This window comes from Mustela putorius, unplaced genomic scaffold (genome assembly GCF_011764305.1).
Source record: "Mustela putorius furo isolate JIRA1106 unplaced genomic scaffold, ASM1176430v1.1 tig00003845_pilon_pilon_pilon, whole genome shotgun sequence".
Taxonomy (NCBI): Eukaryota; Metazoa; Chordata; class Mammalia; order Carnivora; family Mustelidae; genus Mustela; species Mustela putorius.
This window is the reverse complement of record NW_025421998.1, coordinates 72,086,528-72,230,706: the sequence shown is the minus strand read 5'-3', so window position 1 is coordinate 72,230,706 and position 144,179 is coordinate 72,086,528. Positions and strand designations below refer to the sequence as shown.

Genomic DNA, 144,179 nt, shown 5'->3' with positions numbered 1-144,179 from the left:
AAAGTATAAGCTCTAGCTATCTCTTGATGACTTTTGAATCCCAATTGTTGGTTGGCTGTATTGTTAATTTCTTCCCTGGGGTGATTTTTCAAGTCTCCATGTTTTAGGAAGTCTTACCTGGCCACTACATAGGACAGTTTGGGATAGAGGTGGAATGACAGCAGAATAACCACTTACTAGACTAATGCCATTCTCTAAACAAGAGTAGGGAACCTGAACTCAGGTTGTAACAGTGGTGATGCAATGGTGGGAATAGAAAATATATGTGAGACATTGTGGGAAATAGCTCTACAAGATTTGGCAAATGACTGAATGTGAATGCTACGGGTGGGCCGGGGGGAGAGGTGTCACTTCAGAGACTCTTCACAATTGTGCCTAGCCTGATTCCAGAAGTAATTTGTTACCCACATGTGGTAAATTAATACTTTGAGTGACAGTGTACCAATTTGCAAATTACTTCTTTCAGGGCATTAATGACTGAAGAGCATAATCACCATGGCATTATTTTTATTAGCATTAGCATTAATAAATATTTCATGAGCAACCAAAAATTACAGTGCCTATACTTTGAAGAATAGGTATTCCTCCAAAATATGAAATACAAACCTCAGACTATCACCAGTGCCAAAAATTCTGTAAATATTTATAAATAACAATTCATTTGAGTAGAAGATTAATTGAGATGAGTTGCAATTATGCTTAATGTTAAGTAGTTTTGTTTATGTCATTATAAATTGGAGAGCTTGAGGAATTGAGCAGCATGAATTCCAGTAACAATTTAACTGCAACATTGGAAGAGTTTTATAAACTCTCTACATCTCAGTTGCCTTATCTGGAAACTGAAGGAAATAATTTTTTATTCACCTGACAGCAACAGTCTGAACCATACTTTTTTCTCCCTTACTGTAGGTCTTCAAGTTTAATTAAAAAATGAAAGAAAAAAAAAAAAAAAGAAAGCTCTGGGAGTAAATAGAGTATGGAAAAAACCCTGGATAAGGAATCTAATGTTTCATGATCCAGTCTCTCTATTCCGAATGGTGCAAGAATTAGACAAATAATCTCTTCTTTTGAGCTCTAATGTTCAAAATTCAGTATCATGGAGTATGCTATTTTCAGGAGGATGAGTATAGCAAGATAATGAGGGAAAGCTAGCATACAGAATTTCTAGAAAGACGAGGAAGCACAGTGGTCTGGATCTAAGGAGAAAAGAAGAGTCCTAGAATTGTCCTTGAGGCTTTCTTTGTCCAACAAGTCTATGAAAGTGCTAGAGGCAGAAGATGGCAACTATAATGTTTTAAATTTTTTTTTTCTGATAGAAGTGATTTTGTTGGCATTTTCAAATTTAGGGAGACAAGTTTTTTTTGTTTTTTTTTTTTTTTTTTTTAATGGGAAAATTGAAGAGAATTTGCAAGAGAAGTCTTCTGCTTTGTATAAATGCCAGAGATGCAATCAAGAAGGCACTTGATTTTGTGGCCTTTTTGCAGATTCCTTTTCACCATGCTTGTGTAGGCAGGTAAGTAACATAAATTAATGAGTTAGTATGATTGAGTTGATAAAGTGCAGCAATAAAGACTGCCAGGTACAGGAATAATTCAGTCTTTTATTTTAAGCCACTCGAAAGCTGTAACACCAGAGGGAAATAGTCACACCGTCAGCAAGCCCATAGAAAATGCTTTCACACCATTGGGGAAAGGCTCTGCCAAATTTCTCAAGAAATTATGAAGTGAACTAGACAAAATAAGCCAAGCCATCAAACATCAACAAGACAGGTGCGAGTGGCTGGTAAGCACCATTTCCCTGACACATGTCATTGAGACAAGCAGGCCAGAAGATTATATAAAATGCAAATACACAATGATAATATCTAGCATCGAGACCACTGCATCAATCAGATGACTTTGGGGGGGTGGTGGAAACCAGTTAAAAATAGAATTCTTAAGAATGTGGTACCAAGATCTGATAAAAATGACAAAGTTACTTAACAGGAAATATAGAGAGTACTGAAGTTCATCAGTTTGGAGGAAAGAAATAGTTCAAATATTTATTGAAGACCTATGTACCCGACTTTGAGCTCAGTGCTTCAGATGCCTTGGTGGAGCTTGCACTCTGGAGAAAGAAAAACAGATAATAACCATAGCAAAGTAGATAGCATGTGAGAGGGAGATATGCACTGGATTAAAAGAAGAAATAGCATAACTGACTGAAGTTTGGGGTTTACTCAAGGATGATAGAGACAGAAGAGTCCCGGTAGGATTCATTAAAATGTAAGCAAAGACTTGAAAACTCTCTGAGAGCATAGGCCCTGGGGAGAGATGTGTTTCTTCCTCTAGGCATAAGGAAGAGATAGAGCCAAAGTCCTGAGAGGTGAGCATGCACGGTATGTTAAGAGACAGCAAGGAGTCCAGTTAGTGTGGCTTACAAGGCAAAAATGAGTAGGGGAGCTGTAAGTAGCCAGAGGAGGTCAGAAAGCAAGTAAGGGGAGCGGACCATGCCATCAGGTTGGACCTAGAGGCCATCTTGGGAAGAATGTTAATTTTATGCAGGTTTTAGATAGAGGGGTAACATTATTGGCACAGATGAGGTAGAACTTCTGTGTTGAGACTAGACTGGGCGTGGGGCAAGGGGACCTACTAGGAGGCTACGGCAATATAGAAAAAAGAACAGCATAACCCTCATGAAATGTGCCCCTACTTGATAACCCAGAAAGGGAACGAGTTTTGTGGTATATTATCATTATCTGCTGCTCCCCCAACTTGACTCACGGCCAAGTGCACATAAAACAGGGTAGGTTTCAGAAGGCAGGAAGTCAATTGCTCAAACCTGGAGATTTGGTTCCTTTTCTCTTTAAATACCTTCTTCAGAGAGTTCCTCCATTTTATTTATATTTTTAATTTTTTTCAGTTCAGGTACTTACTTTCTCTTCTGAAATTAAAATCATATTATTGGTTCCTTCCTCTTGCCTGGGTCTTAATTCTTTGCCCCTAAATAACTGCTAGTTGACACTTGGTCATGTGTCTATTTCCCCAAATCAGTGTTTCTAAAACTTCATTTGTCACCACCTGTTTAATTTCCTTAATCATGAATCTAGGAGTCGGTCAGTCATTCTGGGTTAAAACCAGTCTTTCTGGGATGCCTGGGTGGCTCAGTTGGTTAAGCAGCTGCCTTCGGCTCAGGTCATGATCCCAGGGTCCTGGGATGGAGTCCCACTTTGGGCTCATTGCTCAGCAGGGAGCCTGCTTCTCCCTCTGCCTCTGCCTGCCTCTCTGTCTGCCTGTGCTTGCTCACTCTCTCTCCCTCTGCTCTGACAAATAAATAAAAATCTTTATTAAAAAAAAACAGTCTTTCTGATTCATAGGTCCTCCTCTCATATGTAGGCAATATCTGAAAGGCATTAATGAGTCTTTCAAAATATCTCTTGTATAAATCGTTGCTTTTTCTCCTCTACATCTCCTAAGACAAAGTATATCTCATCCTTGTATTACTGTAAGTTTCCCAAAAGTTCCCTCCTAGATCCTAAGACTCTCATAAACACAATTTTCATTGACCTGAAGAACCCTTCAGAGGTCTACAGTGTATAATCTAGCATCTAAAGAAGGATCATCACATGTATAGATATTTTAGGAGAAACAAAAGAAAAAGTTTTCACTATAATAATTAATAACATGGTATATCAAAAAATGTAATGATTCAAAAGATAAACCAGGAAAAGTAAGCTTTTAGAAATGAAACTCTGTGTTACCATAATCCAATGAGAAAAGTTGTTTTCAGTGCTAATGTTGGTTGTCGATAGGGTATTGTTGGGGGGATAAATGGATACAGTGTTTTTCTAAAGCAATCTGACGATACTTAATGAGAGGTTTTCAAAACCATTGGCCATGTAATCAAAATTGTATTCCTTTTCTTAAGGATGGAGAATTTCAGGAAAAAGATATTTATAAATACATTTTCAAAGAATTAGTTACAAAACCAAAGTTTTTCATATCCATCCTGTCTTCTCTAACTTTACTATTCCTGTTTTCAAAGGTCTTTGTCAGCACTCCAGACATGTTCTTCTCACTGGACTATAGCATTCCCTTCTAATAGATCCTCCATGCTCACCCCTAGAATAAGCTTTCTGAAACATTGTTCTCAGTGATACTATCTGCAATGATGGAAAGTTCTGTGTCTGGATGGTCTAGAATAGTAGCAGCTTAGATGCATATGACTATCGGGCAGGTAATGTGGGGCGAGTGCAACTGAATTTTTAAATTATATTTCATTTTGATTAAGTTAAATTCAAGCAGCTGAATGTGGCTGGTGGCTACAGTATTGGACATTACAGTTCTAAAATATATGGACCTTTTGATGGTTCTTCAATGCCAAAAAGTCCTCAAATTTTAACATGTTTGAATAGTCATGGCCCTCTGAATAGCTTGTTAGGAAAGTTGATGCCCAGGTTTTATTTTGTTTTGTTTATAGAAGAAAAGAGCCAATGGTCTACTGGACTGTAGTCCTTTTTTCCCCAGAGACTGAAGGTGAGGGGCAAGATGGGCTGGTCATTTTCCTTTAGAGATAGACAGAACCAGCAGAGGACAGTAACAGGCTTCACTTAGGTCAGACAAGTGGCTGATACAGGGCCAACCCAACTTCTATCACCCCCGAATTCAAAGGTTTATTCACCTTCTATTTTAAACAAAGGGTTTTAAGTACTTTCCTTCTAAGTTTCAAGATTTTAAAATTCAGTTCTAGGAATGATGTCCTTTCCCCACCACAAATTTCAAGGGCAGATGTCAATGTGGCATAGTAAAAGCACGTTATCCATCTATTGCGTTAGAAAAATTTGCTTAAGCCACATGGACGGGACTCATCTCTGTCAGTGGGTCCTGTGAATCTGAATTCTCAATCTCTGGTGATGCTAAGGGAATTCTGGACAAAAATTTAAAGCATGAAAGTACAAATTTCTTTCCATATTGTAGAAAAAATGTTCATGATCAGGTCCTTTCAACTCTCCAGTTTTGTCTTATGTATTACCCCATGTTTCCCCACCATTCTATACCCATTTTGCCAAGCCATGTGGGTTTCTTGATATATACTGAGTTTCTAATTCATGGGAGAATTTATGTGCTACGTAGCTATCACACATTTTTCATTTAATTTTTTACACCATTTCATGAGGTAGACGTATCATCCCCATTTCACAGATGAAGAAATTAAAGCTTATCTTAAGTAATTTACCCATTACTGTATCACCAATATTTAGTATGATAGCAGGAACTATATGCCAGAGCAATGGGTGAGATATGCATAACCAGCATGGATAGATCCCAAAAACTTGATCTAAAAAGAGAGAAAAATAATCCAATGTGCAATATCATTTACTAAAATTAAAAACTGTATGCAAAAAACTTGACACATTTAACAGAATATATGCACACACATCACATATATATGTGTGTGTGTATATATATATATATATATATATATATATGCATATATTAAGATGAATGAGGGGGGCAGATGGGACTGGGGGACATGGATGAAAGACAATGAATGAGTGGATAGATGGATAAATGAAAGAATGAATGAATGAAACTAAAGAAGGGTCTTGTTTGAGCCAATTATAATATGCCAGCAGGACCTAGAGATACAGAGGGAGAGACAGGGACAGAATAAAGCAGTGTGTTATATCAAAAGATTTCTTTTATACAGGGAGTTCTAGCATTGGAATATGTTAATAAGAGCAGTTGTGAATTGCCCTCTGAAGTTTTAAAAACAAATCTATCACACTGTGTGCATTAGTGAATGAAAAAAAATGTTGATATTTTAGCAACATACACGTTATTATATGTAAAGGCATGGATGTTTCACTACAGAGCTGGGAGAGCAGTTAATGTCATTTTAAGGTTTGTTTACTGTTTATTTTCCAGGTATCTTAATTCTCTACTTCATGGTTATTTTTATACATTGTTTCTCTTAGGATAAAAATTTCTCAGAGTTGTTAGCTACTTAATTTGCCTGGCATATTTCTTCATGTATTATATTTAGCAGAATTATATTGATATCTATATCTGTCTCCTACTATGTGCCAGTATCTACGCTAAGTTCTTTAGTGAATATAAAATACTTGTGATTATGAAATATGAAGTAGATAGCCTCCCAAAGCTTGAGTAGTATTTTTTTTCTTACCATCACAGCTTATCATGTTTAGTATTAGATTTAGTCCTAATGTCTAGAACAATCAAATTTATGCTAGCACATGCAGATTGTTTTAATTATATAACCCCAGCCAATCATTCCAGGAAATAATATCAAAGAAAGATTAAACTGCAACCCTGAATAGCAGAATGTGATATTAGAAAGATCTTATGTGCAAGAAGTTTGATCCATATTAAATTATTCTTCAATATGTTTGTCAACATTTTGCTCCCCTTTGTGTTCATCTGTGTATGTATTTCTCACCAAAATGACTGGCATAAGGAAAATATTTAAAAAGTGACATGTAGTCCAAAAAAACCCCCACATTCTTTCTCTTTGTTGTTGTTGACTGACTAAATCTGGTTCTAATACTGAATGGAATTTCCAAACATGACCCCAGGGCAAGAGAGAAAGCAAAAGTCAACATATTTCCCAAGGTATTAAACCTATCAGAAGGAAGTTCTAGTGTTTCCTTAAATACACACAATGCAAAATGAATCAAGATATGATGTCATGCTTTATTGAAGTATTTATTTTCATTACAATTCACACAGTTCTTCAAGGTCAGAATGACAGTGGTCCTACAAGAAAATATGGGATTTGTGTTGCATAAATCATTCTCTACTGTTTAGAAAACAAGCCATGAATTGCTCTAGGACCTAGATGATATCAAAATTCAAAGATAAGGGACAGTATGTCTTTTTTAAAGGCTTCATTGGAAAAAAAAAGTTTAACTTTTGTGGTTATGCTGGAAAAAAAAATGCAAAGACCAGTACAGCCTATCCTTTTTTCTTTTAGAAGTTGTCGAGGTCTTTTTTTTCAGCAGTGTGATTCCCTGACATCCCCCGACTCTGCCATTCTACTCAATTTCCTCTCACATCTTCTGTACAGCCCCCTCCCACATACACAGGACAGAAGTGGGACAAGTGGAGAAGAAAATGATGAGAGTAATGCCGAGGGAAGACAGCAGTGTGTTTAACATCACAAGATCAGAGGGAGCCCAGAAGCAGAACCTAGAAAAATCCTTTCACAGCATGCAATATAGAACAAAAATCCCCAGAAAACTCAAATACTACTATTATCATGTTTCAAAACAAGAAAGCTAAGAAAGGTGACAAAAGGACCCAAGAAAGGCTAGCACATACTTTTAGCCACCTGTGTGTCAGGTGGGAAGTTTTCATCAGAACGCTTTAATTCTTGCCTTTGATGTATGAGCCCAATCAAGACAATAATGTGTCCTTGAACCAAAATGAATCCCCTATGATAGGCTATATCACTCTGAGTGATAAACAAAGCTTTTAAAGACATAAACTAGCTCGGTAGGTGGCCTTCACTCACTCCAAGAAAGCTTTTGATTAAAATAAAAATGTATGGAGGAGCAAAGTTGAATGAAGGCATACGGAAAGTTTTATTCCATTTGGAAGAAATAAACATGAAAATGAGGCCTCTTCAGTAACTCTACAAGGATAGACAAATGGATGAAACCTGACCACCGTCAGATAAAAGGAGAAAGAACAACTTTGCCTCTATGGCCTCAAGATTTTTACTTTGAGGAGAATAACCATACAGTGTTGAACTACTACCTACGTGATTCTTTTCCACAGTGTTGCCTCACTAGCTCCACCACAAAATATGAACATCTGCTCAATGGGCTTAGCTAAGAAAGCTGAAGAGCAACCTACAGGAAGCTTGGGACTTCTGACCTACTGGTGAGCCATTTGGCGGCAGCCTTCACAGATGAAGAGATGATTCCTGTGCAAAGGGTGAAAGAAACCAAAAAGTAAGATTGAAATGGATGAACAATGGGAAATAAAAGCGAGAGATTGAAGTGAGATTTTTTAAGCATTGAGAGAAGTTCTAATGGAAAGGAATTTCTCTTGGTTTACATCTAGAGAGCTACAATAAAAATGGAATCTCTGCTGCCCAGTAAGAATGGAAATATGGAAGGACTAGTTAGTGGGGAAGGTCAGAAAAAAAGCCATTATAGGAAATTTAATCACCTGACAGCATTCTGTTGGCTATTGAGTGTGACCTAAAACTTGCTAGAGACAGCTCTCACAAGGTAATTCTGTGGACATAATCACTAGAAGTACAAATACCTTTCAGGCTTTGGAGCCGGTGGGGAAAATGGAGAATTGAGGGTACTGTGAGTAAACTCACCCTTGAATTTCTCAGAATGTCATAGTACTTGGACATGTCAGTGAACATTGCCAATTCATTTACTAACTCTATGAAAGCACAATTTTTAGAAGACCTACACACCACTGGGGGAAGAGAGAGGGTAAACTTGGGTGAGTTTGGTTGGATTCAGTTAGCTGCTGTTTTTGTAGGAGAAATAGAAGAAATGAAAACTGTACACAAAACAACATTTCTAAAGCTACTGCACAAAGTTCTGGCAGATTTGATGGTTTGAGAGCAAGGATGTTATAATCAGACTTCATTGCAGAAAAGACATAAAATAGGATATTTTACTTTTTCCATTTTTAACTTTTCAAATTTAAATTATTAAGAATTATGGAAATATTGTAATGCTGACATGTCAATAAGAAGTTAAATTTAAAAATGAGTTCAAAATGTTCTTTGTTAATCATCTTGTAGTGAAATAAAACTGAATATAATGAAAACACAGTGAACTAAACTTAATTTATTCTACAATTCAAAGTTTTGGGCCAGTCCTTCAAATCATGGGCAGATAGTAAAAATTCATGAGTTGTCTTCATAATAAGGGACTGGTGAGATAAGAAAACTTTAAATCAATATTTATTACCCAAACATGTTTAAGGTAATATCTTTCCAATTTCTTTTATCAAATCTATTTTTTTTTCAAATTAGAACTGCTAATAATCAAAGACATTTATAAATTCACCTACAACTAGAATTCTGTTCTTGACAGTTCTATATTTAATTGTTGAAAAAGTGCTCTGATCTTGAAGGAAGTATTGAAATATCTATAATTATTAATGCCCATAAAGAAACCATATACTAATACATTTAAGCAATCATAACTTTTATTCAAATAATTTTAAAGATTCAGGATGAATGATTTTTGGTTTTGCATAATACAGAATTTCAGTGTAAGTGCATCATTGGTTTTAAAATATCTGGTCTTTAAACATTGTTAGGCTTTTTTTTCCCCCCCGGCATAAAAAGTAGAGATTTTAGAAATTCAGATCAGTAAAGAAAAGTTATTAAAAGTATTCTAATCTCACTAATTAGGGACAACCACTCACTGTTAAGTATTAGTATGTTTTCTGGAGGGAGTGATGAGAGAAGGGAGTGGCAGAATATTATCATATTGAGGATTGGCTTAAAAAAAAAAGCAATATATTCTTGAATTAAAGTTAGTGATACTTGGCTGGTAAATATTTGTTGTAACAATTTGCCCAATTAGCCATTTGCCTAATATGTTTTTGTATTTCTGAATAGTAGTTATTTAATTTTTTGCAAATTCACATTAGTTGCTCTTCCTCTCAATGATTTCTTCCTTTGCTTTTAAACTGAAAGTCATTAAAGATTTGTAGAAAAGATATGACCTGAACTGAACTTTTTTTTTTTTTTTTTTTTTTGAGAAACTGTTCTCAAATGTTTACTTTCAGGATCCTTTTACTCTTTTAAAAGCTAGTGATAATTCCAAAAATTTTTTATTTGTACTGGTTATGTCAATAGTTTCTATATTAGCAATGAAAACCACGACATTAAAAAAATCTTTATATTCATTCAAAAATAACATTAATAAACTCTTCATATATTAACACAAGAAGCATATTTTTGTGAAAAATAACAATATTTTCCAGGAAAAAATAATTAGGAAAAATTTTTCATTAGTTTACATTTTTGCTAATCTCCTCCATGTCTGGCATAATAGAAGAGAGCCAGAGTCTAATGTTAACTTTTGTATTCAGTTTGTTGCAATGTGGTGTTTGGGTGAATTATAGGAAGAAATTTCAGGCTAGAGATCTGTTGATGAAAAAAGAGTATTATAATAACCTTTTCAAATAATGATATTCTTTTTGATCACACCTCAGTAAACTTTTAGTATTGTTGCATTAACATTCAGTGGCCTACCTAACACTTTGCATGGCTTTTATTGTTTGTTTCTTTTTTACCCATATATGATATTTTAACAATATTCCTTGGTCTTTGGAAAACTTGGTTCTTTGACTTATACAGATCTTTCAAATGTTGACATTTTCCTTCTAAAATATTTTAAAAATCACATTGTTTAGTATCTTGGATGATTTAATAATAAAAAAAGGTTTTGAGTGTTGAGTACAAGTTTTCAAAAACTCTAATTTTCACCTGAAGGCTTAAATGTTGTTGGCAATAAATGCTGGCAGCAGTGTTCCTTGAAGTGAGAGATCTACTTGTCCTTTTTTAAGATAATGCTTGCCAGGTACCCAAGTCTGAATAACCAGACTGTCTATTAGTAATCCCTTCATGTAGGAAAAAAAAAGGTGTACTAGGAAGTGAAGTGGCTTGTTCAGTTTACGACACAATCAGGCACGTTTTTCCTCGAGACTATTACTGCTGCTTACAGAAGTGTTTATCCAATTTTGTTAGTTGATTTTGAAAGCCTTGTGCCTAAGAGTTGAGATTCAGTATTAATAATTATTGCTACTTCATGAAAGATAGTCTTGAGAAAAAATGGCACCTTCTTTTAATTTACATGGGGGTTCATTCCAGAAATGCCCTGTGAGCAACATCACGCGCTCTCCTTGTTTACAGCGTCAGCCTCCCAGCTGCCTCCTTGTATCTACTCAATTCCCAAAATAGTAATCAAATGACCCTTTTAAAACATTAAATCATTCTTCCAAAGCAGAGGTTATGAAGGAAAAAAAGAGTAACTTTAAGTGGGGAAATGTGATGAATACTACCATAACCAACTGATGAATGTTAATATCCTGAGATATTAGGATATTAGGATATCCATGTGGATATCCTAAGAACTGATACGACATGACTGGATGGGCTCTTCACCTCTATGGTGTTCTTGTTAAGACCCCCAAACTTCAGTCCAATCGTGAGTTCAATATCTGACAAACCCAGAGTGGGAGACATTGTGCAGGATATCTTGGCCACTACTCCTCAACACTGTCAAGGTCATGAGAGATAAGGGAAGACCAAGAGACCATCATAGACTAGAGGAGATTGTGAAGCCATGACAACCTAAAGTAACTCAAAGCACGGACTGGCTCATGGAACAGATAAAGGACATTGATGGAGAAACTGATGAAATCCCTATAAGTCTTGAATGAGCTTAACAGTAACGCACCAATGTTGGTTATTTACTTTTGAAAAAGATGTCATGTAAGGTGTTACCAATGGGGGAAACTGAGTGACACACATATGGGAATTCTTACTGCTGCCTCTGCAAGTTCTCAGTAAATCTGAAACTATCCCCCCCACCAAAAAAAAAAAAAAAAAGATGAAAAACTTGAGGCAGATAATTTTACTATTTTGCTCAAAATTCTCCATTTGCTACTCATCTCATTCAAAGTTAAAGCTTAAGTGTGTAACAATCCCTATATAATCTGGCCACCCATGAACTTTCTAATATCTTTCCCTAAGTAATCTTTCTGCACCTCACTTTGCTTCAGTCATGCAGGGCTGTGTGCTGTTTCTCTAACACATTAAGCATTCATCTGCCCCAGGGCCTTTGCACTTGCTTCTTCCTCTGCCAGATAGCAGCATGATTTATTCACAGAATTGCTTCAGATCTCTGAACAAATTTAACCCTTTTAAAGAGGTTTTCTTTGACTGTTTTATATAAAATAATCTGTCTACTCTGGCACTCCTTATTTCATTTACTCTGCTTTATTTTTCTCTATCTGATGTAACATCATCAGCTGATATGTTTACTTGTACTTTTTTTTTTTTAATTTTGTCCCCCAGGAATGCAATTTTTTTGAAAGTAGGGACTTCGTTTTGTTCATTGCTATCCTTTAGCATTTAGAACAGAACCCAGTATATGGTCAGCTCTCAATAAATACTTTTTGAGTAATAATTCAACAATAAAATATTCTTGGGTCTAATTCAAAACAAGTAATGTAAGTGATAACTATTTGTTTTGTTATAAAGCTGCCAACCATTATTTCTTGGGAAAACAATAACTTATTCTGACACTATGCCTTTGATTAATTTTGTGTGTTAAAATCTTTTGATGATATTAACTAGCAGTTTTTTAAAATGTCTTTTCTTAACAAAATAAAATAGTCAAAAATCTTAGATTCAACAAAACTGTTTCTGTAAATTTTACTGTTCAAAGAAATCCCAAACCTTGGTTTTAAACTTCTATATACTACAAGGTTCTAGAGAGATTCAGAAAAAAAATATGCTAGATATCAGTATGGAAGTACATTTCAAAAGACATAGTCATTCATGTAACTATTACTGATGTGAAATAGCTACACAAGTTCTCTATCTTTTAATTCTGGTAGTTCTTTCTAGAATCAGGTGGGAGAAAACTTTTCAATAAATTTTCTCAAAGGTCATTACATGTATCTGTAGAACAAAAACTAAAAACAAAAAAACAGGCTAGGATTGGATTCTAATTCTTTTTCTGAGAAAGTCTTAAAGGATGCATTTTTTCAGTATTTATCTAATTTTTCCCCATATGAATATATAGGTCTGCTGTTTTTAAGTGTATATATATATATATATATATATATATTCCATATTTTGATTCACATTGGCACTAGGTAAGTGACAATATAACTAAAAAGTACACAAGATTAGAGAAAAAGTCCTTCAGGGCCTGATTGCATTGTCCTTCACTAATTGTGCTTAACAATTTATTCAAAGTTTGAAACCTTTTTTTAAAATAAAATGGGTTTTACGCCGTTGATAAATAACAATAGAAAATTAAAGGCTGTGTTACTGTATTTTGAGTTACTGTATTTCTTAAAAGACAAATTATTTTCTTTAGGCATTTTTCAGACTTCTGAATGATGCAAAGTTTTTCCTGGATTCTAGGTTTATTCAAATGTTATTTTTGTTACTGTTTATATTTGGGATCTATGGATGGTTCCAATTGAGCTGAAGAAAAAGATCGTAGTTCAATGTTTAACGTTTATAGAACTGATACACTTCAAAAACTAAGCGTACTGGTTCCCCATGCCTCCTGCCTCCATGGTCCCACCTCCTAAAGAGTTGGGTCTAGATTCTGGGTAACTGTGACTTGGTAGACCTGAGAGTAGCAGTTTTTACACATGGTAAGTAAATATGACTTATAAGGTCATCAATTTATTGGAACATGGAAGAAAGTTCTGAGGTTGGAAGCTATATCAATAACTTGCTCTCCTAATAGAAGAGCTCCATTGATTTAAACTCAGCTAAAACTAATTGTAAACATTACATACCGATTTACAAACTTGTGAAAGACTTAAAACATACTCATTTCCATAATTCTGTATAAATCAGCTTTTTTCTTTTAAACTACAAGTTTGTATCTTTTGACCACCTTCACCTGTCTTGCCTACCCCCCCAGTCCCTTCTATGGGCCACCACCGGTCTATTCTCTGTTATCTGTAAGTTTTGCTTTTGGGGGTGGGGGTTGAGATTTGGTGTTTTCTAATTCCACCTACAATTGAGATCATATGGTATTTGTCTTTCTCTCTCTGGCTTGTTTCACCCACAAAACATAAGGACCTCAAGGTCCATCTGTGTTGTTAAAATGGTAGAATTTCCTTTTTTTTTGTTTTATGGTTAATTAATACTCCTGTGTGTGTGTGTCCCACATTTTCTTTATCTGTTCTCCTATCAATAAACACTTAGGTTGTTTCCATGTCTTGGCTATTGTAAATAATGCTGCCATGAACATGGAGGCGTAGATATCTTTTTGAGTCAGTGTTTTCATTTCTTTTGGATAAATACTCAGAAGTGGAATTGCATTCCACCAACAGCACACAGGGGCTCCCTTTTCTCCACATTCTTGCCAACACTTGTTATTTTTTGTCTTTTTCATACTAGCCATTATGACTGGTGTGCGGTGATATCTCATTTGTGGTTTTAACTTGCATTCTCTGATGAATAGTGACATTGAGCATCTTTTTGGGGACCTGTTGGCCATCTGTAGGTCTTCTTTAGAAAAATGTCTATTCAGATTCTCTGCCCATTCTTTAATCAGATTTTTTTTTTTTTTTTTTTTTTTTTTTGCTATTTGAGTTGTATGAATCAGTTTATGTGATAATTTATGTTCAGTCAAGGTGGCATTGGCATTGTAAGTTCATCCTTTGAAGTCCTCCTTGGCTTGAAAGGCAAGGAGGCATAACTTGTTAGAGAATGTCCCATAATTTCTAGAACTCTTGAAGGTATAAAATGTAGATGTTTCATAACTTCAGTGTTCCTGACTTCTCAGGGAACCCTGTGAAAGCTTATTTGGAGACTCCGTGTATTATTCTGGGCTGGGGATAGCATGTCTAATGTGGGCGGAGGGACCTGGAAAGCTGTGTGGAAACTCCAGGCCTATTTCATCTGTGCTTGTTGATTGAAGGTAGCCTTTTTTTTTTTTTAAAGAATTTTATTTATTTATTTGACAGACAGAGATCACAAGTAGGCAGAGAGGTAAGCAGAGAGAGAGGAAGGGAAGCAGGCTCCCTGCTGAGCAGAGACCCTGATGTGGGGCTCGATCCCAGGACCCTGAGATCATGACCTGAGCCAAAGGCAAAGGCTTTAACCCACTGAGCCACCCAGGTGCCCCAATTGAGGGTAGCCTTAAAATTATTTGTGAAGGTCACTCCTGGGTGGAATCCCTGATGGGGAGGAGGAGGAGTCTGTTCTGGCCACATGCTGCTTCACTCAGCGCACTTCTCTCCTGACCTTCTCTACCCAGCCGTTGTATTGCGATTGTTGTTGACAATCATCAAAAACTCAATGAACTCTTTTCCACCTTCTTGTCTGTATTTGCCTAATGAAAACTATTGTTTGCCTCTTTTTTGGAATTTTTTTTTCCCTTGGGTTCTGTTATACAGCTTCTTTCTCACATTTTCCCACTTTTCCAATGACTCCTCATTAAGTGAGCATTTACTTAATTCTAGGTGCTGCACACTTCCTGTTTCATCCTCATAATACTCCTGTGATCTAGGTGCTACCATTTCTATCTGTTTTACAGAGGAGCATCATGAGGCTCAAAGGATGCAATAATCTCAAATTCAAATAGAGCCAAGATCAAACTCAAGTTCTTCTGATTCTGAAGCTTGGGCACTAACACTTCTCCCATCTTCTACTCTCTGACTCTGAAATGTTTTTCTGAAGTTTCTTTTCTTGAGCTTCCGTTCTTGCTCCAAATTGGCATCTCTTAAACTTTTCTGGATCAAAAACCACTTTGAGAATGTGATGAAAGCTCTGGACTTACTTCTCAGGAAAATATGTATAGAAATAAATATCAACATATTTTATGCCCGTTGTGGGTTTGCTCTATAATCGGACCATGGCAAGAGATGCCAGTCTCCGTGTTTATTCAGGAGAACCCATCAGGCTGAGTAGCTTCAGCTAGCACCTCTCTGTGGTTATCTTTCCTACAAACTCATCTGGTACCCTGACTCACGTCCTCAAAGTGTCACCTTTGTTGTCTCATGTGAATTGGACAGGTAATTCCTTGTGGACTTCTGCCTATTTCATGCTGACCAAATTTGGCCCGAGGGGACCCCTGACTAGCTTTGTGCACCAGGGTTTCTAGTTCAGACCTTGTAGGAGCTAGACTAGCCAGAACCAGTACAGTTTGGAGGGTTGGGTGTTCACACTGCCAGGAGCAGTGTAGGTCAATGGAATAGGAGTTTATAGCTTAATGCCTCTTGTCCTTTAGATATACATTTCTGGAAAACATTCCATGTCCATCTCAGCATTGGCAGAATTGAGCCTCTGTGCCCATAGTGATAGCCTCAGTAATACCTTTAAATGGGCTTTTCTTCTTCACTTGCTTCCCTGTCCCTGATCCCTTGGATCACCTCCCAGAAAAACTGTATAGAAGTTCTTGCCTCAGACTTGGCTTTCAGGGCAACCCTATCCAAACTGAAATAACTCTCAAATTTACTTTTCTAGTCCTGACCTCCTCTTGGCATTCCCCTCCTATGTGTCAAGCTGCCTGGTACTTGAACTTCTGTGTGAATGGGGCCCTCATGCTTAGCACATTCCATTCATCAGAGGTTTCTTACAGTGGCTAGTGACATTCCGTAAGACAGTTCTTCAAGATAAAAACTCCAGTGTCATCCTTGACTCTTTCTTCTTCCTCATTCTCCTATCCTATTACAGATTATGTCCGAGGGGTTGGACCGTTAGCACATCTCCTGAAGGTCTCAGCCCCCATACTTTAACCCCACAGCCGTAGACCTGGTAGCCTAGGGAGGGACAATCATGGGTATCTCCACCAGAACAGCTTTGGAGCTGGTTTCACTTTCCCCTTCCTGTCTCCTTTCCAGTGTCTTCCATTCTCTTTGTCCAAATGACCTCTCTCATACACAAATCTGAAATGATCTTCTTGCTTTAAGTTACAGCACATGGAATAAAATTTAAATTACGTGGCCTGGCATAAAAACTCCTCTTGACCACAGCTATTTTCGGTCTCATCTGATGCCCTGTCTCTCCTGTTGAAGTTATTGTGTAGCCACGTTGAACGGGCTCGGGTGTTGGGACACTCAAGGCTCTTCACAGTGTCAGCGATCTGTGGTGCTGCTCCTTCTGCTTGACTGCCCCTCCCCCGCTCTTTGTCAGCCCGAGAAACTTGAAATCACCTTTCAAGAACTGGCTTAAAATAATACCTCAACAGAATTCTTATTTTTTTTCTTTATTTTTAAAAAAAATTTTTTTTATAAACATATATTTTTATTACCTCAACAGAATTCTTATTCCTGCCAAGCCTCAGTCTTTGCAGTTCCATACCCAGTTCACATTTCTCGGTGTCCTGACCATGCATTTTTACAATATGTACCCATCTTTATTTCCCTCAGTCTGCCCTGTGCTCCAGAAATGTGGGAGCCGACTCTGATTTATCTTGTCTTCCCAGTGCCCAGAAAGAGTGGCCACTTAGGTGCACCAAACTTAACTGAATAGTACCGAGAACATCAAGAGAGAATTAGACATTGAGGAGAAGCACAAGGAAGGGGTGCCTGGGTGGCTCAGTCATTAAATGTCTGCCTTTGGCTCAGATCATGATCCCAGGGTCCTGGGATCAATGCCCACATCAGGCTCCTTGCTAAGTGGGGAGCCTGCTTCTCTCTCTCCCACTCTCCCTGCTCGTGTTTGCTCGCTCTCTGTCAAATAAATAAATAAAATTTAAAAAACTAAAAAAAAAAAAAAAAAAAAGCACAGGGAAGAGAGGATGATGGACTTAGGAAAGGATGTCTATCCACAGGCACTTGGGGAGAAGGTGGTGAAGAGTGATGAATGAAAACAGAGCTGGAATGTAAAGGGAAGATCAGCGTTGTGAGAAGAAAAAGGTGTGCAGATAGAGTGCAGGGAGAGGAGAACTGCCAGTGACAGAGACAGACGCTCAGGCTCTGGGATGTTACTGTGGTTTACAAAAAATCCCATAGGTTATTAGTGCTCAGTTTCCTAAGTACTGTTATTCATACCAACTGCTCTACTCTCTGGATTAATTTAATATTGCAAATTATGCTTTAAGTTATTGTGTACATAAAGGCACCATAATGTACAAAGTAATGTGAAGCGATTTATTTATTTTTATTTATTTTTTAAAGATTTTATTTATTTATTTGACAGACAGAGATCACAAATAGGCAGAGAGGCAGGCAGAGAGAGAGAGGAGGAAGCAGGCTCCCCACGGAGCAGAGAGCCCAACGTGGGGCTCTATCCCAGAATCCCGGGATCATGACCCGAGCTGAAGGCAGAGGCTTTAACCCACTGAGCCACCCAGGCGCCCATGTGAAGCGATTTAAATTTAAATTTCTATTTTGAAGATATTTTGCAAATTGAAATTTGCCTTTTGAGAATCTTGAGGTCCTAGGCCTCTATCTCAGAAAGACTGTGGGGCATTGTTTTCTGAGTATTTGCTATTTTCCCCGATCTCAAAGCCAGAAAGGGAGCCCCAGAAGCAGTGGTATCTGCCTGCCAAAAAGTTGGAAACTCTCAAAAATTTTAAAAAAAAAAAAAACTGGACATGCTTCATCATCTAAATAACTTCAGAGGAAATAGATTTGATTTATAGTGTTAATTTCCCTTGCTAAACTATGGCAGACAAGTAGAAAAGATGAGAAGACTTTTTTTGATTTTAATATAGAAGATACACTGGAGAGATACCAGACCTATTATGCTGTCTGAAGTTTCTGAATTCCTACGAAAAAGGATTTCCCATAGTTCCAATAAAAGCAATTTCCCCCTATGAGTGCAGTGTTCTTTTTCACTGTCCTGTAGACATAGAGATATAATATTCTGTTGTGCCACAATCTGGTAGTCTTATGAATCCTCTTCTTTTTTTTTTTTTTTCCATACTTTGCCAATAGTCTCGTCATGTTTTCTTCATAGAGTATAATTGCATGTATTTGTTCTCTATCATGTCTTCTGTTTATCTGGGTTGTTTTGCCAGGGATTTCTCCTCTTAGACATTTCTTTTCTTTTTTTTCTTTTAAAGATTTTATTTATTTATCTGGCAGATAGGCATCACAAGTAGGCAGAGAAGCAGGCAGAGAGAGAGGGGGAAGCAGGCTCCCCACTGAGCAGAGAGCCCAGTGCGGGACTCCATCTGAGGACCCTGAGATCATGACCTGAGCTGAAGGCAGAGGCTTCACTGAGCCACCCAGGTGCCCCGCCTCTTAGACATTTCTCCTCTCTTTTCATGTCTGTATTATTGTCAGATTTTACTAGAGAAGTATCGGTAAATATTCTTCAAGTCAGTTGTTCTGGACATTCTTTCAGGATCTATAAGTCGTACATCAAACAAGGATACACAGACACACAACATACACACTAGAAATTCATTCTTTTCAGGGATCTTTTTAACTTAGATCTTATTTTTTTAATACGTGGCTTACCTGAATGTGATAGAAATTTGTATTTCTAGAGGAACTGAAAGCAATCAGAAGATAGAAAAGGAAAAGTGGAAAAATGATCTAAACACACTTTCTGGACTAAGTAAATAGTATTGATACATTGCAACTATAAGCCTAGGGATTATATGATTTTTATTCTCTCTTGATGAAGTTCGATATAAGTTATTTCTCTGTGAGGCTATATGTGTCTGTCTGTGTGTGTGTCTGTGTTTCTGTGTTTTGTGTGTATACACATGCATGTGTATGTGTGCACACACACACCCACACATACCCACACACAAACCAGTTTCTTCCATTAGCTGGTAAGAGCTCCTAGACCATAAACTATCGCTGCAAATTGATTCTACATTCCCTCAAATATGACTTCTCATAAGCCAAGTCCTTTAAAAATACAACATTTCATATATTTCTCAGACTACATGTCAAATCAGTATCATGCAAACATAATACTTTAACTACTTTCTTAGAGCATGGTGTTGAGAGGAAAAAATTTAATATATCTGTACTACATCTACATTAATGCAGTGGTGCAATATTGAAACTGCTTTTATCTGCCACATTTCTCAAATGAAAGCGGCAGCTAAATTTTATGGTAGTTCCACTGTGAACCTTGCACACAATCTTGCCTATGTGGATCCGGCCCTTTGGTGTTATTAAGGCCGTAGTCTTTATTCTGGATCTTAGACTTTAAAAGTTGCTACGGACATAAGCTGCCCATCATGTGGTCATGTCTACACCGTAAAATCTTTCCAGGGTGCGCAGCAAATTCTTGGTAGAATTCATAAGCCTTTCAAGAAATCAGAGTAAAATTCTGCCTGGTATTTGCGAAGCAGGCAGCAGTGGAAACTGTGGTCTACCTTGGCTCCCAAAGATACTGGACGTGAACTGAACGATAGTTCTTGAACGGTTCTGGAATAACCCACCACTGGTTGGCATCCCCTGTTATCTGCCTGTTTGTACTTCACACACAAGGAAAGCACAGATTCCACCATTTAAATGTATGATGGCTAGTAGTAAGCATTTTGAGGCAAAAATGGTTTCTATTAGAGTTCAGTTCAATCTTGTGGAGTTTACCAGAGAAGAGGCCGCAGATAAACAACTTCCCGTATGAGTATGTTTAAATGGCTTAGAAAGGAATTATGTTTTAAATATCCTCATACTTCTTAATAAATGGAGCGTGCTGGAATCCTTGCTGTGATGCAGATAAACTCCTTGTATCACTCACAGTCAACAGTACCTTTTCTTGAGCTGTTCCAACGAAGGGAGTGACGTTCACTCTTGGCAAATCCCCTACGGAGTAACTGAGCTCACAGGGGCCTCGCCACAGTACCAGTAATGACAGGATTCTGAGAGGATGTGAAACCCTATCTCAATAATTTTTTTTCTGTTTTTCAACATACATTCAAAGCAATACTTTGGCATTGTAATGCGATTCTTGACAGGGCTAAGGTAAATTCATCATGCTAAACTGAAATGTTTCTGGCAGATGTCTACTCTGTAACAATCAAATTGTGTGTACTGTGATATATGACAACCACAGTGCTACTTCTGGTTGTAAAACTTACAAGTGGAGTATTTTATTCATGCAAACTTGGAATGTAATTATGCAATGTATTATCCCACGGTGTTTTTTCATTCAAAAAAACTTTTGAAGACAATCTGCCAACTTCCAAATAATGGGGATATTTTAGTGCCTGTAGAAAGAATGGAACTTTCTCATCACAAAGATGTGCGGCATTTTGATGCTTTGATGGGATGTAAAATCATATACTTGTTGAAATTTAAGAAAGCATACAAGCAAAGTGTTTACTCTTCTTAAATATTAACTTTGTTCCCCATGGAAATAGTCGGTTGTTCAAGGCAGATGCTCTTCTTTAAAGAAGAAAGGATTGCCATGCCAATGTTATATATCAAAATAGTTTAAAAATACATGTTTGGGGATAGCCGCTACTTAATTATATGTATCACACATCCCCTGCTGTATCATGTATCATATTTTAAGTCAAAGAACCTAAAGTTTTGTTTAAAGGAAAATGTAATCCAAATGAATGGCAGCTCTGACTTTGATGATGCATGGAAATCCTAGCACCTGACTCCTCTTTTTTTTGACACGATCTCTGAAAACAACCCCCCACCCCAGGAACTGGAATAGACAAGATTTTAAGAATCTGGCAAATCTAAGTTTTTATATTATGGTTTGGATTCCCATTGCCTTGTCCTTCACACTTTCAACAATTAACAAATATTCTGATGAATGGATAAAAGCCCTTGGTTCGTTTTTTAGGATATAGTTGCTGGATACAAATCACCGTAGCGTCTGGGCAACTTCACTGTCCTTCCCTTAAAGTATCAGCTTGAACCCGAGTGGCTTCCTTTTGCCCTGGTGGCTCCCTCCTCCCTGATTATTATTAGTAAGCACCTATATTTTAAAGAGACTCTTAAAATTTAATTAGTATTTTCAATGTGAATTTAAATATTTACATTTTGATGTAATTACTTTTTAAGAAAACAGTCTAATTCTATGATCCTTTTTCTATTTTTTGTGGGTTTTTTTGTGAAGCAAAAAATAGTTAAAGGAGGTTTGGGGGTATTTTTGGGGTTTTGTCCTTTTTTTTTTTTTTTTTTTTTTAAGAGGGAAACATAAAAGTGATGCACAGAACTTAAGACAAATTAGCCAACCTCTGGGGGCCAGTAAACACCCTCCCAGACTAACACAAAACTTGGAAGCTGCCCAATTGAACATTTGAATCAGGTTGTGCCAAAAGACAAAGGCCAGCAAGAATATAACTTTGGAAGATTTACTCGCTAATTTTAGAGCTGCTGGAGGCCCACCAAAGAGATTTGGGTCATGCATTACCTAAGACTTATGATGGGAAGCAGACTTACTCATTAGGGCAATTAAAGAATGACTCATTTAACTAACCATTAGTAAGCAGTAACTGGGTAGTGATCAGTTTAGCTAAAAATGATCAAACTGTTGTGTGTATAGTCAAGTGGAAATTGTCCTCTCTTTCAGTGGTTATGCTTATAATCATCATCCACTGTGTTGTGGAAATACACGTGTGATTCTGCTCATTGTTATTCATGCTACACACACACACACACACACACACACACACATGTTATTTATTCATTCATGTATTAATTTAACAAGTATATGAATGAACACCTCTTACCTGCCGGGAACACTGGAGATCTTTGTCCGTGTCTCCTTACTCCTGTTTTCCTCGTACTTCTTCCCTGCACCTAACCCCGCCGGCTACATGCGTTAACATCCATATGGTATTTTTCTCACTGGTTTACCGCCAGAACACCAGGTATGCTACCATTCCTACCATGTAAACCCTAAATGGATTTCTAATATGGGTGACACTGTTGATAAGCACTTTCAGACCCATTATCTCACTGACTGAAAACATGACATTTGTGACCTTAAACATTAATGGACTTGAAAACTTCTGTGAACTTGACTTTTGTACAACATTCATGCAGTTGGTTTTGTATGCAAGCACTGGGCACATGTAACATGTCTATTCTCCAAGGATAATCTTTCAGTTCTCTTCCAGAAATGTCCCTCCTCAGTCCCTCCTCTATCCCCATCTGTTCCTACAGCTAGTGCCTTAGTTCAGGCTCTCACCATCTTTTGTGTAAGTGAATACAGTCTTTTAACTGTCTACCTAAATTCATCTTCAGTCCCCTCTCATCTGTCACTCACTGCCGCCCCAATAAAATTATATTAAAATACAAATTTGATCCTGTTTCTTGGATTACAATCCTCAGAAAGCTTCATGTTGCCTACAGGTTTGCGTTCAGAAACCTTCACCAAAGCCTTTATGGTGCTACCTGTTGGGCTCAGTTGTTGTTCTTGGCTCACCTGTACTCTGTCCTTTTAATATTATCGCAACTTGAGAATGAACAGATAACTGTTTACTCTTTCTCCAATCCTGGTTTCAATAATCCCTCCTTTGGGAAACCTTCCTGGCTCTTCCAGAGACCCTTAGTCACTCCTACTCTCTACTCCTGAAGCAATTTTACCTGTCTCTTAACTCTTGAATTCTATCAATTTAATGTGCGTTCTCTAGGAACTCATTAATAGACACCTTGCTGTCCCTACTCACAGTCCTGGGTCTGGCACACACAGGTGACCAGTAAATGCTCCTTGACTAATTGGGTAAATATCTGAAGTACCAATTAAAATGTTGCCATTTACCAATCTAGTGTTGAACTAGACAACTAAGGCTGATGTTGGACCTACTTTAACTTAGAAGTTAAAGTATCCAACTCTGAAGGCATACAGATTGCAAATTAAGTTGTTTTATTATCTTTGTTGACATTCTTATGGCGTCTCTAAGACCTTTCTGGAGGGACTGATTTCCAGGCTAAGATTTCTATTGCGGGTCTGCTTACATTGATAATGATGTTGAGTCATTCCAGGATGTATGGAACAAAGTTAAACCTCATCATCTGTTGGGATCCTAGAGCTCTAAAAACTCTATCGTAGATTTTGGATCACTCACGGTAATGATTCCCTCTTTCTTTCCCTGTTCCCCTGCCAGCTTGTTATAGTATCGGATGTTAGCATGAAGGTGTGTAATCATCAAACCTGAAATTGCTAAGTTAATTTGTGGAGTGTCTAGTGTGGTTCTTGTGATACTAGATTTGACTGTCAATGCTAAAGAGACAAACATCTAAGAAACCATCAGAGTTTACATTATTTTGATAAATCTGAGAAATACATGATAACAAGATTGGATTCAGACAACATGTGCATTTGCACACACACAGTCTTGCTACTTCATTAGAGGACTGGTAGAAAACAGATGGCTCACTCAAAGGCCTTAATTAAAGAGCACTTAATAAAAGGGACTGTTCACAGAGGAAGAATCAGTTGTAAGGTAACTAACAGAGGAATCTGAAGTGACAGAAACTAGCCACAGTGGGAGACGTTACTTCCCCATGCCTGAAGGGGCAGAATCAGGAAGAAGGATGACTACATAGCAGCACTTTATGTCTGGGAATGGAGTTGTAAAGGTCATTACCTGGAATACCTTGACCTCTCTCTCCTCCCACCTTCTGATTGCCCATCAGTGCTTGCCATCCACCAAAGCCAACTAGAAACCAGAAAGCAAGGGAGCCTGGCACAAAGGCAGAGACAGAGAACAGACCTACAGAGAATGGAGATGGAGAATGACCAGCAAACAGTTCATGAAGAACATCTAACTCCTGATTCCTTATCCATCAAGGAAAAAAAAAAAAATTAATGAGTAGGCACAAGGTAGCAGAATACTGTGGATTGACAGACTTTGGGTCAATGCATGTAATGCGAGTTAAGTAGTACAGTGGCTGTGATTTTCAGTCTCTGGGAGAACCCACGCTAGGACACCACGCCAGGTGACAAAGATGGGAGACAGGAGTAAGGCTGGTGAGACTTCAGATCCCCATATCCTCAAGCCAGCTTCAAGCAGAGCAGTTGTGATTGAGTCTATTATATTAAATTACATGTAAAATTTCTTAAGCAAAATACTGTTGTAATAGCAAGATCTGGGAGATCAGGTTTCCCGGGTCTAACGGAACTACTTTAGAAAATGAGCTTAAGCAATCCGTTGTTTTATCTGCAAAATGGAAGGAAAAAATGCATATCCTACATGAATCACAGGGTTGCAAAGATCAAATGGGAAAGTAGAAATGGCTTCCTTGTGAAAAGCTAAACAAGCGCTACAAATGTCAGGCCCTACCACTTTTGGATAGTATCTTACAAAGCTGGACCCCGCGTATATGCTTGCAATCATCACATCCGCGCTCTTGACTATCTTGCCTCTACACATGGAGCACTTCACTCGACTCCAACTTAAACAGCACATACAAAGAAAAGATAAGCAGTAAGAAAATCCAAATGTGTTGGCAATATCACTGCATGTTAACAAGAAAGAACCAGGTTCACATTGAACTCCGTTTTCGTGGTGCATAACTCTCCTATCCATAGGTCCTATTAACTTCAAAGGGAGCTCCGTGCATGTAAATGATTATATTTATTGGATGCGCCAACTCCTTCTTATCCTCTGGGCACAATTAGAAATATCATAGAAAAATGAATGTTAGAGACTTGGATCCATATTTGATATTCTATGGGAAATTTCTCATAGTTACAGATGTTAAAAATCCTGCCCAATGGTCCAGTTATGAATGTGTACTATTTCTGCTTCTATCATCTTTGGAATTATTTTTACTCTCGTTTTAGAATATTTTTTTACATTAAAGGAAAAAATGTTCTCTTTAGGTCCAGATCAGCCCGTGATAAAATCTTGGCTTATACAACTTGGTACAGTGATAAAAATTTGGACTGCATGGCCCTGCTCTTTCGGGAACCATTAGTGCTTCCCAGAGAGTCTATCATTAATACTTAACAACAGTCCTCTTCCTACTTCAAGTTCACTCTGGGAACTGTTGGTTGGGTCAGTGTCTGGGAACTAAATTCCTGGATGCCTAGTTTAATATTAGATCCCCTAAACTATGCTGTAATTTCAGGATTTGTTGTAAATTCAGGCCATTATTAATATCCTTAGTAGGTAGCTGTAAACTCAGATTTTCTCCAGTTGAAATTGCCACAGTCAATTAGAACAGATGGTCTAGGTGTATGAAGAGCTGCACTTTTCACACCTACTTGCTATTTGTTCTTTAAATTCAGAACAAATGAAGGTGCACCTGGCTGGCTCAGTTGGTGGAGTGTGCAACCACTGACCTCTGGGTTGTGAGTTTGAGCCTCATGTTAGGTGTAGAGATTACTTACAAATAAAAATCTTAGATAAAAATAAGTAAATTCTGGGGTGCCGGGGTGGCCTCCGCCTTTGGCTTAGGTCATGATCCCGGGGTCCTGGGATCGAGCCCCGTATCAGGCTCTCTGCTCAAGCAGGGAGCCTGCTTCCTCCTCTCTCTCTGCCTGCCTCTCTGTCTACTTGTGATTTCTGTCTGTCAAATAAATAAATAAAATCTGAAAAAAAAAAAAAAAAGTAAATTCAGTCGTCTAATGGTTCTTGGTGGAGGTGTGTCTGGAACTCATTCTGAGAATGACTTCTGTCCTCGCCCAGATTCTTTAGTGAACGTGAGAGCCTTGGAAGTGGTACAGATATGACTCCTTGGCCATATAGATTATTATACATTCTGTACTGTACAACAGTATGTGTGTTAGACAGCCAAGAGGGCAGGTTAAGTCTTTACCTGTACAGTTCTTTAAAGTGACAAAGGAGGGACAAAAGTGGAAGAATCCCCTCAAATCAAATATTGAGAACGCTGATGAAAGAGAAGATGTGTTCTATGAAAAGATGAAAACCTTTACTGGAAATGTACCCGCATGAAGGGTGGGGTGACAGATACAGAGACTTATATGATATTGTGAGAAGCAATCTGATTTATGAGAAGAGTCATTCTAAGTAGTTTTACGGACAAATAAGACCATATCCACAAAGTAATTTGGATCCACTGTGAATTATTCGTAAGAAGTAAGCAAGCAAAGGGAGTCTAATTTTAGTAAATATTGATAGAGCAAAACAATCCAAAGTATATATAACAATCATATTTCTAGTGAAAATGTGTGTAAGTGGGTTTATTTTGAAAGGAAAAGTCCTACTCCCAGTGTCATAACCAATTAAATTCTCCAGGTAATGACCCCATTTGCATAGTGAGCGGAACCCACAAGTGGGAATTTTAATGGGCACACCACCTGAGTACAGTAATTGAGAGTGACACAACTTGAACTAGTTTTGTGCTTACCCCACTGAAAATTCTACTCATATTATTTTTAATGTCAAGCTACAAGTCAAATTTCAAGATGATGGATTTGTTCTTTTTTAAGCACCGAGTTTGAGTAAAAGAAATGCTTTAATTCTGTTATGCATTGCATATCTTTGCTTTAACTAATCTGTAGTTCTGATTCTCACCATTGCTTCATTTTCTTCAGTGATTGGAATTTAATTTTATTCATTAATTTGTGAATAATTAGATAAAAAAAATAATGTCCTCAGCAGCCAAATTGCTTTTGGATTGCTATTTAATGTACTTTTACCAGGATATGTATTCTCGTTAAACCGGGATAATAGTTTACTAAAATGTAATTGTGTAAATATGCCCAATTATTCTTTCTGATGATCTAAGAAAATCTAATAGAATATGCATTCGTGAGTATTTCCCTCCGCCTCTGCCTCAACACCAAGAAAACGCCCCTCCTGCAGAGCTGATCACAGATGCCTTGTCATCTGAAGGTGTTACTTCTAAAAGATACTCTCCTTATCTCTCAGGCACTATTCATGTCCTTGAAAGAACTGAGCATTCTGATGGAGGGATCATATGACGTCCACATCAAATTATATAATAAAGGTGATCTCCAGACTCTAAGAGTCAGACACACATGACGAACTGCGCTTTCTAGGTTTTGAGATGACATTTTAAAACTTCTTTTGTTTCACTCTAAGATTGCTTGAGATCCTAACTATTTGTAGGTGTTTGACACCACTCGGCCACATCTGTAATTGGCATTGCATCCAGCAGACAGGCTCTGTACATCTTTACACTGCAACCTACCAAGTTAAGAAATGTATTGGTTCAATATAAAACAGCAGGCTGTTTTTAGACATAGTTACTAGTGCACAAGCTTTAATATGGCTTGGCTTCATCCTATAATGAGATCTTTTGGTTCCCTGCTCAACAGGCTTTTATTCCTTTGCAAAAGGCTATGAACTATGTCAAGTGGATCAGCTGCTTTTGTACACCCTCTTTCTTGGCTTTGGAACGTAATTCTTTTGCTTCTACCCCTTTATGCATCAGACAGAACTTAAGAACCTTTTCAGTTTTTCAAGCTAAACTTAGAATTTGTTTGAATTTGCTTTTTACTATTTTCCTAATAATTATATTCTCAACCGAACCTCACACAAAGACCTGCCTGGAAGCGAGCACTTAATTGCAAAGCTACACTTTGTCTTTAACACACGTTATCTATACCCCATGTCGGTAACGTGTCAAAGGATGGTTATGTACCCGTGATTTCTTCCCGGTCCCCTCGCAACTGAAAGCAGCACTCCGTTTCAGCAAGCGCCCAGGTGAGGGCCCGAGGGCATCAATAACAGACACACAGTGGAACCCGAACTAGTGGCCCGAGTTCAGTAGGAAGGCAGGAAACCACTCCCGTTGACATTTGGCAGCTTGGGAGTATCGGGGTAGCCCCCGTGGCCGTTGTCCCACCATTGTCCCCCCTTTGATGAAGAAGAGGCTGCTGCAGGTTTCTGCTTGCCTCGAGATCCTGCTTCCTACCTAGGTGAGGCGCGGCTGTGCTCATAATCCTTTTCATTACTCACTCTGTCACTGCCTAGTGACACCATTAAAATGTGAATATTTACATGATGTTTTGATTTGCAGCCCTTTCCCGGTTGAGGAAGCAATCATTGTTGGGCATTTTGAGAGGCAAAAATTTGTGCTGGGTTCAGTCACTACTGATCATTTTTGCCAAAACCACCCTCCACTGGAGGGCTGCGTCCTTGGAGTGTTTTCCGCGCTCTACACCCACTTCTGCAAATCTCTAATACGAAATAAGCAAGTAAATACAGGCCGTTTTCTCATGAGAGGTGGCAAACTCCTTGCTTGGGTTGAAACTACGTGAGGGTCCTGACTCCTGACTGAGGTACCCTGAGAAAACAGACACTGGAAATTTACTAGTGACAGGGGGGCATGGAGAAGGGTTAAAGAGACTCCTTTGTTTAAAAAAAAAAAAAAGCTTGATCCAAAAGTGTAAACAGTAAGTGTGTAGTAAGCCCTATCAATATGTTAACCAGTCTTTAAAACAAAAATGGTAAGCTTTAGGGGTGCCTGGGTCGCTCAGTTGGTTAAGTGTCTGTCTTTGGCTCAGGTCATGATCAGGGTCCTGGGATCAAGTGCCCCATTGCATCAGGCTCCCTGCTCAGTGGGGAGCCTCCTTCTCCCTCTCCCTTTGCCCCTGCCCCTGCTGGTGTGCGTGCTACTCTCTGTCACATAAATAAATAAAATCTTTTAAAAAAATGGTATGCTTTACTATGTTAGTGTGAAAGGAAAAGAAAAATGGATAGTGTATTATTTGATGAAATTTTATCTTGCCTGTCAGATTAGATGTAATAAACCTACGGGCTTACAAATCACAAGTAATTGGAAAGGGCATAAAGGTCTTGAATAATTTGAAAAATAACCTCATTAATAAATAAACTTATTCATTAGGTGGTTGGGTAAATCGAAGCATTTAATCCAGAATTCCAGAAGGCAAGCCACAGACTCAGGATTCCAGTCTTATTTATGGTAGGCAGTGACTTTGACATTTATAACATTAGAATCTAGGGCACTGATAGAGGTTGTATGGATAAAGAATGAAAAGTTATTACATAAGGTTGCCTTGGTTACTCCTTGAACTGTTCAGAGAAACCCTACTTTAGGTTAGGAAAAAGGATACAGTTTATAGACTATAAGAATGCAAAAATCCGATTCTATTCCTAAGTAAAAAGCCTTCTAGCTCAAGTGCTGGGGGGGTGGTTAAATAGTAACTATAAAATGCTACCTCCTACTTAAAAATCGCACTACTAAATACCCTAGATGAAAATACTGATGATTTAACTTTTGGATGAAATTAATTAACTCTAATACCTGATTTCATAGGTTTTTTTTGTGTTTAATCTCACTATACATATTAAAATGAACTTTGTTTTCATTTACTTCTTTTGGAATTATCTCCCAACTTCTAAAAACCGTTTATTTAAGACCATGTTTTAAAATCATATGTTAACTATGATCTGCAGTATAAACGGATCTGAATCTTTCATAGTTTATTTAGGAGCATGAGTCATGTAATTTACATAAGGAAATTAGGAAATCTTCAGAAAGGGAAGTAACAAGATAAAAGCCTCAAGTTTTAAATGACAGTCAAATTCATTCAAATATCAATGTATCAATTAGGTAGAAAATATGCTAAAGCACAAGAGATAACTTTTTTTTTTATTTCAAAATAATGTATTCAGGATAATACAGGTCCAGTTTAAAAATATTAAAGGTTTAGTTTCCACATTTAAAAAGAGACCAAATCTGTAACTGTAAACTCTAGCACTTAGTCATGACGGCCATATATTCAACAAAACATTTTACATACAGAAATTCTAACATATACTGAAACTATTTTCACATTTTCCTACTTTGGTTTTTTATTTTTCCTCATTTTTTAAAACCATACAAATACTTTATGGAATGACTAGAGTAGACAATAGAGGAAAAGTACTGTGAATATAAATATGAAAAAAAATTCTGCTATCAATTAATGTTCTCTGTTACGGAGAAACATTCCTTCAAAAGTGCTAATATTTTCCTTGCAAATAGTGGCAGAATATATTTAAATATTAGATAAACCACTTGGTTGAAAAATCTTGCAAGATAAAAAGTGACACATCTTAACAATTCCAGGTCATTAAAAGGCTAATTTATATGTCAATACACAGATGATATTCCTCTATCCTAATAGATACGCATAACTGAGTATACGTAAATATTCAGATTCTGGCTACTATGAAATAGTACAAAGATGTTCTTATATTTACTGTAACAAAAACTCTTTAGACAACAGAAAGATAGCGGTTTTCTATAATTCTATTTAAACCTGACAACTTAAAGGGTATGTGTGTGTATACACACACATAGCAGTGAAAAGGGGATTCAGAAGTTTGATTTTTTTTTTTTTTTTTTTTTTTTTTTTTTTTTTGCTTTAAGTCCTTTAAGTAATGATAGAAGTAGAAGCTAGGTTTTTGTCTCAAAGGAAAAACCAGAGGTGACATTCCTGCGCTTTAGGTTTAAAACCTTTCTTAAAAGGCTAGCCTTGCTATGTACTTGTTTTCACTATCAAGTTGAATTTCAGCTGGAAGAATTAAAAAAGAACTATTAATCCAAAACTTAGTATCCTTCCAGAATTTCTACAAGGAATTACATTAAATCAAACCAAACTACAGTTCTGGGAAGATCAGACTTAGTAGGAGAGCACACAGTATGGAAATTTACCCCCACCTTCATCTGGGCTACACAAAGTGTGTCTTACAAACTATATACTTCAGTCAATTATGAGACTATTTCTTTACACTGCCGCATCTTGATAACCTGCAGTGTTGGTTTCGTTTGACACAAAATTGCAGTACTAAATAAAATTTGGTCACAGTAGCAGATGTCCAGTTTCCCACTGTATTGGAAGGAAGGGTTTACATTTAAGGTGAGCCCTGTTTATAAACATTGTGTACAAAGCAAAACAACCTCCCCCTCCTGCAAAAGACTGAAAGCTCTCAAACCCTCCTCACAAAACAAAAACAAAAACAAAAACAAAAACAAAAACAAAAACAAACCCAAACAACCACTTTTGATCAAAATCAAAATCAGAATACTGAGATTTTAATATTTTTTAAAAATCACCTAATTTAAATGCATTTTGTCAAAAAGTATTCCACATTCTTAATAAAATAGAGCTATTTTAATAAAGCATTATATTCTTATCAAAACTTTATCATAACATTTAAATGATGTGTAAAAAATTGCATACTTTTCATTAATTTAAATTTTATAGGCTTTAATAAAAAGCTGTATTCCTGCAACTAAAGAAAATACATACTTAAGGCATTTTTCTTTTAACGGCTTAAGGGCACACACAGTTCAGGCTCCCCACCTAAAACTTGGTCTTCCTATATCTGATTCATCCAAGCCATGGATGGATCACTCATCCTAAAAGTCCTCCTCAAATGCCCCCTTGTCCTTGAAGCTGTGTGCCTATGCCGGTAGACAAGAGCTAGTCTCTTCTATGTACTCCTAGAGCCTTTTTAGCCTCTCTCTCGCATCATCCGCACTTCAGTATGCCTTAAGGACTGGTGTGTACTTGACAGGTGTCTTTCCTCTACTAAACTGTATAGTGCTCTGGCTGGGAGTTGAGTGGCATCCGTCTTTGCATCTGAGAGGCCGTTACACACAGCCAGGGCTTAGTGTCTGACGAACGAGGGGAGAAAGTGAGAACCCAGCACAGAGCTGAACACTGGGTGCCCAAATATGGTGTGGGTTTTTCTCCCAAAGTTCACTTTAAAAGAAGGAATGCTTACTTGGAACCATGAACAGATAAACATCAAAAATATAAACTGTCTGGTTTAAATACAGAGAAATAATACACTTGGAGCAAGAAGATCTTAAGAATGGTTAAAAGCAACAGAAACATGCATAAAAAGGAGACATTTAGCTTTTTTTTTTTGGTCAAAATGTCCCTCAGTCATTGTAACTTATTTAGTTTAGAAGTAGTTAAAATTTCACATATTAAAACATGTAGATTCGGTTAGAGAGAAAAGGCTTTCAGAGATTACTTAAAATAATGAGTTAACAGTGCAAATACTGGGTTGCTTCATGAGACTCTCACCATGTGATTTTCTGCCCCCTTCAAAGAAAAATTGTAAAACCTCCAGTTTTAACACAAACAGAAGATAAATACCTATGAAGGAAAACAAATGCCACAGCATTCCATACAGATTTCCAAGCAGTCCGATGATTCACAACAGGCATCCATGATGCCACAGTCCATGTCACAAGGGCAGTTACAGTCGTCCCCCATCTCGTCTCCACAGCAACAGCAGCAGGCTTCGGAGGTGCAGATGCCACAGGAAGCCTGGCCCAGGACAATATTGCAGAGGGTGAGGAATTCACAGAACAAGCAGGCCAGGATACAGTGGACACAGCAATCTTCATTTTCAGTTGGGAAGAGACCATGTAGTGAGGGGGGGGAAAAATGAACACAAATAGAGAAATCATCAATGGACTGAATGATAAGAATTGATCAAAATAATCCAAAACCCCATGACATGCAGTCTCAGAAGCCTTCCCGTGGGCTGGAAGCTCACAAAGAAGCTTAAATTTTAGAAGAGCCGTCTTTAGAAGTCGATATTGCATTCAGAAAACAACCAACCAACCGAAAAGCTGGTGGTGGGGTGTGGGACCAGATGTATGCATGTGGGGGAAATTTTGTTATTCTCACACAGCGTACAGTGGTCTTAGTCCTCGGTTCTACTGCTCTGTGCCTCTCCCCCATCTTCCCTACATCCTGTTGCTCTCCATCACACGGGCTAAACACTTCTGTGACCTCGCAGTCCTTTAGAAATAGACATTTTACTGCACCACCCACCTGCTCCCAAACTGGAGGAAAAAGTATTCAGTACGATGCATTCAGTAGATTACTGAGCTTTTCCAGGATTATACTGTCATCATGGTTTGTAAGACAACTGTTATCAAGAGCTAGATGTATTATCCTATGAAGAAAATAGTTACCTTTCAGAAAGCCAGTTCTGTTCAATATGCCTTCACAGAGATATGAGTACTAACTAGTTCTAACACTTGTGACCTTAACTTTCTACTTCACTGGGAACGCTGCTATTTCAAGGCTGAAAGGGGAATCTACAAAAACTCACTTGACGTTGAAGAACCTTTAACCGAGTATTCTTAAAGCCCTAAGAATCTTCGTGAACATAAGATTCTTTATATATTAATCACAGAATACCTCATACACAGAACTATCCGTGTTGGATCTATCAGCTTCAAGGGAGGAAAGAATGGCCATTCCACCCAGCCTGAGAAGGACAGGCTTACATCTTTGAAGTCTCCTTTGGTCACTTCCTCTTCCACAATATAATCAATGTCTTGAATTTTGACTACATCTTTCCTTTACTTTGCACTATACTTTTCCCGACAGTGAATGTGGACACGTCCCTCAGTAAGCTCTCAGAAAGGATAAAGGTACCTTCCGGATTCCTGTGAGTAGCATTTTTTTGCTCAGTACTGTGTATTTCCCCTCCAGGATCATGTTGCTAAGTTCACTTATTTTCCAGGTGTAGAGTACCCCAATTGATTAAATATACCATCATTAATTTATCCATACTATTTATGAATATATTCGTCATATCCAATGTTTTTGCTATTCCAGACATTACTGTTTGGAATAGTTTTGTGCAAGTGTCTTAGAGCTCCCATGCTAGGTCACTGGCAGAGCTCTGGGCTCATAGGATATGCAAACTTGTTTCCAAAAACACTGCTTGCTCCAAAATTTACTCCCCCAAACCAAGCTTAAGAATGCTCCATATCTCCATCTTCATCAGTCTTGGAGACTGTCCTGCCTTCATTAATGCCAGTTAGCTGAGTTCGAAAGGGCATCTCATGGTGGTTTCACTTCGCATTTATATCTTCACTAGTAAGTCTAGACATCTTTTTGTGTTTCCTCTTCTTTAAAACGGGTGTTCAGGCATTCAAGTTCCCCCTCATTTTTCTAATCAAGTTACTTGTTTTTTTCTTACTGATTTGTAGATATTTAAGATACCAGTCCTTTCTCAAAAATGACTATCTGCTCTCAGTATGTGGCTTTTTTAAGGTAAAGATAAAACAAGAGACAGATGAGTTAATTTTTAGACCTTGAGAGTTTAAAGTAATAAAGAGAAATCTGAATCAAATCTTACAGTTAGCTAAAGGTATGGGATTGATTCCATGGCTGAGGAGGCCTTAATAAGATTTGGTAGCAGAATTAAATAAAAAGTTTTTATGCCTGATTCAAAAGAAGGGAGCCCAGCCATGCCTACATAGAGAAAAGAGGAAGAAACCAATAATCAGGAGGGGAGAGACTGAATGTAATTGTTAAGAAATCAAGAGCCTGCAGGATAAAAAGGGACAGGAGTGACATTCCAAACTAAACAGTTAATTACCACTCGGAGGACCTATCTATTCCCTGGAAATCAAAAGCTCTTCCAGATTTTAGACAAGACAGTTGTCATACAGAAATGAGAAGCCCTACACCCAGAGTACGATTTGTCCAAGCTCCTACTTTAAGCCAACCAGATTCACAAATTAAAGTCTATTAAACTATTTTTAGTAAACAAAATGGAAAAGTTCTTAGCTGCCAAGAGATCAAACACTCCTTTTTAGACTATCTTCTATAACAAAATGTGATTTTTTCCCCCCCAAATGTGGTTTCTATAGCTAATAGTTATGACTGGTTGTTTTTCATAGAATGGAAAGCCTAGTGTTAATGAAGGAAAATTATTTATTTGCTGTTTTCAGAATTAAGAAATATGTTTTTTAGGAGAGAGATGTTTTCATCACTATTTCATTTTTTTAAACGATATATTTTTAAGAGAGAGCACGCACAAGCAGGGGCGAGGGGTAGAGGGAGAAGCTCCCCACTGAGCAGGGAGCCTGATGGGGGACCTGATTCCAGGACCATGACCTGAGCTGAAGGTAGATGCTTAACCATCTGAGCCAGCCAGGCACCCACACCATTTCATTTTTTAAAAAACTATTTTAGATACTTACTTTGTACTAAACTCTGTGTAAGGCTCTTTCCAAATATGAATTCCCTTAATTCTAATAATATTTTCAAGAAGCAATACTGGTATGATCCCCATTTTACCAATATAGACTTAGAGGAATTTTAGAAAATTCGCCCCGAGTCCTAGAGGCCGGCAGCAGAGCCAGAGTGAGAAGCCACGCGCCTCGCCGGAATGGGCCAGCCTCGAGTCCAGCATGCTGGGCTGACCACAGGGGTGGAGCACTCAGTTCATCTTCCTTGGGGGAAGATCAGTTATAAATCCAAAACTTTCTGATTTGTCTTGATCTGTTTTTAGCCTTGATTCATGTTCCTTTCCTTTCTAAAGATGAGTCTGAGTCTCACTTTTAATGAAGTAGTAAAGGCTATAACCCTCAACGAGAGCAAAGTTGATGAGTAGGAGACCTGATAAGCAGCTGGTCACGCTGTGGAGATAGACAGGAGACAGTAGGCAGCCGAGAGAGAGCATGTCTCAGAAGAAACAAATCTGTCAATTTAAAGGATAAAAGTTCAGGTCCGTCCTTACCTGCACAAAAGCAGTGAATGGATGACACAGGAATTCTGGTCAAACACAGTCATGACACAGGTCTCAAAAGAAGAAGTTCTTTATGTAAATACTAAAACTTACACAGACACAAAAAAGACATTATCTTAAAACACAGGTTCCACATCATTTACTTGGAAACCACTCTGGGCTACTCTGAAAAACCTATCAATTCAAGGACACCTAAGAAAAGCCACAAACCAAAATACAGTTCAGAGAGAACAGTGATACTAACCAAGGTGCATCTGTACAGACGGGGACCACAGACACAGTCATTATCTGTCCTTTAGAAGTAAAGAACTACCTAGGTATGACGACAACAAGGAGATCCCTAAATGCTCTCCGATCAATTTATTTTTCTTTTTAGTTGTGCTCTAGAAAGGGCAGTTGAATCACATGGTGACCTGAGGTAAGGAAGAGTTTGTAAGGCCAAAGAGCTGACAGCTTCTGCCACGGGTCACCCCACCCCCTTCAGGGGAATCAACAATCACAAACAGCATTACCATGCTGGTTTTATTTGAAGCAGAGAGGATTAGAAGTATTAGCCAACTAAGAAGACGAAAGAAGATGAGTCCTCTGCACTGATGTAGTTCACAGTCAGGAATAATTATTTTTTCCCCCTGTTCTTGAGGCTTTTCATTTTTCTGGTTTTATTCAGTCATATTTGCAGTTTTTGCCAAAAGTATTTAACCTCTGAGAAGCCAACTAGGTTCTGGGAAGGATGCCTGTCTCAGATTGGGCCAAGCAAGAATTGCACAATTCAGTGTATTCCTGAGAGGGGAGCTCGGCGCAAGACTGACAGCTACTGTAAACTGAGGAAAACAAAGGAACACACCAGCAGCCGCAAGAAGCCCTAAAAAGAAAGCTTTAGCACAACGTTTGAATAAAAGAAACCAAAACCGTTATGAATGACTGCAGACAACAAACCCAAACAAAATCTTGTGAGTCCTGTGAAAGGTCATCGATCTGGAAAGCATCGAGCTGTCCCATGCCATGAAGGTAGCACCAGAAACCCAGATAACCAGCATCCTTAGAGGACTGGTGGAAGCCTCTGTGACTGGTCCAACGGCCTTGGTTCTGTTTAAGAAGAGACTGGAGGCTCATTTTTAGAAGAACACATTAGTTTAATAAAGAAATGATCCCAAATTGATTGACTCAATCCTCTGTGACCCAAAGTGCTTATGTCAGATTGATTGACCCAATCCTATGTGACCTAAAGTGCTAAGAAAATATGAGGGAAGCAGACTTAAGAGCCATCAGAAAACCATGTGCACCCTCAACTCTGCTCTGTTCTAAGGGAGCCTCTTAAATTTCTTTCGTTTTCTTTTTTTTTAAGATATGGTATGACAGGTGCTCTGAATTTCTTGGAACAGAGACCCCAAGCAGCAGAGTACTGGGAAGCACAGAGCAACGAATTCTGAGAATAACCCACAAACCATTTCTGAGTGCACGCAGATTTGTATATGTTTTATCTCGACTCATCTCTAATATCATTTCCTATGACTTACACACTTGAAACGACTTTCTTCATCAGGTCCCCAACAAGCAAACTGTATACGGAGTAAAAGAAGTTACCATTTGTAACAGACTGACAGTGTGCCAAAAAACAACTGCAGATAAAAATATGAGCAGTCAATTATGCATAATTAGTAATTTAGGAAATTGCACAGAGATCAAACCTGACTTTATGACCAAAGCTACAGAGAACCCACAGGTGTCGCCATGTCTTTAGCTGCTAAGGCTCACATCTGCCCGGCGGGGGTACAAAGGGGCTCATTGTACAGGGGATGCCTAATTGGGTGGAGGCATTCTTGTGCCCAGACGCAGCCTCACTGCGACCGTTGTTTCTCAACGCAAAATCAAAAAGCAGGCTAGAACTGGGGTTTGGTAATCTTGAATCGCAGCCAGGAGAGCTAAGTATGTGGCCTCTGTGAAAAGCCAGCGGTGAGGGATGAGACGCAGACATCTCCAGGGAGTTCTGCTCCTCAAGCGTATGCAGGGGCAGGAAATATTTACTAATACAGCACGGTAGCTCAGCTCCAAGGAGCCCTGTGTCTCCAAGCCAGAGGACACACAGCATCTGGCCTACAGCCCTAGGATGACCTGCCGCCTGCATAAATTGGCCCAAAGTGTCCCTCCTACCCAGAACTCTCTGGCACACTGCTGTCCCCGTGAGGCCATGCTTCTCAGCCAGAACACAGTCAACATTTTCCTAGTAGGGAAGAAAGTGAGTTAGGTCAGGAGGTAAGAGAAGAGAAGAGCTGTATTTTCCACTGCAGTACAGAGAAGACCACGCTTAGGAAAACTGAACAATTATCTTTACTATTATCTTTCCTCTCAGCAAACTCAAAAGAACCTTGGGAAAAAAATCTAAAACCGTTCTCCCACCTCCCACAAAGGGACTCCTTGATTTTCCTCCCACATGTCCAAATTCTGGATTCCATCCTGCACCTATGGGAAGTGCATTTGCATTTTAAATTACAGTTAAGTGAATAGCACAGATTTTTTTTTTTCTTCTCTTACTCATTTATCTTGCTGCCTGTTCTGTGGTCGATTCATTAAATATTCCAAACTCTGAGAGATTTGATCCAGTAATTGTCAGTCGAGACTTAACTGTAGCACTGAGTCAAGGAGTCCTTTCTGAAGAGTTGCATCACTAAGTCTAGGAACACAGCCTTATAGGAACCCTTTTAGGGGGTGTTCTAAGAACAGCCCCTGCCCCCCTGCTCCCCTCAGGAGCTGTACAAAGAAACATGAAGAGGAGTAAAGGCTCAGTTAGTAGAGGTGTTTATTTAAAACATTTTACATGTACAGTTAGTACCTGAGCAGAGAAGAGGGTAAAGAAAAGCTAAAAAAAAAAAAAAATACAGGTGGTGCAAATAATATTTACATTACTTGAACCAGACAACAAGCTGGCTAGCTGGTAATAACAGCACTGTCCTCAAAGGGTTATGATGAGGATGACCGTGCCTATAAGTGCTCAAGAAGGGATTTCTCATGAAGTACTTACTAAATATTGTTACTGTCATAGTGACAGAAGTATAATACAAGATTTCTTCTAGGGAGCCCACCCCTCTTTACGTACCAATATTTCATTACTCTGATCACCACACTAAAATCAGGCCATTCCATTTCAACCAAGGGAGGGTTATAAAAGGCTCAGTTTATAGTTGAAACACTTTGAAAAGAGAGACCCAAAAAGGCAAGAATGAGAATCTGCAGAAGAGTAAAGCAGGCAGAAATCTGCCCAGGAAAAATTAGGAAATTTTATGTTTGGCTGCAGCGGAAGACTTAAAATAATCATCTTTTTCCATATTTAAATTACGTCCATTTACTTTTCTCTGGAAGCTAGAAGGCTTAAACAGAGGAACACCATACTTTACTTGAACCTAGTCAGTGTTGACTTTATTCAGTTGGCCAGTTGGAAAACCCCTAATCCAAAAGGTTTAATTAATAAAGTTGAATGTAACTTTTGGATAACAAAATCCACTTTAGATCTTAGAAGCAGTTTCCTAGAAAGAGTATGTCTAACGGTCTGCTGAAGTTGGTCACAATGGCATCTATGGCCAGGAAAATATAAATTTTTTCATTAAAACTAAGATTTACTTTTTTTTTTAACTTGTTTTTTCTTTTATTAATGTATTGTATCACATTGGTTGATTTGCAGACGTTGAACCAACCTTGCAGCCCAGGAATAAATCCCACTTGGTCGTGGTGAATCCTCTATTTAATGTACTGTTGGATCCTACTGGCTAGTATTTTAGTGAGAATTTTTGTGTCCATGTTCATCAAGGATATTGGTCAGAAATTCTCCTTTGTGACAGGGTCTTTGCCTGGTTTGGGGATCAAGGTAAATGCTGGCCTCACAGAATGAGTTTGGAAGTTCTCCTTCTGTTTCTATTTTCTGAAAGAGTTTCAGTAGAAAAAGTATTATTTCTTCTTTGAATGTTTGGTAGAATTCCCCAGGGAATCCATCAGGTCCTGGACTCTTATTTTTGGGGAGATATCTGATCACTGATTCAATCTCATTACTGGTTATTGATCTATTCAGGCTATCAATTTCTTTGTGTTTCAGTCCTGGTAGTTTATAGGTTCCAAGAATGCATCCATTTCTATCAGGTTGCTAAATTTATTGACATATAGTTGTTGATAATAATTTATAGTGATTGTTTCTATTTCCTTGGTGTTAGTCATGATCTCTCCCCTTTCATTCATAGTTTTATTAATTTGGGTCCATTCTCTTTTCTTTTGGAGAAGTTTGGCCAGTGGTTTATCAATCTTATTAATTCTTTTAATTTTAGCTTCTGATTTTGTTGATGAGTTCTACTATATTTCTGGTTTCTAATTCATTGATTTCTGTTCTAATTGTAATTATTTCCCTTCCCATCCATGGGTTTGGCTTAATTTGTTGATTCTCTAGTTCTTTGAGGAGTAAAGATAGTTTGTGTATTTGGGTATTCTCTATTTTTTTAAAGTTATTTTTATTAACATATAGTGTATTATTTGCCTGAGGGGTACAGGTCTGTGAATTGTCAGGCTCACACATTTCATAGCACTCACCATAGCACATACCCTCCCCAATGTCCATAACCCAACCACCCTGTCCCCACCCCCAACACCTCCCAGCAACCCCGTTTGTTTTGTGAGATTAAGAGTCTCTGATGGTTTCCAATCCCATCTTCTTTAATTTTTTCCTTCCCTACCCCCCAAGCTCCTCACTTGGCCTCTCAAATTCCTCATATCAGAGTGATCATACAATAATTGTCTTTCTCTGGTTGACTTATTTTGCTCAGCATAATACCCTCTAGTTCCATCCATGTCATTGCAAATGGCAAGATTTCATTTCTTTTGATGGCTGCATAGTAGTCCATTACACACACACACACACACACACACCCCTTCTTTATCCATTCATCTGTTGATGGGCATCTAGGTTCTTTCCATAGTCTGGCTATTGTGGACATTGCTGCTATAAACATTCAGGTGCACTTGCCCCTTCGGATCACTATGTTTTTATCTTTAGGGTAAATACCCAGTACTATAATTGCTGGGTCATAGGGTAGCTGTATTTTCAACGTTTTGAGGACCCACTTTTCTGTTTGCCAGAGTGGCTGCACCAGCTTGCATTCCCACCAACAGTGTAGGATGTTTCCTCTTTCTCTGCATCCTCACCAACATCTGTTGTTTCCTGACTTGTTAATTTTATCCATTCTGTCTGGTGCGAGGTAGGATTTATGTTCTTAAGACTGTTCAGAAATGATCTTAGAAATCTCTCCTCAAACCTTAACGTTCTTCCCATTTTTCCCAACTGTGTCTCTTTCAAATTCACATTTCAGTTTCTCTTCTTACCTGTGCTTGTCTAAATATTGTGCAAAGTAAATTAAGACAAAAAATTGTTTTTGGCAAAATAGTGCCCAGGGGGTGGGAAGGTGCAGTTTTTATTTAATAAAACAAATTTATTTAATATTAATGTATTTATTGAGGTATAATTAACATGTAACATATTAGATTCAGGTTTACAACATGATTTATTGTAATTGCTCTGTGAAATCATCACCACAATATGTCTAGTTACTATCTGTCACCATAGTTTTCTCAAGACAACTTCTAAGATCTACTCTCTTGGCAACTTTCATATAGGTAATATGTTGACTATAGTCACCATGCTGTACGTTACGTCCCCATGACTTCTTTATTTTGTAAGTGGAAGTTTGTCGCTTTTGGACTCCTTCATCCATTTTACCCACCCCGACCTGCTGCCTCAGGCCACCACCAATCTAATCTGTTCTTTATATCTGTGAACTCATTTTTTTCTGTTTTTAGATGCCACATATAAGTGAGATCCTACAATCCTACGGTATTTGTCTTTATCTAACTCAGTTACTTAGCATAATGCCCTCAAGGTCCATCCATGTTGTTGCAAAGGCCAGATTTCCCTCTTTTTATGGTTGGGTAATGTTCATTTGTGTGTATACACACACACACACACACAATTATATGTGTTGATCATATCCTCTTTATTCAATCATCCATTAAGAAACATTATTTCCATATCTTGGCTATTATAAATCTCCAGTGAACATGAGGGTGGATTTGCCTTTTTGAACTAGCCTTTTCATTTCTTCTGGATAAATACCTAGCATTAGAATTACTGAGTCATATGGTACTTCTTATTTTTTTATTTAAAAAAAATATTTTTTACATTTATTTATGAGGGTGGGAGAGGGAAAAGCAGACTCCCCACTGAGCAGGGAGTCCAATCTGATGCCGGGGCTTGATCCCAGGACACCAGGATCATGACCTAAGCTGAAGGCAAATAATATGACTGAACCACCCAGGTACCCTGACAGTTCCATTTTTAATTTTCGAACAACTTCCATACTGTTTTCAATAGTAGCTAAACCAATATACATTCTCACCAACAGTGCACAAGGAGTCTCTCTTCTCCACAACCTTAGCACTTGGTATATCTATCTTGTTGATACTGGCCAATCTGACAAGTGTGAGGTGGTATTTCATTGTGTTGTTGATTTGAATTTCCCTGATGATTAGTGATGTTAAGCACCTTTTCATGGGACATGTTGGCTACCTGTATATCATCTTTGGAAAAATATCTATTGAAATCTTTTGCCCATTTTAAATCGGATTCTTTGGGTTTTTTTGCTGTTGAGTTGTATGACTTCTCTTTATATTTTGGATACTAACCCCTCATTCAATATTTACAAATATTTTCTCCCATTCGATAGCTTGTGGTTTTGTTTTGTTGGTGGATTCCTTTGCTGTGCAGAAGCCTTTTAATTTGATGTAGTCCTACTTGTTTATTCTAGGTTCCAAATCTAAAATAATTGCCATCAGAGTAGAAATCAAGGAGTAGCTTACTGCCTGTATTTTCTTCTGAATTTTATGGTTTCAGGTCTTAGTCTTTATTCTGAGTTAACTTTTGTGTATGGTATACAATAGTGGTCCAGTTGCATTCTTTTGCATGTGGCTGTCAAGATTTCCTGGTATCATTTACTGAAGAGACTTTTACTCGTTGCATATTCTTGGCTCATTATGCATGCATGGGTTTATTTCTGGGCTATCTATTCTGTTCCATTGATCCATGTGTCTGTTTTTATGCCAATACCATCATGCTTTGACTATTACAGCTTTGTAATATAGATGAAATCAGACAGTGTGATGCTTCTAGCTTTGTTGTTCTTTCTCAGCATTGCTTGGCTATTCAGGGTCTTCTGTAATTCCAAACTGTAGGATCGTTCTATTATTTCTATTAATACCCTTGCCGTTTTGCTAGGGATTTCATTGAACCTGTTGACTGCTTTAGGTAGTATGGACATTTTAACAATATTCTTCCAGTCCATGAGCACAGAGTATTTTCATATTTATGTTGTCTTCAGTTTCTTGCACTAATGTCTGGTGGTACTCAGGGTACAATTCTTTTACTTCCTTGGTTAAATATATTCCTGGGTATTTTATTCCTTGATGCAAATGTAAATAGAATTATTTTCTTAATTTCTCTTTCTGATTATATACATATATATAAATGCTACAGATTTTTCATACTGATTTTTGGATCCTGCACCTTCACAGAATTGGGTCTAACAGTTTTTGTAAGAATCTTTAGGGTTTTCTATATATATTATGTCATCTGCAAATACTGATAGTTTTATTTCTTCCTTTCCAATTTGTATGTCTTCCGTTTCTTTCTCCTAATTGCTCGGGTCAGAATTTCTAATACTATATTGAATAACAATGGTAAGAGTGGGCATCCTTGTCTTACTCCTGATCTTAGAGGAAAAGCTTTCAATCTTTTCACCATTGAGTATGGTGTTAAGCTGTGGGCTGGTCATGTTCAGCTTTTGTTACATTGAGATATATTCCCTCCATACACAAGGGTTCAGATTTTTAATGATATATTTGTGTTGAATTTTGTCATAGTTTTTCTGCACCTACTGATGATCATATAATTTTTATATTTTATTAAAATGGTATATACATCGATTTGCAGAAATTAAACCATCCTTGCATCCCTGGAATAAATCTTAGTTGATCACAATGTATGGTCTTTTAAATGAATTGTTGAATTTGGTTTGCTAATATTTTGTTTAGGCTATTTGCATGTACGTTCATGAGGGATACTGCCTTGTAGTTTTCTTTCTTGTAGCATCCTTGTGTTGTTTTTATGTCAGGGTAATGCTGGTCTTATAAAATGAGTTTGAAAGTGTTTCCTCTATTATTTTTGGAAGAGTTTGAGAAGGATGGGTTTTACAATTCACCAGTGAAGCCATCTGGTCCTGACTTTGGTTTTTTGGGAGATTTTTTTCTCACTGATTCAAACTCCTTATTAGTAACCAGTCTCTTTAAATTTCTCTTTATATTTATAATAAATAATTATACTTTATGATTTACTCTTGGTAGTGTTTCTTGGTTATGTTTGTGAGAATTTATTTATTTCTTCTTGGTTATAAAATTGTTTGGAATGTAATTGTTCATAGTAGTGTCTTAAATCTTTTGTATTTCTGTGATATCAGTTGTAATGTCTCCTCTTTATGACCTTTGAGTCTGCTTTTTTTGTGAATTTAAAGGTTCACCAATTTTGCTTATCTTTTCACAGAAACAGCTCTTGGTTTCATTAATCATTTCTGTTGTCTTCTAAGCCTCTACTTCATTTACTTCCACTCTACCAACTTTGGTCTTCATTTGTTTTTCTAATGCCTTGAGGTATAGAGTAAGGTTGTTTTAGATTTTTTCTTGTTTCTTGAGATAGGTATTTATCATTATGGACTTCCCTGCTAGAACTGCTTTTGCTGTATCCATTATTTTTGTTATGTTGTACTTCTGTTTTCATATTCTCAGGGCATTTTTTGATTTCTCCTTTGACCCAGTGGTTGTTCAATAGACTGTTTAATTTCCACATTATGTGTAAATTTTCCATTTTTCTAGTAATTAATTTTTTAAAAAAATATTTTATTTATTTGACAGAGATCACAAGTAGGCAGAGAGGCAGAGAGAGAGACAGGAGGAAGCAGGAACCCTGCGGAGCAGAAAGCCCGATGTGGGGCTCGATCCCAGGACCCTGGGATCATGACCTGAGCTGATGGCAGAGGCTTTAACCAACTGAGCCACCCAGGCACCCCTTGTAATTAATTTCTAATTAAAGACAACTATGGTTAGAAAAGATGCTGAATATTGACTTCAATCTTTTAAATTGATTTAGGCTTATTTTGTGGCCTAACGTGCTCTATCCTGGAGAATATTCCATGTTACTTTTGGGTGTAATGTTCTGTGTATATTAAGTCCATCTGGTCTAATGATCTGCTTAAGGACAATGTGTCCTTATTGATTTTCTATCTGGGTGATCTATCTGTTGATGAAAGGGGGGTATTAAAGTCCTGTACTATTAGTGTATTGCTATTTCTTCTTTTGGGTCTGTAAATATTTGCTTTACATATTCAGGTGTTCCTATGTGGGTAAATTATTTAAAATGTTATATCCTTTTGTTGTATTGCCCCCTTTATCAGTATGTGCTTCTCTTGTCTCTTTTTACAGTCCTTATTTTAAAGACTATTTTGCTTGATCTAAATACACTTACTCCAGCTTTCTTTTCGTTTCAATTTGCATGGAAGATTGTTTACCATCCCTTCTCTTTCAGTCTGTGTGATTTTACATCTGAAGTGGGTCTATTGTAGGGAGCACATAGATGAATCTTGTATTTTCATTCAACCTTTTTTTTTTTTTTTTAAAGATTTTATTTATTTATTTGAGAGAGAGAGAGAGATCACAAGTAGGCAGAGAGCAGGCAGAGAGAGAGAGGGGGAAGCAGCTCATGCTGAGCAGACAGCCCGATGCGGGGCTTGATCCCAGGACCCTGAGATCATGACCTGAGCCGAAGGCAGAGGCTTAACCCACTGAGCCACCCAGGCGCCCCTCATTCAACCTTTTTAATAGAAGAATTTAGTCCATTTAAAGTTGATTATTGATAGGCATATACTGGATGCCATTTGTAAAAAAAATTTTTTTTTTTTGGCTGTTTTGTAGCTCTTTTGTTTCTTCCTTTCACTTGCTCTTTTCCTTTATAACTAAAGATTTTCTACAGTGGTATGCTAAGATTAATCTCTTTTCCACATTTTGTGTGTGTAATCTGCCCTAGGTTTTTGCTTTGTGGTTAGGAAGAGGCTTATATATAATAACATTTCTAACAGTCTATTTTAAGTTTATAACTTGTTTTAATGCATTCTAAAGCTCTATATTTTTACTTTCCTCTCTTCTTTGATGTCACATTTTATATGTTTAACTACTTATTGTAGTTTTACTATTTTTATAAACTTCATACTACCTTTATAAGTGATTGATCTGCCATGTTTACATTATTCTGAATTTTACTGTGTATTTACCTTTACCACTGAGATTTGTACTTTCATATGTGTTTCTGCTGCTCATTTATGCCCTTTTACCTCAGCTTAACGAAGTCCCTTTAACGTTTACTGTAAGGCAGGCTTAGCTTTTGTCTGTCTGGAAAATGCTCTCTCCTAAGATCGAGAATGACAGCTTTGCTGGAGAGTGTTCTTGGTTGTGAGTTTTTCTTCTTTCAGCACTTGAAATATATCATGCCACTCCCTTCTGTCCTGCACAGGTTCTGCTGAAAAATCCAAGTATAGTCTGTAGGGGGTTCCCTTGTATGTATGTTGTTTTTCTCTTCCTGCTTTTAAGATTCTCTCCTCTTTAACTTTTGACATATTAATTATAATGTGTCTTGGTGTGAGGCTCCTTGGGTTTGTTATATTTGGAAATTTCTCAGCATCCTATATCTGGATGTCTGTTTTCTTCACGGGGTTAGGAAAATTCTCAGCCATCACTTCTTCAAATAACTTTTTTGCCCCTTTCTCTCTTCTCCTTCTGTGATCCCTTCAATGTGAATATTGGCCCACTTGATGTCACCTAACTCCCTTAAGCTATCTTACCCATTTTTTTTTTCTTTCTATTGCTCTGATGAGGTGAGTTTCACTGCCCTGTTTTTGAGTTCACTGATTTTTTTCTTCTGCTTCAGATATAGTCTGCTGCTGAATCCTTCTAAGCATATTTTTCAGTTTGGTTTTGTATTCTTCAGCTCTGTGACTTCCATTTGGTAATTTTGTATATTTCTTTCTTCTCCCAAGTTTGGTGAACATCTTTAAAACTACTACTATTATTTTGAACTCTGTCAGGTAAACTGCTTAAGAACTTTTTCTTAGGTTTTGTCTTGTTCTTTCTTTTAAACCATACTCTTTATTCATTTTTCTTGACTCTCTATGTTGGTTTCTATGCATTAGATCCAACAGCCACCTTGCCCAGGATGAAGAAGTAGAGTGGCTTTGTGTAGCAGATAAATCTTATTGTTCAATCCTATCCTAGCTCTTGGTTGTCTCTCAAACCTTTGTATTGTCCAATAGCCTACTTTATTTTCAGTGGCTCCCAGTGGTTGAGAGTATGCTAAAAGTTATCCATGTTCCAAAAGAAAGGATCTCAGTCAGCACCTAGACTCAAACTGTTTCAAAGACAGACTCGCCCTCCCCCCACCAACACACACAACAGCAGTTTTAAAGTATGCAAACATACATAATCCTGTAGGACTACAAATAGGACTCCCACTGCCTTCCACAGCTAGGCAATCTAGAGGTGTCCACTGGGTGGAAGTTACAAAAATCAGGATAGCAGGTGGGTATGCAAGTTCCTTTTGGAAGGATACTGGTAATCTGGAACAAGGCAGAAGGGGCGCTCGAAGAAAGCATGCACAGGCCTGTGGAGTCCATTATCAGCAGGCCCCTAGATATATGCCCCACCTGAAGCCTGCCCAAAGTCTAAGCTCATGTTAAGCAAATAGCCCCTCTTGCAGAAACACTAGAGCTGTATTTCAGTCTGCTATCTGTCCAGTGCCCTAAGAGTGGCAGCTGGCCAAGAACAGTCTCTCCTGTGTCAGTCTGTGGGACCCAGGAACACAGTCCCTGCTGTCCACCAGAGCTAGACAATCCAGTGGTGTCCTTGGGCATCAGACACATGTGTAAGTCCATTGGCAGTCTAGATGACAAAGACAGTGACCCCACCGTGAGGTTTCTGGAGAAGATTACAGCCGTTTAGTTGGTGGGAGGCAGAGGGAAAGCAACCTCCCTAAGGTAGTACCTGCCAGCTTCAGTTCTCACAGTACCCTAGACGACCCCTACAGGTGTGTTAAATTAGATGCCTGCCCCCTTACTGATCCTTGGTTATGTTAAAGAGTATTTGCCTATCTTAAGGTTTACATCTAACCTGTCAATCAGCTGCCTCTATACTGGGCCATGGGGTCTGTGGGTCCAAGAGCACAAGCCCATTAATAGCCTTTCCTCAGTTCAGCATAGTCTTCTTTTAGGTTTTAGGGATGCAAGCACCGTTGATTTAAAAGCTAGATGTTCGGGCGCTCATCCATCAGATGCAGTCTTAAAGGTTAGGGTGCTGAATGTGGGAGAAGCTCCAGGTTTTGAGTTCCCTCCTAAGCGTGCATCACTGCGCCGGAGTGAGCTTTACTGCAGGATAGCCTCAGCCTCTCCTGCTTGCTTTGGATGTGGGTTTTTTTTCCTTGCCAGATGGGAAGGATACACAGCTAGTTTGCAGGTCCTTTTCAGAAGAAATGGTTCCAGATGTAGCTGTAGATTTGGGGTGTTCATGGGAGGAGGTGAGTTCAGAATCTGACACTGCCATCTGGAGATGCTTAGTCATCCATTATTAGCCTATTACTGAACCCCCAGAATGGGCCAGCTTACTCATGACATAAGATCTTGTGGGAACAGACACACACACACACACATACACACACACACAAAGAGAAGCTGACAGTGTTCACAAGGCTGGGATCAGGCCCCTGCCCCTCTGTGATCCAAAGGGCTGAGAGGCCCTGGCAGTTCCTGTTCCTGCAATCTCCTATGGAGGCAGGACTGCCGCCCTGGCAGGGGGAGGGGCCTCCTACAGGCAAGAATAGCCTTGCCCTGAGAAGGCTCAGGATGTGCTCCCCCCTCCTGATAGAAGAGCCAGGCCCCAACCAAAGAGACACAGCAGTCTGACAGACACTCCAGGCAGGATGAAGAGCAAAAGCCTAGTGAAATGAGACACCAAAGCACATTTCAAAGCAGTGCACAGGAGGTAAATCCTGTTATTTATGGAATTAATTTGTGAATCAATGATGGCATTGTTACTCTTTCCACATCCCTCCCTCTCCACCCATGTTATCTATTAATACCATTTGGGTTTTTGTTTTTTTTGTTTTTTTTTTTTGTTTTGTTTTGTTTTTTTTTAAGCCTCAGATGAACAGGACAGCATGACGTTGAAATTATAAGGTATAAATACCTCCACCTTAATTTAGTGTACAAACAATTTCAGAGCCAAGAAAATCCATGAACATGTTGTTTGCAAGGCCCCTAATACTGACAAACCTGGTTTTCTCATCCCAAAAAAATTCTGTAGCCTTGTTATTTTAAATCATAGAAAAGATGATTAAAAAAAAAACAAAAAAACTCTTATTGTGCTGCCTCTCGCTGCTCTGCACTTCACCCACCCCCCAACCCTCCAACCCCGCTGAGGTTTCCCTGAGTCATAGTTCATTACCTAGGCTGCCCATTCAGGCCAGCAATGCCAGAACGACTGGAAGGAATACCACAAGTGTCTGTCTGTCTGTTTGGGTTTGGTGAGGCTTCTAGCAACTAGGAAAATGATATTCTATTTTCTAAGTCTTGACTTGTCTTGACTCTGTCACTAATTGGCTAAAATGACCTTGAACAAATCATTTCACTCAGTGTCTATATGCATATAATGCAGAAGAAAATGATCTCCAGATTCTTTTCGGTTACAAGATGTCTGTGAAAGTCTAGCTCAGGGTCTTTCCTTGGCCTTGAACAGAGCCATTACTTGGCTTCACACAGCAGTCTAAGTACAGTGGAAAGGAAATGAATGCTGAATATGTGCGGGCCCCAAGCTGGCTAAGCCCCAGAAGCAGGGGAGCCGAGGGCATGTGCGGGGTGAAGAGAAGGTAAAGGTGGCTCCAGGTAGTCCAGAGGTTATTCAGAGGCACACAAAGAACAAGATAGTTTTAGACATGCAAGTGGCTCAACATTGTTGGGGCAGAGAAAACCCTCAATTTTCCATTTTGGAAAGGAGGAGGCAGGAGCAACATCAACGATAATAATATGGTGTCAGGAGGGTCAGGTAAGGTGACTTCAAGGAATATAATGGGGGTCCTTGGATTCGTAGGAGTTGATAAGACAACAGATGAGGCAGTGATGGTTAGAAAATAGTGAAGTATGACTTCCTGGTTTCTGGAGCCATTTACCAAGAAAGAAACATGGAAAGAAAAATAGTGTGGTTTAAAATACTTTGGGGAGGTGTCCGGGTAGCTCAGTCAGTTAAGCGTCTGACTCTTGATCTCAGCTCTGATCTTTATCTCAGTTTTGTGAGTTCAAGTCCCACACTGGGCTCCACACTGGCCATGGGCTCCACACTGGTCATGGAAACTACTTAAAGGAACCTACTTAAAAATAATAGACATGGTAGTCTGAAGATACTCAAATGGGAATGTCCAAGAGGTGGACATTTGGACAAGAATGGAGACACTGGCCTAGAGTGTAAGAGACAGACAGATCCAGGGTAGGAAGCCACTTGTGGCTGAAATTCTTATAACGAATGAAATTATGAAGTTGTCCAGGGAGAATGACATCATTTGATAAAAACTGAGGACTTAATAAGGATGTAGAAACTCCAGGGATTGGAGGGGACATGGAAGCAAGAAAAGATTTCAAGGAGGTTGTGTCAAATACGGTGCTTAGCCAGAGACATTTCAGTGATGTGACAGGGAAACTGAAGAGCAGTGGGAAGAGGAGTAATTGAAAAATGAGGAAGTAGAGACAGCAAATGCAGATATCCTTTCAAGAAATCTATGCAGAGAAAGCGTCTTCTGCCCCTGGAGAGTGAGGGAAAGCTTCCGAGAATTTCATTTCAAGAGAGTGGCAACAGAATAGAGCAGCCATTGTGGAAAAGAGAGAGAGCAGGTCTGCTTGTCTGCGCAGTCCACTGTGGTGTCCCAGTCCCCAACAGTGTGCCTGCCCCTGCACAAGCTCGGTGATGTTGAATGAATGAAGGGCACACCAAAGGTCTGCTGAGGGATTCTGAAAATCCAGTTGAGACCCAAGATCATACATGGGTCATGATGGTGATTTTTATGGAGGTTTCAACTTCTCTCCATACCAGCTCCCTGGTATGAAGTTGAAAAAGTCTGGATTTTGGTTCTGAAGGGCAGGTATGCCGGAAGGCCAGGATCTTAAGCAAGTTAGGAGGTTTAGCAAGGGATATAAGTATCAGTTAGGAAGATGATATTTGGGAGGCCTGATTTTATTACATACATATACATACACACATATACATATTTACATACATATACATACACACACACACACACACACACACACACACATAATGGAGTCCACTGGGGTTCAAGAGCTAGTATGTTCATATGTTGTAAAAAATTATACTTTTGGTATAATATAAGTGACCGAATAACCCAAAGCACTAGATTAAGAAATAAAATGGGACTGCTCAACCCACTCTTGTACCCAAGCCTGGGCACAGGGCAAATCCTTAAATACCTGTTGACTTTATGAAATTCATTTGTATGGCCTGAGGCGGAGATGACTTTTGGTTTTACTTCATCTTCTCCTGTCACTCCACAGAACACGTTTTCCGGGAGAGAGCTACCACAGACATTGAAAAGTTCTTTCTAAAGAACTGCTCTTCTGTCATTCCAAAATGCAATTTCTGCATCCCTCACTGAGCATAATTATTAGGGAAAAAAAAAAACAAAACAAACTTCAGCGTCTAGTGTCAACTTTAAATTATGTTATGTTATGAGGATATTATTCCCCAAGAGGTCCAGTTCTTCCACTTTGATTTCCCAAGAGAATTCAGAGTAGAAATTTAGGCAGGTTTAATATATCTTTGGGAAACTAGTGTATTAATCCATTTTGCTCTTTTCTTTCAATTATTTTCACATTTCCCCCCAATTCCTGGATTTTTCAATCTTTGAGGAGACAACTATTTATTTGTATGAATATTTTCCCTGTCAAAGGAAGGAATATCATTAACTTACCTGAGCAAACTGTTTTCTAATTATTCCATATTTTCTTCTAATTGCCTCCTCTACCTCCTGAGCCAACGTCCACCACCTGACATTTTCGCTTCGGTCAAGTGTACAAGAAGTAGGGAAGCCAGTACAAACTACCGGGGTCCTGTGCTGGGAAGAGGGCCTGAAGCCACACTGTTGTTACACATCAATTACAATCTCTTAGGAAGATTTCTCTGAGACCCCGGAAACAAAATTCTCACCAGGTTGTTGACTTTTGATATGTTTCTTCTGTTTTCTCCTGTATTTTTAATGGAGAGTTAACATTACCCAAATTGTGGCATGCAAAACCACAGAAATCATTTTCTCCACGCCTCTGTATCCCAATACCATTGACTATGCTCTGTTAGAAAACAAATAATTTTACAAAAGTATGCATGAAAAGGTAAACGTGAGAACAACGGCTACTTACTATTTAACAGTTTTTCAAGGCGGAAATTTGGATATGTCTTTTTTAATTTTTTTTTAAAGATTTTATTTATTTATTTGACAGACAGAGATCACAAGTAGGCAGAGAGGCAGGCAGAGAGAGAGGGGGAAGCAGGCTCCCCGCTGAGCAGAGAGCCTGATGTGGGACTTGATCCCAGGACCCTGAGATCATGACCTGAGCTGAAGGCAGAGGATTTAACCCACTGAGCCACCCAGGTGCCCCTTGGATATGTCTTTTACACTTATTCCAATTTCATGTGAGCCAAAAAAAAGCTATTAAAAAATCTGCATTCTCTGCATTATGAAAACTACACACAGAAATGAAGGATTACAAAGGAAATTATGCTACAAAGAATGCTTAGGATGTAGCAAAGGAGGGTAAAGCACTTTTTGGTTTTTTGCATGCCATGGACAAAAGATTTTTAAATGTATAAAACAGAAATGATTTCATAGGAAACCAATTATGTTGAAATAGTTATTAAAAGTAGAATAAAAAGGAGCACCTGGGTGGCTCAGTGGGTTAAGCCTCTGCCTTCGGCTCAGGTCATGATCTCAGGGTTTTGGGATCAAGTCCCACATCAGGCTCTCTGCTAGGCAGGGAGCCTGCTTCCTCCTCTCTCTCTCTCTCTCTCTCTGCCTGCGTCTCTGCCTACTTGTGATCTCTCTCTGTCAAATAAATAAATAAAATCTAAAAAAAAAAAAAAGTAGAATAAAAGTATTGTTAAGTGTTTTTTCTCGCACATCAATAACAAGATTCTGCGGTCATCTGATAACTACTATAATTTTACAGTAGTGATTAGCATAAACAATATTTCAGGATTTCTGCCACAATGGTAATAGGATATGAAAATATAAGGGACAGAGTCAGAGATACTATTAATGCTACTGAAGTTTTTTACTTCCATTTATAAATGAAGGAAATGCTAGATTTCAAGTATAGAAGTTAAGTGAAAGTCACAGACTCTCCCAAAACTAGGAACCCCTCAACTGGAGGATCCTAAGTGAATCTTTCAAAAAGCTTCCTACTGTATTCAACTTAAACCTCCTATATAAGAAAAAATTAATGCCTTGCAAGATTTTTTTAGAAATAAGGCAAATTTGTACTATCACAGCTCCTCCTCTACCCTATTTTATACTATATTAATTGAGAATTATACAAATTAATTACAAAAGGTCCTCAAAAACTCTACTAGTTTAACACTATATATTGGTATTAGTGAAGACATTTCTAAGAGAAACTGTATATATTTCTGTGTTACTTCAATTGATCTTTTAAAATTATATTCTCAAATGTCCCTGTGTAACTCCAGTGAAGCAACTATGTATCCTGAAAGACAACTCAAATATCACCAGAGTTTAATTCAACCTAGAAAAATAAATCATTATTTAAAAAAAAAATGTGGGTCTCAGCTTAAAAGAAATAGCTCTGAAAATCTCCATGTACCCAAACTCACAAATATACAAGGTAAGAATAAACTTATTAGAAAATACTATTAAAACATCACTTTGAAGTCACAGCAATTGGGTTCTTCTAACTAGCAATAAATTCTTCAATGAAATCATGCAAAACTTCTGAGCCGGGGAGAAAGACAGAAAAATGAGGGGAAAGACAGATCGGGGGGGTGGGCGATGAGAAAGAGAGGCAGATGGAGAAAGCTATGGAAGGTGTACATTTGAGTAACAACTCAACTGAGACAAAACTTGGCTTGCAGGCCAGATCTGCAAAGATAGAAGCTTCTCTAGGGACAAAACAGACCTATTCCTAGAGATGAAGGACACCCTTTTGTTCCTGTTCCTTCAGCACCACCTTTTTTTAATTTCCCCCCAAAACTGCAGCTCTCTATTCTTAAACATTTTAGTGTGTATTTTGACAGTGAAACAATAGATTTCTTTTTTTTTTTTAAACTAGACCGAGATGACAGTGCAGGCAAACAAAGAATTCAAAGAACATAATACAACATAGGGCAAAAAGACCCCAGGAAATCTATGAAGACACCAAGACAAAAAATACACGATATAGTATTCATCAAAAATGGTTTTAGTTGAAGTCAGAGGAAAAAGAATATAACCCAGTTAAACTTAACATTTTGAATTTTCTCTTTCTTCCAGATTGTCAGTGGAGAGACCACAGGACATTTGGACATAAATTAAAGTATGGATTACACATCAGTATTATCTTCAGTTCATTAGCTTATTTAAATATTTTTATTCTTCAAACCTTCAGAAACAATTTTTTTTTTTTTTTTACAACGCTAATACTATAGCTAAAGTAAACTTTAGGCTGAAGTGAAATAAAAATGTCTTGATTTATCGTGAGCATCTGAGATAAAGTTTTGCTGTGAGTTGTCACCTCTGATATTTGAAGACAAAAATTATATCCAGTGAGCAATACTTTGATTCTATTTTCCCTCTGTATACTTAACAAATTGCAAGAGACTCATGAGTCATCAGCCAGTTTTTGTCAGAAGATTCAAAACATCCTGCACATTCTGTATCTTTTCCCCAAAACTTCCCCCTTTGAGAATTGTAGTATTACGCAGTGTCTAGGGCTATTATTGTAACTATGAAATAATTCTTTGAAATCCCTCTAAAACGAACGGAAACTTTTATCATAATTAGCATCATTCCAAATGATAAAATATTTTCTTAAAGTGGAAGGTTTCCAAAACAGCAAATCCATGCCACATCCTACTGGTCACCTGAGAGATACCAGGCTCAGTGTATAGGGCCCGCAGTAGTACAGTGCTTATTCCTAGCAGACACTTGGTAAGATCACCTTATAGCACCTGCCTGCTTTCTTTTAACACTGTAAAACCTGTGAAGAGGGCTCCTGGGTGGCTCAGTGGGTTAAGCCTCTGCCTTCGGCCCAGGTCATGATCTCAGGGTCCTGGGATTGAGCCCTGCATGGGGGTGGGGGGGTCTCTGCTCAGCAGGGAACCTGCTTCCCCCTCTCTCTCTGCCTGCCTCTCTGCCTACTTGTGAACTCTCTCTCTCTGTCAAATAAATAAAATATTTTAAAAAACAAATAAATAAATAGAACCAGTGAAGCATGTAATATACATACATACATCATTAACTACAGCCTAAGGCACTTTGTAACAGAGCTCCTCCCTCTCTCCTACTCCAGGACATCCTTCTCTCACCTTAAGTAGCTCATTATCAGGAACCGGCAACCAATATCTCCCATTTCTAAAAACATTCCCCTTCAGTAAAATTCCTTGTACGAGAATAGGCTAGACTTGCCATCCTTAATTCCTCTCTTTTCATTCTCTTTAGAACCATCTTCAATCAGACTTTTGTCCCCATCACAACACCAAAAGCATGAAGGTCACCAATGACCCTCACAGGACAATGTCAAGGGTCATTTGGTTTCCAAGCTGTCCCTCTTTCATGGTGCCTTCTCCATCACCAGTTACTCATCCTTTTTTTTTTTCTTTTTTAATGGTTCCTCTTCCTTTTCTGACCTCTCTATATAAGAGCAGTCCAGGGCTCCTGCATCCTGTGCAGTAGTTCTTAACTCTGCATGCATATTGAAATCCTGTGGGGGAGCTTCTAAAGGATACTGATAACTTAGCCACCCCTACCGCATTCCAGATGAATTAGAATTTCTTGGGGCAAACCCAGAGAGTGATAATTTACTTCCTATATTTTTTGCCCAGAATCTCTTACTCCAGATACCCAGGTGCCAGGGCTGAGAACCCCAGCCCTAGGGGATGCAGTCCACCGAACATTCTATACCTTATATGAGTCTATGATGGCTCATAAAATACATCTCTCGGGCTGCAGACCATTCCTCTGAATTCAACTCCTCCTTTCACATCACTACTTAAATAAAGGGTATCTCAGATCTATGGCCATGACTAAAATCCTTATCTTCCTCCACCAATGAAACCCTGTTCGTCTGGTAGACCTCTCATCTCCGTTAATGAGAACTCATTATTTGAGACTGCTTAGGCCACAAAAACATGGGAGTCATCCTTAACTTTGTCTCTCACACTGACTGAAATCTTAGCATTCAGTAACTTAGACTGGCCTTCAAAATACTTTCCTGTGCAATATCTCACCACCTCCACCACTGCCGCCCTGGTCCAACCCAGACATCTTCCATCTGAATTACTGTGGGAGACACAAGGCAGGCCTCCACCTTCAGCCCTCATGGGCCTATAGTGGACTCTCAGCACCAGAGGCAGGTAATGCTTAAAAATGGTAAGTTAGATCATGTCCTTCATCTGTTCAAAACCCTAACAATGGCTCATCAGCATTCCCATTATCTGCTCTCCCTTCGCTATTCAAATGTTTTAGAGACATTTGATTTTAGAGTAAGATGTCTGAAGGTGTCCAATGTCTTTACTTCTGGGAACAACAAAAGAGATAACAGGATTCCATTACCATCTTTCTTAAAAACTGGAGGAAAAGAATCACAACTTTTGTCAGATTCTCAAAGAAGCCCATGAACGAAAAATGAATCACTGTGTAAGAGACTATCATAATCAATATTCCAATTTATTACAGGTTAGGTCCTAACCTTTTCAACCTTTTGCCTGCAATAGTGATTCAGTTAAGAGTAGGCCACATTAAAAGATAAATTTACTTTACATACATTTTAAAATTAACCTGTCTTCTATTTTTCTGGATTATGCGGTAGTTTCCTTACTAATCTTTCCTATACTTTTCTTGTAACTGTTTAGCTGCTTTTTTAACTTGTTGATGTTGTATTTCCTTACTTATGCTATATATATATATATAGTTTATACTACTTATATACTTATATACAAGCTATGATTTAAATTGAATTCTAAATTTCCATCAACTTATCCAAAATATAACAGTGAGAAATTTGGGTGCCTGGGTGGCTCAGTGGGTTAAAGCCTCTGCCTTTGGCTCAGGCCATTATCTCGGGGTCCTGGGATCAAGCCCCACATCAGGCTCTCTGCTCAACAGGGAGCCTGCCTACCCCTTGCTCTCTCTGCCTGCCTACTTGTGATCTCCCTCTGTCAAATAAATAAATAAAATATATCTATAAATAAATAAATAAATAAATAAATAAATAAATGAGAAATTTGGAACACAGAATCCTAACTGCCCACCCTGTCCATGCCTTCCATTCAAATGTCAGTCAGTGTTTCTGGAATGAGGTAGGAGTGAGGGCTTGAGAAAGGCTTTTAATCACTTGAAGTCGCATTTCCTCATACCCAGCCATTCCACAGAAGTTACTCAAAAGGCTTCTAAGACTAACCAACTACACAACAGAGTAGAGTCATCTAGGTTAACAATTCAGTAAATGCTTCTTGGGTCGCTCAGTTGTCTGGCTTGGTAACTGAACTCAAGAGCTGAATTCTTCAAGAAGTTAATGTTACTACCTTTTTATATAGTCAAACTTTGCCTCTCTCCTAGATTCTTTCTACTGAAATGTGAACACATTCAAAGCTTTCCCCTCTTAAAACAAAACAACCTCCCTGGACCCACACTCCCATTCTGGACTATAGCCTTTCTAGAACTATTGTTATCAGTGTGTTTCCTCAGCATTCCACTGCCCACATCATTCTGGCTGCTCCGTGAAATGGCTCTCAATTAGGTCACCCAATGACGTCCACAATGAAATCCATCAGAATTATTTCAGTATTCATCCTGCTGAACCTATCAATTATCCATGCAGCCTTTTCCTAAAACATTCTTTCCATGACACTACCCTTTCCCTTTTTTTTCCCCTCAGCAAGATAATCATCCTCCTATCTTTGCCTCTGACCTCTCCTGTAGGTTATCTTCTCAGTGTCTTGGCCTCACTCTGACTTTCTCTATTTGACATCACCTATGGAGAGAAGTCTGAACTTTCCATGGGATTCCTCCCAAGCACACAAGCTGAACTCCCATTCCCAGCCCACCAAACTGGCTGGCCTCCAGTGATCCCTGAATCACTTAGCTTTCAGCCATTTGATCTTTTCTCTTCAGTCTCTTAAGAAAACTCATCCAAATTCACAATGTCCAGTATTCTGTGAGAATATAAGTTAGCATACTTGGTTTTAACTCCTCCCAAGCTCCAAGCATGTATTTCCAAATGCTCTTGGACTGTATATTATCATTTGAAATTCAACATGTCTAAAACTCAACTTCTGGCCATCCTCAAACTACACTGAGCTGCACATGATTTCCTAATTTCTGTTCATTTTCCCAACTAATTGAAATAGAAAACTAAGGTCAGTCCTCATTAGGATGGATGTCTGACTGCTGTTCAGCTCTACTCACTTTTAACCCTGGGACCCAGCACTTAATCCTGACACCCTGAAGAAAACCTCAGGTTCTCGGTGCTCACCTTCCGCACAAGTCACAGGGTTGCAAATATTTATCCCAGAACAGCCTCGCTGCTGTACCTGCCCAGTGCTGTCTGACCTATTAAAAACACCACTGAAACTTTTCACTACGAATGCAAAAATTAAAATGATGGTGTATTAATAGGGTCGTAAGATTTATTCAATTTTTCCATTGAGCCTATTCTTCTGAAGCTGGGTTTCTGAACAGTCTCTTCACTGCCACCCCACACCCCAGAGCTTCCTGGCCAATCTATCTGTATCTCCATTGTTTAATTTCCTCTCCACCCACCCACCTCCTGAGTGAATGCTAAGTTCATTTAAATTGTTAGAGCAGTGGTCTAAGCAACTTGTCTACAAAACCCAAAAGCCAAAGGTAAAGGAGGTGAAATGCATACCTAGCTGATGGCCTCTCTCTCTTCTTTCACTGGGCCTGCAAAGGGCTCAGCTCTTATATTTTTTATTCTTTTAAAATTATTTTTTATTTGACAGACAGAGATCGCAAGTATGCAGGGAGGCAGGCAGGCAGAGAGAGAGGAGGAAGCAGGCCGATGCAGGGCTCCATCCCAGGACCCTGGGATCATGACCTGAGCCAAAGGCAGAGGCTTTAACCCGCTGAGCCACCCTGGTGCCTGCTCTTTTTAAAGAAGCAATCTAAAGTGTTTCAAATGTTAAGTTATACGTATTTCAGGACTTTATAAAATCTTTCCTGTGCTCCTCATCAAACTGAGGGGTATGGGAATAATTTACTCTAGAACATAAATTACAGAGTTAACCTATTTTTCTCAACTCTAAAGGATGTGTGTTCAAATATTTGCATTTAGCCCTAAAGACACACTTACCATTTATAAATACTTTGGATAATTTGTTCAATTAAAAAAAAAAAACACAGCTGATTAAATATCTCAAGTGAGCAAAATGATTTATATATGCAGAATGATTTATACTTTGACACTGTCAACTTTGATCAGGCCTTCCTGGCTCACACACCCCTCTCATTGTATTACTGTTATTCCATTTAGTTTGTTAGTTGAGCAGTAAAATTCACTAAAAGCCTGTTTTCCACTGGACTGGCAAATACTGCCTCGGAAAGCAGAATTCTAAACCTTTCTCCCACACAATCATTTTGACATGGAATGGAAGGCCCTGTGCCTGAGAAAACAACACAAAACAAAACATCATCCAAGCAAATTAAGTATTTTGAGGAATGCAGGGACATATTTTGCCAAAGCCACAGAGAGTTTGTTTCTGGAAGCTCAGATTATACCACTATAGTCATATCATAAAATCCCATTATTTGTCCACTAAAATACTTGTACTTCTATAATTACAGCCCAAACTGACATGTTTATGGGGGGAAAATGAATATAAGATTTATAATATTATGTAACTGAAAATGAACAATTCAATTTGAACTTTACCTCTCTTTCTGGCTTTAGGAGTTGGAAACATGTTGTGGACTGAAAACCTCAAGGAATGATGAGGAAACGATGAGGGTAAGAGGCAGAAGTTCTGAGTTCCAGTCCTGCCTCAGTGGAGTTTCTTCTCGCCTCACTCTGACCTCAGATATTTGCACTTCTATGGCTCCACATTTTCACCCTTGATGATTTCAGCCACTCTGAGGTTTCAACTATAATGTCTATAAAATGTTAAGGAACAGGTACTTGTGTTCTCAGATTTATACTCCCTATTTGCTTCAACATCGGCTGAACACTGACTACAAGCCAGATTCTAGGCTCTGCTGGAAATGAGAAGAAGGCAGAAGCTTTGCCTTCAGTGAGATTAGGTTTTAGTGCGGGAAGACTTGAGTATCCTTGCGGATACATTCACCTATGGGGAAGGTGCTGCAGGGAACACAGAGAGGGGCAATTAGCTCGCAACGGCCTCAGGAGATGATGCCCAAGTTGAGTTCTGAAGAAAATGTGCACAGGTCAAACAGGTGGAAGAAAATTATGAGAACATTCTAGGCTGGGTGGGGGGGAGAAGCAACAAGGGCATTTAGCTGTGCCACTAACCACACACGCAGACCTCTAAGGATTGCAGTAGAGGCATTCTTTCAAACACACGGAGTCTTCTGCTGGATGGAAAGTGGAGGCTAGGGGAAGTCGGTGGGGGGAGGGGGCAGCAGGACCTATCTGAGCGCCTTGTGCCCTTTTCAAACTGTCCTGGTAATTATGTTAGATCCCCTTTGAAGGCTGTGTGCCCCACCCAGCCTGTCTCCAAGGCAGGCCTATTGTCCTCCTCCTGATTACCATGCCCTGTCCCTCTCCTACAGACCATGAAAAACTACTGCTCCCCATGAAAACAAGGGGAAATACACAGAAAAGGGGGAGGAGGCGGAGTCTAAAAAGGTAGGAAGCCAACAGAAGAGTTAGAAGAGAGGGAAGCAGAGAGAACCAGTAAAATCAAAGACTGAGTTTAGGTCTATCCAAAGGCTTCACAGGGCTTGGTAGCATCCCAGCTCAACAAGTCCAAAGTTGCAGTTATTTCTAACACATGAAAGGATGGTAAGCGCCGTCTCTGTGTGGTGCTTACTAGGTAGCCATGTTGAACAAATATTAAGGCATCTGGTTTTTTTTAAAAAAACAACCATGGAGTTTTTGCATTATGGAGAGAAGACTTTTTTTCAAAGAGATGCACACTGGATATAAAATGATGTCCTTCTGCGTGAAAGCTTCAGAGGAAAAGGACATCCTAGGGGTGGTGTGGACTTGCCAACTGTCACATTTCCAGTCTCCCTGCTCCTACTCCCACTTGAACAGTGAGATGCTGATGGTTTTCTGGAAAAAACACAGTAAATCATAACACCCCTTCAGCCTGGAACGTCTCTCCTTCTACCGGATGTACTGAGTCTCCACTGCCTTCTCAAGGAAGTTAACATTCTTAACCCCCATGAGTTCCTTAAGTGTCACTGCTGTCCCTGTCATTACCAAACACTTCCTTCTGGGCCAGACTGCTATTCTAACTCCAAGGAATTCGACAGCGACTCCGCTTCACAACAATTCTATTAAGTAGGGACCAATAACCTCCCCATTTTACAGTTAAGATACTGAGGCATAAAGCCTACCCAAAGACATATCAGACAACGGTAAAGCCAATATTTGAACCCAAGCAGACTGGTCCCAGCATCTGTGTTCTAATCTGTAGACCACAAAAAAGAGAAGTAGGCCACAGAGCGTCCGTGTGAGAAAAAATGAGATGGATCTGGGCTGCCTGGGTGGCTCGCTCAGTTAAGCGTCTGACTTCGGGTGAGGTCAGGGCCCTGGGATCCAGGGACCTGGGATCCAGCCCCATGCTAGCCTCCCTGCTCCTGTCTCTGTAAACTTCCCCTTGCTTATGCTCGCTCTCAAAGAAATAAAATCTTAAAAAGCAAAACAAAACAAAACAAAAAGATCCTAGGTATTACCACATCTACAAGGTTCTAGATGGTCTTAGTCAACATTTCTGTTCAATGAGCTCCTGGAGCTGGAGGTACATATACAATGGAACCTTAATCCAAAAGGCATGCAGTCTGTTCTAAAAACCTCTTTGTTGAAACTTCTTAATTTTTACAAAAATACATGGCTCTAATTGGCACACCTGAAATGTTAGGATTCACCATTCCTAGGACATGAAAAGTGTCTGAGAGCCTAATGAAAACCCTTGGCAATTTGAATATTATAGGATACTAAATCATATTATAATTATTGCAAAGGTCAAGAATCTTAAACATTTAGTCTTAAAACTCTCCACCTGGGTGATGCAATCAGAAAATTAAAGTATGTATGAAAATATTTAATTATACAAAACAAGTAGGAATCTACCTATTTAATAACCTTTAAATAAAAAGTACAATGTTCTCCAACATGGGTATTTTTTTTCCTCTACTGCATAAAAGGCACTTTTTAAAATGACATTTTTTCATGAATATGAGTACACATTTATTTTCCAGGGCCAGTCTGAAGGAAGAGTAGGATAAAGGTATGTGAGATAAAACACTGCCTCACTCACTAACTGGCAGCAACTTCAGGAAGCCACTGTGCTGGGCACCACAATAAATCAGAAAACAAAACAGATTCATCTGAGTCCAGCCTCTGAGAAAGGAAAACAAGCATAGGGCAAAAGTGTGCAAATTCCTTTTAGTTGGAAAGGCACATGTATATAAAGATCCCTACCTAACCCACAAGTAACCGGGTCAACATGGTGCAGTGTTGGAATGACCAGAAATTACCTTTATCTCAGGGAACTCTAGGAAGGCAAAATACCAGTGCTTAGGAGCACAGGCTGTGGAGTCAGAATGTCTGAGGTTGAATCTCATTTCTACCACATACCAACTGCTGTCAGTGGGTTCACCTGACCCTTCTGTGCCTCAGTTTCCTCATTTACAATGAGAAAATCACATAGAGTTGATGGACTTACAGTGCTATGGGGAGGATGCAAGGAGATCACATGAGTGCAGCAGGAACACAGAAGGAAGTAACTGACCAATCAACACAACTCAGCAAGAGAGTCGATGGTGTGCATTTCTACTTGTAGTCCTGCTGTAGCTAACCCACGGTTAAAGCTCATGAGATCTTGCCAACGCACGGGCTCTATTCCAAGGCTGGGTGAGTCTTTAGCTCTGTGGCAGTGAGGAGTCCCCATCTCAAGAGTTTTCCCAAACTTGTCAGCAAAGAGGTCCCTACTTCTCTTATTGAAGAAAAATGAAATAGTTAAATATCTAATTCCATCATCTGAGTCAGAAAAATGCCCCTGTGCTTGTCGCTATTATTCATGTGCAACCCAAAAATAACCACAAGGGACATTTGTCCAGAAAAACACACATTGTCAAACTGTGGTTAGCTGATTTGAGGTTTATGGTGAATAAGACTCTGCTATTCATTTGCTGATTTTACTGTGAGAGCAACAGGCACAGACAATAAAGATCGAAGAAAATGTAAAACAGAAAGAAAAATAAAACTGAGAAAACTATATTAAGCCCCTCATTTTTTGAATAATTTTTATCCATTTTTATTCGTGTCCTAAATCGAGTGTTTAAGACCTACTATTCTGACGTACGGAGCTCCTGAAATCCAGATGCCATCCCTGTGCGCCAAATCCATCCCTGCCCTTGCCCCATCCCATTCAGCAAGTATTATATTTCTGCTCAGCCTGGAATCCCATATTCTGTTGAGCAAGAAACTTGCCCTGCAATGGAACAGTCCTGCTGGGAGAACAGCATCACAGAATCTTGGAACCCAAACTAACTTGGAAGATTTCTCCTCCAAACCAATTTCTAGAGAAAGCAGCCCCAGAGAAACCCGAGTTGCCCAGCGAGCTGGTGGTCACACTCACAATGTTGGTCCTTTCACTTGCTATCTGCCTGCTCTGTCCTTTTTTGTTTCGCTACAGCACATTTACCAGAGAAGAAACATAGCTTCAAAACTGAACGTCAGTGCTCAACTTTAAATAGCATCAAAAAACATGAGGACACCTAATTTGGAGAATATACATGAACTGGGACAAGGAAATTTTCATCTGGATTTGAGCAATCCCCACACCAGGAACACAGAACCGGCTAAGTTCTATGGCCTCCCGGCCAAGTTCTGGATAGGACACTCTACAATATACTTAGACCCCTTCATTTGTGTTTCATAGGACTCGTACCCCCACTCCAGTCTGGAAAACATTTCGTGATCAAGAGCAGGGGGAAGAGTAGAATTCTCTTCAACACTATTGATTCTCCTGTTCCTTTGTAGGTTACTTAGAAAGCTGTATTCCTGGGGCATCTGGGTGGCTCTGTTGGTTAAACGTCTGACTCCTGATTTCAGCTCAGGCCATGATCTTGGGGTCGTGGGATTGAGTCCCTGTGTCAGGCTCTGTGCTGGGTGTGGAGTCTGCTTAAGACGCTCCCTTCTCCCTCTGCTCCTCCCCCAACTCACACTCTCTCAAATAAATAATAATCTTAAAAAAAAAAAAAGAAGAAGCAGCTGCCTTCTTCCATCAGAAATAACTTCAGATGTGGTATTAAAAATAAGAAAATAATGAAAAATTTTCTAAAAATTCCACAAGCTATTTCAAGTTGGATTGATACGCACTGTTCCGGTTGGACTGAGAGCATTCTTTAAAATAAGTAAATATTAAATGGCAAATAAGAGGTTAAGGCTGTAATAAGTAAATTCAAATGTATAAAACAAGTAGATTTCAATTATTTCACCCAATCACCTAGAAGCAAAGATACTCTAAAGAAAATTGCATTGCCTTCCCAACTCCTTGGAGAGCCAGTTTAGTTAACAGCCTCTCTCTGCTTCAGAGATGGCCATACAGCTTACATGTCAAACTCATTTTAAAGTGTCAATCATGTCCCTTTCTATCTAATTAGTTTGGAAAGTAGTGTCACTGACCTAGAACTATGCAGACCATTTATTATCATATCATTTGATCAACCCAACACTTTACCTCAGTTGAGTTTGCGACACCTGTAGCCAAAATGTAATATCCTTTCTTCCACTCACTACTGGTAACTCTCGATACAATTTCCTATTTACAACTCAATTTATCTCTATGAATAAGCATGGCCAACTTCACAGAAGCATCGACAGAATTTGCCTTACTTAAGATTTCATGGCAATTAAAATTGAAAGGTAAGGGGAATAAGAAAAAAATCAGATATACCCCAACCAGCAGGAGGAAAGATACATCTACATCTATATTTAGAAAACAGATTTGAGTTTTTGGATCCCAAGAACTGCTAAAGGAGAGGAAAGAGGAAAAAGAGAGGAACACGGATAGGCTGGCAGAAATCTGGGACCTTATACATGGTAGGGAGACTATTCTTTTTACAAAATATCCATATATAATATAGCGAACTAGTTTTATAAAAGAAGTCTGTGGGTTATAAACCCACTGTCATCAGATAGGTTTGGGTCATAATAGAGAAAACCTTCCTCAGGTTCATAGTATTTAGCCTTTGACCTGGCTAAGGGCAGGATGGAACAGAACTGAAGACATAATAATTAGCTCCTGAGAGGTCAGAGAATACCCCTGTACCTCCATGGGAGGCGCTAAAGGCCAGAGCAGAGTGAGTGGGGAATGGTGGGGGGTTGGTTGTGGAAGCCCTGATAGCTGGAAGATACTAGCGTGGCCCCACTCTCTGGCAAGAACATGACAATCACCAAATCTTTTTCTCATTTTAGTGCTGCATATTTAAGAACTCATTTGCACATACTGTATGGAGCACTGGGTGTGGTGCATAAACAATGCATTTTGGAACACTGAAAGAAAAGAAAAGAAAAGAAAAGAAAAGAACTCATTTGCAAGATGAACATACAAGCAGGTAATCTCTCTGAACCACAGAATAATAAAATGAACCAGAGACCGAAAAAACACATGCATCCACCACCAGTATGTTGCCTTCATATTTTTAAACATGGTATGAAAAACAGTTAAGTATATCAGTTCTATTTAAAGTAATGACTCCTCACTCTAGAAGACAATAATCTTTAAAGCAGGATGTCAGCTGCTGGCACTTCCTTTCCTAGCCTGTGTTTTCCTTTGGAGTGGTTGCATTTTACCAAAATTCCAGTTTGTCTGAAATATGAGCAGGAGTCTTGGTTCATGTTTGCTTGATCAAGTAGTTATTGGTGAATATGATTTTCATCCAGTCAAATAAAATAAGCATATATCTCCAACTTACCTTCAGGTGAAGAGCCTGTCTTTTGGGAGAAGACAGCATTTACTTTACTCTTCTTACTGATATCGCTGTTTACAGACAAGCTGGACTGAATTTTTCTATGCATTTTGTGAGAAACAGGTGCTGAAAGTCTTCGATTCTCTGCAGATACATGTTTGGCCCCATGGTGAATTCCATTTCCATTGCTCAGACTTGTGTGGCCGTTCTTTATCTTGCTGGTTTCTTCCTCAGTTGGTTCCTGTGAGCACGTTGGAAGCTGAGGCAAGCGCTGGGGTTGGGCTAAACAACAGGAAATGTTGGTCCGGTTAAAAAAGAAATATTTGAAAATCATCAAAATATATTCAGGAACCGACCCCCTGCCCCCCAGCTCCGGGCTTTACCCACGGTTCTACAAAATGGAGAGGAAAAAAAAAAAAGGAAAAATACTAATAAACATGGACATTGAGGAAACATAATTAGTAAAAAAGGTTAGTGGGGCAGGGTCATCAAAAGTGACTTTATACAAGGCATATGAAAATAGTGGGAAAGACTGCTTTGTTTTTTAAGAAAATTTAAGTTGGGATTCACAGATCTGTGCCCCTGGGGCAAATAATACATTATATCTTAATATAAATAATTAAAATAAAGAAAATTTAAGTTGGAAATTTGAAAAAGTTATTATACACTCATTAGACAGCAAGTGTTTGTTTTTCTATGTACCAGGTCCCTCTTTTGGTGCTAGAAACATGTCAATATTATCTCAATAACCCTGATACTGGGATAAAATATTTAATTATCTTTTGAGAAAAAAGGAAAAAAGCAATGAATCCAAGTACCATAGCTAGACAATATAGAAAGAAATAGTTTTCTTTTTAATTTCATTTTACTTTAATTTTTTTTTAAAGTTTTTTTTATTGGAGTAATCTCTACACCCAGTGTGGGGCTCCAACTCATGACCCCAAGATCAGGAGTTACATGTTTTTCTAACTGAGCCAGCCAGGCACTGTTTCTATCTCATTTTGAATCCTGGAGAAAACATTCCCTATATTTGTTTTTTAATTTGGTATAAAAAATAAACCATTTATGAAAAGTTAGAAGTAGAATCTGACAAAACACATCTGCCAAAATTAAATGTCAGCACTTAAGAAATGCTCCCATTTAGGTCAGGACCAAGAAAAAGTGGCTCAGCTTCATCCATCTTATTCGACATTACACTGGAGGCACTGGTGAAAGCAATATAACATGAAAAAAAAATAACCGGTCTGGAAAAAATATTTTTGAGATGCATTCCTAATTTGAATGTTCTAGGGGAAATTTTAGGAGACTACAAACCCTGAAACACTAAGAATTTAAGAAGATATACACAAGATCAACCACATTAAAATCAATAAATTTCCTCTACGCTAACAGTAACCAAGCAGCTAATATACAAGAAAAAAATGAACCCTTTACAATATCAAAAAAGTAAAAATAAAGTAAAGGGAAAAGCCTCTCCCAAAGCTCCCATTAGGTTTCTAAGAATTAAGCTAGGGAAAAAAATGGGGGAAATTCTTGGCAAAATATCACAGAACAATACTGAAGGACATAAAAGAAAATCCTACTAAGTGTAGAGTAAATATTCATCCCCCCCCCCAATTTTTTTGTTCAGTATAATTCCCAAAAAATTTCCAACAGACTTTTACATGGAACTTGAGAATCTGATCCAAAAATTTATAAGGAAAAATAAGCAAGAATTGCTAAAGCAATTTTAAGAAAGTAAAAGCGGGTTATAGCACCTGACTTACTACACAGTCTTCTTAAGAAACCCCAGCAACTAAAGCCATGTGTTATGGGTCCAGCACAAATAACCAGCAGAAAAAGAAGAGAGCACTCCAAACATGTATGTGTTTGCACATCTAAGTGCATATATACCTTATAGAGATAAATTAAAGATGCATTAAATGCCTATATATGAAAAGCAAAACACTTCAGATTGAAGAAAAAATATGAGAGGTGCCTGGGTGGCACCGTTGGTTAAGCATGGGACTCTTGGCTTCAAGCTCACGCCATGATCCTGAAAGACCCTCCCCCCCCCAGTTGTTAACTAATTAACTGCTCTTTTGCCTTTCTGTAACCCCTTGGCTTTTAGGGTGTGACACTTGTCTCCTGTTTGAACAAGATACCTTCTGCTAATAGCCCAGACATAGTAAGCAGGGGGCCGCATAGTCACGTAGGCAGGATGCTTCTCTGCTGAGTAATAAGGTCCAACTCCCCCTCCTCACTCCCCCTTCCCGCCTTTTTCTTCGAGCACGCAGGTCCTCCAAAGCCAATCCGCTAACACCAAGTATGCCTTTTTCAAATGTTCAAATTGTCAGCCAATCAGCTCCGCCCCACCCAAAACTTGTTTGTACCTGTCTATAAAAATCCTGCACCACCCCAGCCTGGTGTGCTCAGCTAGCAGGAGCTGCTGACCACCCGCAGGCGCGCGCTGACACCCGCAGGCGCCTGCGAAACAATAAAGAACCTCTTGCTGTTTGCATCCTGTGGCAGTGTTGAATTCTTGGGTAAGGGGATCCGCAGGTCTTTCAATCCCAGCTCTCTAGCATGCATGCTCGCTCTCATAAATAAAATCTTTAAAAAGAATATAAGAGACTTACCACCATGATACTATGGAAGGACAAATTTGACTCTTTGGACAGTGACTCATAAAGAAGCAGGATGACTGATAGGGAAAAACTGTACTCTAAGATGGCGGACCAAACCAGCAAGGGAATTCCAGTCCCATCTCAAAGCCCTTCCAGGTTCTTCTTTCCTACTCCGATTCCGGCACGCACCAAAAGTACCAAATATGGAGAAGGAGAAGGGTATAAATCCCCCTCCCTGCTTGTGCTCAGGGCTCAGACCTTTGGAGAACAACCTCCTCTGAGCCTGCCGGTGTTAAATAAACCTCCCATCCTCCAGAGTCTCCGAGTGCTGCTTGGTTCTTCCACCAGGATGCAGTCCGGGTTCTGCAACATGACTATTCATTTGTGCTGCCTGGAACTTCTGAACACCTTCACAGATTTTCTGGTCAATACCTCTATCCCATTCCTCTGCTCTTCTGCAGTTAAGGGGCAGATATGTGACCTAAGCCCCACCAAGCACAAGGATGACTTACAGACCAGCAGTGGCCATTGCAAGACCCCAGCCACACCAGGAAGGTGGAACTCTCAGCACAAATGATACAGAAGGCGTTAGTTGGTCTTGGCAGTGGGGTGCAGTGTCTGATATTCACTCCCTAGCGGACCATGGGCTGATGGTGCAGCAGTGGGGCTGTCAACAGAGAAGCCCCACTGAATGGATGGGAATGATCTTGGCTCTGGAACTCCTGGGAGGGTCCGTGTGCTAATGAGGAGGCAGCAAAAGGCAAGCTGAGGACAAAGCCCAAGCTGACACCCTGCAACATTTCCACCAACTGCCCCACTCCTGGGTGTCCCCAACCCTCTAGGAAGCTCTCAACTGTCTTAATATTAATGCCTTACTGGAGGGGAAAATCACCTTAACTTGACAATGCAAGGCCTCCAGTATTTTGTAGGCCCTCTTTAGCATATGAAGGTTCTTTTGAAGACCTCCCTTTTTCCCTACCCCCTACTCCCCAGTTTGTAACCAGATAATCCTCACAACAAACCCCCAGCCCCACCCCGTGTGGCAGCTCTTTCTGCCCTCAGGTCCTGTCCCTGTGCTTTAATAAAATCACCTTTTTGCACCACAGAGGTCTCAAGAATTCTTTCTGGGCCATTGGCTCTGTACCCCACCCCACCAAACCTCACCAATGTTCCAAAACTACATCACTAGTAAGTTTTTTTTCTATTTAAATTAGCCACAGTGAATTGGAGTTTTTGCAGCTGAAGAGCCCTGACTCCTCTCTCTCCCAAATGTTATTTGTTTATACTGGTTAAGTAATGAGGTTATTAAAATCAACATTTACATTGATTGAGTAGCCCCTAAGCAAAGCTATCAATCATAGTGCTGCAGCAAAAACAACAGAAAGAACAAAAACTATTCCATTCGTTGCCAAAATTTTACTATTTTACAATTTCCTGTAATTTCAAAACCAAAACCTGCTATTTTAATTAGTCTTTTTTTTCCATTTATGCTTATGAGCAGTTAGGAAATGTAAATTAAATCTGAATACTAAGAACTCAATTTAGAAAAAGTACTGCATGCAAAGCTTAAGAATTATACATGGCATTGACAATGTCTAAAAGGACCTAATTATCTGTGATCTGGGGATTAGCCAAAACGGTATATATTTTTGACAAAGAAGATAGTTTGCATTTGAGTCGGTCTTTAGCACATTGTTTACTTCCATTTTTGTTCACATATCCTATGTCTCTTGAAGAAAAACATCTTTAACATATCAAAACATTCTACTCAGGATTGTGCCTATTTCAATTTTGAAGACATTCGTTTCTTTATTTAACAAACAAAAGCATCTTTCCTACCAAATCTTGTTACCATTAATACCTGATTTATGAAACTTAGGAGCTCCTCATACAGTACAGTTTTTTGGTTCTTTTCAGCGATACTGGAGAATGATTATCCAAAAATTAAATATTTGGGAAAACCACAAAGTAATGGTGTGAAAATATATCAAAATATTTTGGTTTTCTCCTTACTCTTGATGAAAAAAAGAAAAGGTTACTTCTCTGTTCAGCAGCTCTATGTGACCTTCTTATAACAAAATTGGACAAGGCATCTGCAAGAGGAGATCTATTTCTTATGGGTGTGCAATCATTTGATCTAGAGATTAATCTGCTGCTCCCCTAGCTTCTTGTATCAACTAGAATGACATCCTAATGACTGCTATTGAACATGGATAGTTATGCATATGTATTTAAAGGGATGCCAAAGAAGACAGTTAAACCTCATTTGGTGCTCTTTGCGGAGCATTTACCAGTAACCTCGCCAAATAAATGGAATGTTTTGGCCCACTTTTTCTCTGAAAAGAATATTTCAAGCAATCTGAGAGCTTGCTTAAATTGAAATGTCCAACTGACCCATGCTAAGTAGCCTTCTTATCAATCAAAAATGTCCTGTCATAGTCCATAATCCAAGAAAAATTTAAAATTACCATGTCAGAGTTAAACATTCTCAATAAATAAAAATAAAGGTGGTAAAAGACAACTATGTCTTGCCACCAAATTCTCAAACTGACAGATCTGACCTTTTTCTACTATCAAAATTGACTATTTGCAAATTACCGGGTATGGCTGGCGTGGTATTCAAACATATCCTTAATGATTTATCTACATTTCAGTCTTCAAAATGATATCTATTTCTGTTGGCAGATAAATGATAGTACATTCGTTTTTGTTTCACTGTCACCTAATTATTTTTCCTATAGTTTGTATTACGGTCAGGTAACAACCGAGTATTATCTCTTTATGCCAGATTTTTAACATTAACACAATTTCGTAGTTTTATGATTTGTTCAGATACATGCAGTATGTAAGTCAAATTAAAACTGGATAAACCCTAGATAGATTAGCTATCTTAACATTTATTTTAACTTCACTGCTAATTTTTCATGGGTGTGACTTGAATCTTATGGTAAAATTATAAGTGAAACCAAGTCGGAAACAGGGTTTTATTCTCATATAAAGAACAAAAACATCTCACTGATTAAACCCCAACTCCTTGGCTTTAAACAGATTTCTTCTCCTCATTGTGTAAAAGTTGTGTATGGCTTTAAAAAAAAAAAAAAAAGCAGCACACTAATATGGGAACGACACAATGCTTCTTAAAACACAAGTGATGCCTAGGGACCCTCACTCTCCCTTTAATGATCCACTGCTCTCATTCAGCTGTCTTTCTTTTTTCAAATCTTTACATATGTGACAGCTCTCAAAAGTAGACCATAGACCATCTGGCATTTTCAGAGGTGTAACTTGTGCAAATTCAGCTCTATTGGGAGCGCACTGCTATCTTCTGCCTGCGTTATAAAGGGACAATAGAATGTAGAACTTATGAGTTGTTTTGAATTATTCATTTTTTTGCCTGTATATTCAAGAAATTTTACAAACTCTGCATTTTGTACTACATAATCACATGCGTTAAAGGTACAAAGAAACTTTTTGACACCTCTTTTCTACAGAAAGCTGGCATTTTGTTTGATATGTGAACATTCAGCATCTGTTATATCATTCTAAACAGGATAGGTGCTTCTACAAAAGACCCCATTTTAAACTTACTCTATATGAGCAAAAAAATGGATTCTTGATATTCAGTAACGAATGCAATACACATCAAAATTTCAAATACCAGTTATATGAACATTCAGCATCTTCAAACCTGGATAGCATTGGTCACCCGCTTACCATATGTGTAAAGAATTTTTTTTTTAAATCATTGCTCACACAATGGCGCATGATTGTAATTTTCATATCTGTGATGAATTGTTACAAACGTCTTAAGAAATACTGTGCTTTTCGGGTTCAAATGTTTTCAATCAGGAGGGAAACCAATAGAATTAAATCTAGTGATTTTCAATAAGAATAATAAATATGGGAGTAATGAGTCAATAGCATGAACTTCTTTTGATTAAAAAAAAAAAAACACCTGGGTGATATTGTAGCCGATAATAACTACACTGGAAACTGCAGCTGCAGGAGTGGCTATATAAAGCAACATTTTGTTACAGCCTATAATCTATTAGCATGGGCAAGTCATCTTCAGTCCCTGGTCTTTTTCACAAATCATATTTAATAAAATTACAAAAGAATTCTCATACCAAGCACCCAGTTTAAATGCTAGTTGTACACATACAAAGAAAATGTAAATGCTTAGAATTCACAATTGTAACGAAATTATCAAAATAGAATACTGCCCAGGGATGACTTGGTATGAACAGAACTTACTCTTCCCAGAGATAGTTAATGAAGCTTTTCCCGGGTGAGTGGTCCTATGCTCCCCCATGGTCATTCTGAGACAAACATGCACGTGTGTACACACACATACACTCAAATGGTAGAGATTATATATATGAGTAACACAGGGTTTTATTATAAATATGTATAACATGCATCTAGACAGAGTAATAGCTTTAAAAATCACTTCAAGATGCACTCCTGATAAAACTTTATTTACCTGTCAAACTTTATTTACCTATCTAGGCTAAAATCAAGTAAAACAAGTGCACTAATGGCCAACTCTGTTCCTCAGCTTGATGCAAGCCTTCCTTGGTGTACCCTAGAGAGAGCCTGTACCCTAATACTCCCACAGTCTGGGAGGAGCACGTGGTGTTTTCTACCTGTTTCCTCAATTCCCCTCCAATGGCATATCTGAAAATTACTATTTTTCTCTTGAGCCTCTGAACTTTTTCAACACCTAGTACATTTTCATTTTATTTAAATTTATATATTAACATGGTGAAATGTTATTTGGGAACACTGATCACTTTGAGAATCCCAATCAAATTCCATCTACCCACATGACTTGGAATGCACAGAGGGGAGGAGACTGTCTTATTAGGAAAGCATTTCTAACAGTAATTCATCAGTAATCAGTGACAGGGGCTGCAAAGACTTCTTCCCAAACAAAAGGATAAAAGTTTCGAAGTTGTCTGGAGAGTCCATCCTTTTCTTCATTCGGTGAACAACATGAAGAGAGTACTTAACCAACTGAGCCACCCAGGTGTCCCGAAGAGAGTACTTCAACATCTTTCCGCAGAACCTGAAAGAGGAAAGACTCCTAGCTTTTCCCCAGATTCACGCTCCCCATCGTCCTGGGCTCCTGGCTAACCCATTCCCCAGTCTTCCTGGTGGTTCAGTTCAGCCATGTACCCATGTTCACTCTGAAAGAATGAGAGCAGAAATGATTTCTGCCACTTCCAGGCCTAGGTCTCAGCCTGGGGTGTGTCCTCTATACTTTGTTTCTTGCATTTGCCAACAACCCAGCTTTGACCACAGCAGAGGAAGATCTTGGGTTGGAGAAACCAAACAGAAGGAATGTACAGGACAGCAGGGAGGAGAGCCTCTCACTGACCTGGAATGTTCATCCTATACTGTTCCCTAAGACATAAACTTTTATTTAGCCATGGGACTAATGCCAGGAATCACTGTTATAAAACACTAATACAGCTTCTATCAAGTCCTATGAACAACGAGGCACATTATATATACTTACACGTGAACTGCCCCTGGCCCAAAGGACCCAAAAGATGCCACATTTCACTAGAAAGCAACAGTACATTATTAGCAGCAGAAAGACCACTGCCAAATCCACAGCCTGTGGTGAATCTCAGAAGATAGCAGACGAGCCTTACAATGCCTTACAATGCAGAAGCTGATTATTACTGAAGGATAAGCATGTATCACGCTGTTCGGTAGGGAAAGAAACCCAGGATTTCTCTGCCGTTCGAAGACAATTTGTATCTTCCCCATGGCTGGTGGGAAATCTTGTCAAGTGAGCAACCATCTGGTTTGGTCAGGACTAAGGGAAGTGCTGGGATGCAGAACTTTTAGTTTTAAAACCAGGACATTTCTAGGTAAATCAGGATTTGGTCTCCTCTCTATCGGGGGCAATTTGTGCACAACTGCTACTGTTTTCCTTCAAAAGACACCAGCATCAGGAGATGGAGGGATGGGGCACAGGCTTTGAGGGAGACCCACTAGGGTTTGAATTCTGGAGTCAGTATTTCCCAGTTCTGTGAACTTGAGAAAGTCGCTCCATTCCCCTGGGCATTAGGACCTTCACTGGCAAAATGAGAAAAAGTGACGGGTTCCTCTGGACAGGTTTAACACTTCCCAGTTTCATACCATTGTTTTTCTCTTCCCTATAAAATTTTCCTGTCATTTCTGATTTACTATTAGGCTTTTATTTTTTCTTCTATTACTAGGGGGGTTTTGCTCCCCCCTATAAATCAAAATAAAACCTTTTTAGAAATAAACAGGTCTGAAAAGAATACACAAAGTTATCTTTCATTTTCCAGAAAAATAATGATTTCATTGAAAAATATACTAAAATATAAGGATTATGAAGGAAAATAATCAGCATTTTAAGATTTGCACGTTTTACTGAGAAGTCCCCAGCAGTAAACCAAAGAACAACAAAACATCTTCTATATTCCCTCCAAGTGTAGCCTTTCTTGAATGCTTGTTTCTAACCACAAATGAATGACAAACTTGGCCTGACTATATGCCCACTCTTGCACATCAGTTTCTAGTTAACTTACATAGATAATATGAGCCCACCACTCCTGCATTTGAGAACAGAGTATGTTTCAGTTTAAGTTAGCAGGCTTCCTTATGGATTGTTATCTATAAGCTTTATTTATATATTACAAGATCATATTGTCTTCCAATATAATCCCATAGTGAAGATGGGATCTCGGCTATGGTATCCCTTTGTTCTCAGGCTCAATAGGTATTTCCATCATTTGATTCAACTGATAAAGTGATATCTGCTTATAATTATTTATAACTGTATCAAAATTATCTAAATAAATGCATATGTACTTATATTTATAGAAAATAAATAGCCTAAGCAATGTTTTTTGAATGACAGGAAAACATATGAATAAAAAGATAGCACAAAGTCACAATCTTCCAAAAGTCTATTTTACATACTGAAATTTTACAGTTTTTTGTTTTGTTTTGTTTTTAGTTATAAAAGACATTTCTTAGGTTTGTTGTTTTTTTTTTAAAGCAATTAGTGGACAGGCAAGCAGAAGCCTGAAAAGTCCTACTATTATTACTATGTTGAGTTTTAACAAAAAGCTTTCCTCAGGATTCTTAGAACAATATGCAAGAGAAGCATCAGACAGCAATGACTCATATTTCAATCTTTAGACCATAAGTTAAACATTTCTTTGACCTTGCTGGCGTTTCACCCTGGGTTTATAGGAAAAGATTTTAAAAATTATTAATACCTGTTTTTGTAAGTATTCACTTTAAAAGCACCTATCACAATGGGATAGGACACATTCACATGTCTTTAACAGGTCAGAAATTTTTTTTTTAAAGGTTTCATTTATTTATTTGATGGACAGAGATCACAAGTAGGCAGAGAGGGAGAGAGGGAGAGAGAGAGAGAGAGAAGCAGGCTCCCCACTGAGCAGAGGGATGTGAGGCTCCATCCCAGGACCCCGAGATCATGACCTGAGCGGAAGGCAGAAGCTTAACCCACTGAGCCACCAGGTGCCCCAGGTCAGAAATATTTTATTTAACAACATCAAACAACATATACTGCAGTAAAATTAGTGCTGGTAACAATTAAGGAAAGTACACACCAAAACCCCCAAGTATCTGAAACTTCGGAATTCATCCTGGAACTTTACATGCTGATTACAGCTTTCAAGGACCACAAAGCATGTGGAAGACCCCCCATGAAGAAGCACGCAACACTCTAGGGTTTCAACTTAAGATACACACTGACACACTTGGGGGGACGGAGAACTGCTTTCTGACATAGGTCCTAGACCCGTCCCTGCCAAAGGGGTCCCTTTAGCCTTCCCCCATGGGATAAGGGCTCTCTAGTCAAGCAAGGATACAAATAAAACAAACAAACAAACAAACAAAAAAAAAAAACCAACCTTGAAACCAAGAGCTCTGATCAAATAGGAAAAACCTACATAGAAAGTAGACAAGGGGCGCCTGGGTGGCTCAGTGGGTTAAAGTCTCTGCCTTCGGCTCAGATCATGATCCCAGGGTCCTGGGATCGAGCCCCGCATCGGGCTCTCTGCCAACAGGGAGCCTGCTTCCTCCTCTCTCTCTCTCTGCCTGCCTCTCTGCCTGCTTGTGATCTCTGTCTGTCAAATAAAGAAATAAAAATCTTAAAAAAAAAACAAAAACAAAAACAAAAGAAAGTAGACTGTTAAAATGTACAATCACCTAAGTAAAGCCAAGAATGGAGAAGATGAGAATCAATACATCCTACCATAGAAAACCAGGTGGCCAAGGAGTTAGTTAAAAGAAGCGGCCACCAGTTCCTGGAACACGGATCACGTGGGTACTGAGGCTGGCACTTTGGGGTACTCTGCAGAGAACTACTTATATACTGGTATGTTGGATATCTGAGGGATTTCAGCAGCTGCTACAAGAAAACAACAAACTCCATTCTAACTGGTGATGGTAAAAGCCAACTGGGGGAAAAAAACAGAGCGCTATCCTTACCTGCAAGCAACACAAAGCTAGCAACACACAAATAAACTTGGCTAGTGTGTAAATCCAAAGAGGTACTCCCCTCTGCAAAAACCAATTTCACAAGCATTCCTTGCCTGAGCATAAGTCCTGGTGATCAGAGCAAGGACTGGATTTTGGCTTCCATTCGTCTCTGTGCAATTCACAGGCATACAACCCCAAGCAGCAGCCCTAGTGGCCAGGAAGGTGAGACCACCAACGTTCAGATGGTCAGATGTGGTAACTGAACTTCAGCAGCCCAAATACGGGTTCAGTCAAAATTCAGCATGCCGATCAGGTAAACTCGAAGTGCTGAACAACGGAACAGGGAGAAGAGCGAGAACCGGGAAGCCTGAAATTGCAGACTCTGTGGGTGCCTGCCGCACTTACCACCCATCAGTTGTTCACACAACTCCGTCACAGGGGATGCTGGCTGCTGAAGGAGCAGCCGCTGGGCCAAGCCTCACCACCCAAGGAAGTAATGCTCGGGACAGCAAGCTACTACATGGAGACAGGGAGACCAGAGCTCAAAAACAGAATTGGCAAGTCAAGAGACCAGAGTCAGAGATCATTATTCAGCACTTCTGATGCCAGTTACTAGAACACCAAGTCTTCCCCCCACCCATCTCCCAAGAAAGGGTATTGATAAGCAATGAACAAAGATGTTAAAGAAATTATATTTTAGAATAAATCTCTAGCTTAGCGAATAAAGGCTTGTGACAGTTCCACCTTAAGGCAATCCCTGAATCTAAGTCCTTGTTAACAACAAGAAGAGAACTGCTCAGGCCCCTATAAGGGAGTCCTCCCCTGAAGCCCTTCTCCGTTCCGGCCACAGACGAGACCCAACAGGGGAAATCTCAGCCGAGAATCCTAGAGTAAGTACATCCATTGACAGGAGAACCCAGGCCAAGGAACCATCATCTCTCAATGGAGAGATGGTTCTGTGCTATCCCTAACCTGAGGCATATGGATAGTCCCCAGACCAGCACCGTACTTGAAAGTTGACAATGCAGCTATCCCATACTCCCTTCACCATCATAGAGCCAGGAGTATGATAAAACATAACTTGCAAGATCACGAGGAGCTAACTCCAAATTTGACTGAGGTCACATTTCTGAACCATCTCAATGGAGGCATAAACATCACCCAGAGGTCTTCGAACAATGACCTGACACCAGCTCTAGATGCATCATCTGAACGTGACTTCGATTTGTCTCCCATTAGGGAGAGGCAGAACATGTTTGTTCAAAGGATAACTGGGTCTCATTAAGAATATTGTGAAATCATATGCACGGAAACAAAAAGCACCTGTGTGTCCACACACAAGTAAATGCGTGGGGGTCAAGCAAAGACTGGACCATAGCAGACACCTAACCTTGATCCATCCTGTATCACCCACTTTCTTCTGGTGTCAGCATAGCTGTTGAGAGCAGGACCTCAATTTACTACTAAGAACCCTTCAGAAAAATAAAGCACTTTTAGTTTCCCATGTTTTGTACACAGAGTTTAACACCGGGCATTCACTGACTTGCCTTTGATTATACAGCGAGTGCTTTAAAGACAAGATTCCGTCTTCTTAGAGTTCCATCAACCTTATCAGGCACTACCTGCTGACAAAGAACCTTGTACAATGTTCAGCACCCAGTGGACACCCAGTGAAAATTAACTGATGATGATGAATTATACTAGCTTTTAAGCTGTCACTTGATCCCAGTATATAACAACCTTTCTGAATAAATCAAGCAACAGTTTGGTATTCAATACGATTATAAACTTCATCCTTCACCTTCACGAGTCTAGGGAATTGCTGTAAAAGCATAATATGAGGATGGTGGAGCCACAGCAAGGATTTCAGAAATTCTCTCTGCTCTAACAAGGGAATTAAAGATTCAGTTACAGATATCATACAATGTGGAGGGAAATGCATCAAAAATACTAGTTAAGTGACCTTCTTGAAAACAGCATTAAAAACTCAGTAAAAATTATCTGACTAAAAGTTTCCCCCCCACCCTTTAATAAAAGTAAATCCAACCTAACGTAGAAGTAAAACTGGTATCTCTTTGAGGTTAGGGCAGTAGAAATGCAAATGAAGTTCCAGGCCGAAGACAGGGAATCTGGTGGAGGAAACGATGCACTGCTAACTGAACGTTTAAAAAGAAATTTATTTCTGGTAGCTTATACAAGGTAAATCAGAAAAAAAGTAAATTCCACTGTTATTCCCCCGAGCTTTAATATAGGTCATAACCCTCAAAGTTCACTGGTGAGTATTTGTTATTGGGATAGCTTTTCACTCTTCAATAAATTCCTTTAAGATATGGTCCGAGAAGAGGAAACCTTTGTGTTTTAGTTCTAAGAACATCCCATTATAGATGATGCTCTGACATAATTTAAAGATTTAGGACTCCAAGCAAAGTTCTCAGAATTGACTCTAAGGCTGGGATTGTCATGGTGATCATGTCCAACCCCTACAGGAGATCCTGGAGAGCTTCCTCCCTAAGGAAGTAGTGAACAAGCTGCTTACCCCATATAACTGAAAATAACCTTCAAAAAAAAGGGGGGGGCAATGAAGTATATATGAATTTTAAATTCTTTCTTACTTGTACACCACAGATCACATAACACAATGGAAAAGTTTAACACAATGGAAAGGATAACATAAACACAATGGAAAGGTTTCCATATGTAAAAGCATAAGCAAAAATAACATGATTTTCTCATTCTCATTTTGTCTTCTCCGAGGATGAAATCTCAGCCCTGCTCCTCACCCTCTTACAGGGCTACTTTACATTTTTGAAGACTGATTTGGAGAATGTGAATTTTAGTTTCTTGTCTTTATCAATGCATCAAGGGGATTTTTAACCTCTATGGGAATAAAACTGTTACCCAAACATAAGCCCCAAGAAATGGCTTCCATACAGAGGAAGAAATGTATTAACCACATTTAAAGATGGACACAATGGAGACCGTTTATAAAAAGTTTTCTTCCTCTGATTTTGCCATTTAAACCCACTAAATCCATCAAGGGCCTCTGGTGACAAAACTAACTTAAATGTATTATAAGATATTTGTTAAGTATACTATAGTGCCAGGCACTGTTCCAGGCATAGGAGAGATTACAAAATTTACAAATACCTTGCCCACACAAAGCTTACAAATACTTATTATCTTGCATGACAAGAAATCCCAAGATAGGGCAGCTCTACTAATATTAATTTCCCAGGTTCTGTATTTTCACCTCCATCCTCGGCATGTCAATTTTCCCATCGGACTCTTGCCTCATAGTCACAAGACTCTGAAACACCACCAGCCATCACATCCAGAGATGATGACAGCCCTTGAAAAAAAGACATGCTCTTTCTTACTGTCCATTTAAGAATATAGAGAAGAAAATTCTCTCCTCCAGGAGATGTCCCTCCAGTTTCGTTGGTGCACACTGAGTCCTCCAAACTAAAATGAAAGCTTCCTTCTTCTCTCCCCACAGATCAACACTTGCTGAAAGGTTTGCCCCCTCTACCCAACTGTATGAATGCTTCTCTATAGAAAGAAACCTGTCATTCATTCATTCATTCATATAGTCATTTAATGAGCATTTACTAAGCGTTGCATTCAAGTGCCAAGTCTTTCTGACAACGTGCTCCAGCACCTGGAACAGGGGTCACTTAGAAAAACAAATGAAGGAGTGACAGAAACAACAACGTTCATTCTACAGGTCCTAATTTCAATTATTCAAGTAAAACCTTAATAAGTACATATTTCTTACCTTGAAAAGCAAATAAGGAAAATGTAAGCACAACAGCTGCCTTTTCCCATACCTCCTTGATATAATTTGACCTCTACTTATTCCAGACACCAATCCTCCGGCCCTGTAACAACTAGCCCACATGCACGGTGTTATTTATAATATGCCGGACATTAATAGTTCAGATGAAATGGGAAAAATGAGAACGTCTAATGTACTCGTCACCATAGACCTCATATTAATCTCATTAACATTTAGAAGAATGTTGCTCTGTCTTCCAACATTAGATAAAAACCCATAAATAATCACTGGAGTTGGTAAAAACCACTACCAACAGATGTTAACACTTGAAGACAAAGAGTGGGAAGTGCCCATCACATATAAAATTATGTTTTCTTTATGTGTTATGCTTTCTTTTTTTTTTTTTTAAAGATTTTACATATTTATTTGACAGAGAGAGATCACAAGTAGACAGAGAGGCAGGCAGAGAGAGAGGAGGAAGCAGGCTCCCTGCCGAGCAAAGAGCCCGATGTGGGATTCGATCCCAGGACCCTGAGATCATGACCCGAGCCGAAGGCAGGGGCTTAACCCACTGAGCCACCCAGGCGCCCTGTGTTATGCTTTCTTTTACCAAATACTTAAATGGCATTTCCACAAAGACTTGAAGGGGAAGAAGCCTCACCAAGAGGAGTAATAGGGTTTCAGGACAGCCTAACAACACGAGCAAAGTTCCGAAGCAGAACAGGGCTCACAGCATTTCCTGACCCAACGTTGAGCCAGTGTGTCTAGATAATACTCCCACGGTCCTTTGGACCATATACTTACGGCCTAATTCAAATTATAAACATTAACAAATACATTAGAAAAATCACAGAATGTGCTTCCATCAACAATTCCTGGTAATATTCTCCCAGATACTATGTTTCTTCACCCTATAAGCCATTACTATAATAAATTATTCACTTATAAGACCACTCTTAGTAAAACCGACCAGAAGTTGACTTACATGCTTTACTGTGAATCAAGATATTCCCAGTAAAAGACTTCTTAGGAAATTACAAAAAGGGGCCATCAACCGTGTATGTAAAATACAACCACAATTTGGAATATTAGGGAACATTTATAGAAATCTTAGCCTTTAATTACTTCCCAAGAAAGAAACACATAGATCTATTTCTCGGAAATGTACAAAACTATTTATATTGAAATTTTTCTGGGGCTAGAGAGAGTAGCAGGACTTATTTGATGATCTCTAATAGAAAAGTGAATGGTTGTGCAAGAATCTTGCTACTATTCTTATGAATCTGCTCAGATTTTAGATAAGAGACTATCACTGTGATTTATACTTACCTTCCTATTCTATTCCAATTTCCCAAATCTGATTCCTTTACTAAAAATACAATTCTTTAGCAGTAGCTCTCAATCTTTTTCCAACTCCATAGGGCTTATTTGAGCAACACACATCCTTTAGTAGTATCTTGTGTGGGTTCAAAAAACAAACTTCTCCAATGACTCTCCTATCTCCTGGCTTGCGTGCAGCACTAGAGAATCCTAATTCTAATACAGGAGCCACAGACAGGTAGAATGCAGACCAAGAGCAAATTTTTATTATGAAGGCAAAAAAAATGAGCCACCTGGGTGGCTCAGTGGGTTAAAGTCTCTGCTTTCGGCTCAGGTCATAATCCCGGGGTCCTGGGATCAAGCCCCTCATCGGGCTTTCTGCTCAGTGGGGAACCGGATTCCCTTCCTCTCTCTCTGCCTGTCTCTCTGCCTACTTGTGATCTTGGTCTGTCAAATAAATAAATAAAATCTTTAAAACAACAACAACAACAACAAAAAAAAACGAGAAACTGAACAGTCAGTAGATTAAGTTTATCTACCAGAGGTCTTAAAAATTACCCTCATGTTCTAGCACTTATTTTCTATTAGTCTTTCAAAGACAAATGTCATATGATTTCACTCATACATGGAATTTAAGAAACACAACAAATGAGTAAAGAGAAAAAAAGAGAGAGAGACCTGAAGGCAGACCAAGAAATAGACTCTTCACTAGAGAGAACAAAGTGATGACTACCACAGAGGAGATGGGGGGATGGGTTAAAAAGATGATGGGGATGAAGGAGGGCGCTTGTGATGAACGTTGGGTGTTGGATGGAAGCAGTGATTCGCTATATTGCACACCTGAAACTAGTCCTACACTGTATGTTAATTAACTAGAATTTAAATAAAAACTTCTCTCTCTATAGATAAACACTTTCCAATCCCACATTGTAGTTTACAAACTCCACGTGGCAACTATATATTCTCATGGATAATCAAAGACCATTTTCAGTAATTTTAGCCCTGTTTCTGCCACTAACTTCTTGGGCCACTTTAGATGACTTGTTTACCTCTTCATGCTCAATTTGCCAGCAGAAACAAAGCAAAACAAAAAACCCACAAAGGCTGAACACACTGATCTCTAGGGATGTTTCCTAACTTTAACAGTATAAGAACAAATGGGCCCATAATTCATTTTCAACATGTAGAAGAACAATATAAGTGTAGCATAGTACCACAAACCAGAAAATATGAATGTAAGCACCCGCACTGTTAGGGCCTTAACATTCAGAATCTAAGTCATCTAGAGAATATCTATTAATTTAATTATTCAAATGTCTTTTTTTTAGGGAGAGACGTATGAGAGAGTGGAAGGTATGACATGTAAATAGAACCATTCAGTGGGAGCAAGGTTAACCAGAGGGAGTGACTGTTGGGACTAAGTGCTCTCTGCTCTCCACCTTCAACCAACAATTACTAATTTAACAAAGTTCACTTAGCCAGGTGTCAGGAGCTCAGGCCTGCTCCTCGTGACAACAGTAAGCAAGAGGGGGTAAAATGAAATCTCTTCCATTTTTTTTGGTCTAACATGGAAAATCAGAGACCAAAAGAGAATATGAAACTCAGTCTCTCTCTATGTTGTGTGATATCTGGTTTATGACCATCAATCTTAAGGGGAAAGGAGGGTGAGATGACAACTGGGACTCGTCCTTTGGGAAGCTGATTTGCACTGAGGGACCCCTGGCCAGGAGACCCCTCACTCTTGTGCCAGGCGCTCAGGTCTGGAGCCTCCCTGGTTTCAATTCTTTAGAGCATCCCTCTCTTGTGTCTTGCGAAGGTCAGAGTAGGAATGATTCGGTTACTCAGACTCAAGGGGTGGAAGAGACCAGATGGTCTAAGTCATCTGTAAGCAAACTTCTGAGCGGCACACTTGTGCATTCCCAACTTCCTCCCCGATTCCAAGAGCCTTTGTGCCTCCAATCTTGAACCTTTTCAGGGTAGTGCCACACCGTATCATGCGAACACTCAGGTTTTGGCTAGTCCACGCTACAAAGCCAGTTCTGATTTCTCCACCTACTTTCTGTCTTTCAGAAAATGTTTTAACATCTCTGATCTGTCATTTCCTTGTCTGTTTTTGCTTTCCTTCAATTTATGTCTTTGTTAAAATTATCATTAATTTACTATCATTTCATGGGATTTCCAAAGAGAACAGAATATATATGTTCAATCTGCCATGTTGAAGCAAATAGTTTTAAAAACCATCACACACACAAAAAAATCTCAAGAAAATGTGGCAAAATGTTAACACCTGTTAAGTCTGAGCTTGGTTGGCACATGGGTGTTTTTGATATTCTTTTTTAACTCTCATTTTTAAAGGAGCTAATTAAATGCTAAGAAAACTCAGAATTCTATTTATTAAGCACCTAAGGCCACAAACCAGTGAATTGCTACTGATTGATAACTTAGGTAGAAGCATCATTTTATCCTGATAACACTAATACAGTGGGATATTACCAGGAATCAAGGGCAAAACAGTATCACCTTTTTCTTAAAAAATAATCTTTTGTTTTGACTGAGATAGTTCACTACATTTAAAACTGAAAATGCATTTCAAGTTAAAGAGGGGCATCTTCAGTGCAGTGGCTCATGTCCTTACATTTTTGTAGGCAACTCTGATGATGTGATTTAGGTTGTATTTATTTTAGGATCATAAAAAGAGGTCATGCTGCGTGCACCTGACTCTCCCCGGCTAACTCCTGGATAACCAAGGCAAGAACCCAGAGAATCACACTCTACTTTCTTTCCTGGTTCTTTGCTTAGTGTCTCTGGATCCACCCGAAAATGGGACTAAGGAAGAGGCTCCATTCTTTCCAAAGAATAACTCAGAATGGTTCAGCACTTCTTCCTCTAACCCAGGTACTAGTTATTCTTATCATAATGTCTAACAAATTACACAAAGAAACTTAAGATTTAATGAAGTATTTCCACTTGGGTTTTCCCACTTACCCCCTCACTGACCTCATGAGGTACTGAGGGAAGACAGTACTTCCCCAGCCATCTGTCTTCTGAAGATGCAGAACATGAAGTGACCTGGCATAATGCCACAAGGCCAATGGGTTTCAGGCAGGATCAGAATCCGAATCCAAGGACCCAAGAGCTTACCTTCTTGACCTACACCTGGTCTCTCTCTAAGCACGAGGGTTGCGTGCTGGCCCCTTCACAATGTCTGACCAGGGGCCTCCCTCCTGCCAAACACTGAGCTAGCTGACAAGTCAAGCTTTGGGCCATTAATTCATTTTCACTTTTGCTCCAAATACGTTGTCTATTTGGAATATGGAAGTCAATAATTGGCTTGCCACATGTGTACCTTTCCCTACCTGAAAAACGCACCATGCTATGTTTGTATCTGTCGTCGGTGACGCCTCCAGTTCTTCCCAAGTCTTCATACTTATCATTAACAGCATGAGAGATCCCAGCACTGAGTCTGCAAGGTGGGCTAGAGTGGGTTCCATCAGGCCCGACTGACTGGCAACTCTAGCTGAAGCAGCCTGCTTGCAGACTTGCGAAAAAGAATTAAGTTATCTGAATAATGAAACTTCTTTATGACATTTTTCCAATGGGCTGAGTACTGATACTGTGTGCCAAAAACAAACAACAGAAAAGCAGGGATCGGTTAAATGTGGAGATAGACATAATAATGAGTCTCTCTCCCAAACAGACCATCCGCAAACATTTTCCCATTTGCATTAACCTGCAGAGAAGTGAAAACAACACTGTTCCTGCAATTACTACAGAAGTGACTGAAACCATCCCCGAAATGATTTCACGCCATCCTTACCTCCCAGAAATGCTATTCTAGGACCATAAACAGCCATCTTTTCAATTCATTGTAATTTAGTGTTTCATACACTAAAATGGACACTAAAATCTGTCATTATTACTGACCAAACTATAATCGCACGTACTCGGGCTGCCAGAGCCCTAGATTCTGACTCTGTGGGCTTAGTTATCCCATTTTAGTTTTTTTGTCAAAGAAGTAGTGGTTGGGCTTTTGTTTGTTTGTTTTTAGTTAAAAAAAAAAAGAGAGAGAGAGAGAGAGAGAGAGAAAGAAGAAAATTAAATGCAGAAAATGAACACTCCCTCACATTCAGGCTTTTTGCACATTAAGTATGCACCCGGTGAACTTCCACTTAAATATTTTTACTTTAACACCATAGATGTCATCAGAAAAACAAACTAAAGACTTCTCTCCAGTGAGCGTTCTAACAAACCCCTCATTTTCTTTAGCCTCAATGGAGACGAGGAATCGATCATGAACGCGATGTTTCTCAAAAGAAGCAAACCCGAGAAAGGTGATGAGCAAGGGCATGGATCCTTGCCTAAGTAATAGGCCCCGTTTCTCAGGAAGAAAACTTTTGGACATATTTAAGATAAGGACAGTATCTGTACTGAAATCAGAGTGCTAACTTGAAGAGTTGTGCAAAAGATACAGTATTTTGTTTGTGTCTCTCAAGATGGTGAACCGTGCTTGTGGAGGGCCTTATACTACCTACACTGTACATGCTGGAGCCTCACTAATTAGTTTCTATGGTAAAACTGAAACCTTTGAAGGGACTCCCTCAAGGTGAGAATGAGGAGACAGGACTGCCCAGGAACAGTTCTGGTTGGAGTATTTACTCCTTGTAGCAAAACAGCTCCTTCCATAGGTCAGTTTCTGCACTTTTACTTAATAAAAACCATTTATTCCAAACTCCCTCCCTCCCTTCTTCCCTCAGAATGTATTTATTCCACAATTCCAAGTCTTCTTATTCTGTGTGTAGGTGCTGAGTTTTCTGGGGTAGCTCCATTATTCGGAATTTGGCAAAAGGGTACCTCCTAATAACGAAATGACCAAGCTCCTGTAAATGCTGAAATTTTGTGATACTGATTATTCTTACACAAGCAAATGATTATGACTGGTTTACCGGTGACAAACAATGGTGCCAAAGTTGCACGGAACTAATGTGTTCCCAGCAGGTCTATAAATATTTGCTATTATTCTTCTTTTAGTAACTAGTTCCAAATGAGCAAACTATGAACTTCTAGACAGTAAGAATGGTGTAAAACTGCCCCTAATAAATCTTCTCCGTCTTATGCTATATTTCCATACCATTGAAAGAAATAGCTGATATTGCACAAAGTTTTGAAATACACTGTTCTCCAAAGTATATGCTTCATCAGCAATTTATTTTAACATCCACATCTCCCTCTCTAAAGGAACTGAAACTAATTATGTATTGTCCCAAATGCCCAGATACCACTGATATCATATGAATTCATATATTATTCAAAATGCTGATCTTTTTTTACTTATTAATATGACGCTTAGGTAAACTGTATCTCTATTATAAGGGACTTTGCTCTACTCCGAGAACAAACTCTAGCTATAATGGTTAAAGAGGTATTCTTTCTACTCTATCTACAAGCACTTGATTGGGAGACTGCTTATTGCAGAGATTTTTAACTGAAAGCGAGAGCTTATTCCCACTAGGGACAGAGTGTCAAGAGAAGATGAAAACAGGCATTTGTAATTCCTCAGAAAAACAGGCAAAAGTGTTTTCAACCTTAAGAAATCCAACTCTTAAATAACATAAACCTTGATCTTGGGTTAATACATAAAGATTCCGAAGATAATCAAATAATCCCTATGGCGGCATCAAGTTTTCGATCCTCAAGTCCTTTCAATGCGCTCCCCGCCCCATCACGCCACTTCACAAGGCCACAGTGCAAATTATGATAGCTCTTTTCCAGTATCATAAAGCTTAAAGTGCTTCAGAGTGAAACTAAAAGCACAAAACGCTTTCTCGACCATGTAAACATCTCTCCAGAAAACAACTTCCCAGAAGAACTAAGGGCAAAAACAAGAAGCCAGGATCTGGATTCTCCCAAACAGGCAGCCACAGCATTCAGTCCCTATGGGTCATCAATCATCAATCACAATTATAAGAAATCACCACCCCCCAAAAAAAGGAAAGAAAGTTTTTAAATATTCAAAAAACTGCTCAATGTGCAAGCTTTTTTTTTTTTTTTTTTTGTTCTAGGGCAATATATTCAATTGAAAATCTTACCAGTCCTAAGTCTGAGCCATAACTCAAAATTAACAGCAAAGAGGGCGCCTGGGTGGCTCAGTGGGTTAAGCCTCTACCTTCTGCTCAGGTCATGATCTCAGTGTCTTGGGATCAAGCCCTGCATCGGGCTCTCTGCTCAGGAGGGAGCCTGCTTCCCCTTCTCTCTCTCTGCCTGCTGCCCTGCCTACTTGAGAGATCACAAGTCAAATAAATAAATAAAATAAATAAATAATTTGTCAAATAAATAAATAAAATCTTAAAGAAAAAAAAATAAATAACGGCAAAGCTCTCAGAAATTAAGGTTGTCCAGGACCTACTCACATCTGATTCCAGGTTCATTAGTATAGAGTATGGCCTGGGCATCAGTATGTTTTTAAGCTCATGTGAAGAGCTGAGAACCATTGCTTTGAACAAAGGGATAGGACTATAGCATCATATTCCTGCCTCTGTAACTTTGGCTTCAGTTATTCTGATTTCTTCTTGGTGCAGAAGGAAATGAGTGAACAGCAGGTGTCAAGATTCTCTGCCCATCTCTTGGAATCAGAACAGGCAAGTTCTCATGGAGGCAATGAGGAAATAGTTCTCAAAATTAAACAAGCCTTTTTAGTAAGATGTCAAGTATACCTTTAGCCCGGAACTGTCTTGAATTCATCACAACAAAGATAAAATTCCAAAGGACTATAGTACATTAAAATTTTCCTAACTTTTTTATGTTCCAACACAAAGGCAGGATATAGTCACATCATGATAGTGACAGAATGGCAATAACTGCCAAGTAGGAAAAAGGATTAGAATTTTCAGCTTGGGATAAACTTATAATTTGGGAAAACTATCACCTCGCCTGTAACTTGAATGCAATCTCTACGAGACCATGAATATCATAATGTCTCAACCCTTTCCCTACTCCATCCCGCATCTGAGACTCGAGGCTAGAAGATCAGGAGATGAGCTGTGTGGCCTTAGGTACACCGCTTGACTTTTCTGAGCCCAGCCTCATCTAGAGACAATAATACTTATTATTCCACCTGTCTGATAAAGTTGCTGATAGGCCAAGTGAGATCATCAATATGAAAAATTTCATTAACTGTAAAAAGCTCTAAGTAATAACATTGTTAATATAACTAATAAAAAGCATCCTTTGATATGCATGAACTGTAGACTGAGAAAATTAGCTCCTTAAGAGAGGCAAAGATAGTCAATCCACATTTTAAGACAAATTACTACAGCTTAACCAATTCAAAGCTGTCAGTCTCCTACAGAGAAGCTAAATGTAGTCAAAAGGTACAGATTTTCATTTATGCAACAATTAACATGACAGTATTGGGAGCAAACTCTGTGCATGGCCCTAGGCTAGATGCTGGGAGGGCTACAAAGCTGAAAGAGCCACCAATTCTGCCTTTAAGGAGCTTCAGTTCAGTGACAAGGAAGAGGGCCATCCACACGGCAGGACAATTTCAAAATTAACAAGTCCTTTAGGAGAGATGAAGATGAACCCAGTCTGCGTGTCCAGAAGAGGGAGAAATCACAGCAGGCCTTGCTCGTGCAGCTGGAGATGCATGGAGACAGGTAACCTGACTGAAGCAGAGGAGGAAAAGATTGCACATGCAGAGGGAAGAACAAGGAATCTATTTTGGCTACAGTAAAACTACATGAAAAGAAGTCATGAAGGAAAAAGCCAAATTTCTTTTCTTCCCATAGTCATCCAAAACAGCTTTGGGAAAGTCCACAGTGGCCCCGCACCGGGGCTCATTGCTGGGGTTGCAACGGAAATCCAGCAAATCGTAGCCACGGCGTAGCAGAACTGGGTTACAAATTGTGACAACTGAAAGGAAAGGGTGCTTGGAGAAACAGGGAGGAGACAAATTTCTCTCTTCGGAACTGAGAATTAAGTCTGGAGCTCAGGGAGTTTGGGGGGGGGCGGTGGTGGGGACACGATGACCCAGAGTGGGAAAGCTCAGAGACAGAAAGGAACTCAAGGCATCTGGAGGACAGAAAGAAAGCCAGGATAGTTCGGGAGGCAGAGGGAGGAATTTCCAGCAGGAAATCTGTCCTGACAAACACTACAAGAGGACTGAGAGGAGGCCACTGGGCAAACTGCCTTATCAGTATTAAGAGATCGTTTTAGATCTAAGACATCTATCAAGGTAGACAAAGTACCAGCCGTGAAGACCAGAAGTGGGTTTGAATACCAGGAGCTCGTCCTAAAATATAGCCTAAAATGTCTCAGAGATAGAGACAGATACATTAGAATATAAGAGGAGTCTTTAGAAAATAGTGTCACAAAATCAAAAGGCAAGAATGGACCAAAAGCAAACATCAACTAGAAATTAAAGTACAGGTGAGAAGCAGAGAGGTCTCAACTGAGATCAGAGAACGTGTAGTCATCCTAAACCTAATCGCACTGCCTTGAACATCTTTTATCTAGGAGTCCCCAGGTCTTCGAATCTGAATGGAGAAGACGGACTGTGTTGGCTGTTCCCTTGTTATCATGGCCAACTGTACACAAGGTCACAGAATTGAGGGAGATAATGGAAGATCATTTGCTGGTGTCAGCAAGCCATGAAAACAAAACAAAAAGACATGTGAAGTTAAGGAGATGAGATTCAAGTCCGGGAAAAGAACACAGTTAACACATTAGGCATAATTAAAGAACGGGCAGAAATGAGAATTCGAGTTTCTGATTTCAAGATCTTAGAAAAGAGACCTTGGCGGCATCAAAGTCCAAAGTGTGTCCATGTTTGTAAGGTGGCTCCAGTGAAACAGATTTGAGGTTCTTTGAGTGAAAGTGGTCAAGCATCAGTGTGATTTCAAAGAAAGGAAAAGCAGCTCTACAGTTCAAGGAAATTAAAAGCAGCCTTGACTTAGAGGACAAATTGGATACTAGCAGGGATTGAAGAGGTCATGCTGGGAGGTGGAGCCGGATGCAAGGGCAGGCACAGCACCATCACACCCAACACTGCTCCACACGGGGACTCACTGAAGACTCTGCCATTCGACTGTGAGTGTGGGCGACTACCAACACCCCTTCACACCGACCTTCCAGGCCTCGGAGGGGCAGTGAGGCTCAAATCTAATGTCTACATCAACTGAAATTTTTTGAGCCTGATGTGAATCAGTTCAAACAAACTTGGACTTTATAGAAGAAGTCAGTATTATTCAATCTCCTATAAAAAGACCTGATATATATTTAAAGTATGTTCTAAATATTATGCACATATATTTCACTGGGGTATAATCTATAAGAAGTTAAAGAGGCAAATGAGATATATCTACCTGGAAAACACTGAAGGGCATTGGCTCTGTTGCTTTTAACAGTGTAAAGCCAGATCAAAAATCAACCACCTGAAACTGGCTAAAATGAAAAATATTAAAAACCTAAATATGTAAGAACATGGGTTTACTTTTATATTTCCGGTGTTACATATTCATATTCAGAGTTATCTGACAAGACTTTTAAAAATCTACTGGAGGGGCATCTGGGTGGCTCAGTGGGTTGAGTGGCCAAATCTTGATTTTTGGCTCAGGTCATGATCTCAGGGTGGTGAGACAGAGCCCCCATCCCCAACTTCTGGTAGGGCTCCGTGCTCAGCGGGGGTCTGCTTGAGATTGTCTCAGTCCCTCTCCCTCTGCCTCCACTTCTGCTCACATGCTCTTTGGTAAATAAATAAATCTCTTTCAAAAATTTACTGGATATGCGAGAAATGCAATAAGAATCTAACTCATGAGAAAGAGCAGGCTAACTGTACACGATCACACCATTCTTTGGATGTATTGTTTTCACTGCTGCTCATCTTTGTGGTTATGACAGCACCTTTGCAATGCTCAACGAACATGGAGGTGCCCTGCAAAGATGGGCCTCTATGTTGATGATACAGTATGTTTTTTTTTTTTCCCCATTAAGACAAGGAACAATAGGCAACATTCAAAGATGACATGTATGGGGGCACCTGGGTGGCTCAGTGGGTTAAAGCCTCTGCCTTTGGCTCTGGTTATGATCCCAGGGTCCTGGGATGAAGCCCCACATCAGGCTCTCTGCTCAGCAGGGAGCCTGCTTCCTCCTCTCTCTCTCTCTCTGCCTGCTTCTCTGACTACTTGTGATCTCTGTCTGTCAAATAAATAAATAAATAAAATCTTAAAAAAAAAAAGATGACATGTATGGTCTCATTAGACCACACTGGCATGAAAGCACCTAGCTGGTTCAGTCGGTTAAGCCTACGGCTCCTGGTTTCAGCTCAGGCAATGACCCCAGGGTTGTGAGATCGAGCACCAAGTCAGCTCTGCCCTCAGTGCAGAGTCTGCTTGAGATTCTTTCCCCTTCCTCTCCTTCCCCCTCTGCTCCTCCCCGTGGCTTGTGTTTGCTCTCTAAAACTAAATAAATAAAATCTTAAAGATCACGCTGGCATAATCAATTATTTATGACAATTTGAGATGGTAGGAATCTTTTTTTTTTCTTAAATTTCCCAGTCCAAATTCTCAAAACCATGGAAAATGTATTTAATGAGATTATGTTCCAATGCAGAACAAATCACTCCACCCACTCTCTTCTCTAGCTCACTTAATGCAATTTTACCCTCCAATACCAGCATCGGAGGGTTTCAAAAAAAAATTCCCTGACTTCTGGGTGTCTTACTGTGGAACCCAAGGACTTAGGAAGACTCCAGCTTCTGATGGAAAACCGTGGAGCAGGATTTACCATCAGTCCTGAAAGACTCAGTGAAGGAAACGTGGGACAAAACACCGTATTGACTCTGAAGTGTGCTAAGATGGAGGGGAATGGAGCTCCTGGAAGGAGTGGAGAGGGATTTTCAATGTTCCTTCTCGTTCTCATACACCTCATCCTCTACCAAGCCATGGATAAAACTATAGCCGGAAGCAGGTCTCAGTCGTTCTGTGCTGGATAAAACCTGGCAACCACTGCCTTCAAGAATCTGTTACATAGCAACTGTCCCACATACCTGTACAAGCTACTCATACTTGTTACAAAGACAGGATCTGCCCAGCCCAGAAAAACTTCCTCATTCTAGAATTTCAGAGCCTTACTGAAAAAAAAAAAAAAAAAAATTCTAAAATGGGTATACAGTATTCTTTTTTGCTTACCAGAACTGAATTCCCACTCCCTTGATGCCTCCAGCTAGGCCTGGCTTTACAGCCATGGGACTTGTGTGGGCAATGGCACAGAACCCCATGCTCAGAAGGACCCTGAGTGGGTTCAATGCTCTACCGCTGCCATCTTGAAATTCACACTTTTTGAATAAGGGGACCACAATTCTCATTTTGCACTACACTCCACATATACCCCACCCACCAATTTATTTAGCTGGTCCTGTCTCCTGCAGAACCTGAAGGAATCTGAATCTTCTGGCTTATCTATTACTTGAAACAGTTCCTACAGGGGACTGGGCTCTAATGTAACTTTGGGAAGCTGGACCCTTACCCTGGCATTGTTAGCTATGTAGGAGATTTTCTTTTTAAAATAATTCCATTCTCGTATGTTACTGGACTAGATGGAGAAGACCTTTCTAAATCTTACAATGAGGCAAACCAGCAGCTCCAAACAACGTGCACTGTTTTTCGTTCATTTCAGAGTCCTCAGCTTAGAGAATATCAAACGACTCTTCCATTCCTCCACAACAGGTAACTAATCTTAGGGCAAAGCAGAAGGAACCAGAGATAACCAACTTGCTGGCTTCTCCTCAACTATTAAGTTTTGATGAGGAATTCAGAAGATTGAGAGTCAAACATAGATAAGCCCCAGCTTTGCCTTTTAATGGCCACAAAGATGGGAACCAACCTCTGGATTTGTTTCCCCACCTACTGAACAGGGCAGTTTTTATGAAGCCTCTAAAATTTCTTCCAAATCTAATAATCTGGGTTTGGGAGAAACTATTTCATTTAGCATCCGTGCAACCGCACCTTGTAGCCTGTCCTCACCAGGGACCATTCCACTTCAAAATTGAGAGTTCTTACTTTCCGTTTTCATAATTCATCTTCTCTTTCCACTTTCCCTGTTCACTTACTCCATTGATACCTGTTTTGTTTCTCCAGGAATAGAAACCGTGATGGATTGTCAGCCTCTCTGGCTATTTTTCTTATTTGTTAGACCTTTCTTGTTTTTACTCCCTTCTCAGCCCATCAGACAGTCACAGCCCAGCATTTCAAACCCCCTTTGGAAAAGTCCTTAAAACCTCTGCCATCTGACCTTTGGAAACAACTATTATTTGTCCAAACTAAAACCCTTGGCCTCATTCCCAGCACCTGCTTTTCTCTCACCCCTCATAGACCATAGAAAGCTGGATCCCACCTGCCATGACCCTAACCAAGATGTAGCTTTCTCAGCTGGATTAATACAACAGTCTCCCTGTTGGTCTCCTGATACTTTCAGTTTCCCATTCTTATTTATATTCCAAATACCACAACAGTAATCATCCTAAAATATAAGCAAATATAAAAACATAAACCTACCCTACTCCCTTCAATACCTTCCATCTTCCCTTAAACCTCTGTTAACAGATTCTTTGCCTCTTACCTCTCTCTACCTCTAGTCGAACATTTTATATCTCAGCTTATATAAAACTTCTGTAACTCTCCTCAAGCTGACCTATTACCTCTAGACCTGTAAGTATGCTGTTTTTTGGTTTGGGGTTTGGTTTTTTTTTTTTTTTTTTTTGCTTACTATGGCGCCATCCACTCCCATGCTCTGCCTGAGTTGGCTAACTCCTTTAGGCTTTCCTATAGACATCAGTCCCTCTGGAACACCCTCTTTGACCTCTCCCCAATGTGAGAATTTGTGCTTCTCAAATGTGAAAATATAGCAGCCTGCCCTTTCCCATCACAGCACTCATAATACACATTTCAAGACCATAAACTCTGAATACACAGACCACACCTGCACTGTTCCTCACTGTATCATCAACATAACACAGAGTCAGCCCAGTGTAACACTCCATCTTAATGTAGCCGATTTCTTATTCAGCTTTAAAAGTTATATTTTGACTGCTAATCCTGAAAGTTCTGTATGAATAACATACTCCACAAAAAATAATTTATGTGTAAATTCACATAGTGTTCAGCTCCAGGAAGTTGGGAGGTTTGAGAACTAAAATTATCTAGACCACAGCATTTATGGCCTTGATCTTTACATGTTAGTTATTCCTTCAGTGGTTAGCATTTTCAGGTTGATCTCTGAGGTAGTTCCCAGGCCTCAGCACCTCCCCGAGGCTCAAAGAAAGTCCCAAATGGGAAAGGAATAAATCTGATTCCCTCATTGGACCCTACCCACCACTTACACTTCAATACTATCTCATCTTCCCCCAGTAAAGACCAGAAGATTTTAAGGACATCAGAAAGAGACTGAAAATCTTTGACGAAAGGGCAGCAGGAGATAGACTGGAAATGAAACCAGTCATGGTAGAGGGTAGGGGTGAAGGGAGAAGTAATAAATGAAACTATTCATAGGATCGGTAAGAACAACAACAGCAACAACATACACTGCACTTTACAGAACACAAAGCATTTAATAAGTAATTTGAAAAGGCAGAGGAAGAGAGGAAAAGGAAGAAGAAAGGCCGAGGCTGGGCATAAACAAGGGAAGGAGGGATGAAGGAAGGAAGGAAAGAAACTAAATCGGTCTCAGACTCTTTTCTTATTGGCTAGACAAGAAGAGTAAGAAACGGGGAACCAAAAAAGGTCCTACATAAAGTACCATCTCCACCCACCCCCATGGACAATGAATGTTATTGAGATCATGGCCATGGATCACTGAGAACTCTTCAGAAGAACTTATCAGCAAAAAGCAGTCACACCTATGACTTGACTGCTTTAATACCCTTAGAGTCATCTATAAATATTTGGAACTTGACATGAATGAATCATGTATAGCTTGGGAGTAAGAAGGGAGTTAGAAGGAATAAAAGGAAGAATGTATTGATTTAGCATGTTCGTGAGAGGACCTTAAAGTCGGAAATAGTACAAGCAAGATGGGTAAAGAATCTCATTAATTCTATGTGCTTCCTATGCATTTATTAAGCATAAACCACATAGCATCCAATGTGTTGGCTAACATTGTGACATAAATATCCACAATCTTGGGAAGACATGGTCTATGTACCCAGCATGTCTGCACACGTAACCGACTGGAATCATGGATCAAAAAAAAAAAAAAAAAAAAAGCAAAAGCAAAACTAAAAAACAAAGCTTCGTAACTGATACCTCTACCCAAGGATAATAATAATGAAAATCAATAAATTCATTCAATGTTTACACATACAACTCTGTGCTAACTAAGCATACAAAATACGTTTTCTCATATAATCCTTTAAATAGGGATGCTTGCATGGGTCAGTCAGTTAAGCAGCTGCCTTTGGCCCAGGTCATAATCCTGAGATCCTGGGATCGAACCCTACATCTGGCTCCCTGTTGATGACGGAGCCAGCTGCTTCTCCCTCTCCCTGTGCTACTCCTCCTGCTTGTGCTCTCTGTCAAATAAATAAATAAAATCTTTAAAATAAATAAATAATCATTAAAATAACACAATAAGGTATACAGAACTAGCCTTCATTTTAAAAATGAGAAATTTGATCACAGAGTTTAAGTAACATGTCCAACACCAGGAATAACGATGTCAGTATCCGAACCTGGCAGTCAGCTTCCAAGACTCTGAGCGTAGGATGCCCAACGCAGAAACAATGGGCAATGGTTCTCCCTAGCATCTTGACCCAAACCCAGATAAGCTTGGAATGATGGACCCTAAGGAAGAAATACGTCAATAAACTTGAGTTCTATTCTAGAATGCAGCCTAATCATGGTCATTGGCCAATGAGATAAATATAGGTAACCACCCAAAAGAGCTTCTGATTGTCCACTCAACCCTGAAACCAAATCATGAGTTGGATTTTGGAATAACTGGTGGTTAACGATTCTTCTCTACAGCAATAACCAAAGCATCTCAACTATAGCCACATTACCATTTGGTCAGCGTATTTTTTTTAAAAAAGAGAATTTTTCTGAAAGACAAATGGAGGAAAAGATACTGAGCCAGGTGAAGTCACAAAGGCTTACTCCCAATATGGGATCCCAGAATGAATGAGCAGGCACTATTAAGAGAGAATTCCACATCACCTAAGAAACATAACACAGAACTACATTCGTCCCCTTCCCCCACAGTCTTACTGGATGATACTTATTTCAGGGGCTTGTTTATGTCCTCTTTTATATAAAGTGAATTCTAAAGGAATAACAGTAATAATATTAACTATCATGTGCATTCAAACATGAGAACTGCTGAAGAAATTTAAATATAAATCTCTCATGCTCTTCCCTTATCATCAAGTGAGAAATGTTCTCAGTATGTAAACAGCACGCCTGAGTCTCGGCCTTTTTCAGCATTTGACATAAAGAAGGCATTCCGTCAAGCGATCAAGTAGTATTCACTAAAGAGTGATCAGAGGTAAGTTGGCAAAGTCTTGGAAGAGGAAGGAATAGAGCTCCTCAGAACCCAGCCTGGCGATGTTGAGAGGAAACTCCAAGGATGCCAAGGGGAAGATTTCCAGCAGCAGGAAGAGTGAAACAGCAGGAAGCATTAGCTCAATGAAGAGGAGACAAGTGTGCATTCGAGAAGAGGCTTGCATTCTTCTACCAATTACGTGCTTACTATTAGGAGAGCTAAAAACTCTTCAGAATGAATAAATGGGTTAAATAGAATGAGGATTACCATTTAAGTGGAGCATTCTAACTTTGCTTCAGATCATGGGAATTCTACAAAATCACAAAGGAGAGAATTAGCTGTACAAAATAGTTTAATTTAATGGGAAACTTATTTCAGAAGAGGGGCTAAGGAAAATTTCTGGAGTTAAGTAATGACATTTAGAATTAGGAGACGTTTATGTAAAAGCAATGTCCAAGGATCAAGTTAAGTAATAAGAATTTTCAGAAAGACCTAGAAAAATCTGCGATAGAGACCTGAGGCACTTTGGAAAGAAGAACAAAGAAAAATGTAAGCTCTCTCTCTATAGGAAATAATTAGAATAGAACTTGACCTAAATTAAAGGAAAATACTACAAATATCTGAGTATAAACACAGGATACACACACACACACACACACACTCTCTCTCTCTCTCTCTCTCTCTCTCTCCTACCTTAGAAATCCCCCCAAAGACTAAGATCAAAATGTTACTTCTGTTCTTTTTCTAGTCTAATTAAAACATGAAATGTTGCCTATTGCCTGTTATCAGTTTATGCATATTATGGGTTAAACAGAAAAATTAATATTAATTGAGGGTGTCACTTTTCTGCCACATTTATTTTACCAATTCAGAGGAATAGTGATTATAAAAACAAGGCAGAGCTCCAAATTATATACTGAATCATATACGCTAATCCGAGGGGAAAAGCCAAAGTCTTAACTAGTGTTCCCATAAAAAGATACTTTTATAAACTAAAATTTAAGCCTCATTCCAGAAATTATATGCCAAAATGTTTACTTGGAATATGAACCCCCTTTTAAACTGTAAAAAGAAAATTCATAAGATGAAAAAATAAAACCTCCCAATCATAAAATTTCCTCAAAAACCTCCATTATGCTTTTAATTCTTTACTGATTTAGGTCTTTTCTTTTTTTTTTTATTTTTAAACCAACTTGAGTAGTTGGAATTGTCTTTTTAATTTAAATTTCATAAGAAAGAGAATCACAATGCACATTCCCTGACCAGATTGTGTGTGGCCTATTTATTCGAAATGTTCGATTCCATATGGATTTCTTCTCTTTTATTTATAACTTCCAGAAAGGATTCTCTGTAATAAGTTAGCAACTCAAGGGCAACTGATTTGAAATCCAGGCCCTGAGAGCACTGTACCTGAGGTCTGCCACCTGCAAGGTTTTCTAGAAGGACCAGGGAAGGCCCACAAAGCTCGAACTTCTGTGTGGAGCATGAACCAAGTGTGAGCCACAAGTGGGTGGTCCACTGAGGTCAGGGTTAAAGTTCAGAGAATAATTTGGAAATTATTCTCCACTTGGATCTCATTTATAAGCCTGAGAATACACCCTTTAATTAGAATACAATTTCCAAAGCAACCACTCCCTTGACTTTCCAGAGCTCAGTTATTCTCAGGAAAGTAAAAACAGCCTCATCACACTGACAGCTAACAGTCCCCTATAAATTACGCCTTCAATGTCCAACAAAGAAAGCAGCAGGCATCCGGGACAATGTAGATGTTAGCTGCCAGCCTTCTAACCACTCTCAGGAGCAGAGAGAGAAAGAGAAGTCCTATTAAACCGACTCACTCTCGTCCACTTCTTGCTTATGCAGCTGAGCCGTCCCATGGAAGCTTGGAAAAAGAGTGGGCTGTGCATTTGACAACGTTCCCACACCCCGGCCGGCCTCATTTTTCTGATGATTCCTGCGTCCAACCAACCTCACACTACAGTGGGAACACTAAAATCAATTCCATGAGAGCCAGCTGCCCGCCTCTTCCACAGTGCTCAGGGAGCCACAGTGCTCAGGGACTCCTGGCATGGGAGCCAGCCCTGGCCTGACTCACCACAGATGTTCCCCCCTCCTCCCCCTTGCAACTCAGAGCCAGGGCCTTCTTTCCAGGGCCTATTGTGATTACAAAATATTTTACTGGGCCCCCTCAAATGTGCTAGAGGCCGAAGAGGAAAACACACACCTCACTCACCTTGGAGTTAAGAGAGACAGGCAATGAATTATGCAGACGACCACCTACTCTACCGGGAAGGCCAAAGAAGAAAATCCAGACAGCTCTGTGGAGGCCAGTGTCAGGGAGTTGGAACAGCAGAAGCTATCACAGTGTCAAACTTTGAAGTGCTAGCCAACCTTGAGTCGAGTCTAAAGATGACATAAATCGTTCTGTTTTGGCAAATCCAGATATCAGATTTTTCTGGAGACGCAACAAAGTTGCCTTTGCCTAGAAAATGTGTGACCAGGAAGAGGACAAAAATATAGTTTCTGAAATCTGTAATCAGAATTCAGAGTCCAAGGTCACCCGTAAATATTCAGAGAGTCTTGCCAGCTATATTTCGGGCCGGGGGTGGCTTTGCTGCCTTTGGCCTTTTTCTTCCAGATATCCATTTGACTGTTTCCCCAGCAGCCTACTCAGAGGGGGCCATAAAACTAGACAGTGGCTCCCAGATACTCCACTGTCCCTTGGTACAAGCTAAACCATCATTATCTCCAACGAAACTATTTAATGCAATTTACATTTTTTTTTTTTTAAATCCCTGCCCACCTACCTAGTGTAGACGATAGGACGAAGAATTTATTTCCAATCCTCTCCCTTTAATGGTATGAATTCTGTACCTAAGATGGAGCTTCACCAAACACTATAGCAAAAATCTTTTTACTTATTTGTTTACTAGAAAGAATAATTCACTCTTTGAACCTACAGAGGGGAAGTTCCAGGTCTAGAGAACATGACACAGAACCCGCATTCTGAACAGCACCCCTGTGATACTGCTGTTGCCAGACATTCCCACATTCAGATGAAAATACACCAAAGCTTTTGTATATATTCTACAAACTACGTTCAGGAAGAGGAAAAGAGTAAAAAGAAACCAAGTAGTGCTAAACATGTTAATTGCAAAAAAAAAAAAAAAAAAAGATGACAACAGAAAACCAGTTTGGAATCATTTGTCACAAGAACAGGGACCAGAATGGTACCAATCACCAAAGTGCTGTTTACTATCCTTTTGCTCTGTCTTTATCTTTTTAGTTTCACAGTCCACTCAGAATTGTCCAACTTCTACTTCATCACTGCTCAAGAAGGAAGTAAGTTTAACTATATCTCTAGGAGAATAAAGTCCAAAATTTATAGGTCAATTCTTCCTTTAGATAAAAGGATGGAAATGGACAGACAGTATTACTTATATCCTAGTTTTAGCTCTACATCTTAAAATACTTATGAATATACTTTCAGATAAACTCTGCTGATTTAGAGATTTCCGGGAGAACTACAAGGAACAATGAACTGAAAGCATGCTTTCATAGCGATATACCCAAATCACTCTGATTTTCTCTACAAATACTTACTTCGGATGAGTTCGTCATCTGAACAGTTTTCCCAAATGGACTGGTCTTGCATCTCTCCATGTGTGAAGCAGCTATTGGTAGCTTGAGTTACAGTTCTCTCAGTATTTTCTTTATCACATTTTTCTAGATAAAACACAAGATATATGATTATTAAATGTTATATATTTTTCTCTATTTTTTCTTATTTTAAGGTATTTTTCCCCCCCAAATGCTTCCAAGTCTGCCATAATTTAAGCAAATGGGAGCCATATCTCTATCGACTGTTGCAGTAACAGATTTATTAAGCACCTACTATGTGACCAGCATCAAAGACACAGACATGCATACAGCAAAAATAACCTATTAAGATTGTAAGTAGAGCCCCGTGGGTGGCTCAGATGGTTGAATGTCTGCCTTCGGCTTGGGTCATGATCCCAGGATCCTGGGACTGAGCCCCACATTGGGCTCCCAGGTCAAGGGGGAGTCTGCTTCTCCCTCTCCCTCTGCCTCTCCCCGTGCTCATGCTCTGTCTCTCTCAAATAAATACTATTTTAAAAATCTTTTTTAAAAATGATTATAAGTAAGTCATCATAACACACGTGGTCTGCCATGACAGAGTCATGTGCAAAGGTCATGTACAAGATGAAAGTGGGTCTGTACAAGTAGGGGGCAGGCATGGTAGGGAAAGCACAAAAGGAGAAGAGATCCCACTGAACGGCTGGGCTAAAAGACTGCAGCTGAACGAGGAGGGACTGAGAAGTGAGAAGGTATAGAAACCAAGTGTAAAGTTCTCTCTGTGGAAGCTTGGGAAAGAGGCAACGACTGTGTTCCGCATTCTCAGAAAGGGAGGCTCTTGAGGATGGGAGATTTATACATGGGTTTATGGGTCCCCAGGGGGAAAAACAGTAAGGAAAAAGTACCACCTTTTCAGGACATAAGAACTCAAACAAAAAGCTAACTGGAACACAAGGTGAAATCCATGTTATAAGAGGTCCAGAGCACTGAAGAAGTTTGAAGGAAGAAAAAGAAACTCACCCCGATTCAGAGCTCAAGAAAAGCACTAGAGAAAAAGGTGCATGTTGGACGGTCTTCAGAATATTCATAGGAATTCTAAAAGCAGGGATGGGAGAAAGGCGATGCCGCGTAGAAGAACGGCTAGGGCCAACTCTACAAGCAAAAAGGTTCCAGCACTCTGGAGTGTGAAATACTTTAAGAGGGACATTAGGAGATAAGACTGTAAAGGTCTGATTAGGGACACAGCATGGATATTTGCACACAAAGGTGAGAAATCTGGACCGAATTTAAGGCAAGATAAGTAAGTCAAAGTAGCCACTGAAGCTTTATGAAATGCCTTATCAGAGCCATGCATTAGGAAGATTAATACATTTGTGCACAGCAGTGCCTCAGTCCTGACTGCGCTTTAACTCACTTGGGGGCACTCTTTAAAAAAAAAAAACAAAAAAACAGATTCCTGGGCCCCACCACCAAAGACTCTATTTCAACTTGAGTGTGGGGCACTTAGGTAATTTTATTGCACTTAATATCCCTGAATCACTAGAGTATGGATGTACCTAAGAGGGAGAAGAGAGGAAGGGAAACTAAAAGAGAGACTTAGAAGAGTCCAGTTTGATCAGAGTTGAATATCCTGAACGACAAGATGGGAAAGGGGGACGTGAGAATATAATTAGATCTATTTCTCTATCTATCTCTCTATCTATCTAATACGAGAGCTCTGCACGGATGGGACTGGAGATAAGGGAGCGCTCTCGGTCAAGGATTTCACTGGGAAAACATGGAGGCCAGAAGAATAATTTATTAATTTAAAAATATGTATTTGTACACAGTGGATGTTTAGGCTTTGTGCTAGGCAATGAGGATGCAATGAATTGTGAGATGCGACTCAGGCCTTCACGGACTTTACGGTTTAGTGGATGAGTTTAGTGTTGCACATTTGAATTTGCAAATCCTAAATAAATCAAGTTATAGCTTGGAACAGTGACCCTCCTCAACTTGACTGCTAAAGCCAGTTAAGTGAATGGGCCCATCAGAAGAATTAATACATTAAAAAAAAGAGTACCAAGACGGGCCCGTACAATTAGAAAGGAGCCAGAGAAGGACGAGAAGCTGGATGATGTCAAGCCATGGAAGCAAGGAAAGGAAAGAGATTCAAACAGAAGTTGTTAGTCAACTGTGTTAACATTTCCAGTGGAAGGAAAAAATTTCTGCACATGCAAAAGTTTCTCATGTACCATGGGGATTTCACAACAATTGAAAAGTTCTGCCATGAAACACATTTCAACACATGAAAATAAATGGACACCCTCTTGGGACTAAATCCAGAGGCTAAAGTCTCTGAAAAAAAGCAGGGTCTTCAATGCTAAGTATTTTCAGAAAGCAAAACCACATTCAGATAGCAGTAAAATATAAATCAGAAGCATGCTAAACCAATATGTTCTAGAAGATTTATGTAACATTTACTCAGCATTATCCGAGAGAAAATGTAATCTTCCTGAGAGGTGTTCGTTTCAATTAAAATCTTGACTTTTTTAAACAACTCCAGAAGTCTTTCCACTGTTACAGTCAACTCAAGGCCTTTCTGAGATTATCAACAGAAGAGCTTTTTTATAAAAACTCACTAGTTTACATACACTAGCTCATCAGCCTAGTCCCACATACTTGCAGCTACTGTTATGTAGCTAACTGCCGCCAGGTGTCATGCTAGTAGGCTTGATTCAATTAGTAACTTTAATTGAAGCTGAATGAAATTAATTATATAATTTTGAGCTGTTCAAGTTTAATTCCATTAAAATTAATTCATGAAACCAGGGCATTATGAAGCATTGCTGACTAAAAGAAAATAGGTATGAATAAAGCCTCTAGACACACTTGACTCACATTTGAATCATGTCCAATATTCAAGTGCTCAACACAGGCCCTCTAAACTCTCTACTGAATAAATGAAAATGTCATGTGGTCCATACGCACACGGGTCTAGTAGTGACCCACTCGTAAGAGGAACATAAAGTTCCTTCTGCTTTAAATATTTATTAAGGGACAGTTTCACTTTTTTTTTTTTTTTTTTTTTTTTTTTTTTTATGTTTTCTGATCTGTGAAATACTGGAGTTAGAGTTCCCCTCAGGTTAAAAAAGAAAAACTATCATCCTTTGTCCCATTATGTTCAAGAAATAATCACTAAAGTGTAATGACTCTCAAATCACAATCATCAGTCTATCCAACTTCACCTTCTTTGAAAAGTAAACGTCTTGGCCCAAAAGTTGACCTCAGCTTTTTGCTGTGACCCACAGCACCCAGCCCAAAGGCTCAGAAAAGGTCTTAAGTATAAAATTCAGTCGACTTTTGTCAATTCTCCACGTCTATAAACTAAACTTCTGTGACCACTTGAGTGATGTACAGCTTTCTCACATACGTATATTGTTTTATTAACATATCTGTAATACTTAATGGAATACCTATTCGGCAGCCTCATAAATGGTGCACAGTTCCATCTAACACTGAAGAAATGCACTGAGGCAGAGGAAGAATTAATTAATAGACAATTTTAAGATGAGCACCATGATGTCCAGCCACAGAACCCACTTTACTACAACTTTCAATATCTTGGGTCAGCCATTACTCATTAAGATGACCAACAGGCAGTTTCAAAGAGCGGATTTCTAGGATCAATATAGGTTTATGGTGTTACTTCTGAACTGCAGAAGCAGGGCCACAGTCCTGGTTTAATCCATTTTGGGTTCACAAAGGTTTGTAGTGGCTATTCATCTAGGATGTGGTCCTCAAAGACATGTCCCGCTTATCCCATAGGTAATCAAGTAACTTCATGATGCATGAGATCAGTCTGTATCTTTCTGCAAGAATTCTGTATACATATCCAAGCAGCACTCCTCCCTAACTTAACAATCTTTTCTTGAAAAGAGACCTTCATTAGCTCAATAATGCCATTCTTTGCAGAGCTCCTTAACCATCAAGATGCACAGGTCCCAACCTCAGAGGTCCCAATTCAGGTGGTACAGGAGAAGTCCTGTCATCATCATAGATAGCCAGGTGTGAGGGAAACTGCTCTAAGTTCTTCTGTTCTACACAACTTAGAGAAAACTCGGGAGTGCCTATTTAACACTGAGATACACACCTTGCTTTCTGCATCACCTCATCAAAGGATTCCAAGTAAGCAGAAAATGCAAGTTGACCTCATCACCAATACATAGGTATTCAGTTGTGTCCCCATGCTGGAACAACTATGAGAATATAAAACCTGAATCACAGTGAACACTCATCAGTTCTACTAACAGATGACTACAGAAGCGTGTTTTAGAGACTAAAATAAAAACTGAAGATACCTTAAAGATAACACTAGACCAGAAAATAGCTGCCTACTTCTGGCAGCCACTTCCAAAAGGCTGGCTTCCCAAAGAATTCTAGTTACCCTGAATACCGAAGTAAAGACGAATCTTTGGCTGGGGTGGTGGGGGAGAACCCCAACAACTACCAAAAACCTCAGCCCTGGGACGCCTGGGTGGCTCAGTTAAGCAGCTGCCTTCTGCTCAGGTCATGATCCCAGCGTCCTGGGATTGAGTCCCACATCGGGCTCCTTGCCCCGCAGGGAGCCTGCTTCTCCCTCTGACTCTGCCTTGCACTGTGTCTGCCTGTGCTCGCTCTCTGACAAATAAATAAATAAAATCTTTAAAAAACAACAACAACAAAAAAAAAAAAACAAGAAATGACAAAACTGAGGGTAATGAAAAATGAACTGGGCTATAATTCTGACTCAGAAACTGACCAGCTATGTGGCTGGGGCACATTTTCTTCAACCGGAAATGAGGGCACTGAGCTGGATGGTTGCAGAGGTCTTTTTTTTTAACTCCAAATTCTGTAAATCTAACTCCGCAAAAGGGCTGAACAGCCAAAACTTCATATACACAATGAAGGGCACTCAGAATGGAGTGGAGGCAATTGGAAGAAAGCCTTCATAAGGCATTGGATTTAAATTAATTCTCCAAGAAAATAATAAGCATGAATTAAGCAAAAGAATCAGAGGAAAATAAGAATTCTAAGCAATCAATTTAAAATACAATATGCCCTATGCAGAAATGACTTTCTTACAGGATTAATACTCTTAGCTTTCTGTTATTTTTCTAAAGAAAGGTACAGAATGTGAGAAGCAATCTCTCTCTAATCTCAATCATTCCCACTGATGAAGAAGGAGAAAGAACCAGGTAAACAGAATTTCCATTTAATTAAAAATTCTCTAATATTTTACTTAGTTGACATTATACAAATTTAAATTTTTGAGAGTAAGAATTTTACCTATCTGAAGCTAGGGGATAACCTAGTTGAATGGTGATTCACAAAAGAAAACTCGAAGAGCATTAAAAATAAGCAAATTCGATAATAATGTATGTACAACATTATGTTCTATGCACACAACAGCCACTCAGCTGGTATATGGTTGTTAAACAACTTTTTGAAAATGAAACAACACTTTCTTTTGTGGGAAGAGTAAATTAATGAATTTTTGCAATTACAGCATTAGCAATTTTTAAAGGAATTTGATATATAATATTCATTTGATCTTCAGAACCATCAACGATATTTTAAAGAACACAATAGCTCCATTTTACTGATGAGAATACAGAATGAGTCTCAGAGATAGATATGCAGTTGAAAATAGGATTAAAGTCAGAGCTAGAGAGTCTCGTGCAGCTTGGCTCATTTCATACCACACCTAATGGCAGAAAGACCCACTCCAACACTCAGCCCTTCAAAATTCCAAGGAATGACCCCTCACAAAAAAACACATCCTATTCTCGGTCAGTTAGGTTCATTAGCAAGTTATACTTTATTTTCAACATAAATTTGCTCCCGGGTAATTTATAACTAATCACAGTTCTGCCCATTGTCAGTAGAAACGGTAAAGGTAACTCTTCCTAAACGACAACACTTCCAACTACTGAAGAGGGATATTCTTTCCAGCAGTCTGTCATCAAGCAAATGTACAACCTCAATAGCTAAATGCTGTGAGCACGTAATAGTGAAAGAATCTAGTCATGCTGCATAAGGATGATTAGTTTGTCAAAGCTACTAATGAGCTTTTAAACATAAAGTTCTGTATGTGCCAGGGGTTTCCAAGAAATGGAGACAATATTGTCATGTAAAAGTCCAGATGTATCTGATTCCTTCCTGACAAAGGAAAAGACTCTCATTAGTTTCTCTGAGACAGAAATACCATCTCTAAACTATAGTTTCCACTAGAAGTGGTTAAGAACAGAGGATCTCAAATCAGGGCCCTGAGGTCCACCACTAACTTATAGATCCTGGGAAAACTACTTTTGCCAAAACAGGACCAACAACAGTATCTATCCCATAAGGTGGATGTGGAAAGAAACGGAATCATGTCTGGGAAGCAGAATTTCTGGTACAGAATAAGGGCTCATCCATATTTGCTATTAGTATTTCATTAACTGTTAGGACAATAAGAATCTTTTTTTTTAAAGTTTTTATTTATTTATTTGATAAAGAAAGATCACGAGTAGACAGAGAGGCAGGCAGAGAGAGGGGAGAAGCAGGCTCCCTGCCAAGCAGAGAACTCGGCATGGGCCTCGATCCCAGGACTCTGGGATCATGACCTGAGCCGAAGGCTGAGGCTTTAACCCACTTCGCCACCCAGGCACCCCAATAAAAATCTTTTAAAAAAGCTAGCATATGGGAGCTGTTGAGGGCAGTTATCTATTCAATAATCCCTATGTGAAAAACCATGCAAGAAATCTGTTTCTAGACTGAGTATAAGGAAAACCATTGTGGTCTCTGAGAAGCTGTATTTTTTTTCCTTGATGCACAGTAAACATCAAATTTTTTTAAAAATGACTTCTTTTTGGGGCGCCTGGGTGGATCAGTGGGTTAAAGCCTCTGCCTTCAGCTCAGGTCATGATCTCAGGGTCCTGGGATCGAGCCCCGCATTAGGCTCTCTGCTCAGCAGGGAGCCTGCTTCCTCCTCTCTCTCTCTCTGCCTGCCTCTCTGCCTATTTATGATCTCTTTCTGTCAAATAAATAAAATTCTTAAAAAAAATAAAATAAAAATAAAATACCTTCTTTTTGACCCAAATTTATAGACAAAATTGAGTGACTCTGAGTCTCTCTGTACATTTTGATTTCCCCCATGTTTTGATCTCCTCGATACCCGTATTTTCTATTATTATGTTTTAATCTTCTTTTAAAATGTACTATTATAAGCTGCCTTAAATATTCTGCTGAACTAGGCAGAGATATATCTAAATGCACAAACCAACCATCAAATACATTTTCTACTTGTTATCCAGACTTTATTTGCTTACTTCATAAAAGACTAATACAAACAATGGTGCTTGGCAGAAATCTTAATAAAACCTCATAAAACTTAGTGTAAAATACACATATATTCATACAGAAAAGGAATATAAGTAGTTTTCTTTATACTTAAATTTGGGGGTTTCTGCATGATAGGTCTCATCCAATTCAACTTAATATTTGGTAATAATCTAAGACAGATCATTTATAATCTACGTAAGATATATATTCTTACTGCTACGCAATCTATATTCACGCTTCCTTTTTCTGAAAACAAAATTGCTTTAAACAATTTTTACTCTCCCATTAAAATACCAGTATTATTTCAGTTGATCTATGTGTGCTCCGGTTTATGAAGCCTCAAGTAATCCAAGACTAAAATAACTGGGAAAAGTAAAAATATCTGGGTCTGTTTGTCCCAGAGGCTCAGAACAATGTGGAAATCTACAAATGCTTCCCAAATGTAACCTTTAAAAACCACAGATAAGGCAGATTTCAGGAAGACCTGAGGCTCTGGAATTTTTCTTCTTCACTCATCAAACAAACACTAACAAACAAACCCCTCAAGCCCAATGACATTCAAGAAGCACAGCAAAACAAACTGTGCTTTTCCTAATGCTCTCGAATGGATCAAAATCTCACTGTGCAAAAACAACAACAAACAACAACAAAAAAAAAACACAGCATTTTTTTTTTATGATTTTATTTATTTGACAGAGAGAGATCACAAGGAGGCAGAGAGGCAGGCAGAGAGAGAGGGGGAAGAAGGCTCCCCGCTGAGCAGAGACCAATGTGGGGCTAGATCCCAGGACCCTGAGATCATGACCTGAGCCGAAAGCAGAGGCTTTAACCCACTGAGCCACCCAGGCGCCCCCAAAACACAGCATTTTTAACAGATGAATGTGCATATGCATAAAATTTCATAATTCTGTAAAGACAATAAATTTATTATATAAGCACAGATCATTATGAAATTTACAGACAGAAACGCCTAAATCAATTGAATTGATTCACTGTTACCAATATTTTGAAAAGTTAAGACTTCTGAGCAAAATCTAAAATGCACTCCTTCAAAGGGTTTCTTATGCATTCAGAGGCTTAGGGTGCATTTACATGCGAGAGTGATACAAATGACACTGACTGGACTAGTTCACAGGGTGGGGGTAGGGAGAGCAGGTTATACACACAGCACAGAGGAAAACAATTCCACAATCAGATCAACATACAACTGAATATGACTATGCAAAAGACTAAGTACAAAATGCCGCTGTAGTTCCGGTAATATCTCAATCGGGGCTCTAAATAAACGGCAGAAAGAGCAGGGAGAGGTGAGGTGACAGCGAGCTCCTACTGGCAACCAGGACACATTACTTCAGTCACGTTTTATCTCCTCCCTTTGACATCTAAACTACAGTTCCTTGTCCTAAAGATATATTTTCAGGATGACCTACCCTGAGGCCTAGTGAACTCCTGCCTCTTCAAATAGATGTTCAATTGTATTCTTTCAACCAAGTATACTCATGCTAACACCAAACACTCACCGGCTCATGGAATTTGGAGTTAGATGGGCTTTTAGAGGTCTCAACCCAACCCGATAACCTGAAGTCAGATGAATACTTAACACCATCAAATATTCCCAAGAACAACCCGAGGAGCCAGGCAGGAATCGGGACACAGCCTCAGCACATCGCTCACCCCAGTCTGGGACTGTTGTGACAATACAGACTTTCCTCATAACTGGCTAAAATCTACTTCCCTGTCTTTTTCACCGATTCATCGTATTTTGCTCTTCGCAATCTAAGTCTAATCTTCCTTCTATGTGACAGTTTCATCTTAGAAAATATCTCATGCTCTTGTGTCTTGATCTTGTCTGTGCTAAACATCCTTAATTTCTTCAGGGGCTTTTCAGGGCCTTTTTTTTAACTTCTGCCCACCTTTATGGACAGGACGGTCTTCTTCATCTTGTCTAGAAAGCTATTATGAAAGAGTTTTGTCTTACTGACTGCGAGAACACAGAGAAGCTATACCTACAGCAGTTCTCTTGCTTAGTAAATGACTAAGCCTATGACAAAAAGGAACTGAGGACTCTGACATCTTCCCCTTTTCTTAAAATGAGGTCACACACCCAACTTTAGTCTTTTCATGATCACTGTTTTAACTGCCACAATTCTAAAACTTTTCTGTTACCTCTCAGTTCTATCAGGTGGAGATGAACCCTTAACTGGGTACTGTTATGAGAATGAAGGCCAAGGGAAATCAAAAGTGAACCAAAGGGGGTTGTTTCTTCTGCAAAGGCTTTTTCACAGCTATGATTTGAGTCCAATCCTGATATAGGTTAAGTGAGAGAGGATAGAGAAGAGCATTTCACAGAGCAGTGAAACCATAAATAAGATAATGATAAGAGAATCAGAGCTGTACTGGAATTTATTTTTTGGACTTCAGAATGATAGACAGAGATTATAGGTCATGGAACTGATCCTCTCTGGTACTTCTCCTAAAGGCCCAAACCAGAAGCCTCTCATAGAATTCACTAATCTGGCTTCTTTTCTTTGAGACACTGCCTTCTTTGGATTCTCCTGTAAGACAACCAACCCATGTCGGCTCCATAATCTTTGTAATCTCATTAACTTCTACAAGGGTCCATAATGACCAACTCTAGGAGACAAACTTGTAGATCCATTATTCTAGGCCTGTTCCCATGTCCTGACCTACAAATCTGAAGTTAATGCACATCAGTACATCTTTAGCAACTCCAGCTCAACATTTCTTAAAAGTCATCACTTCTCTTCTGTCCTGTTTCTCCAACTGTAGTCCGTATCTTGGTTAATGTTATTCACAGACTCATCTTTCAATTCTCTCTTTTCCCGGCCCCAACAAAATCAATTATGAGACTGAGCTACTTACAACTTCCCAATTTCTCTCAGATGTAGACTTTTTTTTCCCGTGTCCACTACCAGTGCCACCAATCCTTATCTCCTCCAACCAGAAATACTTTCAACACAAAGACTGACTATGCTATGACTCAGCTCAAGAAAAATTAACTTCATTTTGCATACTGATGAAAAATTGGTATAGTTATTTTCATGTTGTATACATCTTAATATAAGCTCCTACACCTTCCCCACGCTCCATAATTTCATCTCGCATTTTGGTGAGAAATAGAGTAATACCCCTTAGAAAATGCATGTTGCTTAAATGATGGAAAAATTAAGAACAGAGTAGGTCTACATTTCTAGAGCCCAAAAGATCAAGGGCTGATCCATCATGGAAAAGAGTAGGAGGACTGTATCTTGAAGGGGAAGCCAGTTCCTTTGTACTCTGCCAGCTGCCTTCAGAGCGCCTGTCACCTACTCAACCACAAATTGCTTTATTTTTAGTGCTCAACTCTGCATAATCCAAACCATAAAGACCTACAAACTGCGCCTTCTTCAGAGGGGATCACTAGCAATCCAACCCAGCAAAACTGACTCGTTGCCATTCTGAGTTTCTCATTCAACCTCTGAATTTGTATGCTCCAGAACTACACCCGTCAGTTGGCAACTGGCCATCAACTCATCTGTCACACGGTTCTTGTTGGAATGTGCAACTGATATTTAGACAAGGAATTAAAATTTAATTTGGCACATTTATATCTCATCCTCTCTCTCTCGCCTACTTTATAAATTCCTTGTGGGCAAACGCTGCATGACACATTTTTAATCTTCACAGGACTTTGTACATAGTAGGCACACAAAAAAATGTTTGTTAACAGGGTTTCTCTTCAAACGTGTCAATAATGAAATCTATGTGCTGGCATGAAAATTAACTTCAGACTTGACTCCTGAAACTACTAAAAAATTCAGGCATAAAAGCACATGCATATGAATCATCTTACTTCAGGTCACATGGGTGTGAATCCGAAAACAGAAGTGGACTGCAAGTAGAAACCACAAACGAAATTAATGTTAAAATAACTCTGTTCACAGCTCCTACTTGGTGAACCCTAACTGATTAAATTAGAATCTTTTAAAATACAACTTGATTTCAAAAACAAAGTTAAAAGCTTTCCTTCAGAATACGTGTGCTGACGTGGAAAGAAGATACGAAAAGTTTAACTTCGGCAAAGGAGGAGAGAAGGGAAAAAGAGACAGAGCCACGAAGATAAAGAAAAGCGAAGCATCCAAAAAACTGGTGCACAAACACATGTCAGATTAGGTCAGCAGGAAGCACTGATGCGCCCTTCACCTGCTCCACTGACTCACCAACATCCAACTAGCCAAACATCCAGAATCTAGCCAGTGCAGAATCTGTCTTCCCTTAACAAAAACTGATTATAAAGACCTTTAGAAATAGAAACATAAAAATCACATCCCTTGCCTTTACATAAGGTAGAATAATTACATTATCTCGGAAAGACAATTTGGTTGAATTGTTATACTCTGTTGTTGCTTATTGTATCGTTCTAATTTTCCATTTGCAAATGACTTAACTTTAGATTGTGTCAATTTACGCTTCCTTATTTTCCCCAAATCTTTTATTACTATAAAAATATAATGCTGGTAAAATAATTGCACACAGCTATTAGAACTTTCCATGAAATCACCTCAACAAGATCCAGGAAATAAGGTTCAAAGAAACAGGAAAGACTCTTACACACCCAAAAATTCCAATTTCCCCACTAGCTCTATAAAGGTCATTCAATTTATTTATATATATATATATATATATATAAATTTTATTTATTTATAAATAAAATATTTATATTTTATAAATATATATAAATTTATAAATATTTATAAATATATATGTGTATATACACATATATATGTATATTTTTATATGTATTATATTTACTATTTGTATATTATCTATATTTTATAATTATATATTTTATTTATACACACACACACACACACACACACACACACACATATATTTTTTTTTTTTTATTAAAAAATCCTTGTATGTTAACTGACCAAACAAGGCCAACAGGCACAGTTCTTGCTGCCCTGAAACCTTTGCCTGCCAGTTGCACTTCTGGTCTCTCTGGCTCCCCATATACCCTAGAACACAAGATTAGTTAGAACAAATATACTCTTCCCACACATGTATAATCCTCCTCCCTTGTCCCCCACTGCTTCCACCCTGCCAACCTCCAACCCTTTGCTAATTCCAAAAATTCATTCTATCAGCTTCTATTCTCAAGCTCCTTCCTGCTCCTTGCTGAGCAAGGCAATCAACCATGCTGACCTTGTCCACTAAAAATTCATGCCATTCATTCTTAGTTAAGCCCTCAGTGTTACTGAGCAGACTTTTGTTTGCCCCAGATTGAATCCCTCTTGAATACTTCATTCTTTGAAATCTTTTCCACTCATCTCAAATTTCTCAGCTCATCCTAAAACCACCCCCCAGTCTTGCTCCCAGGAAATGTTACCATCTACTTTGCTGAGAAGATCGAGGCCTCCCAGGATCTCTTTTTCCTATCAAACTTTCTCTAGATTATCATTCATCATTTTCTCCCATACCCATCTGAAAAGGGAATATTCTCTACTTTCCTAAGACTGGTCTCCATGCCATTCGGTCCCAGAATTTTACTCTTTCAATTACACACACCCACACCATCACTATGCTCCATACACTTTCATCTTCAATCTCTCTATCCTCTAAATTTCTTTCCATTAGCATGTGGTGAGCATGCTCAAAATCTACCCATCCAACAGAAACCTTCTATACACCATACTTCTCCCTCACCAGACTGCAATTTTCGTTCATCTTCTACGACCACTAAACCTCTAATGCTTCTGTGACCACTCCTTATAGTCTCTCTTTCTGCATTCTTTTCCTTCTCCTCCGTAAGAGTGCCCATACCTCAGTCTGCCCCTCAGTCCTCTCTCTCATTCTTGTGCCCATCCATCAGCTACATGATGGTGAACTTTTAGCCTAGGGGCCTGACCCTCACCATTCTCCTAGGTACAAGTTCTACTTTTCCATTGTTTATTGGGTCTCATGTCAAGGGATAAGTTTCAGGAGCCAACGGGATTAAAAGATGACTCAACAGCTCTTCCTATGTTGTTGCTCAGGCCAAAAAGGCAAACCTGTGGACTACCTTAAATTTTTACCTTTCCAGCATCTCCCATATTAAATATGTTGCCCAATTATATCAATTGAATTCAGCAGAATTTGGACACTGTGCTTTAGGAGTCACAGATGATAAGTAAAAATCAAAAGCCCTCCAGGGGCTCTCATATCTATATAGGTAGAACTCTATCCTACTTTTGCTATGTTCTTAAACTAATTTTCTCAATTGTACTCCTACTCATTCTGCCCTACGTCCTCTTTTGTCAGGTGACAATAATAGCTTCCTGGATAATCACTACCTTCACTCTTGCCCCTCCCACCAACACCATCATTTGTACTGCCACCCGATTTATTTTCCTAAAAATAACCACCGTGGTCCTGTCCTTCCCTTTCTCAAGAACTTTTAATGGCTCACCACTGTTCACAGTTAAGGATATTCAAACACTTCCATGGAGAATTAGGGCCATCCTCAAAATCACCTCAGTTTGCTTCTCAACCTTATTCCACTCTTGCTTTCTTCCTACAATCCATACAATGGGTTTAGCAAAGTACTTAGCATTCTGTAGTAATTCCCTCCAAGCTCTACTTCCCACCATCCATCTCACAGAGCTGAGTCCTGTGATCATGGTTCTTCATCCAGCTCAAATCAAGTTTCCCTTGAGGTTTTTCCAAATGCCCCAGCTAGAGATACTTTCTCACATCCACGTTCTGCCTTCCCACTTCCTTCATACATCTGTTATAGCACCTATCAGTCTACCTTGCATGATAGTTATGGGTGAATGTATATATTTCCCCATCGTTCTGTGAGATCCTGATTTCATTCAGTCTATTTCTCTCTGTACCTGTCACATAACAAAATTCCATTGATCACTGTTTCTACAAGACAGGATCAAGATTCCAAAACTCCAGCTCACAAAGGAACACAACTAACATGCAAATTATGCAATCTTTGCCTCATTATTCCATAATCATGGGATCTCCAAAGAGCAGTGTAGGGCGGCAGGACAAGAATTATCTGCTGAAGTGGTGGAAGAAAGTATAAAAATATCTGTTTCACTTATTTTTATCTCATCTGCCTACAACCCTTATTTATGTATTTTTTTCTATCGTTCACACACGATACATTTGTATGGTGGTAAACAAAATTTAAGAAAATTCTTTGAAGATGAATACTCAGCACTATTTTTATTAACTGGGTAGGTAATAAAAATGCTGAAGACCAGTAATGCAGAGTGATAGCACTGAAAATTTGGAACTTGAAAAAGAGACTTTCTAAAAGCTTTCTGAATTCTTTCTACTAAAAAAAAGAGAGAGACTTACTAGAAATCTATGATAACTTGTCCTTCTACAGATAAAATACTCTAAAACAATGATTTCCAACTAGAAATAAAGAGTACCTGGGGCCTGTTAAAAGTGAAGATTCTTGAGCCTTCCACCTAGAAATGGACACTTTAAGTCTAGAGGGGGACCAAAAATGTCAGTTGCCTCAAGAGATCAGGATAGCATCTCAACACTACTGACATTATAAGGCCAGGTAAGGGGCCTTTGTTGTAAGGGGCTGTTCTGTCCTGTGCATTCTAAGATATTTTGCATTAACCCTCGCTTCTACCCACTGGATCCCAGGAGGACCCACTCCACTCCCTGCATGTCTACTAAACAGGCCTCCAGATGTTACCAAATATCTCTTGGAAACACGGTCATCGGCGACTGGAACTAGAGACAGAAGCTATCCAAAGATGACACACTTTGAGAAATGCCATCCTTAACCAGAAGGATAAAACAATACGATACAAATAGAAGAATATGGGTATTACAAGCATATACTGCATAAAATGAAATAAACAGGCTTCCCATAAAGGAAATCTGATTAGCCACTATAAACTCCTGACAACTCAGCTAATCTTCTAAGTCGAAGCTCTTCTTATGTAATTTCAACTCAAAGATTTTCTCCCTAGCTTCTATTTTAAATTATTTTTAATTAACTTCACTGGCATTTTGCATCCTGCTATGAAAAGTCTGCCTAATAGTCTCAGAGGACTCTCCCAAGAGAAAAGAGTGCATTAAATCACACATTATCACATTAAAGTATATTCCAGCACTCACAGTCCAACAGTCTAAGTCTTGGCAAATGCAATAGGGCGTGTGGGGGGTGGGGGCGTGATGCAGGGACTGGAACAGGCTCAAGTGATTCACAGTATCCAAAGCCTATTATCTTTAATTCATCCAGCTGTAGGAAACAGTTGTATTGATTCTCTCCTTCAACCACATTTATCACAATGACACATATTCCACAATTTGTGGTCCTACCCTGATTTCTACTGACTGCATGAGACCTTGGCCGAGTCACTTAAATTATTTGGGCAACCTTTCTAAAAAGTGAGCAAGTTGGACAAAATTATTTCTAAAAACCCTTCTGGTTACAAGTCCCAAATGTATGAGTGAAGTACTTAATTAAAAAGCTCTTTCTGCTGTATGGATTCTAGTAACTACTGCACCAAAAGGTAAGTACTTATATTTTCTATTTTGATAACACAATGAATCTTAAGATGTCTAATCCTAAAAAGAAAAAAAAATGACAATTTGATGAACCACATACACAACATCCACATCTTTTAAATTTAAATTCAATTAATTAACATACAACATATTAGGATCCACTCTCTCTTAAAATGATATTACATTTTACTCATCCTTCACCTACTAAGGTGAAGGATGATATATGATGAATACGATTTACGTATTACTCATCCTTCACCTACTAAGACATTTATACAGGTTCTCTGCATAGTTATAAATAGATGTTTACGTGCTATTTTCTGTAACAGAGATAACAGATCAGTTGCCTAGAGGCCATTTCCAGCTTGAAAGTATAGTTGTTTGTTGGCCTGGACAAAGATTGTATTTAATCAATAGCCAACTTTTAAACAGGGAGAGATGATACATAAAAACCTGTATTTCCAGTGTCTCTTGAAATACTGGAAGATATTAGCCCAAATGGCAACAATGAGCTAGAGCCTCCTGGCCCATGAGCCATCCTACGGCCCACAGTCCCTGCTGCTCCCTCTCTTCTGACATCCATCCTGGGTCCTGGGTCCCTCTCACAGCCTGGAGCATATGAGCTTATGTCCTTGCTCTGTAACAATTTTCAAAATACACAGAAAATACTTTTAATGCTTTCAAAGCAATAGAATTTTCCTTCCAGAATCACAGGAAAAGAGTAGAAATTTTGAAAAAAGAGAACTATGCTTTTAATAAGAAAAACCTTCCTAACTCTGAATGCTGATGAGTAAAATGAGCTACACTTTGGGGTCTAACTAACCACCTGAAAGAATGGAGAAAGGAACGCTAGAGTTGATGGTGAGTTCACTACAGACCCCCTAAAATGTCTTGTAACTTGAACATTATAGGTCCTCAGTTAGCAGTATGGATAGCGCTTCATAATCCAGTAATAAATGTGTAGGTTTTATGTTGTCATCTAGGTATCTTTGTTTACAAGTTAAGACTTGCCCTTCTATGTCCCGCTCATGAAAAGGTATTCTCAGCTAATTTTCCTACAACACTCCATTCTTCTCACTGATTTCAATATATAAAAATTTTAAATTAAGTTTCCATTAACTACAATTTACCAGAGAACGATTAAACTGTTCTTCTGAAAGGATGATAAAAGAATCCAAGGACAGAAGGAAGAGGATAAAACAACTCAAGCAAGAGCTTGAGAGTTAAGTGCTCTGTGAGCAAAGCTGCTCTCTTCACTAATGTCTTTACCAGTAAAACCAACCTAACCATGGAAGGCAGCATCTTGAAGCTCTTATTCTATCTACTGGCTCAATTTTTTTTTTTCTTTCAATACACTTTATAAAATCTGCTTGTTTGAGACACAGTATTATAACAAGAATCTTTTTTTAAAAGATCAACATTGTATTATGGTTACAATTAAATTGATGCCTGTTTAAAGGATGTTGTGAGTCAAAGATAAACTAGTAAAAAAGCACCATATAACTATGTTGTGAAGGATAAGCCAATTTTCAGGTACAATATAGTCCAAGAGTTTTCACACTGATAATGTAGGTGTTGGGTGTTGTATGCAGTCAGTTGCACCTCAGGCCATTCTAGATGACCACTTCTTAATGCCAGATCCTGGGGTATTCTACAGCATTGCATTTGCACAGGTATATTTAGTACCACTGCAAGTTCTGACTCTGAAGATGCATTATTAAAGTTGGACACTGTAGATATCACTATGTCAAATCAATTGTTTTTGTAGTATATCTGATGTGGATTTTGACATAAGCATCATTTAACAAGAGTGATTAACAGCTCAAGTGTGAACATAAACATCAATGAGTCGATAAGACTATGAAGGGCATGCCTAACAGGAAAATGACTACGTTGGCAATACAGAGTGAAGAACGTGGGCTGCTTCTGGGAAAATATGTTGATCATTCTAGCTCTCTGATTCGTTCTATTTGCTCTTCAGAAAAAAATGACTCACTGTTTAGAAGCAAAAGGCAATGATAAACATAATTCAATTTAACAGCCCTGAATACCAGAACATTCTAATTTAGTCATGGATGTTTTCTGCAAAACCTTTTCTGAGTTCAACATTAACTTCTTCTTTTCCATTTCTGCTGCCTTTACAAACACAAATGCAAACATAAAAACAAAATCCCAAGAAGCTCACTACATTATGGTCAAAGGAAAAGAAAAGCTATCAGATATGCTTAAAATCAAGAGTATAAAGTAGGTTTCTGAGATCTGGAACATTTAGCTTCTATCAATATCAGAACTTTTTAAATCAGAGCCACGCTTAGAGGAAAATGCATCTGAAGAGTAAGGTCCTTGTTCACTGTCGCCATGGAAGATCTGAAGTAGGTTACCTTCAAGAGAAAAAAGATACTGCCTGACTTGTTTATAAGCTTCTTAGGGAAGTTTCCCAGAAACAAGATTAGTTTCTCTATAGGTTGCCTGTGTTTACACTTTGGAAGAACACAGAGGAGCTAATTCATTCTTGGAAAGTGTTTGTTTTAAAGCATGTTTATTTCAAAACAACACAGTTACTGAAACATCTGTGAGAGTCATTCCCAAGCAGTGGGTCACAGACACCTGGATCATCAACGGAGTCCAGTCACAGGGTGGCCCACAAGAAACAGAAAGATGAGCAGAGAGCGCGTACTTGGTCAGAGAGCAGCAGCACACCGGGATCTGATGAAGACACTAGAACCGAAGCGAAGCAGGGGAGGGAGGGATCCCACATATTTGAGTCTTAGGCCCCAAAATGCATATGCGTAAGAAAGCCCAGTCAGGTCATCCCCTTCCCCCACCCCCCCACGCCCCGCAACCAAAGGAAGGGGGAGTGGAAGGACCAGCGGATCCCGCCCTCTTCTCCGGTTGTTGATCTGGGGCAGGAGTCCTGGAGAACTTGTTTGAGTCACAGTAACTGTGCAAAAGTTCACAACTACGAAGTGAGAATCCGTCCTCCCCGCACCAACCTCCACCCCTCCGCCCCCGATCAGTAAACGTGTGAACAGATTTTTTTAAATGCGACAATGACAAAGTGTCTTGCAACTTGCAAGCAGGCACTCACCCTGGGCTGGGGCGCCCAGCCGGCCGCAGCCCGCCTCGGCGCCGCGCTGGGGCCCGGGAGCGAGGGCTTCACCCGCGCCGGACATGGGCCGCTCCACGGAGCCCGCCCGCGCCGCGCTGCCGCCGAGCTCTCCGCCCCGGGGGCGGACCGAAGGGCTCTTAAGGTGTTGGGTGCAGAGGACTGACTGCTTCTGGCGGAAAAAAAAAAAAAAAAGTGTTTTTAGAGACCAGCACACCACCCCGACGGGACATTCCCTCCCCCTCCGCTTCCCTCCCCCAAACCCCACCCCGGAGAAGTTTTGATTTGAAACCCGGGAGGAAAACTGCTGCCCCGCACGTTGACAGTGGGGGTGGGCGGGGGGAGGGAGGCGCTGAAGGCGGGCGGGGAAGGGAGACTGGGTTTGGAAGCCTGGGGAAGGGGACCAAACCCCTCCTCCTCCTCCTCCTCCTGGCCCGGCCGACCACCACCTACCTCAGCATCCCCCCAACTCTCTCAAAGCCCCTTCTTCCTCCTCCTCTTCCGCCCAGAAAGTTAGCAAAGCTCTGGCCGCGGCGGCATCTTGCCCCAGCGGCCTGGCAGCACTGGCGGCCGCCCCGGCGCGTCCCTCCCCGCCTCCCTCCGGCTCAGCCCAGACACTGCAGTGGCGGCAACTGCGCCAGCTGCCGTTCCTCTGACTCCGAGCTCTCCGCCCCCTCTTTCCAGCCAGCTCAGTCCGGCCCGTTCCCCGCCGAGGGGGACTGTTCCCCTTCTGCCTCTCTTTTCCCCGGTCCTCCACCCCTCCACTCCTGAAACACTTTTCCCTCTGTTGCTCTTTTTCATCATATCCGGATCAGGCGGCCTCGAACTCTTGGCGGGTGGCCCGAGCCCGGGGGCGGTACAATGTGGGTTCCCTTCCCGCCCTAGCCCTCTGGGTCAGGAGGCCAAAGCCTGAATGGGCTGGCTCAGAGCTAGGGGTTCTTCTAAGGGCTGGGAGAAAGGAGAGAGTTGGCTGGTCCCTGGCTGCCCTGGCATCTTCCTGGCCATACTCACCCCAATCTCTCTCTCCCAGCCTTTCTTCCCAGTCCTGTCCCAGACCTACTGAAGCTCTGGGAACTATATCAGTGAAGGAGAAACCTTTAGGGTGGACAATGCAAAACCAAAAAGAGTACAAATATTTATCGAATTTTACAGGTGGGATAGCAGAAGTGTGGTTTTGAAACTGTGCCCCTTAGCAGTGTTTAAATTCTTACTCTGTGCCTCTTAAGTTACCTTTATTCTCTTTTTCAAGGCTTGATCTTGGTCAAAAAGGATCCTAGCTCCATAAAACCAGTTGCACGTGCTTGAAGCCAGGAGAGGCATCCAGGCTGACAAGACAGATGCCACAGAGGACACTGCAACCCAGGGCCCCAAGCCAGGACTACGACACCCTGAATGGCTTCTGTGGCGAGATAAACTTGTGGTCGGAAGTCAAAAGCCAAGGAACTCTCAGACGTTCTGATTGTAGCTTAATCTGACAAGCCTAGAATACAAGTACAAAGTAATTTGCAGATATAAAGTATTTTAATAATACATTCACATAAACTGTGCTCTTTTTTTTCATTCATTGTAAGTGAAATGCAGAATTCATTTGTAAAACGGTAGAACAAACTCATTCTTCAGATCTCTAGGACAAGAGAGGAATCACAGCCATGTTACCAAAAAAAGGAAGAAAATGTGCACTGGATAGATCTTTCTAGGTCTATCATTCATAATATCTCAGGAATTTCATTTCTTAAAAAAAAAAAAAACTGGAATTGAGTCCAACTAATTGAGAAGATCTACTTCTTTAGAGTCAGTGCAACCAAACATTCAATTAAATCTAAAAAACACAGTCTTTCAAGTTTCTGATGACAGTTATTCAGACTATACTTACCAAAAAACAAATGACATTTTCCCTAATGACTTAGGACTAACACATTTTTTTTTCTTCTATCTTTAGTGTAGAGGTTTCAGGTATGGTGTGCATAGAAGTGCCTTCACTTTCCTGAAAACGTGTACAGGGGCCTGGACTCTGGAATCTACTTGACGGAAGCAGATCAGTTCTGAGGATCACTGCATTATCACGCAAGAACGAACATTTACAAAGCATCACTGTATAGTGCACAGTTATCTGCAATCAAAGAAACAGGAAGAAAGTAACCACTCTGAAAGATTCTGTTTTAGCCCTTTCTTACTATTTCCTTTGCCCCCCCCCTTTTTTTTTCTGATCGCCTCACAAAGATGGTAATGTCCATGAATATAAAGAAGTTATACCACTCTTCTGGAAAGTCACAATCAGTGATAAGTATTTGGTAATTTTGCAGAGTACTTAGTGTTGCACATATGTGAGTCAATCCTTGAATTTAAACATCTTCTTAACGGGAAAGTAATAAAATTAAATAAAAATATAAAGAATAAATGAGAGGCTATGTTGTACAATCACCTTGATGGTCAAATGCTGTATCTTGTTCAGCTGTGTGACTTTGGGCATCTTAGTCAAACTCTCTCTCGGCTTTGGTGGCCTCATAAAATAAGGATGGCAAGAGAAACTCTTTACAGAGTCCCAGAAGGGCTAGTGGGATAATTATTAAAATAATTATAAAATAATTAAAATAGAAATTAAAACTATAAAAAGATAATTCTCTTATAGCATTTGGAAGAACGTCAGATAGGAAGACAGGTGCTCCAAAGTGTTAACTGTTATTAGACAGCAGAAGCATTTTGATGGGTTACACGGAGCATGGTATGACGGCAAGATCACACAACGGCCACATCAACATACCAGGTAACCATGCATGTACTTTACACAAACTTTCTCAATGAATTTTTACATTGGCTCTACCACTAACTTGCCAGGATTTCATTGCTAAAATTTAGAACTCAGACCTATCTGACTATAAAGCAGATTATCTCAGTTGTTTAGGCAGATACAAGTCTTCCCTCTGCAAGGTATAAAGGTGGCATCCGATAGACCAGAAATTAAGTGTGGGCTCCTAAGTGTTCCCCAAGCTTCCCAATTACCCCGTCCCTTGCTGATGAGCAGCACTCCACGCCCTCATTCTCTCATTCTTCTATTCAACAAATATGTTTGAAGGCAGAAGGCGCTGTGGTGGGTGCCGGGGACATAGCAATGAAGATGATAAGTGGGACCACTGCCCATGGATTTCACAGCCTTGAAAAAGTATGGTTACGCAACCCCTTGACAACAGATTCGCTAAGAAGCATGGCAAGGGAAGTTTTGGGGTGCTAGGATAGTAACCTAGCAGGGAGATACAGTCTGGTCTAGGAACCAAGAGAAAGTTCCTCGAAAAAATTGCGTCTCTGCTGAGACCAGAAGGAGAAAGTGAAAAGAAGAGAAACAGACTGCCCCAGGTAGAAGGAGCCAGGAGGGTGGCAGGCCAGAGAGTGGAGGACAGCCAAGCATCTGTGGAGAACTGACAACGGTCAATGTAAGTCCAATGGCACTGAGACTAGAGTTCGGGAGTCCAAAAGGGGGCAAGGGATGATGCTGGCAGTGAAACCAAATAGAGATATAAGGTAGGAAGTTAGAGGAATCAAAGGTGACTTCCAGCTTTCTGAGTCTAGTTGGAGAGTGGCAATACCACCCACAGAGATCGAAACATCTAGGAAAAACAGGTTTGGGAAAATCTGATGAATTAATCATGCAGATCACGTGGTGTCTGAGAGCTAGAGAGCTAGCAAGAGAGTTAGCAAGAGAGCTAACTGGAAGCATCTGGAAGGTTGCTGGATAGGAGCTGGGAATATAAGCAGATAGATGGTACTTCACTGGCTAGAAATTATGAGCACCCAAGATGAACATGTCATGTAAGGGCAGAAGGCCTAAGACACAGCTATGCCCTGATACTCAATACAAGCGTGTCCTCACTGGCCTCTCTCCTTTTCTCTATAGGCTTCCCAAGGTCATCATACTGTTCTCTCTCTAGCTTGAGAATCACCATTATTTAGTTACTACTGATTAGTGTACACCCACCCTCCCAGATGTCCATGGGTATCATCACATCATCGTGTTCGTTCAATCAGGTTTTGCCACGCCTCGTACTATAATGATCTCGATGGGTGGAAACTATCCCGGGTCGGGCCTCCCATTACAATTAAGTGCTCTAGTCCTGGCTCAAAGCCCTCTACCTTCTTTAAAATCCCAATGTGTATTGCAACCATTTCTGCTTGGTGATACACACACTAGTGATAGAATATGTGAACACGTTGTCAGAGAAGTCGGTCATGACCTAAGCAGATAAAATGAACTAATCAAATGAGTTTATAAAGCATCCTTATGGACTACTTAACCTTCACCATTTGTTCAACATTCAAACGTTTATTGTGCACCTACTATATGCTACATTGCCACATGTTAGGCTTGGTTGCTAAAAATTTTTATTTGCGGTCTTGAAAAGCAGCTAAATTAGTTTTCAGTTGGGCAGAGACTGAATGGCATAGCTCAAGTCAGAGTAACTACCCTCACATAGTAAGCTTAACCAGAGTTCTGCAAGCAGGATAGGTCATTGTGCATGGATCCCAGGGGGTGCACAAGACAAGTCTCTGGAATGTGAGAGAATAATGAGAAAGTATTTTAATTTGAGCATTTATATTTTTCTTTTGTTATTTGTAATTTCTATTTCTGAGTATGTTTTATAGTGCATATAAAACATTAGTAAAAAAGCACTTGTATGTCATTTATAAATATACATTAGAGGTTCATACTAAAAAAAGTCTATTATTTGTTTTGTGGGGGGGAAAAAGGCTTATATACTTTAATCATTTAAAGTCAGTCATTCCCAGATTGTACCAAGGTCTTTGGTAGTTTTTCTAGAAAAGATATAGACCTAACTCATTCATGTGGAAGTGTGACTTTAGCAAACCCAAAACCCAGGGACATAGCAACCAGGAAATCACCCTAAGACTCTTAAATACCAAAAATAACCTTCATGACCTTCCCATCGTGCCAACACAATGGCCATCAATTTTCTCAAATCCTACTCATTTTTTTGTGTGTGAACACAGACCTCTAAACAAACTTTATTTCCTATTGTCTTAGCTCACAAAAAATTTAGGACATAGGGGCTTTGAGAAAAAGACATTAGCTAAGGGAGCTATTAGGTCAGAAAAAATTGACAGCAGAAGAAATGGTAGATGACAGACAGGGAAGATACAGGAAAATAAACACGTCATACTGGTGCCTTTGTGAATTCAGCCCAGTGAAAGTGAATGTTTCTAACGAGGTCTAGGTCATTAAGGAAGATTCCGTTAAATTAGTACTGCATTCTGTTTCTTATGGAAGCAGGTTAGTATTTTTATATTTCAGGAAAAATTTCACCCAAAAATGTTCACATAAAAAATTTGTTGCAACTTGAAAGAGTATCTTTCACAGAATTACATTTTTATAGCTGCAAGGGAAATGAGTAACTGTGATTCTAGGCCAATTTGTTTTAACTGTATTTCTCCACCTCCTAGTGCTTTCTCGAAGAGAAGAGGTCAAGTGGACAGGTTTCTGGAATCCCATTCTTATTTCAAATAGAGTGCCTTCCTCTCTTTCTCCATAACACATCAGTCCTTCCCTTAAAAATTTTTAAACGAGAAAACCCGTCCACCCACTTTTTAAACATTTGAAAACCACCATCTTGCCCAACTCGCTCATATAACATGCAAAAGGACGTGAAGACAAAGTTCATTATGCTCTACAAACATGCACTGAGTATCAAGCCATATGCTACATACTTCCTCTATGCAAAAACAGAGGAAGTAGTAGGAGCTCATGGTATAGAATACTAGGAGTAGGGCAGGGAGCAGAGTGGGGCAGGGACAGTCACATAACCATAGGACAGGGCACAAAGAAACCAGCACCTTACTGCTCAGGCGTAGGCGGGGACAGTCACAGGATATTTCAGAGAGAAGATGATACCAAGCTGAGTATCGCTGATGAGTAAAAGTTTGCCTGTCAAGGAGCTCAGGGAATTCCAGAAAGCAGGGGTAACATATGAAAGACCCAGGAGTGGGAAAGCCCCACAGAATTAAATGACTTGGCAAAGGTCGTTGAGTGGGTTCACTACAAAGATGGCCCTAGAGCCTAAGTCTCTGGATATCTAGGCTTCCCATTGCAGTTGTCTAGCTGAGTCACGTCAGTGAATTCCTCTGTTCTAAGTGATGGCGAAGAAAGGCCATACCTAATCCTGTATTTAGGAATTTCCGAGATTTTCTGTTGTGCATACGTGGCCCAAGAACTGGGCACAGGATCTCCTGCTGCTGGATGAGTTCGACTTCTACTTCCCAGCCAAGCCCTCCGTGAGTGTCCTTTCAGTTGGTTGACTGCTCTGGCCTGCGGCTCTGGCCTGCAGGGTATTTTCTTGCTGTCACTCTCCTTTTCTGCTGGTGTTTTGAAGGAAAGGAGGGAGACATTAAGCCACACAGTGGCACATGTCAGATAAGAACAGCATGAGTGAAGACAGAAATGAAAATGGGGATATTGTATACAATGGACAATAAGGAGACGTTTTCTTGGTAGACAGAAAGCAAACCCGCATGTACCAGGCATTGTGGAAAAGTAATGAATACAGGAGGGCCCTGAACCCCATCACTGACCTGCTAACCCTACAACTGCAGGGTGGCCATGACGAAGACATTTAAAAGATACTCAATCCAGAGACCTCCAATCAACTATAGGAAAAATGCGGGGGTTTCTTGACTACCCCCCCACCTTCCGTTGCTTTCCTCTCTCCTTTTTGAGCATCCCCTGCCCCCCAGGCACTTGGAGTCCCATTCTATTCTCCTGCTATCCCAGAATCCCAACATTAGTCCCTGGGCAAATAATGCGCTGAAGTTTAAAGGAATGAATTCAATTTCATGTATTAAACACAAAGATATAAATAATTCCTAGCCTTCCTCATTCTAGGAGCAAAAGTCCTGTTCCTATGTTCATAGTACCCCCAAAATATACCCAGGCCCATAAAGGGTAAGAAATAGTATAATTTCAGCATAGCACCGATTAATGATTAAAAATACATTCACAAAAAAACCAACACAACTTACAATACACACAAGCAAAAGGACTTACACAAATACCTTTCAATGGTAATCTGTGGAGGGAAGGATGAGTGAACAGGAATTGAAGGGAACATACACATGCAAAGAAGCATGTGTACAAGAAAGGGGACTTGCATAGGCCCGTGATAAGGGGCCCTTGATAAGGGGCCCTTGTTAAGGGGCCCTGTACCAAGGTACTGATTAACTCTCCTTTCAGAGATTCAAAACAGTGACAAGTACTACTACCAATAATACTAGTAATATAAGAGGAACAGTAATAATAATAATAGACTTGCCCGAATTTGTATTTGGTAGATTATCAGGCCGTGCCATAAAACAACCCGAGGAGGGGCTCCTGGGTGGCTCATTCAGTTAAGCATCTGCCTTTGGCTCAGGTCATGATCCCAGGGTCCTGGGATTGAGACCCATGTCAGGCTCCCTACTCAGGGGAGAGCCTGCTTCTCCCTCTTCTACCCACTTGAACTCTCTCTCAAATAAATAAATAATCTAAACACACACACACACACACACACACACACACACACAGGACCAGAAGAATTGACGCTTCTGTGTCATATATATTGGGGGAGGGGTAACTAAAATGACTGTGGATGTGATTACCTAATTTATCTGTGTTAAAGGTCAGCAACACCAGAATATTTTGGTTACAACAGCCAACCTATACAAAGACATTTTCTTTTATCACTCTCATAGAGACTTTCATTGTCCGCAGAGTGGTGGCTTCTAAAAAGAGAGGTCTACATCTGAATCCCCAGAACCTGTGAAAGTTACATCATTTGGTTAAAGGGTCTTTGCAGACACAAATAAGTATTTGAAATGAAGAGATCATCCTGGATTATGTGATTCATACTAAGTAGGAAGTAGGAACAGGGTCCTGTGATAGGGCACAAGAGGTAGAACCAAACCCTGTGTGGAGAGAAGAATTTCCAGCATGATACGGGTCTCAAGAGGAGCCTAGATGAGAAGGATTCAACCAGAGGAAAAGGGGAGGAAGAGAAAGGGAGAGCATACAGAGAACTCCAAACCCTCTATCTGTTCTTTTGTATTTCATAAGACATGTATGCCTAATCCAAAACAAGACCATATTTATACATTCCAAAAACTTTTGTCTCAGAATTCTATTGGAGGGATTTCTCAGCTAAGTGTTTTAAAATTTTATTAAGTTTTTAAATTTTAATTCCAGTATAGTTAACAGTTTTAGGTTAGCTTTAGACTTAAGTTTTTTTTTTTTTTTTTAACTCTCTATTAATGAGAATATTCAGTTTTCCAAGGTGATCAGACATCAGTCCATCTGAGGTTTAGCCAAAATGCTGTTTGCTAAATGGTGCTGGCAAAAATCTACGTGATAGCAGCAGGCAGGGGAATACAAAACAAAACAAAAGCTTGAAAAGCTCATTTGTATTTGCACCATAAATTGTACCACCAGTGCCACCCAGAGAATTGTGTTGCCCCATGGTGTTACAGGAGTAGGACATCAGTTAGAGTTCCTTGGGTCATTTCTCTCTTTATCCTATAGTCTTTGCTTTTTAAACTCCAAAGAACAGAGAATCTCTCCTGGGTCTCTCTGTTATGAAGAAGTGGGTATTTGAAAAAGTCCACTAACAAATAAAGGTAATGTTTTTTTTTTTTTTTTTAAGATTTTATTTATTTTATTTGACAGAGAGAGAGATCACAAGTAGGCAGAGAGGCAGGCAGAAACAGAGGGGGAAGCAGGCTCCCCGCTGAGCAGAGGGCCCGATGCGGGGCTCGATCCCAGGACACTGAGTTCATGACCTGAGCCGAAGGCAGCGGCTTTAATCCACTGAGCCACCCAGGCGCCCCATAAAGGTAATGTTTTAAACAAGGAATGATACTTATAAAGGAAGGATTACAAAGTTATTTCAAAATAGAAAGAAATCTCTAAATCACATAAAACAATCATTAATGCCAAAGACGATAAGAAAGACAATGTTGAAACAAACCATTACAAAATGAAACCATGACATTTAAAATTACTGGAATACTTTTGGAATTCTGTTTGGTCTATACTGAGACCCAGGGCACTCTCTTTTCAGACTAGCATACAGACATTGTCTGTGATCATTCAGCATTACAGACACTATACCTTTTTCATATAGGATGTGAATACCTTCAAAACCAGAAGGAAGTAACTTCTTTGGACCATCTAGATTTTTTTTCCTAATCAATTTTTGGAGAGGGTTGAGGATTTTCTTAGCATCTTCTGAAAAGTCATTTCTAAAATGAATGAACTCAAGAAGTAAGCCTAACTACTCTAAAAGCAAGGCTACTTAAGATTCTTAATTCAAATTATGATTCTATTTTTTAGTTTAGCATAACAAACACAAACCACTCCTTTCTTTGGCTCTGCCAAAGTCATGCTTTCCAACACTCAGTGGCCCTTAAGGGACCACATCTCTCCCCTAGCCCATCAAGCCCATTAGACTAGACAATGGACCAAGGGGCAAAGAGGACTTCTGAGAATTTGTAACCTTAATCCAAGAGAAAGATGAAAACCATCATAAAACAGTTATCAGTTTGAACTATTTCCCTAGTAGCCTTTGACCCAGGGCAAACAGATACATAAAAAATTTTAAGTGAGATGAAATGAAAGAAAACCATTTTTTTAATTCTCTAATAAGTTTAACATCATAATGATTTTAAATCATTAACATCATTTAACAACACAAAGCATCATTTTGTTTGTTAAAATTCCCCCCAAAAGTAGTAACTGTACTTGTAAGAATCTGGCTTCTAGGATTTGGGGTGATGCTCCTAACTATAATTAAGACAAATTTTTACCTACCTGCATGCAGTTTAGTGTATTCAGTAGAAGCCCAATGGTAATTTCAAAATATTGAATAAAAGATACAGTATTGGGTGCCTGGGTGACTCAGTTGGTTAAGCCACTGCCTTCAGCTTGGGTCAAGATCCCAGAGTCCTGGGATCGAGTCCCATATCAGGCTCCCAGCTCTGCGGGGAGTCTGCTTCTCCCTCTGACATTCTCCCCTCTCATGCTCTCTCTCCCTCTCTCAAATAAATAAAATCTTAAAAAAAAAAAGATACAGTTTCTTTTTACATTAGTACTATTTTCCCTAGCTATTTTAAATGTATAACAATAGCATTGTACTTGATACATTTTAAAATATCAAACTTTAGAAAGCCAACTTTTTTCATTCATAGTAAATTATGTTTTTAATATATTGGTTTATTGCCCCTATTATTATTATATTTTTAATTTAAATTTTAGATAGTTAACATACAGTGCAACATTGGTTTCTGGAGTAGAGTTCAGTGATTCATCACTCAAACATAACACTCAGGGCTCATCATAACAAGTGCCCTACTTAATACCCATCACCCATCTAGCCCAAACCCCACTCATCTCCCTCCATCATCCCTCAGTTTGTTCTTTATTGTTAAGAGTTACTTCCCTCTCTCCTTTTTCTTTTCTCCCTTCCTATATGTTCATATGGTATTTGTCATTCTATGACTGAATTATTTCACTTAGCATAATACACTCTAGCTCCATCTAAGTCATTGCAAATGATGGATGAAAATATATATATATATATATATATATATATATATATATATATATATATATATATATATATATATATATATATATATATATATATATATAATGGTTGTTTTTCAACCACATCTTCATCAGTCAGTGGACATTTGGGCTCTCTCCCAAAGTCTGGCTATTATTGATAATGCTGCTATAAACATCAGGGTGGATATACCCATCTGAATTTGTATTTTTGTGTCCTTTTGGTAAATATGTAGTAGCACAATTGCAGGATTGTAGGGTAGTTCTATTTTTAACATTTTGAGGAAACTTCATATTGTTCTCCAGAGTGACTGCCCCAGTTTGGATTCTCACTAAGGGTACAAAAGGGTTCCCCCTTCTCTACATCCTCACCAACACCTGCTGTTTCTTTTGTTAATTTTAGCCATCCTGTCAAATGTGAGATGGGATCGCATCATGGTTTTGGTTTGTATTTCCCTGATGAGTAATGTTGAGCGTCTTCTCACATGTCTGTTAGCCATCATCTGGGTATCTTTTTTGAAAAAGTATCTACTCTTGTCTTCTGCCCATTTCTTAACTGGGTTATTTGTTTTCTGGGTGTTGAGTTTGATAAGTTCTTTATAGATTTTAAATACTAACTCTTCATCAGATAGGTCATTTGCAAATATCTTCTCCAGTAGGCTGCTTTTAGTTTTGTTGATTGTTCCCTTCACTGTGCAGAAACTCTTCATCTTAATGAAGTCCTAATACCTCAGTTTTGCTTTTGTAGGATGTTAGAAGGTTTTCCTTCTATTTTTATTTTTTGGAACAGTTTGAGACAATAGGAATTAACTCTTCTTTAAATGTCTAGTAGAATTCCCAGAGGAAGCCATCCAGCCCAGGAGTTGTTTGTTGAAAGATTTTTGATTACTGGTTCAATTTCTTTGCTGGTTATAGGTATATTCAAATTGTCTATTTCTTCCTGTTTTAGTTTTGGTAGTTTGTAAGTTTCTAGGAATTTGTCCATTTCTTCCCAGTTGTCCAGTTTGTTGGCACATGTTTTCGTAGTATTCTTTTATAATTGTTTGCATTTCTGTGGTGTTGGTTGTGATCTCTCCTCTATTATTCATGATTTTATCTATTTGGGTCCTTTCTCTTAGGAAGCCAACTTTAAAAGTAAATAATTATTTTCATTGGTTTAAGATGAGTTCTGTTACTGAACTATCAAGCCAGTAAGTAATCAATTGTCCATACAATCAAGTTATAGCCACTATACTATAAAAACTATTATAACGTACCACGCAAATTTATATTTCTGACAATGATCCAGTTGACTAAGGAAATTGACTTAAAATATTACTTAAGTCATGTTTCCTTTAGTATTTAACTTTATGAATTGTAAAGCAAATTTAATCATCTATAACATGAAAAAATTACTTCATTCCCTGTCAATGTTTATATTATGCACTTACAACTATACATGATGAAGATATATTTAAGAACTGTTATATTTTTCTCTTTAGCATCATGTAAATTCTTCAATATTATTAAATAAAATAACTCATGCATACTGAAGGCCAAAAAATATACACTCAGTATTTCCTATTTTAGCCACATTAGTAAGGATCTGGGCAGGCAGTGCTCTGAATTGACCTTCAGTGATCCTCACTTCCTGCACGGTCCCTTTCCTTGTGTGTGGCCTGATCTAGTGACTTGTTTGCAATGAGCCAAATAAGACAAAAGTGATGGCATATATATCTTCCACAATTAAGTTGTGGAAGAGCCTAAGAATTCCATCTTCCAGCACTTTCTCTGTCTCTTGTTGGTAATCATGCTTTCTGATTGTCCTATAATAAGGAATTGAGTGTGGCCTTCAGTCAACAGCCCTCAGAAAATCGAACCTTACCAAAAAACATGAGGACCTTGGAAGCAGTTCGTCCCCAGTGGTGCCCTGGGGAGAAACCATATCCCTTGCGGACACGTTGATCTCAGCCTGTGAGATCCCTGAAGCAGAGAAGCCAGGTAAGCCTTCCTAGATGCATTACCCACAGAACCCATGAGTTAATAAATGGGTGTTGTTTTAAGTCATCAAGTTTGGGGGTCATTTGTAAGGCATCTATAGATAACTGATAGGGAAAAACAAAACTAGCTAAATTATTATTCTCCATCTACAAAGTGCAAAAGAACACCATTCAACTCTCTATGGAGAGCTTAAGCTTTAGCAGTTGCCTTAATGCCCAGCACTTAGGCTGATGTTCCAGGAACAAAGGTTCCTTGTACCTTTGCTTCTCAATCCAAATAAACACCAGAGTTATCCTTCAGCCAAGTAAATGTGTGCTTACTCTCAGTGTCTGAATTTTTCCCATCATACTTAAGATAGTTACACACATTCCTTTATCTCCCTAAAGCATCAGACATTCTGATTTTTTTAAAAATTTTTTAAACTTGAGATGTAGGATGTTAATAGGACATAAAATACAGTTTTGACAATTATATATATATATCTATATAACCATCACCCAAAATATTGAAGCAACATATGTCCACTGATGGATGAATAAAGAAAAAGTGATATAGGTATACACACATATACATATATACCACATACAATGGAATATTATTGGGTCATAACAAAGGAGGTCATTCTGCCATTTGTGACAACTTGGATGGACCTTGAGGAAATTATGTTAAGTGAAATAAGCCAGCTAAAGACAAATACTGCATGGCATCACTTATAAATGGAATATTTAAAAAAAAAAAAAAAAGGTTGAACTCATAGAAACAGTAGAAAAGTGGTTGCAAAGGGCTGGGGAATGGGGGCAATAGGGAAAGGTTGGTAAAAGAACACAAACTTCCAGGTATAAAAACAAAGTCTGAGGATCCAATGCAAAATATGAGAACTACTGATAATATTGTACTGTATAACTGAAATTTGCTTGGAGTATAAATGTTCCTACCAAATACACACACACCACACACACACTCAAAGTAAAAGGTATTAATTAACAGATGGGGGAGTGGTGAAGACATACACATATCAAATCACTAAGATGTACACTTCAAATATCTTAAAATTTTATATGTCAATTATACTCAATCAAGCTGAAGTTTACAAAAAAAAAAAAAAGAACACCCTAATTACCTCCCCCACCAACTGGGAATTAAAAGACACCAGGATATACAATTTCAGTATGCAATTCCTTTAAGTTTGTAAATCTAGAGGAAATGATGATTCTGTAGAAAAATATGAACTACCAAAATAAACACAAGTGGAAAAATGGAAAAAACCTGTTACCACCGAAGAAACGTGAAAAGTGGTTAGAGATACAATGAAAAAAAAGCACCAGAATCTCATAGATTCATCACTGACTTTCATTTAACCTTCAAAGAATAGACAAATTAAATGCCAAATACACAATTATAAACTGAAGAAGGTATAAAAGTTTTCTATCCCTTGTGTAAAGTTAAAATAACATTGACTCCCACATTTTGTAAATAACAAATAATAGTACAGATAAATCTTACTTATAATGCATTAAAATTTAAAATGAAGGCATACCAAATAGAATCTACCATATTGTAAAAGAAGCATAATGCATGATAAAATAATATTTATTCCAGTAATGCAAGGAGGATTCTGTATTGAGATATCTATCAACTTAATAAAATATGTCAACTAATTTAAAGAGAAAAATGCCCCCAAAATTGATAAAATTTAAGTCATTACCTGTAAAAACATTAAGTAGAAAAAACTGAGAAAACTACTTAAATACAATAGCCTCTTTAATAAAATCAAGAGCAAATATTACTCTAAATAGCTAACACTAAACCCAGTTTAATAAAAGGTATTAAATACTGTTATTATTTAATATTGTCCTCAGAGTCAGGCAAATTTAACACAGAAGAAAATTAAACAATCAGTATAAACATGATGGGGAATGGTGGTAAATTTTCTTTTTTCTAAAGTTGAATTGTATACCTAGAATTAGGAGATCAGTAAAAATAGGAACTACCAAAATGGATGGATGCATATAAAAAGAAAGATTTTATTTACTTCAGAGAGCACATGCACACAGGGAGGGAGAGGGAGAGGATCTCAAGCAGACTCTGCACTGAGCCCCATACAGGCCTGAATCTCAAGATGCTCAGATCATGACCTGAGTCAAAATCAAGAGTGTATGCTTAACCGACTGAGTCACCCAGATGCCCCTAAAGTAAGTATATTTTTTCAAGTCTAGTAACTTTTCCTTAGGCAATGGAGAAATTAGAAATGGAAATGAGATTGTTATTCCTTGCCCAGTAGTGATAAAGATCATGAATCACGAAAGAAATTTAAGATCTATGATGTATATGAAGAAATATCCTACCAACAGGCTTAAGAAAATCTGAACAGGGGCACCTGGGTGGCTCAGTGGGTTAAAGCCTCTGCCTTTGGCTCACGTCATGATCCCAGGGTCGTGGGATCGAGCCCTACATGGGCTCTCTGCTCAGTAGGGAGCCTGCTTCCTCCTCTTTCTCTGCCTGTCTTTCTGCCTACTTGTGATCTCTGTCTGTCAAATAAATAAAATCTTTAAAAAAAAAAATCTGAACAAATGGGAAGAGTTGTTTTAGATGAGAAATTTTAATATTATAAAATGACATTCCTCTTAAATGTAATTTATACATTTAATGTTATTCCAATTAGAATTCATTCCAGTTGCATTTTTTTAAAATTTGGGGGTAAAATAATCTTAGAATATGGAAAAATAAATACATGAGAATACATTATATATGATAAATAAGAATAACCTAATATATAATAAATAAGAACGCTAAGGGGGAACTTGCCTTACCACTTATTAGAAATTTCTACAGGTCTAAGTAATCAAATCAAGATGGTATTGAAACCAAGATATTAGTGGAACAGATCCAGAAATAACTTAATATGACAAACATTGTTATTCTTTTCAGTATAGAAAAGAAAGATTATTTAATAAATGATGCTGATATAATAATTTATCTTTCTGGAATATTAAGTTTAATTTTAAAACCAAAGGCAAAAAATTTCAAATGGATTTAAAGGTAAAAAATAAAGTAACATAAATCGTAGTAGGAAACTAAGCAATTACATATAGAATATACAGGTGAAACTGTATCTGTAGAGGAAACTTCATACCAAGACAGAATAACTAGAATAATGTATATAGGATAAGGTGATGGAAAACAACAATATCCACTGTTTTAGACAAGACTACAAATTACAGTACTGGTGTGAATAGGAGAAAAGATTGCTTTAAAAAGTAATCTACAACTTTAATTAAAATGAAAAATTACATATACCACTCTACCCATGACAACTTCTAGGAACCTATCATAGAAATATAATTCCTAGTAGGTAAAGATACATGTACAATGTTGTTTATGGCAATGCTCAGGGAAAAGAACTGGAAATAATGTGAATATTATCATTAAAAATGTCATTGAATATATTATGCCACGATCCATATTGCAGACTAGTAGATTATTACAGAGAAAGGATCAAAGCTGATTCAGTTCCCAAAATGTTTAGCTACAAAAACAAAATGCAAACAAATATGTTTAATATACTATTATGTAAAACACAAACCAAAAAAGAAAAAAAAAAATCCCTCAGGTAAAGACATGGATATACCCTTAGGTGTAAATGTAGCATAGAACCTAACTGCTGTTGTTAAACAACTCCAGGGGTACCATTCATGTATGTGAAGCTGTGTAATATGTTCACTGTGTATTTGGTTATTGACATAGACACACTATGGATATAATATACATGTGGCTATGAGGCAGATACAAACATAGTAGATGTAGATATAATATAAATTTAAATAGGATAGTATATACATAAATAGAGAAGCATGAAGTTTGGTATCATGGGTTATTCTGGGCATGGGGAGGATACCAAAGTCCTTTACTGAGAGAAGAAGATGAAAGGAAGAAAAACATGTACGCACATACACTGCCAAGATGTATAATTTTATAACACTTATACATGAATTCTATCTGTGTGTTGTATAGATGTTAATAAAAATTCAAATATAGAAACTAGTTATTTCTAAAATAATAATTTCTAACATTTAAGGAACTTTTACTTAGAGCACGTACTATGCATAGCACTTTATCAGCATCAGCTCGTGAAATAAATCCTGACTAGCTATGTAAATTTAATTCATGAGTGCATTTCTCAATTGTCCACCCACACTTCGTTAAAATAACTTTTGTTTATTTTTTATTCATCAACCTGCAATGGAGGACACAGATCATTGCTTAGTACAACAGATGAACAGCATCTGTTTGCTATTATCTTTACTCAGTGTTCATCTTCATTCTTTTCCTCATAGGCATTCAACATAGCTAGGGTCAGTTAGGAGACTTCACTAGTGAGAAATGGCTAAGAAATACATGTATGTAGAAGGAGCCATGAGAAAATCACTAGGTAATAAAATCACTTTGGTAGTGAATTCCAAATTAAACCATGATATTAGGTCTTTGGACAAGTTATGTAACTTTACTATGCACAAGAATAAAAACCAAAGTGGTTCAGTAAGTGATTTTTAAGACCACTATCTCTCAGATTTCCTAAGTCTATCCCTTCTGCTCATGAATATTCAAAATTGAAAATCCATGTTCCTTTTTACTTTTATTCTTACTTTTATCCTGTCTTTCTAGCAAACAGTAGCTATATATTTAGATATATTACTTCTTCATTACTGCAAATTACCTCTAAATTTAGTGGATTAAAAACAGTAACATTTACTACTTAATACTTTCTTTAAGTTTGAAAATTGGGCACTGTTTAATTTGATCCTCCAGCTCGAGGTCTCTCAAAAGGATGCAGGCACCTCATGGCTCCACTAGGAAGAATCTGCTTCCTAGCTCACTCATGAGATTATTGATAGAATTCAAATCCCAGATCTAATATTCTTCCTCTTTTTAATTTGACCAATTCTTAATTAAAAAGCTATTAAGGAAAATCCCACAACTCAAGCAACTGCAGATTGCCTCTAGAAGTATAAGGAGTCTCTATTATCCAAAGATGGCCTCCTATCAACCATCAGCAAAAAAACTGCGATTTTTAGCCATACAAAGAGATGAATTCTGCCAACAGCCTGAATGAGCTGGGACACAGATTCTTCCATAACTTCTAGATGAGAGCTCAGCCTAGCAGATACCTTGTAACTCAGCACAGGATTCAGCTAAGCTGAGCTTGGACTCCTGACCCATGGGAACTGTGAAATAATAAGTGTATGTATTTTTACGCTGTTAAATTTGCGATAACTTGTTATGCAACAATGAAAATGATTACAGCCTCTATGGATTCTTTTTCTTGAAAATGTGTCACATTTTCCTGGTTCTTTGTCTGTCAAGTAATTGCAGATTATACCCTAAATATTGACTGTTATATTGCAGGGCCTCTGGATTCCTTTACATTCCTTTGAAGAGTGTTGGTTTGTTGTTGTTGCTGCTGTTGTTTTGTTTTGGGTTTTTGGTTTTTTTTTTTTTTTTTTTTTTTTTTTGGTCTTGGAAGGTAATTATCTTGGTTTGATTTTCAAATTGAAAACTCTACCTCAACTATGGTATCTCAAATCTCAGTTCAATTTTTCAGTTCTTAAGCATAATTCAGACGTTTAGGCAGAGTTTATACACAGAACCTGGGCTTCCTCTTTCCTAACTCTTTAATGATCAGGGTTACTTGCCATTTTTGTATGACAGTGGCCATCTTGAGCTGTCTTCTGATTCCTTCCTTAGGCCATCAGAAAGGTCATAGTTTTTCTACTAGAACTTCAACTTGTTGCCTTTAGTCCAAAGCTTGCATAAACCAGGAAATCAAACCGTCCCATTTCCTTCATTAATTTAAGTACTAACTTTCTTCCAAAATATCTCAGCTTTTGTCCATTATCTTTATCCATGGTCTTCAGGTAGAGGTTTTTGTTTTGTTTTTGTATTATTTTCTCCAAAATGGATTATTGTAATATGTGAGAGGACCAATCTAGTAGAAGCTTATTCCCTCTTATGGGAAGCAGACCCACCAAACCTATACTTTGATCAATAGATCACAGGTACAAATTTCTAAGTGTTCATTTTATTCAGAGGTAAGCTATATTATCCAATCTAAATCATTCTCTGTTTATAGATCAGCTAAAGTTCTATAACAAAATACCATTCATCACATTACTGTATACTATCAAAGAACTGATAATGGTTGGCTAAATTTGTGGTATATATTTACTATATATTCAGACTTATACCACAATATGTCTCTTTTTGTTTCATCAGCATTTCAGTGAATAAATATTAATGAAACCATGTATTCTGCTTTTTGGACCCTTACTATACATTGAACCCACAACATGTGTCTATTATTCTTCATATATATTCAGAGTGTATCTTGTAACAGTTATTGGAACCATTATGCAGGTATGCTGTGAATGCATATTAATAGTAGAATATATTTGCATAATAGGAGTTCATCATATTGCACGCATAGCAAAATCTTTATAAAAATGTAGTTATAATATTCAAAAGCTATTTACTTAAACACATTACTTACTATTCTACATTAATGAAATGGTACTTCTGAATTTTGTAGTAGAAATTAATAGAAAACCCAGGTTTTCAGGAGGTTACATGATCAAATAAAAAAATACTTTTTTATTCCTGCTAATACCCTCAACAGAATACAGTCAATATAGGTAAAAGAATTAGCAACTTTAGTTGCAGTGAACATATTTTCATTGTGCTCATTGCATAGCTGTTATTTTTTTAATATTTATTTGAGAGAGAAAGACAGAGATAAAGTAGGAGGAAGGGTAGAGGGAGAGGAGAGGGAATCTTAAGCAGACTCCTTGCTGAGCGCAGAGCCTAACATGGGGCTCTAGCTCACCCCTCATGAGATTATGACTTGAGCCAAAACCATGATCGGATATTTAACCAACTGTTATTGGTTATTGGTACTGTTATTGGCACCCCAGCTGTTATTTTTAAAGTTCTATAATAGATGTAGAAGTTTGGATAAACTTCTAAAGTCCCCAAATCTGCAAAATGTAAATTAAATTTCATCTATGGCCATTTAACAAATCCTACAGTATCAGGGCTGGCTGGTTTTTCATCAACTACAAGAATCCAGAACGGACCTAAACTCATAATATGAATGCCACATGTCCTTTCCTCCTGATGAATCTTTGAAGGTCAGCTGGTCATCAGGTAGATAAAGGCAGTAAGATCGGTGAGTTCTGTGATTTTAAATACCTCAGATGGTGTTACAAGGCCATAAACTGAATGACTTTATGTAGCTGAGAAATGCCAAGAGCTCTCTAGAAAAATAGGGGGTTTTATGTCCCATTAGCACAATGAAATCAAATTTCACAATACTACAAAACAAAAGAGACAGTGCTCTGCATTCAGGAAGTGTGTTAACATGAGCATGAAATCGAAGACATCTAGCCAGGTGACTCCAGTAGTGTACAGTGTACTAAAATTACTTCATAATCTAGATGATGTTGCTTCATCCAGTAGTCATTGTGTTCAGTAATAGGTACTCACGTGCTTAATACAAAATGCCTAATAGCTTATGTTTCATTCTTTAAGTAAATTTAATATCATATTAACTGTAAAATAAAACTGTCACATTTTTTGCAAAAAAACACTCTCTTAAATGCAAAAATTTTCATTCTGAGGGAAGTAGCATTTTCTTAAACATGATCAGATTACTATTAAAATCATTAAAAGTATCAAAAGTACCTGTGGAATTGAGTATTGAAAAGAGGGAAAGGAGGGGTGCCTGGGTGACTCAGTCATTAAGCATCTGCCTTTGGCTCAGGTATGATCCCGGGTCCTGGGATCAAGCCCTGTACTTGGCTCTGCTCAGTGGGAAGCCTGCTTCTCCCTCCCCCACTCTGCTTGTGGTCCATCTCTCGGTCTCTCTGGCAAATAAATAAATTTTTAAAAAATCTTCAGAAAAAAAAGAAAAGAGGGACAGGAACAAACAAGGATGCATACTCTCTCCACTTTTACTCAACATAGTATTAGAAGTCCTAGCCACAGCAATTAGATGAGAAAAAGAAATAAAGGGTGTCTAAATCGGAAAGGCAGAAGTAAAACTGTTACTATTTGCAGATAACAATTTTACATATACAAAACTCTAAAGATTCCAGCAAAAACAAAAACACATTAGAACTTATCAATGAATTCAGTAAAGTTGCAGTATACAAAACCTATATATAAAAAAATCCATTGGGTTTCTATACACTGATAGTGAAGTAGTGGAAAGAAAAATTAAGATAACAATTCCATTTACAATTGCATCCAAAAAAAAAAAAAAAAAAAAAAAAACCAAAACCAACCAACCAAACAAAGAACAGATTTCACCAAGGAAGTGAAAGACCTACATTCTGGTAACTATAAGACATTGATGAAAGAAAATGAAGAGGGTCCAAATAAATAGATATGCCATGCTCTTAAATTGGAAGAAAAAATATTGTTAAAATGTCCCTATTGCCTAAAGCAGTCTACACATTCAATAAAATCCCTATCAAAATGCCAAGAGCCTATTTAATAGAAAAAGAACAACCAATCCTAAAATGTGTATGGAACCACCAAAGACTTAAATAGCCAGAGCAAACTTGAAGAACAAAGCTGGAGGTGTCATGCTCTGTGATTTCAAATTATATTACAAAGTTATAGTAATCAAAACAGGATGGTTTTGGCATAAAAACAGATATATCTATCAATAGAAAAAAAATAGAGAACCCAGAAATAAACTCAGGCACATTTGATCAATTAACTTATGGCAAAGGAGCCAAGAGGGAAAAGACAGACTCTAATAAATGGTGTTGGAAAAACCAGACAACCACATGCAAAAGAATAAAACTGGACTATTATTTTATATGCAAAATTAACACAATATTATGCAATATGCATATGCAAAATTAACACAAAATGGATTGAATACTTCAAGGTTAGGTCTGAAACCATAAAACTTATAGAAAAAAACATACAGGGTAAGCTCCTTGGTATCAGTCTTGGTGATGATTTTTGGGGTTTGACACCAAAAAGAAAGGCAACAAGAGGAAAGGTAAGTGAGATTACATCAACCTGAAAAGGTTCTGCACAGCAAAGGAAATCACCAACACAATTAAAGGTCAACATACCAAATGGGAAAAAATATTTGCAAATCATGTATCTGGTAAGGGATTACTATCCAAAACACAAGAACTAACAACTCAATAGAAAAACCACAAACTGGGGCACCTGGGTGGCTCAGTGGGTTAAAGCCTCTGCCTTCGGCTCAGGTCGTGATTCCAGGGTCCTGGAATTGAGCCCCACATTGGGCTCTCTGCTCTGCAGGGAGCCTGCTTCCTCCTCTCTCTCTCTCTCTCTCTGCCTGCCTCTGCCTACTTGTGATCTCTGTTTGTCAAATAAATAAATAAAATCTTAAAAAAAAGACAAGTAAGTGTTGGTGAGTTTATTGGGTAAAGGAAACCCTTGTGCACTAGTGATAGGAATGTAAACTGGTTCAGCCACTATGCTAAAGTTTTGAAATTCCTCAAAAAATTTAAAATAGAACTACCATAGGATCCAGCAGTTCCACTTTGGGGTATTTATCCAAAGGCGGGGTGGGGTGGGGTGGGGGAGGGGGGAAGACCACTAACTTCAAAACAAATCTCTACTCTCCTATTCTTTGCAGCATTTAAATAATAATAATAATATTTATGTAAATAATAATAGCTAAGTTGTAGACACAAGGCAAGTGTCTCTTAATGGATGAATGTATCCATTTTATTATCCATAAAAGAAAATAGGATATGAATGTACAATGAGATATTTTTCAAATATTATAAAAAATAAAGGGAGGAAATCCTGCTATTTGTGACAACATGGATGGAACTTCAGAGCATTATGCTAAATGAAAGAAGTTAGACAGGAAAAGATAAATGCCATATGATCTCACACATGGAATCTGTAAATCAAAACCAAACAAATCAAACTCATAGATAAAGAAAGCAGATTGGTGGTTCCCAGAGGTGGTAGGTGCCGAGTGGGCAAAATGGGCCAAGGGGGTCAAAAGGTACAAACTTCCGATTATAAAGTATAAAGGGGAATGAAATATATATATAGCATCTTGACTGGACTTAATAATGAATTGCATCCTAAGACCCTGGAATCATAACCTGAGCTGAAGGCAGATGCATAACCGACAGAGCCACCCAGGCATCCCTTTGCTGGAGGGTTTAAAGCAGCAGTCTGATAACTGACTTTCTCTGCTTAAGCATAAGGAATAACATGGAGGACATTAGGAGAAGGAAAGGAAAAGTGAATCGGGGCAAAAAGGAAGGGAAGACAAAGCATAAGAGACTGTGGACTCTAAGAAACAAACTGAGCATTTTGAGGGGGAGGTGGTGGGAGGTTGGGTGAGCCTGGTAGTGGGTATTAAGGAGGGCAGGTATTGCATGGAGCCTGGGTGTGGTGCATAAACAATGAATCTTGGAACACTGAGGGGGCGGGGGAAGCAGCAGTCGGAGAAAGAGTACAAAAGCTCTTAGAGGTTAGAAACACAGCTGTGTCTATCCTATAGCTCAGGTTATTTCCTTGTCCTGCAAAATGCCTGGCTAGTGTCCACATGCTGAATATTCATGAATGAATGAAATGCATACCT

At 38.9% G+C, this 144,179-nt stretch overlaps 1 protein-coding gene and 1 long non-coding RNA gene across 3 annotated transcripts; one reads left to right on the top strand and one right to left on the bottom strand.

Moving 5' to 3' along the window:
* Positions 1-30,157: 30,157 nt before the first annotated feature.
* Positions 30,158-121,679, bottom strand: MDFIC (MyoD family inhibitor domain containing). Of its 2 annotated transcripts, none has more exons than XM_013051014.2 (5): positions 121,411-121,679; positions 120,940-121,129; positions 101,982-102,104; positions 66,657-66,932; positions 30,158-32,927 (listed from the first exon to the last, which is right to left on the bottom strand). In XM_013051014.2, the coding sequence occupies exons 2-5, from the start codon at positions 121,022-121,024 to the stop codon at positions 32,680-32,682; spliced, it is 732 nt and encodes a 243-aa protein (XP_012906468.1). In that variant the 5' UTR covers positions 121,025-121,129; positions 121,411-121,679; the 3' UTR covers positions 30,158-32,679. The 2 variants fall into 2 exon arrangements, with proteins under 2 accessions (XP_012906468.1, XP_004741987.1); XM_004741930.3 differs by having other exon boundaries at positions 120,940-121,126.
* Positions 32,927-66,663, top strand: LOC106004737. Its single transcript, XR_001177751.2, has 4 exons — positions 32,927-33,991; positions 54,807-54,849; positions 60,442-60,662; positions 66,157-66,663. It is a non-coding gene; the product is annotated as an uncharacterized LOC106004737 (long non-coding RNA).
* Positions 121,680-144,179: the final 22,500 nt, after the last annotated feature.

Bases quoted from the DNA above. Each gene is read 5' to 3' on its own strand.
- MDFIC (XM_013051014.2), bottom strand. From the start codon at position 121,024: ATGTCCGGCGCGGGTGAAGCCCTCGCTCCCGGGCCCCAGCGCGGCGCC. The intron at 102,105-120,939 runs GTGAGTGCCTGC...TGTTTTATCTAG, and splicing joins GCTGGGCGCCCCAGCCCAGG to AAAAATGTGATAAAGAAAAT. The intron at 66,933-101,981 runs GTAAGTATTTGT...CCTGTTGTTTAG, and splicing joins AGATGACGAACTCATCCGAA to CCCAACCCCAGCGCTTGCCT.